This window comes from Gobio gobio (assembly GCF_949357685.1).
Source record: "Gobio gobio genome assembly, chromosome: 9".
Taxonomy (NCBI): Eukaryota; Metazoa; Chordata; class Actinopteri; order Cypriniformes; family Gobionidae; genus Gobio; species Gobio gobio.
In genome coordinates this window covers 50748633-50892811 of record NC_137115.1, presented here as the reverse complement: position 1 = coordinate 50892811, position 144179 = coordinate 50748633, and the positions used below count along the sequence as shown (strand labels likewise).

Genomic DNA, 144179 nt, shown 5'->3' with positions numbered 1-144179 from the left:
TTCTATATACACTCACCTAAAGGTTTTTTAGGAACACCTGTTCAATTTCTCATTAATGCAATTATCTGATCAACCAATCACATGGCAGTTGCTTCAATGCATTTAGGGGTGTGGTCCTGGTCAAGACAATCTCCTGAACTCCAAACTGAATGTCAGAATGGGAAAGAAAGGTGATTTAAGAAATTTTGAGCGTGGCATGGTTGTTGGTGCCAGACGGGCCGGTCTGAGTATTTCACAATCTGCTCAGTTACTGGGATTTTCACGCACAACCATTTCTAGGGTTTACAAAGAATGTTGTGAAAAGGGGAAAACCATCCAGTATGCAGCAGTCCTGTGGGCAAAAATCCCTTGTTGATGCTAGAGGTCAGAGGAGAATGGGCCGACTGGTTCAAGCTGATAGAAGAGAACTTTGACTGAAATAACCACTCGTTACAACCGAGGTATGCAGCAAAGCATTTGTGAAGCCACAACACGCACAACCTTGAGGCGGATGTGCTACAACAGCAGAAGACCCCACCGGGTACCACTCATCTCCACTACAAATAGGAAAAAGAGGCTACAATTTGCACGAGCTCACCAAAATTGGACAGTTGAAGACTGGAAAAATGTTGCCTGGTCTGATGAGTCTCGATTTCTGTTGAGACATTCAGATGGTAGAGTCAGAATTTGGCGTAAACTGAATGAGAACATGGATCCATCATGCCTTGTTACCACTGTGCAGGCTGGTGATGGTGGTGTAATGGTGTAGGGGATGTTTTCTTGCCCCAATTTTAGGCCCCTTAGTTCCAATTGGGCATCGTTTAAATTCCACGGCCTACCTGAGCATTGTTTCTGACCATGTCCATCCCTTTATGAGCACCATGTACCCATCCTCTGATGGCTACTTCCAGCAGGATAATGCACCATGTCACAAAGCTCGAATCGTTTCAAATTGATTTCTTGAACATGACAATGAGTTCACTGTACTAAAATGGCCCCCACAGTCACCAGATCTCAACCCAGTAGAGCATCTTTGGGATGTGGTGGAACGGGAGCTTCGTGCCCTGGATGTGCATCCCACAAATCTCCATCAACTGCAAGATGCTATCTTATCAATATGGGCCAACATTTCTAAAGAATGCTTTCAGCACCTTGTTGAATCAATGCCATGTAGAATTAAGGCAGTTCTGAAGGCGAAAGGGGGTCAAACACAGTATTAGTATGGTGCTCCTAATAATCCTTTAGGTGAGTGTACAAGCAAAACATGAGGGCTCGTATCATAAATGTTTCAAAGCTAAAAGAACGATAAAAAGACGTTTTACATACCCGGCGTTATCAAGACAGTTGTGAAAGGTGAAGGACAGTGATGTGTCAGAGCTTATAAGAATAACAGTGACTATATACAAGCAAAACATGAGGGCTCGTATCATAAATGTTTCAAAGCTCTGCTCTCTTTTGGATCCTTGCCTTTTTTTATATAGTCTGCACTAATCACCCACTTTAATGTCCTCCGTGTTTACTTCTGTATGACAGCGTGCTGTGTGACGTTTTTTATAGTTCTTTTGCACATGTGGATCAGTTTAGGAGTCATGATCTGTTCGCACTGGAATCTGATATTGGCCACATTTAAAACAACAATGTGAACATCTATACAAAAAAATCAGATCTGAGCAGTAAATAGGAATTGAGCACTAAGTTGCATTTCGAGACTCACACCTGTAAGTTAATGCGGTTGTCAATCCCAAAAACTGACAGCGTGAACTCAGGCACACACAAACACCACACCCTGTTTATATACAAAGGGAAATGTACACTTCTCCACTGCACTCACGCTCTTTCTGTGTCTGTTGTTACCCTGAGGTGTGGACTGTGACAGTGTTGTGGAGCAGTTGTTGTGGGAGAGGTTTGGCGCTGGTGAACAGTACCTGCCCTTCTATGGCTTTGTGTCGTGTGTTGCCAGACTGCAGGTGCTCTTCGGTAAGTTCCTCTTCCCTGACCACAGAGTCCATACTGTAATCTATAGTCAAAAGAATTATAATAACCGCCCATATTTACTGGGAACTTAAACCTGCCTATTTGCACCCATGCAAAGTGTGTAATACTTAAAGTCAGTATATCGAAAAATCCATTTTTTTTATGAAATATTGCTGCATTTATTATAAATGATATTTTTTTGTTATTCATGTGCCCTCATAATCTTTAATCAAAATAACTTCCCCTCCCTCTTGCAATGACTTCTCTTCTCTGATGAGGGCGGGGCAACCTGTCACTCACATGAGCTCAACCAGCCATCCAATCAATTCCCGATGGACAAAATCAAGTCCCGCCCTACATTTTTCACTCATAAGCCGTTTGACTCCGATATATGTCACAATAGGGGAAAAAAAGACAAACTTCTGTTTCATGCAGAAATGTAATTTCCCAGCAAGCAGTTTTGCATTTAATAGCCGTCCAAACACAGCCCTGACGTCTAGGCTAAAGCAAGGCAAAATTTGCCCAAGGATAGACTAGTCGTCTAGAACATGAACATGTCAAAGAAATGAAACCCAAACACCTTGTAGCCGCGTTTCCATTACAGATTTGCGCAAAACTTTTGCAATATTTTCTAAAAGTCGATAAAAAAATATTGCGAAATGACGGCGTTTCTTTTCCTCTAGTGACAAGTCATTCCGAAAATTATGCCACGTATGTTGTTAGGTTTATGTATATCCCAGCCATGGCACGCCATTATTTTTAATGGAAAGAGACGTGTGTGTTATCCAAGCATTGATGGCAAGGAAAGCACCTTATTCTTGAGCGGCACATATGGGGTGTTTCTGAGTGTTTCTCTCTCTTATCTGCATCAAGGTCTTGATCAATTGTGGCATGTTATATTCTATTGCTTTTTTATGAGTTTAATAAAGAACTCTGTCTCGTCTTCTGTCCAAACATACCATCATCTGTAAAGAATTATCAACTTTTATGTATGCCAGGTTATTGTGACGCATTGCTGCCACATACAGAGACGAGCGAAATGTTTGAATTTGATGGTGGTAACTCAAAGGTTTTTTTACCACTTCGTTATTTTGGCTTCGAATTTCGTTTGTTGGAAATATAAACTGAATTTAGAAATGCTTTTGAAATGAAAAACTTTGTGTTTAATAAACAAAATACATTTTTGAAATGTCGGCGTTTGGAGTGAAGTGCAAAATAATCTGTTCCCTGATTCCACGGCCTTTGCAGTTATTGTGAGTTAACACAAATAAAAGTAGACAGTTTACTGTTTATAATTATGTCTTGCACTTATCTGTATGGCTAAAAATGACTGAATGGAAAAAATCCATCAGAAGGCGCCAATGACTTCGTCGGACAGAGGGTTAAAGAAAACAAAGCCTATTTAGTTTCATAGTTAGGCTATGTTTAAATATTATAATTTTGAAATTCATATGTTGATTATGAAAAGTGAGCAGCATGAGTAAGGCACATAATCAGATGCCAGATGTCTGGGGACATTGATTTTGAGCACTTCATTGAATTTTGTTTTCTAGCAAGTCTTTCTTTAAGATTAATTTTGTTTTGTATAAATTGTATTTTAATTTTGATCAATGTTTAATCAACTATTTGCCTGTATATTTAATAAATAAGAAGCAAACCAAGATCTTCGGAAATGGATTGACGTGCGTAACTGGCCTGTTTCCGCGGGCTTTGAGTAAGGCTGAAACTATAGCGTCTTTCTGTTTTAATAAATTTCTTTAATATATGTCTTAATTACAGTCGGCCTATAGATAGTTATGATATCTGTGGCTGCGCCGGGGTCTGTCATTACTAGGTTAGTTACGCCACTGTCCTTATTAGAAGAAAATATGTCGTTTTAACGACATAAGATCTCGTTATTACGACATACTTGAGTGGAAAAAAATTATGTGCAGGCCCTATGTGGGAGCGATGCGCGACCGTACCAGGTGACCTGTCAATGCGGAAAATTTCCATTGCAGTTTTGCGAAAATTTCCTTTTTCAAATTGCCTGAAAAACCACCTCATGCGAGCGTGTAAACTTTTTTGCGATATATGGGAGTTTTTGCGAAATTGACGCGTTTCCATTGGGCGTATTTTCAATTCGCAATTTCTATTAGCGCAATTTAAAGGGTAATGGAAATGCGGTTGACTTTGCTTACATGATGGAATATCAAACATCTTGCAGGTTATTTTGGCTAGAAGTGCATTATATCGCTCTATAGTTAATCGAGACGTGAAATGACGGCTTGCTGGGTCATGATGACAAACAATTTTGGTTGGGCTAAAAAAACAAGTTTGGCATTTTTATATTTCTTTTTTACACTTCCTGACAGACGAGAGGATTTCTAATACATCATAATGAAAATTAAGGATGGGAAGCATTAGGTGTTTCATTGATGATATGCGTTTTATATCATTCTTTCGCTTTCACAGAGAATGACGGGAAGTGTATATGTGACCTTGGACCACAAAACCAGTCATCTGAAAGCTGAATAAATAAGCTTTCTATTGATGTTTGTTAGGATAGGACAATATTTGGCAGAGATACAACTATTTGAAAATCTGGAATCTGAGGGTGCCAAAAAATCTAAATATTGAGAAAATCTCCTTTAAAGTTGTCCAAATGAAGTCCTTAGCAATGCATATTACTACTAATAATACGTTTTGGATATATTTACAATAGGAAATTTACAAAATATCTTCATGGAACATGATCTTTACTTAATATCCTAATGATTTTTGGCCGTACAATGTATTGTTGGCTATTTCCACACAAATATACCAGTGAGACTTATGACTGGTTTTGTGGTCCAGGGTCGCATATATGTGTAAATATGAGGGAATTTTCCGTATTAATTTCCCACTGGTGTTTTACTCATATTTTGAATTACGCATTACATTTAATTTTTTAGGGTTAATGGAAATGTCTGTGAACTGAACAGATAATGTACTGTTTGAAAATCACCAGTACCTTTTGCGTTTTTATATTTTCGTCAAGCAAGTAATGTTTTCTGGCAACCTTTATTTCCATTCTTTATCATGTTGGGGAAAAATTTAATCACAGAAGATTTAATCTTCCAGACCTGTTTTCTCTATTGTGTTCTAAAGGTGTCAGATAATTTAAATTAGTTCTAAGACAGAGAAAGGGGACCATTTGTGTATTGTGTCTCACCTCTTGATCAAGGCGAAACCTGATCAAGGCGAAACCTTCAGTGGGTTTTCCACAGATGTATGGAAAATTACAGAGGGGGTTGTTTAGACATTGGGGTATAAGAAGCTTGTGGTTTCATTGTGTCTCCAGTTCACACTCAAGGCAGCCTCGAATGGCTGCTCTGACCGTGGCTCTTTCTTGCAAGAAAAATAAATCTTTATAAAGACAATTGGATTATGGTTTGTCTCTTATTAGTGATGTCAATGAATTAATTTTTGCCATAATAATCAACAGTAAATAAAAAGCATTCTGACTAAATTTTATAGCTTTTTAACTTTTTTCGGATCAGAACTGGTATGATTTTTAAATTGAAATGCCTAAAACTTGGAAAGTGACTCGATGTGTTTTGAAGGTAGCATACAATACTTTTCAAATGTTTTGGATAAGTGCGATTCTTTTTTTTTTTAAAGAAACGGATGCTTTTACTCAGGAAGGACTGATCAAGAATGTTCCAAAATGTTTCTATTTCAAACAAATGCTGTTCTTTTGAACTTTCCGTTCATCAAAGTAATATTAAAATATTATGCAGCACAAATGTTTTAAATCCACATATTAGAATGATTTCTGATGGATCACGTGACACTGACGACTGGAGTAATGATGATAAAAATTCAGGAATAAATAGAAAATAGTTATTTTAAATTGTAATAATATTTCGCAATATTACTGTTTTCATTGCACTCATTTGATCAAATAATTGCATCCGTGGTAAGCATAAATGACCTCAAAAACAATACAAATTTGAACCAGCCCCAAACTCGTAGTGTGTGTCTATGTATAACACATGTAAACACTTTATGAGGTTCACCTGCTTGTTAATGCAAATATCCAAACAGCCAATCATGAAGCAGCAAATCAGTGCATAAAAGCATTCACATTTGAATGACAATCAGTTGTTGTTCAAGCTTAAAAACAGAATAGGGAAATAATGTAATCTAAGTGACTTTGACCTTAATGACTTTGACCTTAATGACTTTGACCTTAATGACTGCCAGTGCGAGGCGGAAGGGTTTTACTTTCTCAAAACCTGCCGATCTTCTGCGATTTTTGTGCACTGCAGAGCATGGTGTAAAAAACATAAAAACATCCAGGGCTGTGGACCAAAATGCCTTCTTATTCAGAGAGGTCAGAGGGGAATGGCCAGACTGGTTCAAGCAGACAGGAAGGTGACAGTAACTGAAATAGCCAGACGTTACAGTAGCACTATGCAGAAGAGCCTTTCTAAACACACACAGCATGTCAAATGTGGAAGATCGTGTTGCACTCCTGTCAGCTAAGAATAGGACACTGAGGCTATAGTGGACACAAACTCACCCAAACTTGTCAGTAGAAAGCTGGAAAAGCATTGCCTGGTCTAGGAGTCCATTTATTTGGTGACATCCAGATGAAGGGGTCAAAGCTTCTTGCAGACAGTGTGCATCTATGGCAGAATACGATTGTGATTGTGTCACATACTGTCTACTGAGGCCCTGTTTACACCTGGTATTAGGATGCGGTTTGTGTTCCTAAACCGAGACCAAGACTTTATGGGGTTGACACCAAGACCAGAACTGCTCAAAAGCATCCAAAAGATCTGTATCTACTGTCTGAGAAATGTCTTATATTTCATCAATAAATACAATTAGAATAATAAGACACTATAGAGCTGTTACCAATCAAATCACTGACAGTAAAATGCATCTTTGTGCTGCAGAGGTGGAATTGGTACAGCATAAATAATGCTGAGATTAATGGTTTAAAAATAACATTTTGAATATAGAAATATGATGGAAAAATAAAACGATAGGTCTACTTTTAAATATGAAACTGAAATCAAAACGCTTAATGAGATTCATTTAGTGACGAAACATGTTGCTGAAATAGCAAAAATGTGCGTCTAATAGTTAAGTCACTTAATAATAACTTCTTGTTTATTGAACGCTTGTACAGTGTAAAATCAATATCACGTTTGCTATTGTAAACTGCTCTTTTGCTCTTGTGATATTGCTTAATTATATCCCATCACCCTGTAGCCCAAGACTGGTTTCCCACTGAAGCTAAGCAGGGCTGAGCCTGGTCAGTACCTGGATGGGAGACCAACTGGGAAAACGAGGTTTCTGCTGGTAGAGGTGTTAGTGAGGCCAGCAGGGGGCGCTCACCCTGTGGTCTGTGTGGGTCCTAACATCCCAGTGTAGTGATGGGGACACTATACTGTAACAAGCACCGTCCTTCGGATGAGACATTAAACCGAGCTCCTGACTCTCTGTGGTCATTAAAAATCCCAGGATGTCCTTCGGAAAAGAGTAGGGGTGTAACCCCGGCATCCTGGCCTGATTTGCCCATTGGCCTCTGTCCATCATGCCCTCTAATCATCCCCATATCCTGATAGGCTTCTTCACTCAGTCTACTCTCCACCAATCAGCTGGTGTGTGTGTGGTGGGCGTTCTGGCGCAATATGGCTGCCGTCGCATCATCCAGGTGGTGCTGCACATTGGTGGTGGTTGAGGAGATTCCCCCATTCTATATGTAAAGATAATTATTATTATTACTACGGTATAATATAAAAATCTCATACAATAATTTTTTTTGTAATCTTGAAATATTTTTGGGCATTTGACTTTTTAAGACAAAGACCTTCAAAAAATTGTCTTAAAGGAACACACCACTATTTTTGAAAATAGGCTCATTTTCCATCTCCCGTAGAGTTAAACAGTTGAGTTTTACCGTTTTCGAATCCATTCAGCCGATCTCCAGCTCTGGCGGTAGCACTTTTAGCATAGCTTAGCATAGATAATTGAATCTGATTAGACCGTTAGCATCTCGCTTAAAAATGACCAAAAAGTTTCAATATTTTTCCTATTTAAAACTTGACTCTTCTGTAGTTACATCATGTACTAAGACCGACGGAAAATGAAAAGTTGTAATTTTCTAGACCGATATGGCTAGGAACTATTCTCTCATTCCTGCGTAATAATCAAGGAACTTTGCTGCCGTACCACGAGTGCAGCGGCGCAATGATATTACACAGTGCCTGAAAATAGGCTAACCTCCGTCAACATAACCAACGTGACAGAAGAGTCAAGTTTTAAATAGGAAAAATATTGAAAGTCTTTGATCATTTTTGAGCGAGATGCTAACGGTCTAATCAGATTCAATGATCTATGCTAAGCTATGCTAAAAGTGCTACCGCCAGACCCGGAGATCAGCTGAATGGATTCAAAACGCTAAAACTCAACTGTTTAACTCTAGGGGAGTTGGAAAATGAGCCTATTTTCAAAAAATAGTGGCGTGTTCCTTTAAGATCGGTCTGGAGTACTACCAAACTAGCGTTTTGGTTGATCGGATCACAAGTAGACGAGGGAAACGCATTCCCATTTACACCTGGTGTTATTTAATCCGTCTCTTTTGTCCAGTTTCAACCACTTCTGTCCTGATTTCTTCGAGGGGAGGGTCTGTGAAGGGTGAATGTATCAGATCTTTCAATCTAATGAACAAGATAAGGCCACGCAATCTTCATATGAACACGCTGTGAGTGTGTGTTAGATATCAAGAATGGTGAGAGAACATTGTGCTTGGTATGTTTTTCATCTTCAAACCAAACTTGGGTCTTCAGCCGACAAAGTTTAAATCCCGTCTGGCTTGTGCGCTTCCCATAATGTTTACACGTTAGGTCAGCAGACGGAGAGTAGACGGTCTTTTGTGGCTGTTCGATTACATTCGGCCACATGAGCGCGTCTACACTACGAAAGCAATCCGGTTGAATGCGTTTTCGACTACTCTGGAAGTGGTTGAAAGTGGACAAGCTCAAAACCTTTTGGTCCCTGTTTACATCTGTATTTAGCGTCGTCCACTTGTGATCCGATCAACCAAACGCATCTTAATACCAGGTGTAAACAGAGCCTGACCTTCATCTGATGGATTTTTAAAGGCAGATTAGATGTATCCTTAATGCTGCTCATTCTACACATTCAATCAGATGCGTCACTTTCATAAAAGGTTGAAGACAATAACCACGTTTTATGCATAAACCCCACTTATGCTATCTATTATGTTTCCTATGCTACTTATTAGAAATGTGTACCTTTTAAAGTAGGCACTGATTATATATTTATTATATCAGGTTGAATTTACGGTATGCTTATGTACATATGGTTATCACTATCTGCATCCAGTGTGAAGGTAAATATAATCATGTAGCACTGCATCTCATCATGATGTTTACTGGCAAGCTCCAAAGCTGTGGAGATGATGTCCGTGGCGTCATTAGCGGTGAGGTGAGCGTGTGCGTATTGTCTGTAAACATGTTAATGGGAAGGATTCAGCTTGCTGATTGTTTCTTCACAGATCTTTACGAGTCGGAGACCAACCCAGAGGTGAAGGACAAGGGCATCAACGCTGTAAGATCTTCTCCAACTGTCTTGTGTGTCAAAATCAGCTCAGACTCTTCCACAGTCACCTTGACTGATGTTAAATTGATTAAAATTAAATAAAAAATATCGATCACACACGGCATGTCCAGGTATAGTCAAGAGTAATTTGATATAAATGTGTCTAACAGATATTTACAGACAATAAAAAGACACTAAGCAAGGCAAGCTGTGTGATTTAAAAAAAATAATAATTATATTATTAATACTAAAATAAATAAATTCTATTTTGATTTCTTCAGTCCTAGAGATGGTTTCAAAGGATAGTTCACCCAAAAAGGCAAATTCTGTCATAATTTTCCCTCATGTCGTTCTGTATTTCTTCCTTTTGTGGGACATAAAAGACAATTTTGAGAAATGTCATATATATTTTTTTTTACCAACATTTTTCAAAATATTCTTATATTCCACCCTCAAAATTGATTAAAAAAAATATTTCAATGAAATAGAATAGAATAGAATAGAATATACTTTATTGTCCCATTCCTGGGAAATTTGTCTTAGACATCATGTCACGGCCAGTATACAATACATACATACATCCATACGAAACCATTCTAATTTATGAAATACAGCATATATCTCAGGCATAAGATTCCCTATTTAAAATTTTGACCGCAGTTGGCACAAAATAATTTTTATAACGATTTAACTTACACTTCAAAACCCTAAAACGTCTCCTTGATGGTAACAAATTAAAATGAATGTGTAAAATGTGTGTATCATCGGCAACAATTTTCTTAGCTTGCTTAAAAATAGATGCCTCATACAGCTCTTGTATGGTTCGTTTATCCTCCAACCCTATAATTTTATGAGCTGTATGTACTAGTTTTAACTCGAACAGTCGAATTGAACAGTCAGATTCCCATACCAAGCAGTGATACCATACCTTATTAAACTTTCAAATACGGACTGATAAAACAAAAACAAGATCTTCTGATTCACCCCAAACACTTTTAACCTTCGCAAGAAGTATAACCTTTGTACATTGAAATGAATGTACTACATTTTAGTTCGATGTTTTAGGGGGATTTTATGGTACTAAATTATATTTATGCTGTAGTTATAATCTATTTATTATTATTTTTTATTTAAATCGTCATAAATATTGAATGTTTTGGAGCACAGGCGTAAGTTTGGTCTCTTTTTAAAGAAGACACACAAAATACTGTTTAAAATTTTGATGTGAAATATATATTTTCCAAAACATGTTTTACTCTAAAACTGCGAGAAAATCAAATCAAAGTTGTGTTTCAATTTTGGGTTGACCGATTTTTGGCTTTTAATACGATTTTGTTTAGGTGCAGTACCAAACGTTTCCACTGGATGAAATTTGTGTCACATTAATTTTCCATGCGCGTGCGCGCGTGTGTGTGTGTGTTCATATAGCAAGTACCAAAACCTTTAACAAATTTCATACCATTCAGATTAAGTAACAAATTCTAAAAAATCCAAATCATGACATTTAGGGATAAATTACATTTTTAGGTGAAGTTACTCTCCCTAAGGTTATATGCATCTATACCATGCATGTACAATATAAGCATATTAAGGTGCACAGCACATTCACTGACTCGTTTCTCTGATCTCTGTGCAGTGGCTGCTCAGGCTGTTGGCTGTGTGAGCCTGTCCAGACCCGACACCTCAGCGGGACAGACATGCTAGGCCAAGACTACTCTGACGTCATCCACCTGGGCCTACGTCTCCTACATCTCCCCCTTCTATCTCATTTGGGCTCTGCGGACCTTTGCCCTGCGGTTGCATCCACCCACTCGCTCCTCCATCAGTTGGGGTCTATGACCATGTAGGTCATTACTGCCTGCATACAAAACATCTCATCTCCCTTACCCCACATACATTCACATCTAAGATATTTAAAAGAGATATTCTACTGGAAAAGTGAATATTCTGTCATGATTTACTCATTCCAAACCTGTATGACTCTCTTTCTTCTGTGGAACACAAACGATATTTAAGCAGAATGTCCAAGTGGCTCTTTTTCCATACAATGAAAGTGAATGGAGACCAGGAAAAGAGCAGCTTGGACATTCTACTTTTGTGCTCCACCGAAGAAAGAAATGCATACGGGTTTTAAAATGATGACAAAATGTTACATTCTTTGGTGAACAATGCGTTTAAATCTATATCTAAAAAGCATTGTAACACATTTATTCATTTTTTAATGGAGCAATTTAACATGTTCATTTGTGACCCAGTCATAAGGGTCAATATTTGGAAATTGAGATTTATACATCATCTGAAAGCTGAATAAATAAGATCTCCGTTGATGGATGGTTTGTTAGGATAGGACAATATTTGGCCGAGATACACTATTTAAAAAATCTGAAGGTGCAAAAAAAATCGAAATATTAAGAAAATCGCCTTTAAAGTTGTTCAAATGAAGTCCTTAGCAATGCATATTACTATTAATAATACATTTTTGATATATTTACGGTAGGACATTTACAAAATATCTTCATGGAACATGATATTTACTTAATATCCTAATGATTTTTGGCCGTACAATGTATTGTTGGCTATTACCACAAATATACCAGTGAGACTTATGACTGGTTTTGTGGTCCAGGATCATTGATTTATCCCTTGTAACAATTAATTGCTTTTTTTCCCATTCGTACAGCATGAGTCGTACTTCCTCTTGTACTTTTTATATGAACATTATGTATCTGCTTTATGTCTTCAAAAGTTAAGAATGTTTTTCGCTTCCAAATATAAAAGCACAAGTCATAATCTTTCATCACAGGGCATTTCTATATTCAATTTTTTCTGTGCGTATACCTACACCTCCACATACACACACACACACTCTCACACACACATTGTTGAGGGAGCGAGATAGTAGCGGTGGGTATTAAAAGCGATGTCTCAGCAGCCCTGCACGCACCGGCTCTATTCTTATCGCTCTGACGCCACGCACAGCGTCATCACGCCATCGCTCCCTCCTCCGCTACGCTCTCCCTGCATCCCTCCCTCCAGCTCTCTCTAGTAACTGTCTCATTCTCACAATCTGCTTCCTCCTCCTCGCGTACCTTGCGCTCGCACGCTCGCTCACACATGCGCGTATGCTTGCTCACACACACTCGTACGCTCTTGTCCTCTCTCCCGCTGCTCCTATTAATAGAAACCTTTGCTCACACAATGCTTCCTCCCTGCTGTAAGGTGACCGAACAGAGGTTGCCCCCAGCAACAGTCCAAGCGCCTCTGGAAACAGCTCGAAAAAGCATGCATGTCTGTCATTGATCACTTCCTCTTCCATACTTTACCGGTTACATCTTGTACTTTTTATGCCTTAATCCCTTTGTGTATTGGCTTTTTTAAAAGCTACTCTTGACTCGGTTATCCCTGTCTGCCCGTCCTGCCTTCTCGGTCTGTCTGTGAGTAATAGTGTTCAATAACATCTGGAGAAAGTCATTCGTTAGTGTTGATCAGAAGTATGCGATTTGAAATCGGCCATCTTTGCTCATGGGCGCTCATTTCGGCTGCTTGGAGGTTTTTTTTGGACCAATCACTGGAGTTGCAAATGCCATTTGACTGATTACTCTAGAGTTGATTGGCTGATGGCGACACAAGAGCCCTAAATCCTGGGATCAGCCGACAAAAAACACCGTCCAATTTACACTTTTAAGAGCCTTCCAAAAAACATTAGGCACTGATAAAACATTCCCTATAATGAAATATTGGGCATATACTGACTACTAACCTAATTTTCCTAACCAAATCCAAAAAGGCGGCAATGGGAGTGGAAAGATCTACTGATGACGCACAAATTTAAGAACACAGACGCAGCCGGATCATTTCCATGTTGACCAACGCAATCTACCAGGAGCAGCGCAAATTAGCGTCTGGTTTACGGCTTTCACACCTGCCTCATTTAGTTTGGTTGAATCGTGCTAGAGTTCGTTTTCCTCTTTGGTGCGGTTCGTTTGGTCAGGTGTGAAAGCAGCAATCGCACTCTGGTGCGCACCAAAAGCGGACCAAACAAGCGTACCGAGAGCTGCTTGAAGAGGTGGTCTCGGTAGCCTGGATGCCAGCCGAACTTAGCCCCGCCCACAACATTTTATGCCGCGTTCCAACCCGTAACCCGTGATTTTCCAACCTTCTACCCGTGAAAGTGCACTGGAACGGCAGCCAAACCCGTGACTTCCCACCCGTGAACTCGTACTAGATCGATGTACTCCCAGTTACGAGATCTGACGTCACATAGCTCGCGAAACAACAATGGCAGCCCCTGCGGATGCAGTGTTTATGAAAAAAATGTACAATTAACGTTAAATAAAAGGTATAACAGCTTTTCTTGCGGTATGCGCCGTTTTCCCCTTCATTTCCCCCAAATAAGCAAGTAAGCACCTTTGGCGATAGAAATGATTGTAAATGAGCATAAGCCCCGTGCGGTCCACCATGCTTTGTTTACATCAAACTACCAAACGATTCCTTGCACTCAGGCAGTTTGGCGTGACTTTGCCTGGAAAGCTACAAAGTCATGAGTCGTGGTTTGAAGTTGTAACTTACGGGCTCAAAAACCTGCCTGGAACACAGCATTAGTTCGGGAAGTTCGGTCTGGACTTGATCCGTTGTGGAGCAACTATGCTATACGAACAGAAACTGTTCGGACCAATGAAATTGTCAGGCCGGGCTTTAGACGATGATGGACAGATGATCAACAGTAACGTAAGCATCCACGTCACCAAAGGCGCTTGGGTTGAATTTGTTCTAATCCTAAACGGAGAACTTGTTCATATATACATTCACCTTTACTATTTCTCTCAGAAATGATGATCGTGTTGGTAAGTACTCGGTGTATCCTTAAATTATTTTTTACAACACCAGCAAACATTGTTTACACTCAAATTCTTCCAGCGTGCGTGCACAGGGTTGCCAAGTGTTTACAACAAAACCCGCCCAATTGCTACTCAAAACTAGCCCAAAACAAGCCCAATAGCTTTCCGCGGGGGGAAATGGCCTTTGGGGGGTAAAATATGTTTTTTTGGCAGGGTTGCCTGGGTTCCTGGGTCTAAATATTACATAATTGGGGTCGCTTCAACCCGCGGACATGGAAAAACATCCCGCGGCAAAACCGCTGACTTGGCAACACTGTGTGCAGTTGAGTTCTGTTGATATTTGACAACTAACGTTATGCGTCGCTCCGTTGCTCTGATTGGTTGTAGGTCTATCCAATTGAGGTCTTTCCTGGTTCGGTTGAAACACGCCCCATAATCACAGCCCAATGGAGCAGTATCAGACTCATATTCTGACTAGAATTGAGTATGACAACGTCAGGCTATGGTCTCGGTACACTTTCAAAGGAACTCTGGAGTGGTTCATTTGTGGTGAGAACGCGATCCGACCTCTAACAGATCAAACTGCTAAAAGTACTGATCATTTTTGGACTAAACCAGCTGCGCATTATGTGATGAGGAAGTGTTTGTTGACAGTTTGCACTTTAGCATGGCAGGACAAAGTTGGAGTAGTGAGGAGGTGCGGAGCCTCATAGAAATTTGGTCTGGTGACCATATTAGGTCCCAACTTTCGAAAACTCACAAGAACAGCGCGATCTTCGCTTGAAGGGACGAGCGATGTGCGAAAAAAAGCTGAAAAATGCTACAATGTATAATTGTTTACCCTTGGTTCGGACCAAATGAACCGAACTAGAGTTGTGAAAGCACCCTAAGACTTGCTTTTGGGCGGTAAGTAATAGCGCAAATACTGGTTAATTTGATGAGCGCAAACCTTAGTAAATCAGCTCGCGTGATTCATTTAAATACTCTCCTCCCATAAATGTTGTGTCTGAAAGGGAAACTCCTACAAATGCTTATGCAATAATGTCAGCCGCAAAAATAACCCTGTCCACGCCTTTTCAGCGCTAATTTATCACTACGATGGAAACCCATTAACTGAACAAATTCCTTGATGCGCATCAAAAAAAACGTGACTTTGCGTGATGGAATGGAATAACTGGACTAACCGGCGGACCGATCTCATTGCATCTGAAATGCTGTTTTGATTGTTCTGAAATGCCTGAGCCATTTGGGAACCTGAGCCAAAATCTGTCGTAAAAGGGGTTCTGTATAATTCCCTCCAAGGGCGGTCTTACACCACTGCGTTCCCAAACCGCAGGCATCCGAAAGCAAGATAACATGATCGTGTTTATTGCATTTCACCTGAAAAGTAATTTGTTATATATGAAAAATGACCCACAGTGGCTTCTCCTTCTACAGCCATTTTTCTTAGTGGTATTTGGTGCCAGTTTATCAGGAAGTGGAAATTTTGTTCTCTTTAGCTCACTAGATGGAAATTGTGCTTTATTCGCAAATGTTTTATGCAATATTACAATTTTGCGTTTAATTCACAAGAAAGCTGCTTTTAGGGTCCAAATAGTGTAGTTATGGCAGCTACTAGTATATATATACATATATTCATACAGTATCGGTCAAAAGTTTGGAAACATTACTATTTTTAATGTTTTTGAAAGAAGTTATTACTCCAATCTTCAGTGTCACATAATTTTTTATAACCTGTGCGACTTTTTTCAGGATTCTTTGATGCATAAAAAGTTATTAATTTATTTAAAATATAAATCTTTTGTAACAATATACACTAGCGTTAAAAAGTTTAGGGTCAGTAATTTGTTTCTTTCTTTTTTTTATTTTTAAAGTAATTTTATTCAGCAAGGATTTGTTAAATTGATTTTAAAAAGTGATTTATATGGTTAGAAAAGATTTCTATTTTGAATAAATGCTGTTCTTTCGAACTTGTTTCACAGGTTCCAAAAAAAATATTAAGGAGCACAACAGTTTTCAACATTGATAATAACCGAGTATCAAATCTGCATATTAGAATGATTTCTAAGTGACACTGAAGACTGGAGAAAAAATTCAGCTTTGTATCACAGAAATAAATTAAATTTTAAAGTATATTAAAATAGAAAACCATTACATTTAAGTTGTAATAATATTAAACAATATTGCATTTTTTTTTCTGTATTTTTGATCAGATAAAGGCAGGCTTGATGAGCATAAGAGACTTCAAAAGCATTAAAAATAGTAATGTTTCCAAACTTTTGATGAAAAAATGTACAATTACACCCGGGACACTATAGAAATCAAGTGAAAAGTCACTTATCCTCACAGTAAGAATAATATTACTGAAGACCAAAACATGTATGTTGCTGTTTTAAGGTACTCCGTAATATTATTCTGACTATGCGTATGCCACCAAATACATCCCATTCTAAAGCAGTCATGATGTTTTATCATAGTGATTTTCCCTAAAATAGAAGCGTTGAAGCAGAAGGTTAGTGTTTTCCTGCGGACAGAATGAGCGTCTGCCAGAAACACTGCAGATCAAGGTTATTCACACACACGGTAGCTTCCTTACAAATATTGCATTTGACTTGAACAATATTGAAGAAATATTCATTTTTTGACCATTAGCAGAATTTATGGTAACACTTTATTTTACAGTGTCATTGTTACAAATGTATGTAACTATAAATGATGCATAATTACATGCAACTAACCCTAAACTCTATAGTAAATACATTAATTAATATTACTCAACCCTTCTAGGGTCTTTTCTGACCCCAAAGGACGTTTGCTCAAATAAAACAATGTAAAAAAAAAAAAAAAAGTCATACTCAGGGTCTTCGGAAAATGGACAAAATTCTTCCTCAAAAACAGAAACAACACAGAACACACATACAGAAATAAAGTGGCACACTTCCAACAATGCATAAAACATCCACAATGCAAAATGATCATGCTCACACACACACACACACACACACACAGGAAAACATTTGTTATTGCTGTTCAGTTCATTGCATTTTGATGTTATGTTGTGTATTTTTTACTCAATATGTAATATAACTCTTAATTTCTGTTGATTTTTGTTCCGTTACAGTTAGTAACTGAAGTGTAGATTAAATTTGCAAAATTATAAGAAAATCTGATGTTTGAAATAAATGATAAACTCTAAAGACTCCAACTTTTCTCTAGATCAGGTTTGATTGTAATCATAATGTAACATCATTGAAGAAAAAAAAGATTTTTTCAGTACAAAAAAATGCTAAACTTTGACAAAATTAATTAATTTTAATTGTTATAATTGTGATTTCATAACATTTAGATATGAATCCAACTGAAAAACACTTGTGAAAATATGTCTTTCAAATAGTGGAGCTCTGCAGCCATTTACTGGTAAAAGTCATTTTTTAACATTTTAAAACTGTATTTTCCAAAATATGGGCAAAAATCTTACACTAAACCATGTCAAATTATCCATGTTATCCCCACGAACGAAAGTTAGAAATTTGGGTCTTTTATAAAGTGAATTTTACATAAAAAAAAATTTTTTATGGATTTTCACACAAAATCAGTTTTTTTCAATTTATTTATATAAATAAAAAAATTATTATAAATACTCCAAAAACTGCACAGATGTTGAGTAAAAACATTAATAAACAGAGTAAAATTACATTCGTTCTAAATAAAAACAATTGTTTTGTTACAAAACTACATTTTGTTGCCTGGGACCCTGAGTGTAATTCCCAAACGAAGACCGTACAAGGGTTAAATGTATAATGGTAACCTTAAAATAAAGGCTAACCGAATTTATATTTAATATTTTAGCATAAAGATATTTACTCCCTTAAACTGAGATGTGAAATCAGTCTCTGACGCAGTGACTGATGTGTTAAACCTTTTACTACAGCCGTGTCTGTGCATCAGATGCGCACTCCAATCAGATAAAGCTGATTTATTTAGAAAGACCTGAGAATCTATTATAAAGTTTGCCTACCTGAATATGCACAAGCCGAGATGACAGATGGCCAGAAATATCAAGTTCTGTAGGGGCGTTTTTTCTGAGAAAGGACTAAAATAACTCGAATCGGGGTTTCTGGCAGAACATTTACTTTGATTGAATCTAATTACTAAGGAGGAAACAGGCACAGCAGCTTGGCGAACATGTGTTTGTGTGACTGATTCAGAATGGCAGGGTTGAATGAATAAATTCCTCCAACCTTTTCTCCACCTCCCTCCATCTGCGTTCATGTTATCACTCTTATCCCCGTCACCCCGCGCTCCATTCCCCCTCGTTGGTCCCATTGGTGCGCCTGCGGTGACATGTTTTGCCTCTATTTCTTGCCGACACTTGGTAATTTGGTACGCTTCTATGGGGGCGGCTACAGGAATAGCTCCAGAGTTGTAGCGCAGCGTGTGTGGGAGAGCGATTTCCAGAGTGGAAGCTCCTTAAGGAAGGTGCCTTCTTCAAGTTGACTGCCAAGATGCATTTTTAGACCTGGCTGGAGAACACAATACTACTGAAATTGATGTCACAGGATGTATTTATAGATATGAAACTAATGTTTTTACGTGTCATTTTGAGGCAGAAAGCGGCTGTCTCTGAGCATCATCACCCTGAGAATATGTATCAGGCACTGACTCCCAAACACTCTCTTCGCTTGACTATGAACAACGACAATATGGGTAAAATGTCAACTCTTTGGGTGCGAGTGCATCACACACTGACTAATGCGTCACTCAAACTGCATTTGACTGTTTGCCCCCACACTGACTACTTTGTTAAATGTGCTCACTTCTACGTCAATACGTCAAGGGCTGACGCATTAATGAAACTGGGGTGAACTTTATGCACATTTTAAAAATACATACTGATAAATTGGCAGGATGGTGAAGGTATTTGTGTGCCCACTGCAGCGAGGTTGTATCAAAGTAATATCTGATAATCAGCAGGTAGATTTCTTTTCTCAGCCCTGTTCTAATTGCTAACTTACAGCCGTATTTATCGGATAAAAACTACGATAATTGCTTGTAATTGCACTGTTAAAGGTGCGTTAATGCTATATAATTAGAGACTGAAGTGCCTTTAGTTCATTATAATGACAAAAGTGCGGTATTGCCTAAATTGCTCAATTATTTAGGCTACATGCATATGCCCGATTACATTTCACTTTGTGTGAACCGGGCGCTCAAAGAAGCTTCGGGAATTAATATTCCGGCATAAATGTCAGCCTTCTACAAACATAATGCCACGGGCCATCAGTAAACATCTCCCAGGCTTGTGTCTTAGCACTGAAAACTGAGCAGTTTGGGTTACCCTATGGAGCTATTTCTATCCGACGGATGCTTCAGATTTCATCTCAACCTTAATTTGTGATTTACGCAGCTCCAAAATGTATAATTCTCTGATTAAAATATGGGATTATGTGATCTCTCTCCATGTGTTAAAAACTGTTCAGGACATTTACTTTACAGTCTTTGGTTCCACGACATTTCATTTAAAGGGATGGTACATGCAAAAATGAAATTCCTGTCATTATTTACTCGCCCTCGTGTCATTCCAAAACTGTATGTTTCGTCTACACTCACCTAAAGGATTATTAGGAACACCTGTTCAATTTCTCATGAATGCAATTATCTAATCAACCAATCACATGGCAGTTGCTTCAATGCATTTAGGGGTGTGGTCCTGGTCAAGACAATCTCCTGAACTCCAAACTGAATGTCAGAATGGGAAATTTTGAGCGTGGCATGGTTGTTGGTGCCAGACGGGCCGTTCTGAGTATTTCACAATCTGCTCAGTTACTGGGATTTTCACGCACAACCATTTCTAGGGTTTACAAAGAATGGTGTGAAAAAGGAAAAACATCCAGTATGCGGCAGTCCTGTGGGCGAAAATGCCTTGTTGATGCTAGAGGTCAGAGGAGAATGGGCCGACTGGTTCAAGCTGATAGAAGAGCAACTTTGACTGAAATAACCACTCGTTACAACCGAGGTATGCAGCAAAGCATTTGTGAAGCCACAACACGCACAACCTTGAGGCGGATGGGCTACAACAGCAGAAGACCCCACCGGGTGCCTACCTGAGCATTGTTTCTGACCATGTCCATCCCTTTATGAGGACCATGTACCCATCCTCTGATGGCTACTTCCAGCAGGATAATGCACCATGTCACAAAGCTCGAATCATTTCAAATTGGTTTCTTGAACATGACAATGAGTTCACTGTACTAAAATGGCCCCCACAGTCACCAGATCTCAACCCAGTAGAGCATCTTTGGGATGTGGTGGAACGGGAGCTTCGTGCCCTGGATGTGCATCCCACAAATCTCCATCAACTGCAACTTCCTATCCTATCACTATGGGCCAACATTTCTAAAGAATGCTTTCAGCACCTTGTTGAATCAATGCCACGTAGAATTAAAGGGATAGTTCACCCAAAAACGAAAATTTGATGTTTTTCTGCTTACCCCTAAGGCATCCAAGATGTAGGTGTCTTCGTTTCTTCAATAGAACACAAATGAAGATTTTTAACTCCAACCGTTGCTGTGTGTCACTCATATAATGCTTGTCAATGGGATCTAATTCTATTAGAGTAAAAAAAAACATGGACAGACAACTTCAAATTAAACCAAGCGGCTCGTGACGAAACATTGATGTCTTAAGACACGAAACGATCGGTTTCTGAGAGAAACCGAGCTGTATTTATGCAAATATATCACCTCATATCAGACGAACGCTTCAGCTACGATCGCTGGAATGAGGAATCGATCTTTAGAGTAAAAGAAACATGGACAGAAAATTTCAAATTAAACCCTGCGGCTCGTGACGACACATTGATGTCTTAAGACACGAAACGATCAGTTTCTGAGAGAAACCGAACGGTATTATGCAAATAAATCACCTCATATCAGACGAACGCTTCAGCTCTGCAGACTGCCATCACTCAAGCATTATATGAGTGACACACAGCAACAGTTGGAGTTAAAAATCTTCATTTGTGTTCAACTGAAGAAACGAAGACACCTACATCTTGGAAGCCTTAGGGGTAAGCAGAAAAAACATCAAATTTTTGTTTTTGGGTGAACTATCCCTTTAAAGCAGTTCTGAAGGCGAAAGGGGGTCAAACACAGTATTAGTATGGTGTTCCTAATAATCATTTAGGTGATTGTATGTGACCCTGGACCACAAAACCAGCCATTATTTTGGAAATTAAGATTTAGGATAGGACAATATTTGGCCGAGATGCAACTATTTGAACATCTGGAATCTGAGGGTGCAAAAAAAATCGAAATATTGAGAAAATCGCCTTTAAAGTTGTCCAAGTGAAGTCCTTAGCAACGCTTATTACTACTAATAATGTTTTTGATATATTTACGGTAGGAAATTTACAAAAGATCTTCATGGAACATGATCTTTACTTAATATTTTAATGATTTTTGGCATGAAAGAAAAATCTATCATTTTGACCCGTACAATGTATTGTTGGCTATTGCCACAAATACAGGTATACCTGTGCGACTTATGACTGGTTTTGTGCTCCAGGGTCACATATATTGAAGAACATTGGGAACCAAGCAATATTAGATGTATGGACAGCAAGTGAACAATGGATGTGACAATGTTTAGTCTTGGCGAATATAGTTGTGCAGGTATGACGTCACTTTGTAGGCCAACCGACAGTTCGCATCGCACTGGTTCCCTCGATAAAAACCCAATAGGATTTTCCCATTGGATTATTGCTAAAAACAAGCTCTGTGATCAACACAAGTTTATGATACTTTCACGTTTTATGAATTTTGAAGCCTAAATGCAGTCGCCAGAAGTCAAAAGCTAAAGTTAGGCTATAAACGAACTACACCACGTCGCTCGACTTCAACGTCACCATCTCGTCAGTTTTTATCTCAAAACATTTTCCCAGATCGTTTGAGTTAGACTAGTTTATAAGAGCACAATTATGAGCATGAGTCTGTAAAAGCGGACTGAGTTTACCTGTTCATCGTGATGATGTTTAATCTCCTCGACAGCCTCTGTAGTCCCATTAGCCACTTGTTAGCAAACCGACTTTTCAAGACACATAACAGCTTCAAAAAAATCACGAGTGGGGTAATACTGATGTATTTTATGTCGTAGAATAAAACGTGAAAGTGTCTTGAGCTTCTGTTCACCAGGGGCGATTCTAGGATTTTAATTTTAGGGGGGCTCAGCCCCCAGTGAGGGTATGAAATTTTTTTTAACATTTTAGTTTAGGGTCCAATTCTCACTATTAACTAGTAGCTTATTAGTATGCATATTAGGATATTGGCTGTTTATTATTACTTATAGAGCAAATATTAATGCCTTATTCTGGATGACCATATTGTACATCCCTTAATCATACAATGTAGGCAGGTTTATAATCACTGAGATCCCAAATGTGAGGTAGTTAGGGGGGCCTGGCCCCTCAAGAAAATTTTGATTTCTATGATCTACATTTGTGCAGTTTAAGATGTTCTGAACGCCAAAAAATAAGATAACAATAACTTGAAAACCATGTCAGTGGGCAGATATGACTGATGAAGTTTTTCCATTTTTGTCAGTGAAGAAAGTAAACATATGTTTAACTGATATTTATATGTTTTTATTATGTGTTAATTTACTGGAGGCTACCAGGAAAGCTAGGTAACTACATGTATTAAATTAATTCACAATATGCACACATTCATTACTTATCTTATGCCCAATACAGGCTGAAAAAAGTTGAGCTTTATTATTTACTGAGAGCAGCACATGGAATTATTAATTTACAATATGCACACATTTATTACTAATATTACTTTGTTAATATTTCTTGTTTGTTAATCATATTAAAAATGACATTAAATATGCCTATTTCAAATCAAAATGGCGAAATTAGACAAAAGTTTATGAATTTGCATGAATATTTTTGTAATTTGTTAAATTTAACATTTCTGACTTAAAGAAGCAGCTGTCAAATATGAAATGTTTAGTTTAGCTACTTACATCTCGCACTTGACGTCGAGTCGTGCTGCTAAAATTCGCGCTCAGCCTCAGCAGATTCTGTGTGAACATAAAGCCCGCCTACTCTGATTTAATTGGTTTTCTCAAATATTTTGACATTGACGAGCGGTGACAGACCAATGAGGCTTAGATCAACGCACACACCTCTGCTTCTGATGTGCGCTCTATTCGACGCCGCTGCGGATTGAAGAACACGCTGATTAACGCAGATTAAAAGACAGGATGAAGCCGAAGCCTCCCGCCAGTTTCATATGTTTGGAAGGTTAATCACACATTTTTTTAGGGGGGCTGGACAGAAGTTTAGGGGAGGCTGAAGCCCCCCTAAAAAGGGCCTAGTGACACCCATGGTGTTCACCACAGCCATTTAAACAAAAACTCATTGACTTCGGACGATGGAACAGGAAGTGCTAAAATGCTAACTCACTTTCGCGTTTTGGCCTACAAAGGGATGTCATAACTGCACCGCTCTATAGATCTGCTACGCTGCTGCTTCAGAGCAAGTACAGGACTTGCTATTGCCAATACATACACAGACACACTGCTGTGAGCAAGTAAGACATGCTGCTGTACAATACAGCGTACATTAATTACCCGTAGCAGATCTATACAGGTGGAGCTGGGGAAGGTGGAGGGTTTCTGAAAGTGCGCTGCAACTGCTACAGCGAATACTGGCCTGTCAATCATCTTGTCAGAGTGAAAATCCTCCACATTTCAATTGATTTCCTACCGTATCGGAGAGAAATGCAGTAGCACACTGATCTGCAGTCGCGGGTCTTTCATGTGGAAAACTCTCCATATTAATGGCCAAGTTAATGGCCAAACAGATCTTTATAAAAGTCCACATTGTTATTGCGGATGAAATATAACACAACATTAAATAAATATTGTTTATCAGGTTAAACTTTGATTTTCACTCAAACCTTTATCTAAACCTCTCGCCATCAGTTGCGCATACACCCCATGTTTGTAGTTTTTTAACACTTTTTACTCGTGTGTAGTCCTGAACCGAATCCTCCTCCAAAGCGCAATGGGTTGTGGGTAATATTAGCCATTAGAGTGTTCATGGATCCACAGTTGGAAAATCTACCTGAAAAACTTTTCAATATGCTTTGGGACACACTTATTCTAATATTACATACTATTTGGGATGGATAGTATGGACATTGGGACGCAGGGTCTGATAAATTCTTTTATGTTCCACAGAGGAAACATTTTGGGCGAACTGTTTAAACAATTTTATTTTACATAACAAACAATTGTCAGTCCAGTCCATCACATGAATATGCTCCAAAGGCTATAACTAGCCCCAGACTAAATATTTGTGCTGTTTTAACTAAAAGCAACTTCCACTGATATATCTTAAAATATATGAGTGCCTATAAGTGTTATCCTTTCCTCTAGTCTTGAGTCCAAGGCTCCCTGTAATCCCATCCCGCACAATATTTGAAGCCGTTATTTCTGCTGTAATTATGACAAAGATGCTTGTTTTCAAACCTTTTTTTTTTATTGCTGTATTGATTCATTAACACATTTAATCAAATATATTAGAGTAATTAATCATGACTTATTTTGTGATTCCATAAGTTATGTGCTGTTTAAAAAGAAATAGGATTTCAAAATGTGATGTGTATTTTAGCATTTCTGTATTTTAATAAATCATCAATAATCATTTTATGAGGCCCCTGGTTGAGCACCTCTGCTCTAGTCATTTCTCTACTCTATGGACCTTTGTTAGAGTCATATTTAATCTGATGCAAATAAAAACAGGGCTTTAAGGGACAAATGTTCTGTTTGTGTCATAGTGTTGTGTACCCCACAACCTCGTTTTCATTTGTGTCAAATTAAATGGGTCATCCTATGCTTTTTTACATTTGTGACCCCTGCTGGCAAAATGAGTCAGAATGAGCAAATTTAAAAAAAAATAATTGTTATTATTTTAATACAGTCATGACAGTTTCATGCCCAACCATTGGTCAAGATTTGCTGCATTAATGTCCACAGACGTTTGGGGATGTCCCATGTCAATTGCTCTGACAGGATTCGCCGACCGCAGTGCATTTAAAGCATTAGCCACCGACTGAGCACTCTCACTGTCATCCATATCCATTACAAATCAGCCATATATCGACAAAATATTGAATTAAAAGCTTGAAAATGTCCGGTTACTTTTCGTGTTTTCAGAGGATGGACGCTTCCATGATACCACAATGCACCACTGCACAGAGTACTTATTAATCACTGAGGGTGTTATTGCGACTTGAGGATTCTCTATAAATATCCACAAAGTTGAAATTACAACAATACCAAACTTGTGCTGAAGGGAAGCACTGGTCGTTGAGAAACGAGCAGAGAAACACGACAATCTCACAATATTTCGATTTTTGGCATTGGTTCATAAACCTATGAAACAGAAATATTTGGCTCATTCTGATATATACACCGATTAGGCATAACATTATGACCATTATGAATCATAACACAGATTATCTCACTGCACCTGTTAGTGGGTGGGATATATTAGGCAGTAAGTGAACATTTTGTCCTCAAAGTTGATGTGTTAGAAGCAGGAAAAATGGGCAAGCGTCAGGATTTGAGAGCGAGTTTGACAAGGGGCAAAGAACAGGCGACAGGGTCATGGGCGGCCAAGGCTCATTGATGCATGTGTGGAGCGAAGGCTGGCCCGTGTGGTCCGATCAAACAGACGAGCTACTGGAGCTCAAGTTGCTCAAGAAGTTAATGATGGTTCTGATAGAAAGGTGTCAGAATACACAGTGCAGTGCAGTTTGTTGTGTATGGGGCGGCATAGCCGCAGACCAGTCAGGGTGCCCATTCTGACCCCTGTCCACCACCCAAAGCACCAACAGTGGCACATGAGCATCAGAACTGGACCACGGAGCAATGGAAGACGGTCTGGTCTGATGAATCACGTGTTCTTTTACATCTCATGGATGGCCGGGTGTGTGTGCGTCGCTACCTGGGGAACACATGGCACGAGGATGCACTTTGGGAAGAAGGCAAGTCAACGGAGGCAGTGATGCTTTGGGCAATGTTCTGCTGGGAAACCTTGGGTCCTGCCATCATTGTGGATGATACTTTGACACGTACCACCTACCCAAGCATTGTTGCAGACCATGTACAGCCTTTCATGGAGACGGTATTCCCTGGTGGCTGTGGCTCTTTCAGCAGATAATGCGCCGCCACAAAGCAAAAATGGTTCAGGAATGGTTTGAGGAGCACAACGAGTTTGAGGTGTTGACTTGGCCTCCAAATTCCCCAGATCTCAATTCAATCGAGCATCTGTGGGATGGGCTGAACAAACAAGACAGATCCATGGAGGCCCAACCTCGCAACTTACAGGACTTAAAACCACAGCACACCTTCAGGGGTCTAGTGGAGACCATGCCTTGACGGGTCAGTGCTGTATTTATATATATATATATACACACTGATGCCAGAGGTGGATTTCTGCACAGTGCTGTTCACTCATCTCAATCGCACCCTCTCGTCTTCAAGACAACACCACGCTCTTTTCTTCTCCCAGCGCAGGTCTGAGCCAATCAGTGCATAGAGACCAAAATTAAAGGCAGTTCTAAAATAACAAAAAAAACTTTTTTGCATCAACATGCACAGAATACGCAAATACAAACTTTGCAGTAATGAAATAATACATTAACAAATTAGGGCGTTTCACTTCTTGTTGGCATTTGTGATGATACTAAGCTTTCGATAGACAAACAAGCTCAGGTGTTTCTTCAAAAGAAAGAAAGCTACTTATTGAACACGAGAATGAACCTCATTGGTTCTTGCAGAAGCTCAAACGTGCTGCGTAACACGAGAATGAACCTCATTGGTTCTAGCTGAATCTCAAACGTGATGCGTAACACGAGAATGAACCTCATTGGTTCTTGCAGAAGCTCAAACGTGATGCGTAACACAAGAATGAACCTCATTGGTTCTTGCTGAATCTCAAACGTGCTGCGTAACACAAGAATGAACCTCATTGGTTCTTCCTGAAGCTCAAACGTGCTGCGTAACACGAGAATGAACCTCATTGGTTCTTGCTGAAGCTCAAACGTGCTGCGTAACACAAGAATGAACCTCATTGGTTCTTCCTGAAGCTCAAACGTGCTGCGTAACACAAGAATGAACCTCATTGGTTCTCGCTGAAGCTCAAACGTGCTGCGTAACACAAGAATGAACCTCATTGGTTCTTCCTGAAGCTCAAACGTGCTGCGTAACACAAGAATGAACCTCATTGGTTCTTCCTGAAGCTCAAACGTGCTGCGTAACACAAGAATGAACCTCATTGGTTCTTGCTGAAGCTCAAACGTGCTGCGTAACAAGAGAATGAACCTCATTGGTTCTTGCTGAAGCTCAAATGTGCTGCGTAACACGAGAATGAACCTCATTGGTTCTCGCTGAAGCTCAAATGTGCTGCGTAACACGAGAATGAACCTCATTGGTTCTTGCTGAATCTCAAACGTGCTGCGTAACACGAGAATGAACCTCATTGGTTCTTGCTGAAGCTCAGACGTGCTGCGTAACACGAGAATGAACCTCATTGGTTCTTGCTGAATCTCAAACGTGCTGTGTAACACGAGAATGAACCTCATTGGTTCTCGCTGAAGCTCAAACGTGCTGCGTAACACAAGAATGAACCTCATTGGTTCTTGCTGAATCTCAAACGTGCTGTGTAACACGAGAATGAACCTCATTGGTTCTCGCTGAAGCTCAAACGTGCTGCGTAACACAAGAATGAACCTCATTGGTTCTTCCTGAAGCTCAAACGTGCTGCGTAACACAAGAATGAACCTCATTGGTTCTCGCTGAAGCTCAAACGTGCTGCGTAACACAAGAATGAACCTCATTGGTTCTTCCTGAAGCTCAAACGTGCTGCGTAACACAAGAATGAACCTCATTGGTTCTTCCTGAAGCTCAAACGTGCTGCGTAACACAAGAATGAACCTCATTGGTTCTTGCTGAAGCTCAAACGTGCTGCGTAACAAGAGAATGAACCTCATTGGTTCTTGCTGAAGCTCAAATGTGCTGCGTAACACGAGAATGAACCTCATTGGTTCTCGCTGAAGCTCAAATGTGCTGCGTAACACGAGAATGAACCTCATTGGTTCTTGCTGAATCTCAAACGTGCTGCGTAACACGAGAATGAACCTCATTGGTTCTCGCTGAAGCTCAAACGTGCTGCGTAACACGAGAATGAACCTCATTGGTTCTTGCTGAATCTCAAACGTGCTGTGTAACACGAGAATGAACCTCATTGGTTCTCGCTGAAGCTCAAACGTGCTGCGTAACACGAGAATGAACCTCATTGGTTCTTGCTGAAGCTCAAAAGTACTCCGTAACACGAGAATGAACCTCATTGGTTCTTGCTGAATCTCAAACGTGCTGCGTAACACGAGAATGAACCTCATTGGTTCTCGCTGAAGCTCAAATGTGCTGCGTAACACGAGAATGAACCTCATTGGTTCTTGCTGAATCTCAAACGTGCTGCGTAACACGAGAATGAACCTCATTGGTTCTCGCTGAAGCTCAAACGTGCTGCGTAACACGAGAATGAACCTCATTGGTTCTTGCTGAAGCTCAAAAGTACTCCGTAACACGAGAATGAACCTCATTGGTTCTTGCTGAATCTCAAACGTGCTGCGTAACACGAGAATGAACTTCATTGGTTATCGCACGTCAAGCGAACATGCTTGAGCTTCCTTTTACCTCAACTGATGTGTGAGTTGATCAATGTTTATATGTGAATAAAAGCTTAAATTAAATCTGTTCATCATATAAAGCGATCGAGTCTCTTCAGAACATTTGGACTAAACCGCTCAATTCATATGGATTAGTTTAACGATCTCTTTATGAACTTTTTGAAGCGTCAGTGGTAGTTGCGTAGCTGTCAATGGAGGGACAGAAAGCTCTCAGATCTCATTAAAAACATCTTCATTTGTGTTCTGAAGATGAACGAAAGCCTTACAGGTTTGGAACGACACAAGGGTAACTAATATGTTTTGGGTAAACCCTTCCAGTTTTGTTAAGCATAGTCCTAAATTACATCCAATGTAATACAAGTTCAAAGTATCCCACACGTACCTCGTTTGCAATAAACACCGATCTCGCGAGTGTTTCTGAGAGCGAGGTTTGTCTAGACTCGACCGTGGGTGAGTGGCAGGGGGTGGAGGTGATGACGGAGAAGAAGAGTGGCAAACGGGGGGAGTAGGGGGAGCCAGAGAGGGACAGTTTGTCTTTCACCTGACGTGTGTGTGTGCTCAGACGGCACTCCTGGACCCCCCTTCCTCCTATCTCCATCATTGCCTCCCACCTGCTCTTTCAATCGCTCTTCCCTCACAACCTCCCCCATTAAAATAGGGCAACTGTTGCATAAGCATTGGAGGAGTGGGGGAGATGGATGCGAAGAGCAGGAGAGAATGTGGGGGTTGAGAGAAAGAATTGCTGGAGACTGATGGATATGCAGAGAGGTGGAAGAGTACAATCTCTCTCTAAAGCAGCAGCGCTGTGCCTCTCTGTCTGGCTCGCGGCCTGCTGAAAGTAGGCTATGTTTGACGCGCTTGAGGTTTACGCTGTCTGAGTCACACTACGCTGCTGAATGCTAAACCCACTGATTGCATTTCAGTAATGCTTGAGCCCGCCGGATTGCACAGTCTTGCATGGAACAAAATGGCAATTCATGTTCTCTACACAATGGAGTGACAGTGATAGCTGGATTAAGACAGACAATTGGCGACGTTGAATTTGAATCACGGTGTGACGTTCCTGTCCCTTTTTAAAAAAAAATCAGTCCTGTTAGCAGTGTTTGTTTCCTGAAACACATTCCAGAGGTCTGATTTTATTCTGAATGCGGAAAAATTTTCCATCACGCCGCGGGTTATCAAAGACTGCGCAGTTTCCTTTTCCTTTGCAGTTTCCTCGAACACTTAGAGACGGCAATCCTGACAGGAAGTTATGAATGTAATGGAGATTCACATAACTCCCGTCTGCGGTCTAATATTGGGCAATCGAAAATACTCGACTGTAGGTCAGGGTCACCCAGACCAGACCATGCCGTACACTCTTACTTTTCACAGTGATGCCATTGAAGAACCATGTTGCGCTCCCCAAAGAACCTTTCAGAGAACAGTTCCTAAAAGAACCATTGTTTGTGCAATGGAAAGTGGACGTGAAAAGTTCTTTATGGAACCACAGATGCCACATTTTAAATATTAGATCCTTATTTTGTGCCCTCGGCCACGTGATCTGTTAAAGGGATAGTTCACCCAAAAATGAAAATTAGCCCATGATTTACTCACCCCCAAGTCATCCTAGGTGTATATGACATTCTTCTTTCAGACGAGTTATATTACAAAAGTCCAGGCTAATCCAAACATTAGAATTTGATTCATAGTTGCTCTGTTTTTGAAGTCCATAAAAAGTGCATTTGTCCGTCAAATAACTGCTCCAAGCGGCTCTGGGGTGTTAATAAAGGCCTTCTGAAGCGAATCGACACGTTTGTGTAAGAAAAATATCCATATTTATAACTTTATCAAGTAAACTTTCGGCCGACCGTCTTCTGTGGAAAAGTGTTGAATGTTGACAGTGAAACTCAAGATGCGTACGTGACGTCATGACGAGCGGACCTGGTCACGTTAGTCTTTCGATCGGCAGGGGAACTTTCAACAATTTTTCCATAAATTGAACAGGGAAGGTCGAAAGTTTACTTGATAAAGTTTTAAATATGGATATTTTTCTTACACAAACGCATCGATTTGCTTCAGAAGGCCTTTATTAACACCCTAAAGCCGTGTGGAGCAGTTATTTGATGGGCAGATGCACTTTTTATGGACTTCAAAAACAGAGCAACTATTTATCCAATTCTAATGCTTGGATTAGCCTGGACTTTTGTAATATAACTCCGATTTTATTCGTCTGAAAGAAGAATGTCATATACACCTCGGATGACTTGAGGGTGAGTAAATGATGGGCTAATTTTCATTTTTGGGTGAACTATCCCTTTAAAGCAGCAACAGTCTCAACAAGTTATCAGGAAAAAGTAGATGCCGGGGAGCCAATCACGTGGCTCTAAATTCCGCAGCTTCTCTCTCGCATTCTTTGAGGGCAGACAGACGCACATGCGTGGCGAACCCGGATGATGAGAACACAGGGGAGGCAGAGCAATGACCTCATGCTGTCTGCCCCTTCCAGATGTTTCCAGACACGACTGAGAGTTTCCCCATTTACGAGACAGAAGCAGAGGGAGAACAAAGGAGACTCTGAGTTTCTTTATGGGGTGTGATGGATAAAGATAATGTGTTATAATATATGGATTTCCAGAAGAATCAAACCTAGGAAGACGTGACAACTCCCACAAATGTTTAATATATGTTGAATAATGTGTAGATCACTGGCGCTTACTGAACAGTAGTTCCCAAACCTTGCTGAAAAACAAACACAAATTTAAACCAGACTAAGTTCAGCTGGTTTAGATCAGATGAAAAGTGTCTAAACACACTTGGTGGCTTCAGCAAACTTTTAAAGAGGGGCACAAGATGACTTAAAACCATTCAAAGTAATACACTCTAAAAAAATGCTGGGTTAAAAATAACCCAAGATGGGTTGAAAATGGACTAACCCAGCGGTTGGGTTAAATGTTTGCTTAAAACAACCCAATTGTTGGGTTAAAACAACCCAATCGCTGGGTTAGTCCATTTTCAACCCAACTTGAGTTATTTTTAACCCAGCATTTTTTAGAGTGTACATATATATGTGTGTGTACTGTGTATCATTATTATATATATATATAAAAATACACACATATATATTTAAGAAATGTATATATTTAAGAAATGTATATTATATATAAATATTTATAGCATGTAATAGCATGTGTGTGTGTGTGTGTATTTATAAATACATAATTACACACACATTTATTGTAAACACAATTTTATTTTGGATGAGATTAATAGTTTGAAAGCACTAATATACACTCTAAAAAATGCTGGATTAAAAATAACCCAAGTTGGGTTGAAAATGGACTAACCCAGCGATTGGGTTGTTTTAAGCAAACATTTAACCCAGACGCTGGGTTAAAACAACCCAAATGCTGGGTTAGTCCATTTTCATCCCAACTTGGGTTATTTTTAATCCAGCATTTTTTAGAGTGTGTGTTTATATACACAAACACACACACACACACACACACACACAAAAATGTTTTCGAGTTATGTCAAGTTCTAAAATATTTTGAGTAGAACTTTTGAGTAAAAATTTTTTTTTTAAATCTTTATCACTGTAAAAAAAAAATATTGTTGGTTTAACTAAAAAAAGGAAGTAACCTAGTTGCCTAAATTTTAAATTCATTGAAATTTTAAAAAGTGAATTTTGTTAAATCCACAGACACTCAAAATATTATGTTACTGTATATGAACCACATAAATGATTCGTTTACAAAAGAAAGAATGTTGTGATAAATTATGAAAATTATGTAGTAAATGTACAAACATCCGGGGAAATTCATTGGTTAAATATCTAGAACATTCAGCTTTTAACATTTCTGGAATTATGAAACTTATTTAATTATATTTATTTGGTTGTATACATTATAACACTATACTTTGTGTTGTCTTCCTTTGGAAGTTAATTACAAAGAAATGAATTAACGCTGCTGTAAGGGTGTTTATAATACAATGGCTAATAGAGTGACACCAAATTTCACATAATTCTCTCCTATGACTACTTTAATCAATCTCGATATTTTTTGAAAGTCGTGGAAATGCTATCATGCATTTTATCTTTCACTAAATTTTTCAACTAAACATCGAAATAAAATTAATAAACTAAATTAACCATTTAAACTAAATTACTGATCTAATTATTGATCCAAAGCCCACATTGTCACTGTATGATAATTGAAATGAACTGATGACATCAGCATTTTTTCCAGAATGGCTATACAGCTGAATACAATTATGCTGCATTATTTTCCTGTTTAACACTGTAAAGCTGCTTTGAAACAATCTACATTGTTAAAAGCGCTATATAAATAAAGTTGACTTGACTTGACTTGACTTTTGCTATTGGAGCAAATGGGCAATCTGTCATCTCTCATTCACCATTATAGAAGTTTACTTAACTATTACTTCTGCTTCTAAAAAACCCAGAGATGTGAGAAGGGTCAATTGGGGTCAGAAGGGTTGAGAAGCACTGCTCTAAAACCAGCCAGGGTGGATTAAAGTGATTCAGTAGGGTCAGATTTAAGCTCATCTTCACATCACTAGCATTGCACTCACTCTACAGTATGCTTTTAATGCAAGTATTGTTTTCTTAAACAACTTCACAACATGTCCGCAGGGAAGTCTGTGTCTGTGTAAACAAAGCCCCATAATGGAGGATATAGCAGCAGACAGTCAGTTTCAGTTCAGCTGCAGATGTTCCGGTTCCTTGCAACTCCGTGCGTCTGTGCAAACACCGTCCAAGCCCAAAAAGTAAACGAAGGTCAGCGATGCAAGCTATGCAGTTTTCTTCGAGAACACACAGATTATTATGAGACCATTCCGGCTCATTTTGATTGGTGGTGCTGGGAAGTTAGAGAAAGAGGTTATGCAACGCTGTTAGGGCAAGCATGCCAAGAGGGGTGTCAACAACACAGAGCCATTGTGGGATGGGCCTTGCTGTTGCCTGGTTACAAATATTTTGGGCAGGGAACCAGGCAAACATGTCCCGCCTCTCCAGGAAACAAGGCACTCTCGTGATTGCTGCAGGGGTTCACGTTGTACAAAGAGCAGAGAGACGAAAACACAGAGAGTCGGGTAAACAAAACACACAGCCCTCCCCTGCTTTATGGAACTTTTTTTTTTTTTGTTGCCACAAGATGGAAAGGGTTAATTAAAAAAGAAACAAGGCAAACAATATGTCTCTGAAGTAGTGCCAAAACAGGAAAACTGAGCTTTACTTTTGCATAAAGCCAAATGAACGCATGAGAACACCCAAGACCCGGGAGCGCAGTGGAGCAGTTTGAACTGAAATGCAAATAAACATATTTTCCTATGCATTGTTCTGCCAGTAACACATAAACTGCAGCAACTGCAGTCACCTTAGAAACAACCAAACATGTGACAATCATTGACAAGGACAAATCAGCATGCCAAATGACCTGCCTATATGTTGTCTCTTGGCTTAACTTACTTAGAAAAATGCATTTTATTTATACAGTATGTTTAAAACAGCTGGTATATGTTTAACAGGAGCAGACTTCTAATATAGCATAGGTGCACAAACTATTTCTATATTAAAAAGCCTTTAAAAAAATAATAAATTATTAATAATAAATAAGGTAAAATAGCATTGTATACATATGAATAGAATTGTCCAAATTTGGCCTGTTTTAGTCTTGTAATGTAGCCTGACAAGCCAGACTCACATCAAGATTGTCGGTTGTCTTTCAAATTCCCTCTGCACGCAATAGGATAGCGCTACAACCAACCAGAGCAACGAAGAAGGTGAAGCAGCGCTAGTTGATAGATTAAACTTTCGGCGTATCCGGTTGTCAAAACTCAGAACACATCTTCCTTGTTCTTTCCTCAAAGAAAAGCTTAACTCAAGTCTTCCAGAGTCGCAGCCAAAGCCGATTTGAAAGGCCGCTGTTCGCCAGCTTCTTTGTTTACAATTAGCACGCAGAACCGCGTTGCCGTCATTAGGTTAAGCCCGCCCACAGACTCTATACACAATGTGATTGGCCTGACCAGAGTTTGTTTTTTCCGGCTCGGAAGTCAACGGAGAGTTGCTAGACGACCCTGGCTGCAAATTACATTTGCTGCTGCTAGGGTGCGTCTCGATTTCTAGGCTACTAGATCGATATTAGGCATGGTAAAACTTGCGGTAAATCATTACAACCAGATTTAAACAATAAGACTAACTGTGTTGCGCTATTTAAACAAGTTTTCTGTCGATTAAAGAAACAGTTGCTCATCTGTCTAATAAAACGCATATATTAAAGAGTCTTTGTGGTTAAATAAAACCGGAAATCGAGGGTAACGCGGGTATGATGTCATTGATAGGTGACGCATGGACATGGTCTGTGTCCTGGTTAAAATTGCTTATTTCTCTGGATTTAAACATTCTTGGAAACACCTGGGATGATGTAAGTACACAGGTCAACAAAATATATAACAGTGTTCTAGTGGTTTTTGGATATTTGTATCCAAAAATCTTACATATTGTGCCTTTAACATGTTCTAGAGTTCAAGATTTATTGCATTTCCATATTCATAGTCATTTTTGTACATCATAGACTCTAAAAGATTCTGGGTTAAAAACAACCCGAGTTGGGTTGAAAATGGACAAACCCAGCAATTGGGTTGTATTAACCATAGATATACATAATAAAGGCTAGATGTCTCACGGCGGAGTCTCTAACGTCATCACCAGCGGCCATCTTGTCACAGGCAAGCTTTCTGGCGGGCTCTGTGGTACCTGATGTAAGGTGAGTGATCTGAACACAAATACTCTTATCTTGCTGAAATCTTGACGGATTTACAAATGGTTTGGTTTCTTAATAACGTTATTAACGTGGCTGTTATTCTGGATGCTTGAACAAATTATGAATAATTATTCATACGTATGCAGTGTCATAACTACATCTCTGACGTTTATAACAAGCCAAGCAGTTTGAAAATCGATAGAAAATTGAGCAAATTATGGTTATTTAAAAAGTACATGCACCATTAAAACACAATGTTACGAGTGAGCGAGCTGACCGTGACAAGATGGCCGCCAGGTGCGGACGTCGACTTCCATTGGCCAGCAGCGCGGACGAGACATCTAGCCTTTATTATGTATATCTATGGTTTTAACCCAGTGAATGGGTTGTTTTAACCCGGCGTTGGGTTAAATGTTTGCTTAAAACAACCCAATTGCTGGGTTAGTCCATTTTCAACCCAACTTGGGTTATTTTTAACCAAGCATTTTTTTAGAGTGTATTCATAGTCATTTTTGTACATCATAGCACATGCACTCTAAAAAATGCTGGGTTAAAAACAACCCAAGTTGGGTTGAAAAATGCAATTGTGTTGTTTTAACCCAGGGAATTGGTTGTTTTAACCTGGCGGTTGGGTTAAATGTTTGCTTAAAACAACCCAATCGCTGGGTTAAAACAACCCAATCACTGGGTTTGTCCATTTTCAACCCAACTTGGGTTGTTTTTAACCCAGCATTTTTTTAGAGTGTAGTTTCACACTTCAGCTTCTGTCTTTGGAACAGCTAGACTGTCAATGTATTAACAGAACTTTTGATTAATATTTGGTTTCTGTTTTTCCAGTTCATTCATTGCACAGTCCGCAACTCTTAAATCAGTGATTTTCAGTCCTGGTGCTGGGGATCCACATGCTCAGTTCAGTTCCTAACAAGCTGATGATCTCAAGTGTGTTGAATAAGTAAGACATACAAAATGAGCAGTGCTGCGGAGGATCCCACCAGGACTGAAAACCATGCACTCTCCCAAATGTACAGTTAAGTATTTTATTGTAGCACACTACATAGACAGTATCGGCACAAAGACTACTGTTAACATTATACACAATAAACAACAGTTAAGTGGGAATCTCATTACTTGATGCATTATTTATGAGCATTACCTTTTATAAGATTTGCATAGTTATTTTTACTGTTTCATCCCATGTTGTCACATTTAAAAAAAAAAGCTGTTAATGGGTGCCACATTTTTAAAGAGCTGTCAAGAACCCTGTGTTCTACATCACGCTCCAATGCACCAATTTTTATCTTGTTAAATGTTTTATTTAATTTCTTTGACGTTGATTGTAGATGACTAGATGCAATTAGTTATCCTGTATATGTGCTTGTACAATAGCAAATGAATCTACTCTGTATTTTAAAAAAATGTAATCTGTCTTTTATGACAGATTAAAGAATGATTGATGTATAAAGATCAATGCATTGAATTTCACTTAAAGGGATGAATATTAAGTCATCATTTACTCATCCCAGTGTTGTTCTAATGCTGTATGCCCTTCTTTCTTTTATGGACCACAAAAGGAGGTTTTTTTTTTATATTCCATATAATGGCAGTGGATAGCGACCGGCATCCAGCTTTTTAAAAAAAGACGCAAAAGTATCACCGATGATCCCCAGTGTGGTGTATTTCAAGTTCTCTGGGCATATATGATAGGGTTTGATGAAAATAAACAGAAATTTAATGAAATCCTTGTCCTTGGCCTTTAGTCTTCTGTTAGTTCCTCTTTGTTAATCTTGAACTAGTGGGCTTTTTCTGGGCGAGACAGAGTGAACTGTGGCGCTAATAGAGTCTCATGAGTTGTGCACAGAAGACCAATGGCTAAGCTCAATAATTTTTTTAAATTATACATTACATTTCGGTTTGTTTTTCACCAAACCCTATCTATCGTATACCCCCAGAACGCTTGAAATACACGACACGTGTTGCATGTGTAACCCCTCCTGTTCTAACCTCCCTCTCTAAGCAGGACTCAAACCCGGGTCCGCCGGAATGAGAGTCAGATGCTCCAACAAGGAGGCTAAAGACTGCAACCTCTAGTGTCAGTCCCTAGAGCGTCTCTTGAGATCAGAGGAGTGAGGTTTACTCGCACAGCAACTACTAGCTGGCCTCCGTTACACATGGGATCATTATGTGATACTTTTGTGTCTTTTTTAAAAAGCTTGATGCTATTCACTATTCATTGCCATTATATGGATGAGTGCGAGCAGGCATTTTTTATCAATTCTCCTTTTGTGGTGCATAAAAGAAAAAGGGCAAACTGCATTAGAACAACAGCAGGATGAGTAAATGATGACTTAACTTTCATTTTAGGGTGAACTATCCCTTTAACTGCAAAATCGGTTTTAAAACATGTGTATAATGTTGAGTTAATTACAGTAGCTCAGAAGACATAAATCATGTCTTAAATATGCAAGCTGTCCTTGTTCAGCCAATGGTTTGTGCATTGAATTAAACCAGTTATACCTGATGTCCTGCTGTGTAAGTAAGCAACATTTTTCAATTAATAAAAACTAAGGGTAACCCTTTACAATAAGGTTCATTAGTTAATTACATTAGTTAACATGAACTAATAATGAACTGCACTTATAAAGCATTTATCTTTGTTAATATTAATTTCAACATTTACTAATGCATTATTAAAATCTTGTTAACAATGCACTGTGAACTAACATGAACAAACCATGAACAGCTGGATTTTTATTAACTAATGTTAACAAAGATTACCTAATGCTGAACAGAGGTGTTGTTCATGGTTAGTTCATGTTAACTAATACAACCTTATTGTAAAGTGTTACCAAACTAAGTTTAGTGCACAGAGTCTTTTAGTTTTAACAGCAGATTTTCAATGAGATTGGTAACCAAATAGTTGACGACACGCATAGACATCCATAGTAGGAACAAAATACTAAATCATTGGGTGCCGTCAACTGTCTTGGTTTACCAGCAGCCTTTAAAATATCTTCCTTTTGTGTTCATCAGAAGAAAGAAACTCATACAGGTTTGAGACAACAGGAGGGTTAGTAAATGAAGAAAACATTTTCATTTTTTTGGGTGAACTGTCCCTTTAAACTTGATTTAATATTGGGGGCTTGTTGTTTTATAGAATATCAACTAGTTAAAAGAAGCCTGATCCATATGGTAAAGTTAAATAGTCACCAGCCACAGTCTTTTGCGTTTATGCAAACCTAAAGTTACTCAACAGACTAGTTGGCAAGGGCATACATTGTGTAAAAGATCCATTTCACTCTCTGTGAAATTAAACTACTTTATTGTGGACTATAATAGATAACTAATTATCCCGTTTTGAGCAGTCTATCCCTTTAATCGAGCGTGGTTTTGATACAGTGCAGAGCTATAATTTATTTTGGTAGTAACATAATGGCTACTGTCCGTTTGCAACGTTGCAGGTTATAGACGGGACGTTAGCACGAGTAGCTAATGGGACTAACTGCAAAAAATAAACGACACTAAAGTAAGTCCACGTGCGGTCTATTCATAATAAACAAAACCATGTAACTATGCGCTTCTTGGTATCTCGTAAAAGTCGAAAGAATGTAAACACACACACACACGCACACGAACAACTGAAAGCGCGCTTTCCCACAGGCAAAACTCTCACAGGCAACTGTGTATGTGTGTGCAGCTCCTTTAAGGGTTACCACGGAAACCGGTTGCTACGCAGCAAAAACAAAAAAAGTACCAATCGTCGTGACGTCCTTGCGTCAGACGTGCGGGAACGGCGTTTCCTCGGCGACGAGACGTTGTATACATACGCAGGCTTGGTTGTAAACGTCGCGGGATTGTTTGCTTCAAGAATCCGTTTAGTTTGTTTTGCATTAAAACCACAAAATGTGAGACGGTTAACATACGTTTGTTTATTGTCGTATTGTTTCCCTTGCTCTGTACATTTCTTGACTGGAATGGAAATGTTATGGGTGCAGATCAATGGAACTTAAAGAGACAGTTCACTCAAAATGAAAAGTCACATTTTTACTCATCCTGATGTCGTTTCAACCCTGCATGAATTTCTTTAGGTTGTTAAACAAAAATACATTCCAGATTTTTGCAACGGTCAAATATGGACAAACCCAACCGTTAGGTTTACATTTTAAATTAAAAAATTTAAAAACCAACGGTTGCGTTTGTCCATATTTGACCGTTGAAACAACCCAGCATTTTTTTTCCCTGAGTGCATTCACTTTCACAACAATAAAAGTGAATGGTGACCGATATTTTCTGTGGTCCACAGAAAGGGGAAAAAGGTTTGGTGAGTAAATGATGACTTTTCATCTCAGTCACAGCGCAGTCTCGGTTTTTTTCCAACATATGTCATTTGCATTAACCAATGAGGCTGCCTGAGGCACCTGCCACACTGTTTTAAAGCTAACTATAGATGCGTCTCCCTTATCTAGTTTATCTTTAAGCATCCCACTGATTCCCACATATAATTTCTCTGACGTTTTAACGCGGATCTAGGGTGTTCTGGCGGATATTGGTAAAATGTTTGAAGTATCCTACTCCGCATTAGTCATTCGTGTTCGGTCGTTATAACGTCTACCGGTGGACACCGCGTTCTCCGCCGGTGACGTTCAAGCGCTGCTGACTAATTGTTGTTTTCCCCACCCTTCGCTTCCCTTCCTTCCCCACCGTTGTACACACGGTTTTACCTTCCCTATTCTTCTTCCCGCGTTTATTTGAGTGCGTTACCTTAACAAGCCGCGCTTTTCCTCGCACACAGAGTAATGAATCACTTTTGTTCCTACATGAAATGTGACAGTGACACTCACTATGACTTCCGTCACTACAACCCACTGACCGACTTGGAACTTGCACACGCTTCTTGTAAATGGCGAGGGTATCAGCCCAAATAATGAAGGCTTTGTTTGCTGAACAATCCTCCTGACAGATCCCATTGCATTTCAATCATTTTAGAGCAAATTATCTTAAAACTAGCATTTAATGTTTTTTTTTTCATTCAATATAACAACTGAATTTTGATTTTGAGTCTGATTTTGTGGTCAGCAGATTTATATAACATGACAATAACAGGGAATTAGCTGCATATTGTTCCCAAACTTACCTACAACAGAAAACAGGCCGTGTAAATCTCTGCCCCGACCGGTTCTCAAGACTGTTAGCCGCGAAGGAAGCTCCAGTGTACCGGGGAATCCGCGGGGCGTGTCGGTGAGAAAGTTCACAAGTGGAGTCAAAACAACTGCAAGCGGGTTTCCCTCATGTGCTACTGCTTACCTCAGCACAATATCCTTCTTAAATTAGCTTTACGATTGCTCAGGGGTTTTCTCTTGCTCTGGAATATATATATAGCCTATATGTGTATATAGCCTATATATATATATATATATATATATATATATATATATATATATATATATATATATATATATATATATATATATATATATATATATATATATATATATATATATATATGTATATATAAATATATATATATATATATATATATATATATATATATATATATATATATATATATATATATATATATATATATATATATATATATATATATATATATATATATATATATATATGTGTGTGTGTGTGTGTGTGTGTGTGTGTGTGTGTGTGTGTGTGTGTGTGTGTATATATGGTGCTATATGCCACTAAAAGTGGTTCTTGGCTCGTAATCATGGGGAACCACTTTTGGTGCTATATAGCACCATATCTTAACATGTTCTGTATATGGTGCTATATAGAACCTCAGTCAAAGAACCGGTGAAGAATCGCTAAAGAACCACTGAAGCACCAAGATGTGGTGCTATACAGCACTTAAAGAGGTTCCCCTACGATCCAAGAACCCCTTTAAGTGCTATATAGCACTTTTTTTGTGCTATTTAGCACCAATCTTGGTGCTTCAGTGGTCCTTCACCGGTTCTTTGGCTGAGGTGCTATATAGCACCGCTACAATATACAGAACATGTTAAGATGTGGTGCTATATAGCACCAAAAAGTGGTTCCCCTATGATTACGAGCCAATAACCACTTTTAGTGCCATATAGCACAATTTTTGAGTGTATATAGCCTATATATATCTGATCAGGCATGAACATTTTGTCCTCAAAGTTGATGTGTTAGAAGCAGGAAAAATTGGCAAGCATTTGAGTGAGTTTGACAAGGGCCAAATTGTGATGGTTAGACGACTGGGTCAGAGCATCTCCAATACTGCAGCTCTTATGGTGTGTTCCCGGTCTGCAGTGGTCAGTCTCTGTCAAAAGTGACCGAAGGAAGGAACAGTGGTGAACTGGAGACAGGGTCATGGACGGCCAAGGCTCATTGATTCACATGGGGAGCGAAGTGACTACTTAAATTAACTTAATTTCATTTTGACATTTTTGTACAGCGTATAGTTTTCATAGCTCTCAACAGAAACATGTTTTTTCATTTGTTTATTAGTCTGTTTCAATCTCTTTTTATTGATTAGTATTTAATAGTGACATATGAATGACATAAAGCTAGACTTATGGAGGAAAATCCAGCTTTAGTGTTATTTTCACATCATTGATACTCTATTATAGCTTTTGTTGATATTTTGAATTAGACTTCGTTGTTATATTTTCTGTTTGCACTTTAATTTTAAAGTTGTAGTAATTTGCTGTGCTGTTTTTCATATTTAGCCTTTTTTATTCATTTTAGTTTAGTTATTTTAGCACTTTAAGTTAAACTAAACGAAAATAAGACATGTTATTTCAGTTGGCGTTTTAACTTGTGTCATTTTTTAAACGTTTTAGCTTTCATAAAAGCTAAAGTTAAACATAAAGTATTTTTAGGCAAAATATATGCAAACCGAGTCTAAATATTGTTCTTGAAAACCATGTAACGCTTAAAAATATCTTGTGGAAGTAATAGTAAACGTACCTATTCTTGACCGCGAGCGAGCTCTCTTTCTGTGGGTGAGGGAATCCCTTACACGTCATATTGCTTAGATACCGAAAACAAAAACAGTGCTTTTGGACCATATATGGGCTTCTACGTCAGCGGAACTCCAGTAAGAGGAGGAGCCAGGACTCCCTACTTTACAATGCGTTCTCAGGCTTCATTCACAAGACCGAAGCGCTGCTGCCGAAAACACAGAACAACATTCGACTCCCGTTTGAAACAAACACACTCCGGATTATTTGATGGATTTATAAATGCACATCTCACGGATTGTACCGCGGCCTGGGAAGTGTTATCCAAAGGAGAAATTGGAATTTAGAAGTTTCCTCCAGCAGGAAACTGGATTGATGTCTTAATGCAACTATTTTGGAAAGAGACTAAGGGCATCTTGTCGAAGACTCCAAGTAAAACTTGCTACGGTAGGTGACTTTAATATTAGCTGATACAAATACAATTGAAATGTGCACGCGGTTTTCTCTTTTACAATGCAATATGGTTTACAAGAGCGAATAGTTGATGCCCTGACAATCCGCTTCAGTGTGACGCTTCTGTTGGGTGACAGGTGACATCCCGTTCTCGCCGGGCACGGTAGGTGTTTCGGTTTCTCTCGGCTCCACCGGGGAGATGTATCAGGGGTTCCCCGGAGACCCCGACACCGGCTCCCGTGGAAGCTCATCTCCTTCTCTTGAATCGCAGTACCTTTCGTCCGTGGAATCCTTCGGGAGTCCGCCCACCACCAGCGCACCGCAAGTAAGTCACCGTATTTTAAACGCATTTCGCACAAAATAACAGTTTTGGTAAACCGCGCGCTTGGCTGCAACATTCGCTCGTTCCCGAGCAACGCTGCTTATGCATTGGAATTCTCCCGAGTGTGTTTAGATGTGTAAAGTCGGAATAGAATGCAATCGAATACTGACAAGTCAGCACGCGCGCGGAATCTGGCCGGTAGCAACGTGGTAGGTTTACAGCAGCGCGCGGCGAAACAGATGACAGAGCTGTGGAACTCTCCGACGCCCCGCCTCCTCGCGCTCGCTGCTACTGCTCTTCGGCGTGACGTCAATGCGTTCTATTTTGGAGTGTTACGTTGGGTTGCTAAGGGGAACACCGGGGGTGTGACGGGGGCGGGGGAACAGGGACGGGAGGGGCGACTCCAGGCCGGTGATTGGCTGCGGCACTCTGCGCACGCTTTGCCTAACACGCTTGCACATGAATATTAATGAACTCGCACTGGCTTCACTGAAAATAGAAACCGTGCTGAAATAGTTTTGTCTCCTAAATATGTTTTAAAGGGATCGCTCACCCCAAAATCAAAACTGTCATCATTTATTCACCCTCAAAACTGTATGAGTTTCTTCTTCTTTCTATCTTCTTCTGTGATCAACGGCAGAAAGAAACTCATACAACAACGTGAATGTGAGTAAATGTCACAATGTTCATTTTTGGGTGAACTATCCCTTTAATAATTGTGCACAGAGCATTTATTAAATGACAAAATATCCACAAGGCTTGTGTATTTCGTTGTCATTTTAGGGAAATGCAATGTTTTATTTAGCTCTGATAAGGATGCATGTTTGTTCATTTGTTTCTATATTCATAATGTTTAGTCTGTTATCTTTACATGGAGGCACTATAGTGAAAAAAGGTACAATAGCTGTCACTGAAGGTACACTTATGTTCCTTTTAGGTACTAATTATGTACATTTAAGGTACCAATATGCACCATTTAGGTACAAAAGTGTACCTTTTGAAAAGGTACTGCCCCAGTGACAGCTTTTGTACCTTTTTTTCTGAGAGTGTATAGAAACGCCAGTTTACAGCCAGTGTTATGTTCATATGATTGATATTCTAGGCTATAGTTTTTGTTAATATTTTTTTTGTATTTATTGGTTTATTTGATAGCGACCATGCATATTCATGAACATAGTTGTATAAAAATACACCATGTAAATATGCCAGAATTAGTAAAAATGACTGTGCAGTCCCTAGGCAGGTATTTTTTGAATTAGACAACATTTTTATATTTTATATTTCCACTTTAATTTTAAGTGTTAATCATTTTTTCATTTTTCTTTTTCATATTTAGCCTTCATTGGAAAAAAAATGGTTTAGAAATATATATTACTCATATATTGCTACACTGTAAATATATATATAGGATCAATACGTTATGACAACATATGTTTTTACATTGCTTTGACTCATCAAAATACATTTTTATAACACTCTAAAAAATGCTGTCTAAAAAACAACCCAAGTTGGGTTGAAAATGGACTAACCCAGCAATTGGGTTGTTTTAACCCAGTGAATGGGTTGTTTTAACCCAGCGGTTGGGTTAAACGTTTGCTTAAAACAACCCAATCGCTGGGTTAAAACAACCCAATTGGCTGGGTTAGTCCATTTTCAACCCAATTTGGGTTGTTTTTAACCCAGCATTTTTTAGAGTGAAGTTATAAGAGATTCGACTCATTTTTTAAAGTCAGTTTAATGTCATTTAAGTTGAAATTACTTAAACATCCAAGTTGATTGTACTTAAAAATAAGGCAATTTAAGCAACTTTTTTTTTTTTACAGTGAGTAATTTGTTAATATTTTAGCCTTTCATAAAAAATGCTGGGTTAAAAATAACCCAAGTTGGGTTGAAAATGGACTAACCCAGCAATTGGGCTGTTTTAACCCAGCGGTTGGGTTAAATGTTCGCTGGGTTAAAACAATCGCTGGGTTAAAACAACCCAATTGCTGGGTTAGTCCATTTTCAACCCAACTTGGGTTATTTTTAACCCAGCATTTTTAGAGAGTAGGCTAATTACAAAGAAACTGCACAATTAACACAATTAATTAAACATTAAATATAGTAGAAAGACAGAACGATAGAAATAGTATTTTCTTGTAAAAACATACTGCGATAATCTTTGTTGCATTTCCAACTTTGAAAAATTATTTTACAGTAGTTTTTAGACTTCGTTTGTAGTTTTTATTCATTTTTAATATTTTATATTAATGTTATTTATTTATTTGTTTGTTTTAGTTTAGCTTAATTTGAGTTATTTTAGCATTTCAAGTTAAACTAAACGGAAGCGAGAAAGTGTTGCCTTAGCGGAAATAAATTGAGAAATATGTTCCCATTTTTGTATATTGTTTTAGTTTTAATTAACCCTGTGGAAAGCAAGTTGGTGAGGCCCATGGTTTTATTCTTTTTTTTTTTTTTTGATTCCAGGAGTGTGTATCAGCCACTGGCGGGGTAGGGGTGGGTGGAGGGTCAACCGGCACCGGGGCAGGGGTGGACATGCCCAGCTCATTTGTACCCACAGTGACGGCCATCACCACCAGCCAGGATCTGCAGTGGATGGTGCAGCCCACTCTCATCTCCTCTGTGGCACCAGGGCAGAGCGGCTCGGGCTCCAGCACCATGACGCAGCCTGTTGCCTTGGATCCTTACGACCTGCCAGGCCCAAGCTTTTCATCCCCTGGAAGCTTCACCCCACCCAGCTCTGATACCCCTGGCCCAGTGCGGCAGTCCCGGAGCCGTCGCCGTGCGCGCGATGAAGCGGTGAGTGGGGACCATGACAGCATGGGTTAGTCATTCGATTCGAAAAGCCTAAAACAAGGTTTAATAAGATACTACATTTGTTCTGTTCCCAGCTGACCCCTGAGGAGGAGGAGAAAAGACGTGTGAGACGAGAGAGAAATAAACTGGCCGCCGCTAAGTGTAGGAACCGACGGCGTGAGCTCACAGACAGGTTACAGTCGGTGAGCGATGCTGTACTACACCTGTCACATCACATCCTGTACAATAGTCTAACAGATGAAGGCATCATAATTACTGGATTCATAACACGGCACTGCTTTTTACAATGACAGTTTGTAAATGATACCGACACACATGTGCATTGTAATTAGAAAGGGCTTCATCCTTCCCTCGCACTTTCTAACAAATGACCCAAAGCCCTAAAATTATACTTTCATTTAAAGGGATAGTTCAGCCAAAAATGAAAATTAGCCCATAATTTACTCACCGTCAAGTCATATGACATTCTTTCAGACTAATTAAATCGGAGTTATATTACAAATGTCCAGGCTAATTCAAGCTTTAGAATTGGATAAATAGTTGCTCTGTTTTTGAAGTCCATAAAAAGTGCATCTGCCCATCAAATAACTGCTCCAAGCGGCTCTGGGGTGTTAATAAAGGCCTTCTGAAGCGAATTTATGCGTTTGTGTAAGAAAAATATCCATATTTAAAACTTTATCAAGTAAACTTTCAACCGACCGCCTTCCCTGTTCAATTTATGGAAAAATTGTTGAAAGTTCCACTGCCGATCGAAAGACTAACGTGACCAGGTCCGCTCGTCATGAAGTCACGTACGCATCTTGAGTTTCACTTTCAACATTCAACACTTTTCCACCGAAGGCAGTCGGCCGATAGTTAACTTGATAAAGTTTTAAATATGGATAATTTTCTTACACAAACGCATCGATTCGCTTCAGAAGGCCTTTATTAACACCCCAGAGCCGCGTGGAGCAGTTATTTGATGGGCAGATGCACTTTTTATGGACTTCAAAAACAGAGCAACTATTTATCCAATTCTAAAGCTTGAATTAGCCTGGACTTTTGTAATATAACTCCGATTTTATTAGTCTGAAAGAATGTCATATACACCTAGGATGACTTGAGGGTGAGTAAATGGCCTGTGATTCCACCAAAGCGGTTTTTCCACGCGCTGGCTGGCATATTCAATTGTTTTCAATGGGAGCGCCGCGCTTTTAGAACGCCATGAGCGCAACAATGCGGTGAGCGAGTATTTCACGCTCAAGCGCTGAGCATTCAGCGTTTTTTACTGGTCGCCGAGAGTTGAAGAATGTTCAACTTTGAGTAAAACGCAGCGCTCATCACTGTCACTTTTCACCCAGCCGTCCAATCACACTGGAGGAGGGGCGGGACAAATACAACACCGTCCAACTGCCGCATTCTGCATGTACAACGTCAACAGATGAAAACAAGCAGTTTAATAACAGAACAAAATCATTTAAAACAAGAGCCAGAGCAAATACTTTACACTGTATCAGTATTGTTACATAGAATCAATACAGAAACATACAATACAGAATCTGTGAAATGAGATGCTAACACTTCCACGGATATTCCCTATCATAACCAAGGAGTCTCAACTGAAAAAAACGTTTGCGGACACGCGGCCTAAAGTCAGTTTCTCTTCAGCATGCATTCAGATACACATGTAGACATTATATAATAATTTTTTGGTAAAGGTTCAGCATTTTTAGAGTGTACTGAAGCATTCCTCGCGTTAAGGGGGTCAAATTGACCCGCGAGGGAAGGATTTGCTACTTTTTTTCCCACAAAAGTCCTCGAATGCAGTCAATTTTTTGTGTGTGTATTCGTGGTTCAAGTGCGACAAAAGCCCTAAGGTCTTGGACCACTCGGATGAACACTCAATTAAAAAATAAATGTTGAAAAAGAGTTTCGGGTCAAAATAACCCGAGGGAAGGATGAGGGTTAAGAAAATGACATTTATTTTGTTGTTGCTCTCAGAAACTATACACTGAAAAAATTAAATTAAGCATAATTAATTTGTGCTCGTTTAAATAATTTAAATGTAGTTTTTTATTTTAATTTAAAAAAAATGAATTGGTTTTATGGGAATTGCATGTGTTTTTGTTTAAATTGAGATTGATTGCGACCACTTACGATAAATGTTTTTAGTAAATTCAACGAATTATTTTTTTCAGAGTGTAGCATTTCTGAAGTACAGTACTGAAAAGGAAACCCTTGTTTTTGTCCTCATTTCATGTGATCATATAATGTCCTCCTCTTGTCTCTCCAACATAAGGAGACAGACATTTTGGAGGAGGAGAAGGCCGAGCTAGAGGCCGAAATCTCCGAGCTGCAGAAGGAGAAGGAGCGCCTGGAGTTCGTCCTGGTCGCCCACCAACCCGGTTGCAAAATTCCCTACCAGGACCAGCCCCCCGCGCCGCAGCCGCAGCCCCTGCCACTGCCACTGCCGCTGCCGCTGCCACAGACGTCCCCACAGGGGCCTTCCGTCTCCGTGGTGGGTTTGACGGTGAAGGAGGACTCTTTCTACCTGCCGCCCGCCTACTCGTCCCACCACCACCACCACCACCACCAACACATCCCGGTTTCACAGCCCACGCAGACACAGCCGGCCCCAGCGCAACAGCAGCAAGGGATGATGCAGGAGGTAGCCTTTTCTAGTTCTTTCTATGGGCAGGGCCAGCCGGCGCCGGACGGCCCGTGCCTTGTTGCCGACGGTGGCGGTAACCCTGACGCCGGCAGCTACATCCCCTCATACACATCTTCATTTGTGTTCACCTACCCAGAGGGAGCCTGCGGGGCCAGCGCTAACCAGCGAACCAGCAGCAGCGATCAGTCTTCTGATTCCCTGAACTCACCCTCGCTTCTTGCACTTTGAGAGCTCTGCATCTCTCTGCCTCTGCTTGCCTGTCGACAACACCACATGCGTACATGCAAATACAAACGACCGTTTACATTTAAGGCCCAAAAAAACGAGGCCCAGATGCGTTAGCGTCTGAGTGACTTCATCAGATGATGTAAGTGTATATTAATTCACAATGAATTCAGGCTTAATATCGAGATGAGTCAGTAGCCCCCAAACATACACACACACTTAAATTGACATCCGTTTGACACACAACAACACATCAGCACACTCCATCTTTTATCTTTTCTCGCTCCAGCTTACATTGGTGCACCATTCTCTCTCTATCCACGTCGCCCGGTGCCTGCTGTGTGTTTGTCTAAGCCAAAAAAAAAAGGGGGCACAGCACTGCTTTGTGGTTTATTGTTTTGGGCTACCTTGCTACCCGTCCTCTCTCCATCATGTTCATCATCTGACGTCTTCCTATGCCGAAAGGACCACACACTCTCTTCACCTACCTATCTATCGATCTCTTGTTTTTCTCCCTCCGTTGTCCATCTCCACATCTGTTTCTCCTCTCTCCTGTCTTTATGTACCTCTGGTTCTCTCTGAAGCCTGAGAGTCCGTTGGACCCTGAAAGCCCCTGGGACCTTGAGTGAGTGCCAGCCCGCACCCCCGACACCACAAATCCCCTCGCACGGACCGGCCCACAGTGGAACTTCACAATGAGCAGACATCTAATGAACCAGCCGCCCGCCGCCGCCGCAGATCAAGCGCCATCTCAGATGCCACCACGCAGGCTAAAAGAACGGGACTCTTTTATTCCACCTCTGAGGATTTGATTTCCGACGAGCGCCAGCTTTGGCGAGCCTTTGGAATCTGGAGGTATGAGATGATGAGAGTATTCGCACAGCTCCACTGGTCTTCTGAGAGCTTTCACACCGTGTTACACCCTTTCCCCTTTCTTGGGGTTTGTTTGCTTTGTTTTCCTCCCGATAGTATTAACTCAAAAGTGGCTTATCTGATGATCGCATATGAGAGTGGATCTACACTCTGGGTTTGAAGAGCATTATAACGAGTGACCCATAAGAAAACAAAAAAAGAGAAAATAAAAAAAGACAACCTCTTGGTTTTTGGACGAGTGGCCTCTGTGCTTCTAAACGTCCTTGAGTTGAGGCCTCTAGGCTTTGATTGTGAATGGAAGCCACAGAGGACCACATGTCCAGTTGATTTCTTTCTTTAAAGGGGTTGTTATTATTGATGTTGTTGTTGTTGTTAAAAATGGAAAAAGCACAAATGCCGGCTGCAGACGGAAGGAACACGTAACGGTGACCTACCCAAAGGACAGGATGTGCTTTTAAATATGAACCGTTTACTTTCCTGTGAATGTTTTTGATGTTTTGAGTTACTGATTTTTCATGATGCTTTTTCTCTTTTGCTCTTGATTGTGCCGTTGCTGCCAAAATGGAAGAATTTTGTGGGGCTTTTAGCTGCTCCTTCTCTCTGTTACTGTCGTCTTACTGCAGTTATCACGAATATTGTTATTATGGTTATTATTATTTCATAACTATCTCATGTTGGCAACTAAAAAGGCATGTTGTGCACTATGAACCTTTTTATGTCTAAAACTATATATATATAAATATATATAAATATATATTATGTATGCATATATATACATATTCAGTGTATATATATATATATACACGATGATTGTAATGTAATATATGAATGTTCAGAAAATGTTATTTTTGTCAATGAAAACAGAAGGGAGAGCTTGATGCACTTGGTTTTGGTTTAAATATAGATATTTTTCTATAAGAACAAAAGTATATTATAATAAACAATAACTGCCCCGCTTTCCCTTAATATGAAAAGCATCGTCACTGCCTTTCATTCGACACGTGTAATATGTATGATGACTGTATTGATACTGTGGTGCACATGTGTGTATCACAGGTTTGTGCTGTGCTTGATTTGGTCCAACAGCGCTTGTTCATCAACCCCTGTGGACAAAACACACTGGACGCAAAATACCTATAAATGCATAAACGGATCAATAAATATGCTATAAAGAAAAAAGAAGAAATGAATTGAGTGTCTCAATGTATTCTAGATGAGCATATGATATTCAGCTGTGTTTCATTGATTTATCATGTCCAGTGTGTGCTGTCTGCCCTGTGTGTGTGTGTGTGTGTGTGTGTGTGTGTGTGTGTGATAGTCAGGGCTTGATGGACAACTTATAACCAGCCCTACACTCAAACAAATGCTGGGTTCCCAACGTATCGGCCCAGATCCGGCACACGTCTGGTACGCATGGCCGGATCTGCACTTGATAAATGCTGGGTTAAAAACAACCCAAGTTGGATTGAAAATGGACAAACACAGCAATTGGGTTGTTTTAACCCAGCGGTTGGGTTAAATGTTTACCCAACCTGCTGGGTAGCTCAACTGTTGTTTAAAAATGACTGTATTGCTTGCTTAAAATGAACCCAAAGTATGTTGGAAATGAACATTTATTAATATGTTTAATAAATTAACATTATTAATAAGTTTAATGAATAATGATTAAATAGACATTTTTTTCAGACACAATTGCTTATTAATAAATGTTCACCTTTTGATTATTATCGTTGCCTCTATTATGTGTCTGATTTTTAATTTCCAACCTATTTTGAGTTCATATAAACAATAGTTGGGTTAAATAAAACTGCAAAGTTGGGCAAATATTTAACAACTGTTGGGTTAAAACAACCCAATCGCTGAGTTTGTCCATTTTCATGTTTCAATGTTTTTAACCCAGCATTTTTTAGAGTGCTGTCTGGGTTGTTTCAACACATATTTGGGTCAAATATGAACAACCCCATATGTTGGGTTACATATTTTAATAACTTTTAAAAACCCAACGCTTGGGTTTGTCCATATTTAACCCAAAGTTGGGTCCAAATTTGGGTTAAAAATGGACAAACCCATTTGTTAGGTTACATTTTTAAATCCAATGTTTAACCCAACAGTTAGGTTTGTCCGTATTTGACCCAAAGTTGGTTCCAAATTTGGGTTAAATATGGACAAAGCCATTTGTTAGGTTACGTTTTCAAATCCAATGTTTAACCCAACAATTGGGTTTGTCCATATTTGACCCAAAGTTGAGTTTAAACAACCCAGCATTTGTTAGAGTGTAATTAATTCATGTTACAGAAATGATCACACAGATGGGAAAGTATTTTACAAACAGACATGAGGTCCATTGTTCTTATTGACTTCATGGCGTGGGCTATTTTATGGGGTGGAAACAATAATATTTGTACAGTTGTTCAAATCGAAATGCCTTTTCTTGCTACATTTATATACACAAGTGCACCATTGTCTTGTTGGTCGAGTTTAGACCCAGGGGTTCAAATATAAGCAGAGCCGTTTGATGAAATTACGTTCTCATTTAGCATCGAAAACCCAATTACGGCGTCTCAAAGAGTGACGTAATGAAGCCAGAGCTGAAAGCACTTGGTCAAACAGCTCCATGTTACATTGCTATCAGTTCAACTATTGTGTGCCACAACAGTTTTATGTTGTTTTCAGCTGTTGATGCTTTTGTTCCTCCTACACCAAAACATATTGTTACTGTATCTTTGAGAAATAGGATCCGTCTCTGATATTATAGCATAAGGAGATGTTGGTTAAATGATACAGTATCAGTGACTCTGTGGTCTTCCACTTTGCTGAAACTCTTTGTTTAGATCCCAGACGGCAACATGTCGGCCCACATCTGGTACGCGTTGAATCCACAGATGGCCCGGATCTGGGCCGACACCAAGTTGCTGTCTGGGATTAAGCTGTTCTAGCTATAATCATCCTAGGTATTTTCTAATTCACAGTGCTTTGAATTAACACAGTGGGTGCCATGCAATATATCAGCTACTTGGACCATGTAGCAAATCAACCGAATTGTATGATAAAAGTCCTTTCTGATGCTACACAGTGAAGATTTGGGACAACTTGGTTTGTCCTTCCAGTTTACCTTTACTCTGCCGAGACCTCAGTGACGGGACATGCATTATGAGGATGTAATATGTCAGTCGATTTCACTTTCTAACGCACATTTTAAGATTGCCTTCAGTATGAGTGAAATACAAGAGATGTTAGTCTAATGTTGTTAAAGAGGGCTGACCTGTTTCTCCGTCATCTTTTTTTGAAGGGAAATGAAAGTGAGGTGTAATAAGAATCACCACGAAACATTTCAAACCGAAATAACATGGTGCTTTTTTTCGATACTGTTCGTCTTTGTATATTCTTGGCTAAGAAAGCCGATGGCAGAAGTGTCGTTGGAGATTTGGAGGTTGTGGGTTTAGGACACTCGGAGTGCTTTTCAGAGTTCTCATATTGAACAGCATATTTAATACAACCCTTGTGAATTATATAATCCGTCGTTCTGCATTCACTCTCTATTTTCACCCTTTCTCCATCATGCTTTATTTCTAGCCCTTTAATGAATGGAGAAGGACATTTCATATTGTTAGACTGTGAAATCTTGGTGTACTGTCCTATCTTAATATCTTTGTATGACGTCCAATTTTTCTTGTAAAGGAAATGTCTACAAAATAAACATATTCACAAAGACTTTCTATCTGTTTTTTTCTTGACCAAACGTATTATAATCAGTGTTCGAATTGAGAGGGGTCCCGGACCCCCCATAAGGCCCAAAAAATGACCTAAATTATGTTAATTTCAACATTTACTAATGCATTATTAAACCTTGTATCTGTTAATATTATTTAATGGACCTGAGCTGACATGAGATAACAATGAGCAGTTGCATTTTTATTGACTAATATTAACAAAGAATAATAACTGCTGTAAAATTGCTCATTGTTAATGTTAGTTAATACATTATCAAACATTATCTAACGGGTCCTTAGTTCCAAGAAGCCTAATATTTCATCAATATCAATATAATTAAACTGTTCTACGGTGTTTTTAGTTTGTATTGTGGATCATTCATTGCAACATTTAACCCGAATCTCATGTTTAAGTATCTGTTATCAGGATGTGCTTGAAATATAATGTATGTTGACATTGTTTTAAAGCTATTGTTATCCAAATGTTGTCCCTCAGACGTCTTAAAATGCACATATTTACACCAGGGGAATAAATAAAAAACAATATTAGGTCGTGGGTATTTTTCTGGGTATATTTGGTGGTATTTTCTGCCTTTTCATTTTTGGATGGGGTCACTCGCACGAGGATGTTTATATTTTGAAGTCGCTCAAACAAGGATATTAACGAGCTTTCAACGCCATCTTGTGGATACCAATAGAAACAGGACATTGAGTTATAAAATCAAAGGGATAGAGTTCACCCAAAATTACAGTTATCGTCTTTTATCTACCCTTATGTTGTTTATAAAGCCGTGAGACTTTCTTTCACAGGTGAGAAAGAGAGGAGTAAGAGACAGAATAACACGCATTGCATCTCTTTTCCATATGACGAATGGCGATTGAGGTTGTCGTGGAAAATTCCTTACAGTTGTACCAGTAATTGCACACAAATTGACCCACTGGAGCGACAAAACGTTAAATAAATCGTGTTTTGGAGCTCGGTTCACTCGGAACATTCCGGTCAGCCGATTTGTTCCGAAGACGGAGAGGATGTGACCTCACGAGGTTTCCGCAACGCGTCGGTTTTTTCCCCTGGCAAGATGGCGACCGTCACAACAGGTATGAGAGAGAAATATCCCTTATGTTAGGAATTTGGTGACTGTGCAGGTCCGTAAATCGGCTTAAATCGATATTTAGCTTTCTGTTGTGGGATATTCAGAGGGGAATGGATTGGGAAGGTTTACGTTTGGTGTTCACGAAGGGCTAAAGCGCAATACAGCAGCTGGGTTCAATGAAACAGGCCCCGCGCTGCATTACTATTGTCTCGTTTATACACTAAATTTCTATTAATATGCTATTTATACCGCGCAAACTGGCTGTAATATATCATATTCGCGAATAGAGTGAGATATGTTTGTGTTGTGTAGTTAATAGTGTACACTCTTAATGGGCATTTTTGAAAGAGATTGCTAAATACTAGTCTGTAGTAGCTGTATTTTTTTTTAATAATGTCTAGATGTCAACAGACCATTATGCTCATTATTCTAAAGTAATTTTCAGCATTAATGTATATGTAAATGTTTATAGAGCAATCCTCTTAATAATTGCCTTTCTGTTCGTGCAAAATGTAAAATACTGGTGCTTTTGTTTCTCCTACACCAAAACATATTGTTACTGCATCTTTGAAGATAATAAAAAACACTGGTTTGTTGCTCTAATTTAGGCTCTTTGCTTGGTGAGTTCGGCTGATTTATGAAGGATTTGGCATCTTTTCAGCTGTCAGACCAGTTCGCGGACCAGCTAAACATCAACTTGGCCAGTCTTTGAGATCAACTAAGATTTGCAAACCATTTTAAACCGTTTAGACTTGTTTTTACTGAATATACTCTAGTGTAGACCAGTTATAAGACTGACATACGGAACACAGACAGGTTCATCCTAAATAAAACTTTTTAGACCTCTTATAGTTTATTTTATTTTAATATAACTTCATCCATGCAGCTAGTTTTATTACAGAAATGCTATCTTCATTTACTCACCCGTATGTCGTTCCTAACCTGTATGAGTTTGTTTCTTCTGCTCAACACAAAAGAAGATAGTTTGAAGAAGATGGGTAGCTAAACAGTTGTTGGACCCAATTGACTTCCATCATATGGAAAGAAAAACAATACTATTGAAGTCAATGGGGTCCCAACCAACATTCCTCAAAATATAATATTTTGTGTTCAGCAGAAGAAAGAAGTTCATACAAGTGAGGGGTGAGTAGATGAGACAATTTTCATTTTTGGATGATCCCTTTAAGCTTGTGAATGCCCTCGAGCAGGAGAACTGACTTGACACAAGACTCACAACTTTATAAATAACACCCATGCAGCTGCTCTGGCTGACCATGTGTTCTCTCTGTCGTCTATGGCTTATATGCTGCTGAGCTCTTTTCTATGTTGAGTTGGGTTTACACCATTTTTTTTCTTCCGTTTGCCACATAGATTTGATTTTCTGGGTCAATTTTTACCTTAACAAAGGTGTTTTTCCATAACCATGTGTGTCATCCAAGTAATGCCAGATACGCAAATTAAAATAAATTAATCGCAATATATGGAATTTCCCAGCAAGTAATCGCCATCTCGGCTAACTATAGACGTGATATAGTCCGGCTAGTAACCCACTTCTAACCAAGATAAACTTGAATTTGGTTACGTGTCATTTTTGCCAAAATAACTTGCAAGATGTTTGATATTCCATCAACAGTGATTACAAGGTGTTTGGTTTCATTTCTTGGACATGTTCAGCCCAAATTTGGCTTTGTTTTAGCCTAGACATCAGGGCTGTGTTTGTATGGCTATTAGACGTCTATGAAATGCAGAATTGCTTGCTGGGTATAGTTGTTATTAGTGTTGCTGCTTGCTGGAAACAAAAACTGAATATTACAATTATTTTCTTTTTTTAAAAAAAAAATCTAAAATCAAAACGACTTAATTTTATCTGCACATTCAACAACACTTTCCTCTGTACATTTGTATCCTCATTAACGCTTGTCCGGGACAAGTGGATTTTTTGAAGGGGCAAGTGAAAGATAATTTTACTTGCCTGACCGGACAAGTATCCTGATTAAAACATCCAAAACACAATATCTTGGGAATCACCAAAATGCAAGAATGATTCTGCATTCATTTAGTGTAAGTGGCGATCGATAGTTGATGATAATAATATATAATGTATAATGGACTAGTCAGCTGACGGTAACAAGGTTGCGCTGTTGATGCTTGCGCAGCCTCTCGAGGAGAAATCAAAACAAATCAATGCCGCTCAAACAGAGAAACTCAGTTAATATACTGCAGAGTTTTAATATTTATAACATATGATACAGTTAAGCAACACCACACGAGCAAGTGAGCTGTTTTCCTGCGACTGAAAATGTGACACTGATTTCATATGACAGTTCCATAAACAATTAAGTAACATAAAGTCACTTGCATTTTAGATGCAATATTCAGTTTTTGTTCGATTTCAGCTGCAAAAATAGTTCCAAACAAAGATCACAGCAGAACCATAACGCATCTCACTGAAACAGTGTGTTACTGAATGATTAAGCGTTTTGAATTAATCGGTTGAATCAAAGATTCAATGACCTATTCGTAGGGTGTGTTCCATTCGACCGTAAGTGGACTGCGAAGTGGACTTCAGAGGGTATTCCGCCATCTCAAGTGAGATTCCAATCCAAAGTGAGTGAACATGTTCAGTTCGAAGGGTACTGCGAACGGCGTAGGGGAGAAGGGAACATCGATACATCACTTCACAGGAAGAGGAGAGTGAAAAACACTCAACTGTCACTGAACTAACGATGGAGCAGAGCCATTGGAAGAGTTTTTAAACAGCTCTGCGATGGAGGAGTTTATAGCATTTTAATATTTATAGTTATTAGGGCTGGGTAAAAAATATCGATTTCTCGATTTTAATCGATTCTCACTTTAACAAAACAATATAGATTCTTAAATCCCAAGAATCGATTAGTCTATTTATTTTTTACGAAATTCAAAAACATAAATACTGCTGATTTTATGAATATGTAAACAAATTGAAAGTGTTGAGAAGCAGCTTAAGGCTGTCATTTTTTTTTTTATATATATATTTTACTTTATTTACCTCAGGAATGTATACTATGTAGCTGCACTTGGGAAAGAAAGTGCACGAGATGAGACCACTACAAAGACCATTGATTAAGAATAGCCTACATTTATACATAGTTAACCAAATCAAAATGTATTTTCATATTGAATGACAGGTGCAGCTTCAAATGTGTTCATAGTCAATACAACTTGTATGTAAACTAATAAAACTAATGTTTTGATTATATTTTTTAGATACATACTGTGTTTTGTAAATGTATATACTTATTATATGGTCTTAAATTTTAAAGTAAATATTAATTTGTTATATCATAATCTGCGCGACCCCGTCTTTGCCTTTCTTTGATGATGTTGCAAATGAGTGATTATTGTCAGCCAAGTCCACTTCAATTGATATACCATGCTCAGGGAGTAGGGAGCAGTGAACAGTGCGTAGGGCAGGGTTTCCGTTGTCCGGTAATTACCGGACATTGGCCGGGAAAAAAATTAAATGTCCGAAAAAATTAAATCTTTTCGGTCAAATTGTCAGATTAAAATCTGACAAATAGCTCTCCAAATCTGACAAATAGCTCTCCAAGAATATGCAGAACCAGCGATCAGAAGGATTGTTTGCCATTTTACAAGCCTTGAGTCTGCGGACACCGCTCCTCTTATCGATACCGTAAGCCTGCGACGTGATGCCCTCGCTGTCATGACAGCGCTCCGTGGCTATGGAGGATTGCATTTCTCCACAGCCTGCGAAGTCCTCATATGTCATTTCAGCGAAATGTATCCAGAGTGGACCAAGCTCGCCAAGATAGCCTGTGTAATCCCTGTCTCGAGTGTTCCTGCAGAGAGGGGGTTCTCACTGCAGAATCGGATCAAGACGAAGCAGCGAAGTCGCCTTGCGGAGAACAAGGTTACGCGGCTTATGCGCATTGCAAGTTGTGGAGAGACACTGGGAACTTTTGATTTTAAGTCGGCAGCTGCACAATTCAGCACTGCAAAAAAGCGTAAAAAGTAGCCAAAAATGACGCGAGACAATGTTATAGGCCTAGTCATTTGTTTGTTCAAGTTCATTTGACAAGGAGTCATTTACACGGTGGCCAATTTAAATGTTACCAACTAAATGAGACATACTGAGTTTATAATTAAATTTGCTTGAGTAAAAACAATGCTATATTCGGATATTTTATATGGGGAAGGGGGGTTGGTTTGTTAAACTATGAAATGTGAAACCATAGTAAAAAAAATTGGTTGATTGACGCCAATCGGACGTTCATGTTTTTTTTCCCGTCTATTTGAAAGTTAGGCTAATAAACATGTTGCATATACGGCCTGATTATGTCATTTTTTTAAGTTACATAAACTGCTTTCAGTTTTCCTCAACTTGAATAATTAAGAGGCGATATTTGACCGGCATATCATCAAAATGTCCGGAAAACGAAAGACCGGCACCATTTTTTTCTAGCGGAAACTCTGGCGTAGGGACCCTGTCGAATGCAACGCACCCATAAATGGCCGCGTAATTCTTGAATGAATCAGCCGTTTGAAAGAATCGACTCAATGACTCGCTCATTCAGACGGTCACCTGCCGCCACCTTCTGGCAGTTTAGTTTTATGTTCAAACATTCTTTCCAAATTTTCTTATTTGTACATTCAAAAAATATTTACAACAATCTCATAACATTATTTAATGCAGTTGTAATTTGTCAGTATAAAATATTTAATTTGATTGGTAACACAGCCCTATAGTGTCTTAATCTAGTTTAATTTATTGATCAAATTTAATAATATAAAATTAAAGCTGAAGCATATCCTATATTTAATAAGATTAGGGAAAAATGCCCTTTATAAAAGGGAAAAATATCACAAATATGCAGATAGCTGATTGAACACTGGTGATAATAATGCTTCAGAATAAATTACACACACACACACAAAAGAGTAATAAAATAAAAATGTCCAGACAAGCACATTTTTTACTCGGACAAGTGAATGACAGATTTACTTGTCCAAAGGACAAGCACGCTAACAGGCGTAATGTCGAGCCCTGGGGCCCGTTCTTCGGACGCCGCTAACTCGGTTAGCTGGATTTGATTGTTGACGATTTGGCATGATCTCGGATTGTTTGGTTCTTCGAAGCTCATCCTGGACTTGCTGTCATAGTAACAAGTCCGTGAACTCAAACCTGCTCGATTGGCTTATTTCATGTAAACAGGATTAGATTGCATCTTGAGGTGATACTTAAAATCTGTCCCAGCCACTGCTACTTTATTACAAGAGTTCATTACTGAACCAGGGGCAATAATAATAATTTTAAATATTAATAATATAAAATGTTATATTGTATATGTATATGAGACTGCATCTAATACTATAGACACATCCACTTGATTGAGCGATTTATTTGTGATGGAATAATTACTTTATAATTTTATTGGAGGTTTACACACATGCTGTACAGTTACTCTGAGCCGTGCATTAATTTAAGTGATCACAGATATAATGGGAGTGGCTTGATGCAGCGCAAGAGATGCAGGTAATTTAATCTTGACCCTTAAGAAACTTTAATACTGTCTCGTTACAAATCTGCTCCAAATTGAATTAAAAATTAAATTACAACATGGAAATAAAAATGTAAAGGGTGTACAAATACTGTATACAATCGTGAATATAAATAATTGTTAATCATGCTAAAAAAACATTTATCATTTATCTATTATAACTTTTATGTTGGTTTGGTGGTTTGGCTTTTTCCTTATAAAAGTCCAGAAATTCGTGGGGTTTTTATTGTATAATTTGTCAAGTTTTTTGCCAGGTGGTTTTTTTAATTATATGATGTCATTACGTTGCTGTCTTGACGCCAGCCAATCGCTGCATTGCTGATCATGGTTTCGAGTATCGATGCATCTGCCCTCTTCAGGGAACACAAGACGGCGCAGTAATCTTAGATCATTTAATCCAGATATTTTAATCCAATCCGCAAATTCGTTTGAAGAACCAAATTAGCCTGAGATCAATTATCACGATTAAAAGATCTGGGATCTGTCAAATCATCTCCGATGTAATAAGCAATGTACGAAGAAGGCCCCAGATCCTAAACAGATACAGTATCTAACAGAAAAGTCATGATAAACAAATAAGATAATGTAATACTGCTGTGCTTATTGCTTAGTCATTTTTACCATAAAAAGAATGCACACATTTCTCATTGGCTGCATCTCAGTTTGCATAATTATGCGCTAATTCTTATACACTAATCAAAACAGTTTTGTTGTATAAATACTGCGATTAGTAAGTTCACACTGAAAATTCCTCTCTAAATATCCGGATGAGACATTTCATTAACTGTGAAAACCGAGTGTGGCATGTTGGACTTTTCATGCACTGAACTGTCCCAGTTTTCCTTACATAGCTGAGGGGGATGTGCTATATCGGTCTCAGATTTTCAATGACAAAATAACCTTATAAAATTCACACACTGCACGGTTAAGTACACACGTGTGTAGTGCATCATTTGAGACACAACTTTTATAATTCAAAATTCATAATGCAATTCTTCATAATCCATATAATCATCACTGTGCTTTCTTTGTTGCTTTAGCCACCTCAGAATGGATCCAGTTCTTCAAAGATGCCGGGATCCCTCCTGGACTGGCTGTCAACTATGCGGTGTCATTTGTTGATAACAGGTAAAAACAAATGATTGCCTTTGAATGTTGTGTTCATGTGAAAATAAACATGAACTGTTCATCTGTACTGTTCCTGTTGGGGAAAGTAATGTTACTGCCTTAAAAAGTAACTGTTACTTTTTATGGAAAGTAACGCGTTACATTTATTGTGTGACTTTTTCTCCTGGGCTTGGCTTCCTTGTTTGTTTGTTTTTAATAACAACAACAAAAAAGTATAGTAGAGGGCGCAGCTCTAACAAACGGTATAGTAGAGGGAGCAGCTCAAAAATACACATCTGTATAGTAGAGGGCGCAGCTCAAATTCTGGAATGAAGAAGAACAGGACGCAAGAGAAGAAGAAGGTGCAACTGCTATTATTTCAGTAATTCAGTAACCACAATGTTTAATTGTTGACGTTTGCTTATTAGTATGGTTGAAGTGGGTCATCGAACATTAACATATTTAGGTATGGCAGGTTTGTATAATATTCTGAGTTTGCAATCTGTTTTTGTGCAAGTGAGATCAGTAAACGCATGTTCACATTTAGTCTAGATCTAAAATAATCCTCATGTTCACACACCTAACGCACTCCTGATTTCTCTCAACATGAGGACAGGAGAGCTGTCAGTCAATACATGAGAAAACAAAGTGACTTGTATTACTTATTTGAAAAAGTAACTTTTATTTTGTTGTAACTAAATGAGTTACTTGGGAAAAAAAGTAATCTGATTACGAAACTCACGTTACCCTAAACATTGCCTGCTGTTAAGAGAATATTCAGCAAAGGATTGATCTCAGCCTGCTTATGTGTGCTTTGCTTTTTCTGGATGTTTTTCACCATTTTGAAAGGTCAGTGTCTGGTCTGCTTTGAAATGTGAACATACAGCATTCTGAACAACAGGTAGCACAACTGCATGCTGTAAATGTCTCAAAAGTAATTTAAACTGCTTTTTTTCTGTCCAGGATTCAGAAAAACATGCTCATGGACCTCAGTAAAGAAATAATGATGGACTTGGGAATCACAGTCATCGGGGACATCATAGCTATTCTCAAACATGCAAAGCAAGTGTATAGACAGGTGGGTGCAAATATATTTTTCCAATTAGACATTGAGCACATTTACATGCACACCAGTACACTGATAACTCACTTGAAATAACCTGTTGTTCGTGTTGACATGCAAACCAATAACCTGACAAGGCAAGAAAACCGCATTTACAAGACTTTATCAATAAATCATTTCTTGGTAGTGACTAGGGGTGCACGATATTCACAAAATGTGATATTGCGATATCGTTAATTAATATTGCAATATCGATATTAATTTCGATATTTTTAAACCTATGTAAAATTACAAAAGTTATGGAAAACGCATCAAAATAGATTCATAACAAATAAAGCAAGTTTTTACAACACAAGTTTTATTTAAACTGACAGTCATATTGGACTGGTACAACATGAATAACAGTAGGAATGCAACAATACAGTTAGTCCACGGTTCAATACATACCTTCGGTTCTGATGGCTAGTCTCATCAGTTTTTTTGCTATTTCATTCTTAGGTGACTGGAACAGAAAGAGGTTAAAGAGAAGAGAATTTTTTTTTTATTGCAATACTGTTTTTTTTTATTTTACTTAAAAGACTTGGAAAAACCTTACTTAAATTTAAAACTTTACTTAAAAAAACCTTGTACACATTCCTAATGTATAGTATAATATATATATACAAAAATAGATATATAAAGATTTACAGTGGCAGCTCAGAGCAATACAGCATGAAATTGTATGAATAAATGTAAAATTAAAGAGAGAGTTCACTCAAAAATGTAAATTCTGTCATTGATTACTCATACTCAAGTTGTTTTACACCTGAATAAAGTTCTTTCTTCTGTTGGACATAAAATATATTTTGAAGAATGTTAGAAACCAACAGTTGTTGATCCCCATTGTAGGAAATAATAATATGGATGTCAATGGCTACCATCAACTGTCTGGTATTCAACTGTCTGTGTTCAACAGAAGAAAGGAATACAGGTTAGGAACAACATTAGATGAGTAAATAATGACATAATTTTAGAGTGAACTGTCCCTTTAAGGACCAGCGGCAGCATGTTCATTAGGCTGCGCTGCTGTCACTTTAAGACCTGCGTGCATCAGACGCACGCGATTTTACTTTCACTTAAGACATAACTGACTGTGTGGATGTTAACCATGTTTGTATTAGCGCAGTAAGACCACTTAGTCCAGTAATCACGTGTGTTTGACAGGCTTTTTGTGCTCGTGCTCAGTGCATGTTAAAACAGTGCATACGCACGCAAATGAAATGTTTAACCGGAAAAGCTTTAAAACGCACGCAAATAATGAACTTTCGTGATTGTGAATAGCTATAGTGTTCCGTGAATATAACTCTCTGACACCAGCATTGCAAGCGTGGCTAAACACCCCCTAACTTGTGCATAGTGATTGGATATTTGCTCATATCAGCGCGTAGACTGACAGGCACACTCAAACAGAGCCGAAATAAACAGAGAAATATTTAAAACGGAGAGAAATAAAATAATTAGTTAAATGCAAACCCCCTCATCGTAAAGTGGCTTGTGGTGGTTCTTTAGTCTTCTCCCTGAGCAACTCATTTTCTTACTTTTGTGTTCTTTCTTTGCTCCACTCTGTCCCTTCGCTCTCTCTTTTGGTCATTTCTTTTCTTTCACTTCGTTTTGTTGTGCGCTGGTGTGTGTGTCGAGCCGGCCCGACAAGTGTGTGTGTGTTGAGCCAGGTAGAAGTGAGAGAGTGACTGTTAGCTTTAGAGTGAGTAGGAGGGACCCGGTTTTTAAAAAAACAATAGATCCGATAAAGAATGTATATACAGTGAATTTTCTTTCATTTCATAAACAAAACAAAATATCGCATAATTATCGCAAGACTTTCAATATAATATCGGGCAACGTGATATCGCGATAACGATATTAAATCGATATATCGTGCACCCCTAGCAGTGACGTCAAAACGTAATCGGTGTATCTGAGTCAGAGTATTTTATTTATGTCAGTTGTGATGGTGCATAAAGCATTAAAAACCAAAGAAGAATTGCAACACGTCAGCAGGAGATTTTGACTGCACCACTTCTGCAGCTGCTCAAGATGAGAACACTTACAATTTTTGGGGTCAAGAAAGAGTCTGTGATACATTTCCTCCTCCCTTGCTGCAAAATGCACACTCTAGCCCAGGGGTGGGAACTTCCAGTCCTGGGCTGTTTCCGAAATCGCCCCCTATACCCTCATTCACTATTCCCTACATTAGTCCACTGATATAGTCCACTTCGAAAACGAGTGAGTGATTTCGGACACTAAGTGCGCCGGAAAGGCTGCCGTTTTTGCAGTTTGTGCTTGCTGTTTGGCAGCTCCAGTAATAAAGAAAAGATTTATCCTGAACTCTGCTACGGAAACTAGCATGTAACCTTAATCAAACAATATAATAATCATCTTAAAAAGGATAATTTATACCTGTATGCATGATATTGGGCTGGACCAGTGCGGTTCGGAAGATGGATGGACGATTGATTCAGCTGTGGGCACTATTTGAGGGAACAGCCATTTAGTGGTGTCCGAAACCATAGTGGACGTTAAGTGCACTCAAACAATCCCACAATGCACCACAATAACGAGTTTGCAACCGATGTATGCTCGACGGCTAGGGAATGCCCATAATGCACGGTGAGAGTCGCGCCGTGCATTGAAAGAATTCCCGCGTTTCGCCAGGAGATGGCATCGACTCACACACTTTTTAAGACCAATGATATTGGGCCCACTCACTTGTATCGTCTCTAATTGAGCACGTCTGTTTACATACCCTGATAAACACTGATTAAACGCGTTAGTAGCTTTATTTTCACTTTTCTAATATTTTCTTCATATTCATAGAAAATAAATTCCTTTCCGATCTGATATATGATGGAAAAAAGGATCAGTGCGAGTTTGGTAAAAGGCGGATTTGAACCTATGATCAATTTGCGTCAAATCTTAACGCCAATAGTTTTACCCCTACACTATTGCTGCTGATGAAGATTGTGTATTCCGTAGGTGTGTCTGCCTCAACCAGACGTTTAAACAAGCCGATATATTTAAATATATTTTTTGTAAATTGCATCTACTCCAGTAAAATGTTTCTGTTAAAGGACCCACCAACATTTTTTTTTGCTTCTGACGCCCATAATATAAATAGTAGCCTACTATAAAGTATGAAATATATAGGCCTACTACGGTATATACAAATATTATTGTTATTTTTTTAATTAAATGCTTATTAGTTACTTTATTATTCCCCTTTCCAAGTAAGTTCAGTGCCACACAAGTAAAGAGTTATAGGGTTAACTTTAAGCTTGTTGGCTCGTTTTTGGAGTAGTGGAGTAATGGAGAATGAGGGTACATAGGGCGAATCGGACAGCGGTAAGTTCATTCATTCAGGGCGCGACTCTCAGTGCGTTGAGAGTACACCATCTGGTTGAGTGAGAGAACGTTTCAAAAGGAGTTGTTTCTCGTTTGCTCTCGAAATGCTCTCGCGGGACTTTGCTGTCATACGCCGATCGGGCATCGAACAAGCATATTCTCCAGCGCGTATCTAATGTACACTCGTTATTGCGGTGCATGGTGGGATTGAATGAGTGCACTCAAAAACGTCCACTATTGTTTCGGACACCACTAAAAATGGATGTTCACTCAAATAGTGCCCTATTTAAGGGTATAGGGGGCGATTTCGAACACAGCCCTGGAGTGCAGCTGTCTTGCAAGGTTTAGCTCCAACCCTAATCAAACACACCTGAACCAGCTAATCAGTGGCTTCAGGATTACTAGAAGGCTACAGGCAGGTGAGTTTGATCAGGGTTGAAGCTAAACTCTGCAGGACAGTGGCCCTCCAGGACTGAACACACAAATAAATGACCCAGTTTAAATACACATTCATTTTCCCAGCGCTGAAGTGCCCCATTAAATTGGATAATTTATGTAGTAGAAATGTGAAATTATTTTTGAATTTGTGCCTCCATCCATATAATGCCCGAGGCCGAGCGCATTTACATTCTGTGAGTGAGATCCCACCCCTATGACTGGGTTGATAACATGCAGAACTAGCTCCTACTAGTCTTTAGGCTCTGGCCAAAAAATCTTCATTTTGCGTCATCGGAGGATATTTTCCAGAAATAAAATGCATAATTCTCTTGTCTCAGGGGGACATGAGGGGGGAAAGTACCATAATTCGAATATACTACCGGTGGGGCTGCACAATATTATCTGCACAGATTATCGAAATATTGCAAATGTACATATTGCGTTATGCATATCGCAAGGGCACGCAATATCTGAATGATTTTAATAGGCTTCTTCAACATTGTGAAAATTTTATGTTTTAGGTCGACCCATATAACAGAGAATAGACTGGGCACACGACTATTACTTATATGACTTGCTTGTCGTTAAAAAGAGTTATTAAACACCATAACTTGCAAAAAACAACTCCTTGCATTCTCGCGCTGTCTGACACACACACACACCGAAACGTGCGCACAAGCCGTTCTTTTTTTCGTGTCTTGTTATACACTCAAACTGTCAATGCTTTCTTTTCCCAGAAAGAATGTGAAACACATAAATGGTATCATTCTCAGTTTTTAAATCATTTTTAAAAATATAATTTAAATAGATTTTACACACTTAATAAAATCAATATCGTATCGAATATCGCATTATTTAACAAGGATATCGCATATCGCAATTTTCTTCAATATCGCACAGCCCTAACTACCGGGTTTCTACTGATACAACCCTTAATGCTAAATCACTGAAGTCACCCTTTAAGTGTTTTCTTTAATTGCTAATGCGACCTTTGACACCACAGACTGAACAAAATGAAGCATTGCTTGGTCATTGGTTGACCTAAATTGGTATCATCTAATTGTGTGGTTAAATGTAACAGCTGATTGGTTGATTGTAATCCATTACATCCCTTTCTATCAAAGTTATCTGACATAATCAAGATGAATTTGTTCTGATACAGTTTAACTCTGAGTTCTTGTCATATTTTATTAAAATTTTCTAAACTACAGTGAATAAACTAATAATGTGAGTGTCTGAATACATTTAGGAAACAGCAGACCAGGGGCCTGTACCATGATGGTAGTTTAACAAACTCAGGGTTATAGAATTAGTTTCGAGTTGACAAAACCAAAGCAATCTATTCAGGCTTTGTTGGTCCCATGATGCTGATCATCAGCTTTCTCTGTCAACTCAGGCTTTGATCCTGAGTTTAGCTGTGACGTCAGTAGTGAACAGCCAATCACACGCTGTGGATCAGTGAAACTGAGATTCACTTCTCGCGAGAGAAGCAGCGAAATTGATTTCTCTCTTCTGCAGAATATTACATGATTGAAAATATTAAGAATTTCAACAAATGTACACAGGAAGAAGAAAAGAGCTGTCTATGAAAGTGGACAACTTTAAGAAAATTCAGTGCAAGTAAAAGTTATGAAGTTGGTTTAGTTGATATATAGAGAGAATTGAAAATTTAAACTCCCATGTAGTCATTTTTTATAGCTTTATTTATTGATTTTAATTGACTTATTTGTATGACCTTTTATATAGGCTATTTATATTAATGATTGATTAACTAAAATGGTGCATGTGTAATAGATATCATTTATGTAATAATTATACCCTTAATCAAAGCCATTCACAATGATTATTATAATAAATAAGCATTGTTAAAAGCCAGACACTTGAGTCTTTAAAAACCTTTTGCTATGCAAGTGACTTTTAATTTGGTGTAGAAACAGGGGGAGTGACTTTATTGCATCCGAGGTGTGTCACTTTGCTCACAGCTGATTGGTCTAATTTCAGTTTGAGATCTCTTATCCAGAACATAACCTGCCCTGGAGCAGGTTAGCTGTGGAGCGTAAGTTACTATGGAGATGAACAACACTGCTAAAAGCCAAACCATTTTAATGGTACCCAAAACCCAGGATTGGCACAAACTAAGCTTAAACAATTTTGGCTAGACAACAAAACCGGCTTCATGGGATAGGCCCCTGGTCTCTAGATATTGGTATCAGTATTTGTTGACTGAATTTATTCTGAATGTGAACTACTCTTTCTTTCTCTCAATACAGGATATGTGTAAAATGGCAACTGAGGCCATTTCGTCTGGACAAACTAGTGTACAGGCTGAGCTGAGACGTACTGCGAAGACTCGTAAGTTGTTTTGCATATACTTGTTCCTCATGTCGTTAATTTCCCTGCAGTTCTGTGCAGTTGCCCATACAGGGAGTGATTTATCTGTGTCTGTGGGCTGAAGCTGTAGCTCTGGTAATGTTCATGTTCCCCTGACAGCTGCCACACGCATGATTGCCAATGCTCTGAGCCGGGACTCCCCCCCGAGCACGCCTGCCCGCCGCCCTGACAACCGAATATCAGTGACCGTCTCCAACGCCAGTGCCAAACCAGGTAAACCAGGACTGAACTCTGTGGTTGATCAGCAGAGATGTCAGTTTAGGGTTTACTGAATGCACATTGCTAGTCTTTAACTGCTCAGATTATTACAGGACACAGAAATATATATTATTTATATATTTAGTGTATACACTATTGTTCAAAAATGTGGGGTTTTGAATAAAATATGTTCACCAAGGATGCATTTATTTGATCAAAATACAGTACTAACAGTAATATTGTGGAAATATTAGTTGGGGTGCACCGAAATTTCGGCCGCCGGAAATGGCATTATCGGTTTCGGCCCGAAATAAAAAACAGCCGAAAACGTAAACCGAAAATGAATGTCACCCGCCCCTCCCATCCGCGCGCAAGCACTTAGGTTTCACTCACGGTCGAGCTGTTATCACGCATATCAAAGATTAAGCATGTCAGTGGTATGAGAACAAATAGAGACGTATCCAGCTGAACTACCCATTGCCAGAAGCGACAATCCCCTTGACTACTGGCGAGAACAAAGGCCGTTGTTTGCGCGGATTGCATGCAGGTATTTATCTGCCCCAAGCAGTGTTGCCAAGTCTGCGGTTTTCCCGCGGGATGTTTTTCCATGTCCGCGGGTTGAAGCGACCCCAATTGTGTGATATTTAGACCCAGGAATGCGAATTTTAGCAGGCAACCCTGCCAAAAAAACACATATTTTACCCCCCAAATGCCATTTTTCCCGGAGAACAATGACAGACAGTGAGAGACTATCCAGTGCAGCATCTCATGTTCTTAATGAGAACCATTCTGTGTGCAGTTATTCAGATAATTGTGGATCTTTTTTTGCACAACTGTTAAAAAACTATTTTATTTGATGAAACATAAAACTTGAAGAATAATATTAGGCCTATTTGGTATTATTATTTATATTTATAAAAAATATTTTAGGTTTTGGTTTTTTAATAAAAGTTTGATTATTCTATTGGTTCCTGATTTTTTTTCATTTCAGATCCATTAAATTCAAGCAATATATATATCGTCGCTGCCCGATGAAACTCACGTATGTCCAAAACGCTTACTTTTCAGGAAGTGAAAAAAACACAGTATTTCAAAAGCAGTTGAATGTAGCGTTGTCATACTTGGATCTTTACATGTAACCATATTCTTGCCAGTGTAATGATATAATCCACATTTGACCAAAATTGAGTTTAAATGGACATGCGTGCATATTTTACAGTAACGGTGGTCGATACGCCTTCTTCCGATCATTAATTAGAATGGCAAAGTCGCGTTTCAGCAGAGGAATACGTGAGGAATACAGAGGAATATGTGCTGGACATTCTCAGCCTCTGGAAGCGGTGATAGCAGTATGAGTGAGGCATGTTCTAGTGACAATCATGACAGTAGCATTACAGGCTATAATTTGATCAGTTTGACTGAGAAAAAAAAGGCTGAATCTTATCAAAGAGACCGAGTTTATTTACATACTAGCAAGCAAACTAATCTGTGAAGAACTAGATTAGAACTAAACTGTGGAGAGCTTCAATGTCGTACTTTCGGCTATCCAGTGCTGAGCTTCGATGAAACAACTTCACGAGACCGGCGAGATGCTTCCACAGGGCGGGAGATACGTGGCGTGATTGACAGCTTTGACACCAAATGGATATACGTGAAAATCAGATGACATGATTTCACAACTTTTCATTGGCCATTTAGATATGTGACGCATACTGTATACGGAAATGAACCTGGACATTCAATCCGTCGAAAAATCTCAAAATCGGCAAAATGGACATACGTGGTTTTCATCGGACAGCGACGATATATATATATATAAGTATACGTTTTTAAAAGAAGCCATTTTCGGCTTCAGTTTCGGTTTTCGGCCAAGGGCATCCTAAATTTTCGGTTTCGGCCCAGAATTTTCATTTCGGTGCATCACTAAATATTAGTATAATTTAAAATAACTTTGTTCTATTTTAAAATGACATTTATTCCTGTGATCAAAGCTGAATTTTCAGCATCATTGCTCCAGTCTTCAGTGTCACATGACCCTTCAGAAATCATTCAGATATATAATTATCAATGTTAAAAACTGCTGCTTAATATATTTGTGGAAACAGTGATGCATTTTATTTTCAGGATTGATGATGAATCTTGAAAATTAAATTTCAAATAAACAACATTTATTTGAAATCTTGAGAAATATTTACTGTCACTTTTGATCAATTTAATGCATCCTGTTGAATTACAGTCCTTCCTTTTCCTTCTCCTTCCTTCCTTCCTTCCTTCCTTCCTTCCTTTTCCTTCTCCTTCCTTCCTTTTCCTTCTCCTTCATTCCTTCCTTTTCCTTCTCCTTCATTCCTTCCTTTTCCTTCTCCTTCATTCCTTCCATTTCCTTCTCCTTCATTCCTTCCATTTCCTTCTCCTTCATTCCTTCCATTTCCTTCTCCTTCATTCCTTCCATTTCCTTCTCCTTCATTCCTTCCATTTCCTTCTCCTTCATTCCTTCCTTTTCCTTCTCCTTCCTTCCATTTCCTTCTCCTTCATTCCTTCCATTTCCTTCTCCCTCCTTCCTTCCTTCCTTCCTTCCTTCCATTTCCTTTTTCTTTCCTTCCTTCCATTTCCTACCTTCATTCCTTCATTCCTTCCTTCCATTTCCTACCTTCATTCCTTCATTCCTTCCTTCCATTTCCTACCTTCATTCATTCCTTCCTTCCATTTCCTACCTTCATTCATTCCTTCCTTCCTTCCATTTCCTACCTTCATTCCTTCCTTCCATTTCCTTCTCCTTCATTCCTTCCTTCCATTTCCTTCTCCTTCATTCCTTCCTTCCATTTCCTTCTCCTTCATTCCTTCCTTCCATTTCCTTCTCCTTCATTCCTTCCTTCCATTTCCTTCTCCTTCATTCCTTCCTTCCATTTCCTTCTCCTTCATTCCTTCCTTCCATTTCCTTCCTTTTCCTTCCCCCCTTCCATTTCCTTCCTTTTCCTTCCCCCTCCTTCCTTCCTTCCTTTTCCTTCTCCCTCCTTCCATTTCCTTCTCCCTCCTTCCTTCCTTCCTTCCTTCCTTCCTTCCTTCCTTCCTTCCCCCTCCTTCCTTCCTTTTCCTTCCCCTTCCTTCCTTCCTTCCTTCCTTCCATTTCCTTCTCCTTCATTCCTTCCTTCCATTTCCTTCTCCTTCATTCCTTCCTTCCATTTCCATTTCCTTCTCCTTCATTCCTTTCTTCCATTTCCTTCCTTCATTCCTTCCTTCCATTTCCTTCCTTCATTCCTTCCTTCCATTTCCTTCTCCTTCCTTCCTTCCTTCCTTCCTTTTCCTTCCTTCCATCCTTCCTTCCTTCCTTCCTTCCTTCCTTTTCCTTCCCCCTTCCTTCCTTTTCCTTCCCCTTCCTTCCTTCCTTCCTTCCTTCCTTTTTTCTTCTCCTTCCTTCCTTTTCCTTCCTTCCTTCCTTTTTTTCTTCTCCTTCCTTCCTTTTCCTTCCTTCTCCTTCCCTCCTTCCTTTTCATTCTCCTTCCTTCCTTCCTTCCTTCCTTCCTTCCTTCCTTCCTTCCTTCCTTCCTTTTCCTTCCTTTTCCTTCCCTCCTTCCTTTTCCTTCTCCTTCCTTCCTTCCTTTTTTCCTTCCTTCCTTTTCCTTCTCCTTCCTTTTTTCCTTCCTTTCTTTTCCTTCTCCTTCCTTCCTTTTTTCCTTCCTTCCTTTTTTCCTTCCTTCCTTCCTTCCTTCCTTTTTCCTTCTCCTTCCTTTCCCTCTCCCTCTCTCCCTCTCTCTCTCTTTTTCTTTCTTTAAAAAAAAAAAAGTCCCCAATCCTTTGAACAGTAGAGTAGATGAGTTTGGATGAACTATCTCTTTAAATGAAATGGGATGATCTAAAACTTTCCCAGTTTTAGTTCCCAGCAAGCCAGCAGACGAAAATGGGTTGCAAGTGAAGCGCCGCCGAGTCACTAGAGAAATGGAGGGGAAATATATCATAAACATGCCAAAAGGCACAACCGATCGCACCCGACGCATCCTGGCACAGCAGGCCAAGAAAGGTGCCCTGACACACAGTATAATTGTTGAGGCTTAGAGCTCATATGATATTGCTGTAATTTTAAGTATTGACATTAGACATGCCTAACTGAAGATTTGCAGTTGATTTAATCTTATCTCCCCTTTCATTGCCACAGCCAAGGTTTTAAAGCGTACTTCAGTGTTTGACAGACTTGGTGCAGAGTCTAAGACCGACACCATATCAACCAATAAGGTGAGAAATTGCACTGATTTGCCCATAAGATAAACAGGATACCATAAATCCATACACTGAGAATTGTTTTCTCTTTAATGCACACATTGTTGTTTAAAGACACTACAACGTTCATTTAGTTAGCATTTATGTATTAGGTATCATGAACCAATTTTTGCTAAATGTTAAAGGAGCTATATATGTACCTCTATTTTAATTGCCAATGTGTGAACAGCTTGTAACAACTTAAAAACGATGAGACTTTCCCAGACTTCCTAGGTTGTCGATGAAAGCTTGTAGACTGATTTGTGAGACGATTATGCACGCTCCCAAGAGCCTCTCTTGAAATGAATCACAAAAACACATGAAATGTTTGATTATACAATGTTCAGGATAATGCAGAAAGAGCCATTCTGTCCTGTAATGTCAATGTGATGCAAAGAAAAGGGATTCATTCAAACTATAGTCTCGCATAGCCAGATCTATATAGTTCTAAGTCTCAAATATACTTTATAATAAACCATCAAAACAGGGTCATTTTAATGACCTCATCTGTCGACATGATGCCAAGCTTGTGCATGAGCTGGTGCAAATAAATCCACATCGCTATCATAAGATGCTTTTTCTAACTGCTGCTTTCTCACCTCTGTCATTTTGTTGTTGAGAAGGAAGTGCACAGCACATTTACATATTCATCTCTTTAAGGAACACTCCATTTTTTTTTTAAAATAGGCTCATTTTCCAACTCCCCCAGAGTTAAACAGTTGAGTTTTACCGTTTTTGAATCCATTCAGCCGATCTCCTGGTCTGGCGGTAGCACTTTTAGCATAGCTCATTGAATCTGATTAGACCGTTAGCATCTCGCTCAAGAAAATGACCAAAGAGTTTTGATAATTTTCCTATTTAAAACTGACTCTTCTGTAGTTACTAGGGGTTGCACCGACTAGTCGACTTTAATGCTCTGCCATGACGCTTTATGCTTAACGTCGACTAGTCGCTGGCCTATAGAGGGCGCGACAGGATAAGCCATTTCCTGACATGCAGGCTGCCAGGCTCTGTTTCCAACAGTTAAAAATGACAAATAAATACATACTCAGAGAGCTCTCCACAAGACATGTTTGATTATACCATCTGGAAGCTCAAAAGTGATCGGGAGAATGCACGTTTATTGTACAGGTCAGTTAATCACCGTTCTAAATGCGTGCTGCATTGTTACACACACACATAGCTCGCACATCACGTGGAGATCGCGCGCGCACGCCTTACACAAAACCATTCGGTAGCGCAGAAATGTATCAACACTGTTCTGTGATGCATCACAAAAATAGCTTCGAAACTGAAGAGTTTTAACATCTATTTCTTAGTAACTAAAACTCACAGCTTAGTAGAGAGACGCTGGCAAGTAGAATTAATTCACACGCAATCGCTCTCTCCACTAATGCATTCATATACATAATCTTTATTGTGCTACTTTATCTGTATCTGATTCAGAACGAGCAGAAATCTGTGAGGAAATATAACGACCCGAAGACAAAAGAATACAAAAACTGTTGTAGTAGGTGCAATAACCTGGGCAGCGCTGTGACACATGCCATAGCTGTCCTGTGCACAAGAAAACTCGTGTTTGCGTCTCAGCTCAAGGTTCAGGGTTAGTTGTTTATTAATAACGTCATCAGCGACTAGTCGACTCGACTTTCATCACATAAATGTCGACTTGAAAAAATTGGAATTCGTTCAACCCCTAGTAGTTACATCGTGTACTAAGCCCGACAGAAAATGAAAAGTTGTGATTTTCTAGACGGATATGGCTAGGAACTATTCTCTCATTCCTGCATAATAATCAAGGAACTTTGCGGCCGTACCATGAGTGCAGCGGCTCAATGATATTACACAGCGCCTGAAAATAGGCTAACCTCCGTCAACATAACCAACGTGACAACCTGCTTGCACAGGAAGCGTGCTGAGGACTATTTTCAGGCGCTGTGTAATATCATTGCGCCGCTGCACTCATGGTACGGCCGCAAAGTTCCTTGATTATTACGCAGGAATGAGAGAATAGTTCCTAGCCATATCATTGTCTCGTGTTGGATTAATTCTTCAGTAAACAGATCCGGCGTGGAGTGACAAGTGGAAAATGAGCGCTGCGGCGAGCGAGGAAATTGTTGATAAAACAGGAAAACCAGTCGCCAGTATGGCAGTTTTTTGGATTTTATAAGTCTGATCGTAGTCAGACTAATGTCGTATGCAAATTATGCAAGGCTGTCGTCCCTACCAAGACTGGTAATACCACACACTTGTTTTACCACCTTAACAGGGTTCCCACTTGTCCTGGAAAACCTTGAAAACCTGGTAAATGTATGATACATTTTCCAGTCCTGGAAAACACATGGAAAGTTAGAGAAAATGTGAAATGTCCTGGAAAAACTTGTTGTTGTCCTGGAAAATTATTTTAAAAAAAGTTAAAGGGTAACTTCAGTGATTTAGCATTAGGCTTTGTATCAGTAGAAACCCGGTAGTATATTGGAATTATGGTACTTTCCCCCCTCATATCCCCCTGAGACGAGAGAATTATGCATTTTATTTCTGGAAAAAAATCCTCAGATGACGCAAATATCGTCATTTTGTGTCATCTGAGGATTTTTGGCCAGAGGCTATAGACTAAAGGAGCCAGTTCCGCATGTTTTCAACCCCATAACCCCATAACCAACGCCCATAGGGGTGGGATCTCACTTCATTGCGAAATTCTGACTTTTTCTCGCAATATCGAGTTTTTATCTTGCAATTATTACTTTTCTCAGAATTGACATAAAGTCCAAAAGTTTGAGGGAAAAAAGACAGATTTTTTTTGCGAGAAAATCACAATCACAATTGCAAAAAAAATAATAATTCAGAATCGCAAGATATGTCGCAATTACCCTTTTTTTTAAATTCTATGGCAGAAACAAGCTTCCTTAGTAATAATGTATGATTAAGAGCTCTTATTAAAAACTGATTTTATAGTTGTCATGGCAATAAACTGTGAAACGCATATATTGCATATATATGAAACGCATATATCGTGATACAGTTTTCAGCCATATCGCCCAGCCCTAACCTCAAGTAAAAGGACTGTATAAAATAGATGATTATAAAAAATAGAAGTTGAGAGAAAATATTCAGTGTTTGAAAATTGCTAGCTTTTACTGTGTATATAAATGCAAATCTGAAATTGCTGCTCCGGGAGAGAATGAGACAGAGAAACGTGTTGCATGTAATTTCATATCACAAAGTTTACAACATTTAAGCAGACGTATCAAATAGTAGAAAATGTGTATGATTCAGTATATTTGCGGAAATTACTCATCAGAGGTCTGATTTTTGAGAGACACACAGAGACGGCAGTGCAGCTATACATTTGTGATCGCGCTGTGCTCACTTCATTCATGTAGTTTACACTCATTCACTTCACACATTCATCATTATAGCGTAGTGATTTCAGAGGTTTATGTGTAATATCAAGCTATCCCACGCCACGCCTCACCTGCGATCCAGGAAACATGAGGAGTCACCGTGTTTGCCGAATATCTTTCCCCTCATTCGGTAGAATTCGTGAAATCATTATCCATGCCTTTCCAAATAAGGCATTCAGAAAATTATTATTCCATTGTGTGTTCATGATTCCTAATGATTCCTGCATCCAATAACTCCTGATTGTTTTGCATGGTTGTGTCTTTTGTCGTGCAGCAGCCAACCGGTGTGTTCAGCCGACTGGGTGAAGCAGAGGATGAAGAGCGTGGAAGGAAGACCGCGGATGTCACTGACTACTTCGAGGACAATGACAGCGATGATGAAGGCTCAGTGCTCCAGTATGCCGGCGTCCTCAAACGACCTCCACCTTCTTCTAAAAAACAGGCTGTAACCACCAAATCAAAACCCTTAACTCTGCGTCGACTAGGCGCCAAGTACAAACTCCCCCCGTCTGAAGGCACACCACCTATATCCTCTACCTCCTCCTCCTCCTCCAGCCTGGAGGGGACACCCAAACTGGGTGTAATGCAGAGACTGGGAAAGGCTCCCTCAGTCAAGCCTACCTCCTCTACCCCTCTTGTCATTCAGACTGCAGACACCCAGGACAGTCGAGTCACGAGTAGCAGAAGCAAAGCCCAGGGCAGCTTCACTCTGGCCAGCCCTAAGGTCAGTAGCAGCACGGGTGACACTCACGGGGCTCAGATGGATGTCGGAGAAGTCAGTGTATTCAAGAGACTGGGCACCCGGAAAACCTAATGCCCAGAAACTGATAAGAACACCCCTTTTTATCCAGCTTGCCCCTGTTTTATAACCTAAAAACCCACCTGAATTTGCATTTGAGTGAGTGGAGAAACTCTAGGACCACCCTTGATGGATTGGGAAGTCGATATGCTGTACCTCACGGAGTGTTATGATGATATTACGGGACAGAAAGGGATAGCTGCAATATCCGTTAAATGTCGCTGTGTGGACATACCTTATTTTTGGTTATAGGAATCGTGCTTTATCCTGCTCTCCTACTTTGATAGCTACTCTCCCGCGCCCCTGTGAGTGAAACATTTTTCCACATTAAAGGGGTTTGTAATGAAGATTTTGTAATGCATGGCGCCCAGCATCGAATGCTCGAAATATACATTTTTTTCACTACAGTAGCCAAGAGACGTTAAGTGAAAGCATGCGTTTTGTTTACCACAAACACCTCCAATTCCTCTATGGAGTTAGCTCAACCATCCTCTTACCTCCTCCTGTTTTTAAAGGGATAGTGCACCTAAAAATGAATATTGCCATAATTTACTCAACCTGTGAAACACAGAAGTTGTTTCTTTTTGTTGATCCAATTGTAGACATTAAAATGAGTTGTTTACCAAAATTCTGCAGAAGAACGCAAGTTACACAGGTTTGGAGGAAATTGTCCTTTTTTGACCTATCCCTTTAACTTCTAGGATCAGAAAAGCCTTTAAAAGGCTTCAAACTGCACGCGTGAGCGTTGCCATTAATGCGCCTTAAGCTAGACCTTTTAAAACAACACACAAATTCTGCATTTGTATATATAAATATACATATAAATATCTACTTTCCTGCCATGCTGCAAACCTGCAGCTTTAAAGCTTGAGATCACGCCGTGACATAGCATGTCTTTTCACAGGATAGAGTTCACCAAAATTGGGCCACAAAATGCAGAACTTCTCACACATTCGCATGCATACGATTGGAATTTAAAAGTGTCTTGTGACCGCCCCTTTATGACCACAACTGTTACTTTGCTTGAAAACCCAATCTGTGTGTAAAAGAGCCTCTGCTATCAAATTTCCGCATTTGAAATGCCACCCAATGGAAATGTGTGATTTGTTACTTGAACAAGCAGAGCAAATATAACATTGGTAATGGCATGCTGTTGCCAAGCAACACACGTGGAGGCGGACCCTTGTGTATTGTGTGTTTTCATCCCTTTATACTGTTCACTGCAGTATCCACTAATCATCATTGAAATCGGTGTTCACCTTCACTTTCTGTGTTTTGTGTCATGTTTTTTCTTCTTTTTTTATAAATATTTTAATTTGAAGCATCTCAAATGCAGAATTTTTAAGTTGGATTAAGGAATAATAACTGAGAAAACATTTTATCTTGGTAAGTTTATAAAATATTGATGAAGATTATTTGTCTTGGGAATGGATTGAATATAAAAAGATAAAACGGAAAATCCTGAATTGTTTCTTTTATTTTCCAAATGTTGTATGAAATGCGTTAACATAAAAATTGAACTGGGTTTTAGAGCATATTCTAGTTATATCATCATGTTTATTATTGTATCTTAGTGGTTTGAAGGGTCGTCGTCATAATTCGATCTGAATTTGAGTGCGTTTCACAAATGTAATGCGAGAATGAACCTCATTGGTTCTCCTGCCTGAGCTTCTGTGTACCACAACTGATGTCTGAGTTGTTGATGAATGTTTAAAAATGTGAATAAGAGCCTAAATTCATATGGATTAGATTTACGATCTCTTTATGAACTTTTTGTAGCTGTCAGTGGAGGGACAGAAAGCTCTCAGATTTCATTAAAAACATCTTCATGTGTTTTCTTAAAGGGTTAGTTCACCCAAAAATGAAAATTCTGTCATTAATTGCTTACCCTCATGTCGTTCGACACCCGTAAGACCTCCGTTCATCTTCGGAAGAGAAATGAAGATATTTTAGTTGAAATCTGATGGCTCTGAAAGGCCTCCATTGGCACAATGCACGGTTCACTCTCATGACCCTTAAAAGGTACTAAAGACGTCGTTACAAAGTCCATCTCACTACAGTGGTTCTAAAATAACTTTATGAATCGGCGAGAATAGTTTTTGTGCGCAAAAAAACCCCTAAATAACGACTTATATAGTGATGCCGATTTCAAAACACGGCCTCATGAAGCTTCGAAGCGTTATGAATCACTGAGCCGAATCATGATTCGGATCGCGTGTCAAACCGCCAAACTGCTGAAATTTGGCGATCCAAACTGCTGATTCAACTCACTGATTCATAACGCTTCGAAGCTTCATGAGGCCGTGAGGGCGAGTAATAAAAGATTATGGGTGAACTGTCCCTTTAAGACTTAGAGTGCATAATTAGTTTGAAAAAGGCCACTATAGAGATAATGACCATTATTTATCAGTCCTAGTTTCTCCAATATGAGAGGATGGATGAGTCGAAACTGATGTGCTTGCAAAAAACATGGCGCTGAACTGAATTGAATGCCACAGATGGTGAGGACTTGTGTCTCTAGTGTTGGACTTCAGCAGTTTATCTGCTTCTAATGCTGACTCTGTGTTTTCATTTAGGCTGCTATTAATCAATAACACATGTATAACCACACCAAAGGGATTTACTGGTATTTTATGGTGTTAGTGATTAGAAGAAAGCAAAGTAATATTATCTTCTGGATACACAATCGTTCATGACCTTTATCTAGAACAATCCTGCCTGGTCAGCCTTTAGATGTGTGCTGATAAATGATCTCCTCAGCTTCAGCAGATTTGGGGGTTTTGCCTGGAAAATGAATCATTCAAGCTCCCAGGGAGACTATCTGGAAGATAATTTAAGGGCACATTTTACATGCTTCATGAACCGTTTTTCTTCGTGTCTTTTTGTCTTAGCTGGTGCAAACTATATAGTAAACCAGCAGGTTATACAGTCTTAACCTCCTAAATCACCCAGGAAAACAAAATCTTTCAATTTAATATTTGTCATTGCATTGTTTAGAGCAGGGGTCTCCAAACTCGGTCCTGAGGCCTGTACCATGATAGGAGTTTAACAAACTCAGGGTTACATGATTAGTTTCGAATTGACAAAACCAAAGCAATCTATTCAGGCTTTGTTGGTCCCATGATGCTGATCATCAGTTTTCTCTGTCAACTCAGGCTTTGATCCTGAGTTTAGCTGTGACATCAGTAGTGAACAGCCAATCACACGCTGTGGATCAGTGAAACTGAGATTCACTTCTCTCTTCTGCCGAATATTACATGATTGAAAAATATTACGAATTTTAAACAAATTTACACAGCAAGAAGAAAAGAGCTGTCTATGAAAGAGGGCAACTTAAATAAAAAGTGTACATGTCAATGCAAGTAAAAGTTATGAAGTTAGTTTAGTTGATATATATAGAGAATTGAACATTTAAGCTCACGTCATTTTTTTATAGCTTTATTTATTGATTTTAAAGCTTATTTGTATGACATTTATATAGGCTATTTATATTATTTTTAACAAAGTGCCTGATTGATTAGGGGTATAATAATTACATAAATTATATAATCAAAAAATAATTCAAAAAGTATTATTTTTATGAATAAGCATTGTTAAAAGCCCAGACGCTTTAGTTTTTAAAAACTGTTTGTAGTGACCTTTAATTTGGAACAGGGGGAGTGACTTTATTGCATCAGAGGTGTGTCACTTTGCTCACAGCTGATTGGTCCAATTTCAGTTTGAGATCTCTTATCCAGAACATAACCTGCCCTGGAGCAGGTTAGCTGTGGAGCGTAAGTTACTATGGAGATGAACAACACTGCTAAAAGCCAAACCACGTTAATGGTACCCAAAACCCAGGATTGGCACAAACTAAGCTTAAACATATCTGGCTAGCCAGCTAAACCGGCTTCATGGGATAGGCCCCTGGAGGGCCTCTGTCCTGCAGAGTTCAGCTCCAACCCAAATAAACACACCTGAACAAGCTAATCGGTTTCTTACAAGGCCCTGATTAGCTGGTTCAGGTGTGTTTAATCGGGGTTGGAGCTAAACTCTGCAGGACAGCGGCCTGTGGGTACGTGGGGTTTCCCATTCAATCCAATGCATCTATACACTGCATCTAATGTGTTCTCAGAAAATGATAATAAATAAATGATAGTTTATTCATATGTTATGTCCTCATAAGTGGACACTGGGACTCAGTTGATTAAAGGGTACATAACACACAGTTTCTCATGTTGATCTTGAGTAGGGGAGAGCGGGGCGCAACCGTACGCTTTTTGACTTCCTCAGTTTGTGTAAATCCACTTGGGGTTCAGAGTATTTATTATTTTCCCACATTAATTTCCCACGGCCATACGTGGGGTTTCCCATTCAATGCAATGCATCTATACACTGCATCTAATGTGTTCTCGGAGCAGCATGTCATGAAAACAGAAGTGTGAAAATGGGAGTAATAGTTGGCAATATTTTCATAATAATATCTAATTGGAACATGTAATTTCTTTCCTTATTCCCTTTTCGTGTCTCCCAAAATTCCTGGTAAACATGCATTAAGTCCCGGTGACCTCTATTGAGGACATGTATGAATCAATGCCTGTTTTGTAACAGAAAGTCATAATTTGATGAGAAACCCCATAACATTTTTCCCCGAGATATTGATTTATAACAAACAATTAGTCCGATTTAAATACTTACAAAATATAATATTTCTATAAGAGTGCTTAATTTGATCATTCAGTCATTTTTAAAGACCAATGAGTATTTGTTGGTGAAATCTCAAAACGAATGATGTTTCCTGATTCAGTCGAATATAATGTCCTCGCACGAGGAGGTCACGGGGATTTTTCTGAACATGTTAGCTGATAAACCAGCCATGCTCCAAAACACACTTCCCAGATAAGCTGGATTTCACAACCGGGATTCCGCACGGTCTCCTGACGATAATGACGTAAAGATGGGCAGGCTTTGCCTTTTTTTCCCTCAGATTTGGCTTTACGACGTTTGGAGATTTACCGCTCCTCTGTAATGTAATCGTGATCCACCAGTAGCAGCATCATCTCACGATTAATTCCTTCCCATGATGCCTCGCGTTAGTGCTCGTTGGCGCTGTCTGTGGTGCTGAAGCTGCTCTCGCCGGCGGCGCTCCTCCAGCATCACCTCCACGTTTCGCGCTAGCCAACCAGAGACAACCGTCGTCTATTTGTTTATGTTCTTTGTCTGTTATAACGCGTTTTTATAGCCGGGGATCTTTAGTGGTGTGTTTGCTTCCTCGCTGGTAGATACTATCCGCTCGCGCCTGTGTTTTTCGCCTCTCGTTTGGCTCGTATCCTTTATGCACAGCGCGCTGCTCCAGCCCTTAAAGAGAACACAGGCATCCGTGTCGGAACAGCATGGCTTCCTGAGCGAGATGGAAGCGAAGCAGCACTCGATCAAGAGCCTGAAGAGCTATCCGGAGGCCGGGGGCCGGAGTCTGGCGGCGGCGGCGGGTGGGGACGTCGGCGGCGGAGGTGGAGTGTATCGCGTCGGCGGCGCGGAGATGGACATGGAGGCGAAAATACAGAAAGCCATCGACTTCAAACTGGAGGGTCACCGATGCTACAAGGAGAAGAAATTCCGGGAAGCTATTGGGAAGTATCACAGGGCGCTTCTGCAACTGAAAGGGGTTCATGTCGTCGACGGGACCACCGGATCCGAGGTGAACCTCCTGAACCAAGCCGCTGCCAAGCTGACGGAAGAGCAGCGGCGAGCGGTGGAGAGCACCGAGATCGAATGCTACGACAGCCTGACAGGTGAGCCTCGGGAACGGCCGCTGCCATTGTTCCGAACCGCTCGCTGGAGGTGGCGTGAGGCTGAAGACACTTTGAGATGCTGTCGATAGGGCTAATAAAGAGCTTTAATATAAATATAGACGTAATGCCAAAGCAATGATACGATTGTGTTTTTATACAGACAAGACTGAACACAATCAATCCATTTGCATTGCTTCCCAGAACGTTCCTTTTTTTAAAAGGTTTTGTTTTTGGTTTGCCAGGAAAGTTTTCAAAACGGAAATACAACGTGAGTTTTTTGGGTTAACGTTGCTTTAACGTTATTCTAACGTTCCCAGAATGTTCCCCTAACCCGTTTACAACATAAATGCTACATTAAACTAATTTCAGTGCGCTGTGTCATTACACAAAAGCGTCTGCAACGTTTAACTGGAAGGTTATTTTACATGGGTATTAAATAAGAACCTAAAAATAGGAACGTTCTGTATAAATAATTTTTTTATTTTTCCCTTCGCCGTACTGGGAATGTTATTTTATGGTTGCAAAATAACCATTAGGGAACGTTCTGTACAAGTTATTTTTTAGGTTATTTGAAAATAACCACCCTGCAACGTTCTGGGAATGTTGTTTTATGGTTGCAAAATAACCATTAGGGAACGTTCTGAATAAGTTATTTTTTTGTTATTTGAAAATAACCTCCCTGCAAAGTTCTGGAAATGTTATGTTATGGTTGCAAAATAACCATTAGGAAACGTTTTGTATAAGTAATTTTTTAGGTTATTTGAAAATAACCACCCTACAACGTTCTGAAAATGTTATGTTATGGTTGCAAAATAACCATTAGGGAACATTCTGAATAAGTTATTTTGTTATTTGAAAATAACCTCCCTGCAACATTCTGGGAACGTTGTTTTATGGTTGCAAAATAACCATTAGGGAACGTTCTGTAGAAGGTTTTTTTAGGTTATTGAAAATGACCGCCCTGCAACGTTCTGGGAATGTTATATTATGGTTGCAAAATAACCATTAGGGAACGTTCTGAATAAGTTATTTTTTAGGTTATTTGAAAATAACCACCCTGCAACGTTCTGGGAATGTTGTTTTATGGTTGCAAAATAACCATTAGGGAACGTTCTGAATAAGTTATTTTTTTGTTATTTGAAAATAACCTCCCTGCAAAGTTCTGGAAATGTTATGTTATGGTTGCAAAATAACCATTAGGAAACTTTTTGTATAAGTAATTTTTTAGGTTATTTGAAAATAACCACCCTACAACGTTCTGGAAATGTTATGTTATGGTTGCAAAATAACCATTAGGGAACATTCTGAATAAGTTATTTTGTTATTTGAAAATAACCTCCCTGCAACATTCTGGGAACGTTGTTTTATGGTTGCAAAATAACCATTAGGGAACGTTCTGTAGAAGTTTTTTTTAGGTTATTGAAAATGACCGCCCTGCAACGTTCTGGGAATGTTATATTATGGTTGCAAAATAACCATTAGGGAATGTTCTGTGTGTTAGTTTTTGGGTTATTGAAAATAACCTCCCTGCAACGTTCTGGGAATGTTATATTATGGTTGCAAAATAACCATAAGGGAACGTTCTGTATAAGTTATTTTTTAGGTTATTTGAAAATAACCGTCCTGCCACATTCTGGGAACGTTGTTTTATGGTTGCGAAACCCCCCTAAAAAGAACGTTCCTAGAATGTTATTATTTGGTTCTCAAAATAACCAATTGCGAACCAAATACTAACATTTGTGTTGTCTGGGTTGGCTTCTAAATCATGAGTATCATTTTACAATGGCTTTGTGTAGCCAATACGCTCTCCAAGCATTTTTTGCATCTAAAATCTGTAAATTACAGCCCATTATAATAAATACACCCTTCTTATGTGATTACACACCGATACATGTTGTTTCCCAAAAGCCATTTGATGTACATTTTGGCAGTTTAGTCGTCGATAAACAGGAGATAACATAAAAAGGATCACAGATGCCAACTGTGTTTGCTCATTGAGAGAATATTGGTTAATACTCCTGCACATCTGCTTGATCAGGACGGGTGTGATGCCTGGTGTTTATGGCCCTTGATGTCTCCGGTGGTCTGGCGTGGTGGTCGATTTGAGGTTAGGCTTGAATGTCACAAATGTGGCAAACACGTCAGGCCCTCTGGGAAAAACATTAATGCGTGAAAGAGAGTATTGTTGTCACCACTGCAAAATTTCCATTTGTGTGAGTTCCCTCCCTCGGTCACCTTCTTTTGTTTGTCCTGCATGATGAGGGTGAGCAGGAAACTTATATAAGTGCTCATATAAAGATGCATTTATAGTTTCATACGGTATGTATGGCCTGAGGGTTGAGGTGCACGTTGTGTTTCGTCTAGTTTTTGTCAACTAATTTTGTATCTCTTCAAATTTCTCCCGTTCAGTTTAAAAATGAACTCCAACCGAACTTCATATTTGCCTGATTTTGTTCGAAATGACGTCACATCAGTGCGTTCGATTTCTGCGATGAATTTATATATATATATATATATGAAGTATATTTTATGTGTCTTAAAGGGGTTGTGAACTGCATTGTTTTATTGTTTTATGTTTCCTGTGGTGCACTTATAATGTTAGTATAATTTTTACATAAAAATTGTCAATTTAGAACTAAAACGCATTTTACCTACCCTGATTTGAATGCTCTGTTTGAAGGGGCGTGTCTGCTGTGAGACTTCAGTGTAAACGCCCACTGCTGTGATTGGCTGCTGTGAGGTTTCAGTGTAAACGCCCACTGCTGTGATTGGCTGCTGAGAGACTTCAGTGTAAACGCCCACTGCTGTGATTGGCTGCTGTGAGACTTCAGTGTAAACGCCCACTGCTGTGATTGGCTGCTGTGAGACTTCAGTGTAAACGCCCACTGCTGTGATTGGCTGCTGTGAGGCTTCAGTGTAAACGCCCACTGCTGTGATTGGCTGCTGTGAGGCTTCAGTGTAAACGCCCACTGCTGTGATTGGCTGCTGAGAGACTTCAGTGTAAACGCCCACTGCTGTGATTGGCTGCTGTGAGACTTCAGTGTAAACGCCCACTGCTGTGATTGGCTGCTGAGAGACTTCAGTGTAAACGCCCACTGCTGTGATTGGCTGCTGTGAGACTTCAGTGTAAACGCCCACTGCTGTGATTGGCTGCTGTGAGACTTCAGTGTAAACGCCCACTGCTGTGATTGGCTGCTGAGAGACTTCAGTGTAAACGCCCACTGCTGTGATTGGTTGACATCTTTGCATATGAAATAAGTATTACGTGTAACTCTCTCGAAAACGTTTAGCACGTTTTTACTATTACAGCTCTCAAGGTTAACTAATCGTGAAAAGTGTTGATTATTTAGCATTATATATAGATCGTGGCATGAAAGGTTGCAGTGATGAGCATTGTAGCCGATCACAGACATGTTGAGCGAGTGGATCTCGTCATTGCAACTCGATTTCTGCACACTAACTAATGCTTTCATTGATTGGTTAACGCGGCGCGAATATCCGCCAAAGTTCAGATTTTTCAACTCGGGCGATTCGCGCGAATCACGCGTCAAACGCTCAATACGCGCCGTGTCATTCGTGCGAATCGCACCGCAGAATGTCTATTCGCATCTTTGCATTGACTTAACATGTAAATGTCATTTGCGCGAATCGCGTCATTCGCGTCCGGTGTAAACGCACCATTAGAATTAACACGATTACTGACATGTTGTGGCATTACTGTCGAGTCCATATTTAGCAGTAAAAGTCAAAAAGTAAAAGGTATATTCAGTGAAATATACACTCTAATAAAAAAGGATCTATATGGCACCAAAAAATGGTTCTTGGCTCGTAATCATAGGGGAAAGTGCCATATAGCACCAATTTTGGTGCTTCAGTGGTTCTTCACCGGTTCTTTGACTAAGACGCTATGTAGCACCGCTACCATATATAGAACATGTTAAGATATGGTGCTATATAGCACCAAAAGTGGTTTCTCTATGATTACGACGAAGAACCATTTTTGGTGCCATATAGAACCTTTTTTTTGTGTACTGAATACAAATAAATAATGCTCCACTGAGACATTTACATTGTTAAAAATAAATAAGCTCATTCCTAGCATTAGTATCCTTTGGAAGGTAATGTTATTTGTAGTCCGTTCAACTCTCCTCGTCATCTCACTAACACGCCAGTGGGCGGGGCCAAAGTTGCAGTGATGAAGTAGGCATTGCTCTTCCACAACGAGTCGTTCTCTGCGCTTGGTTACAATAAAAGCTGTTTTTGGACTAACATGGAAGCTTTTGGTTCTGAAACTTACATATTCTTATAGTATGATGACCGAATATATCAAAAGCTCAAGGAAATTTTGATTTCTCAGTTCATGACCCCTTTAAACAACATGTAGAGTCTCCAATCTAGTTTGAATAGACCATTCTCAAGTTCTCAGAATTATCTTGTATGTATCGCCAGCCACAGCACTTGCTGTATTGTGCCTACACGGCATTCTGTTTTCAACAATCACGTGACCAGCAGACCAATGCTGTCGCTGGCCTCAGCAATTGTGCGGTGGGTTGCCAAGTAAGGGGTGATGGGAAGGGAGAGAGCCAGCTGAATAGCCCACTGTGTGATCTGCAAATCTGAATGATGCTGTTGTGTGTTTGTGTGAGGTAAAGGGCCTTCTAAACTCGGTTTGTTGTGATAAGGCCAGGCCTTCCATCTGTATTGTTCAACTTCAGCCAGCCACAGCAACTTCTACAAAGCCTGCTGAGTCGCCTCTAGCGAACACACCGAGTCTTGGCTCAGCAAGGTGTCATAAGTCAGTCCTGACAGAACCAAGAGAGACCATACAAAATGCTATTTCTGAAACTAAACTGAAAGAGGAAGATGTCAAACCATGAAGTGGCCGAGCAAAGAGATAACAAAGGAGAAAACATTTTGCATTATATGAATGATAAACAAAAATTGAGAAAAGCATGTGCCAAGTACTTTCCTATAATCTGTCTGAACAGCAAGAAGATGAATGATTTATGTGCCATCCTTATTCAAAACAATGTCTAAGCCGTGGATTCCCAAGAGGACAGAGCAGCCTTTCTAATTGGGTTATGCCTACATTTGGTCAAAACTTTATTTTTTGGTAGTGCAGTTATGCAAGATACACAGACACTCTGATTAACTTTTGCATAGGGCTGTGCGATATTGAAGAAAAATGCGATATCCTTGTTAAATAATGCGATATGCGATACGATATTGCTTTAAGTGTGTAAAATCTATTTAAATTATATTAAAGCAATTATTTAAAAACTGAGAATGATGCCATTTATGTGTTTCTCATTCTTTCTGGGAAAAGAAAGCATCGCTGCAACTTCTGAAAGTGACAAGCAGTGTTTTAGCAAGATTAATGTCACAAATCTGACAATTATAATTTTAACATCAGTGTAAACAAACAAAAAATGTAATGCCAGTATTTAAATACCAAAAACTCTTTGTTTGACTTGGTAATGTATAGTCACATCAACCTAAAACTTAACATCAAGAACATTCAGGTAAACAAAGACCGCTGAACTAGGGGTTGACCATTATTTTTGTTATTTTAATTGATCTTTGTTATTAAAAATAAGAACTATCTTCACATGAATTAAATATACACTGATGCATAATAAAGCTACAAAGGTTATTCAGCCAAGAGTGATTTTCTCTTGTTCTTTTGTTGTTTGACAGACAGCGGCAGGTTTACTGTATTACTGTACTGTCACTTTAAGACCTAATGCACGGATCCTATTGACACGCATTCAGTTTTTTTTCCCCAACTGATATCGTTCGCTTAAAGCATAGCCGACTGTGTTTACATGAATACTCATCAAGACAGCCATTTTGACACGTGAGACTGCAAGTTGTTATTCGCAAGTTATTGCGTTTAATAACTCTTTTTAACGTCAAGCAAGTCACATAAGTAACAGTCGTGTGCCCAGTCTATTTTCTGCTATATGCGTCAACATAAAATGTACACTTTTCACAATGTTGAAGTAGCCTATTAAAATCATTCAGATATTACGTGCCGTTGCCATATGCATATCGTGATATGTAAATGTGCAATATTTCGATAATTTCCCTACTTTTGCAGCACACACCCAGACTAGCTTATGGGTAGCTTTTCACTGAAGCCAGAAATTATGGATAATATAATGTATTATATATACACTTTTGCAGTTAGTTTCCAGCATCTATACTGAACACAGCCAAACAATATTAATCAGACTAACATGTTCTTCACTGGTGTATGATGGGAAGAGTGTGTAGTGATTTATATTGCATTCATTCAGAGGCAGTGCCAGATATAAGTGCTGAAACTGAGAGCTTGTGAAGTCACTGCGGCATAAAATCAACACTGTCATTCTAGCAGATTTCTAGCTTTTATTATTAGAGATGACTAAAACAATAATACCAGAGGAAACAGAATCGGATAAGCTTTTTATTTTATTATTACTCTCAAAACCAGCTGGTGTGCTTTTACAGAGCTTGGGTTTTTCATTTAAAATTTCATCTTGTTTTTCCAGTCTTAATATCTAAGCATTTTTTAAACAAGATACAATTACTTAAATGGATGTTGTGATAGTCTTTTCTTCCCTTTTGTGACATATATCTGAAGGAAACTGCTTTTGGAATGGAAAAAAAATCTAGGTTGGGACTTTACTTCATCCTTCTGGAACTGATTGGATCGTAGGATTCCAGTTGTCAACTTTGATTTCATGGTGACTTTAAAAAAAACTAGATTGCATAATAATAAGAGCTTTTTTCAGAGAAACAGTTTGGGGTCGTGAGTCTCTTCTGCTCACCAAGGCTCATTTATTTGATGGAAATAGAGGAAAACAGTCATTTGGTGAATGTAATTATAATTTAAAATAAAAGTTTTCGGTTACACTTTACTTGAAGGGGTGTGCATAAGACTGACATGACACCTTCATAATCATGACATGACATACGTCATGAATATGAAGTTTTTATGCATGTTCATGACAACTGTCATTTAAGTGTCATTCGCTCAATTATGTCATTTTTAATGCAAAGATGACATTATTTGAGATGTCTTTGTCATGAGAACTTGACATAAACCAATACATCATAACCTGTCAGTGTCTTTGTTATGACAACTTGACATTACCAAGACAACATAACCAAGACAAAAAAAATTTCAGTGGTACAAGTTGAATTTGTCATTAAAATGTCATTGAGTGTTAATACTTATTTTATAACAGCGTCGTGAATATTATTCAGTTCATAATGTTTTTTAAAAAAAAACTTAAACTCCTAAACAGTTAATTACAGCATCCCACACATTTATATTTTCTTGAAATGCTTTTTTACATCATGGATAAGTCTAGCTAAGACGACGCCATAGTTTAAGTCAAGAAAAATATTTATGTCACTGTTATAAAGTAATTTGACAGAGTATTGACACTTAATGACATTTTAATGACAAATTCAACTTGTCCCACTGTAGTTTAGGTCAAGGAAAATATTCATGACACTGTTATAAAATAATTTGACAGAGTATTAACACTTAATTTGGATAATATTTCATATTTTAATACTTAAGTTTGATAATTAATCTGCTATGTCATGTTTATGACAGGTTATATTGTCTTGGTTATATCAAGTTGTCATAAAGACATCTCAAATAATGTCATCTTTGCATTAAAAATGACATAATTGAGCGAATGACACTTAATGACAGTTGTCATGAACATGCATAAAAACTCCTTCATATTCATGACGTATGTCATGTCATGATTATGAAGGTGTCATGTCAGTCTTATGCACACCCCTTCAAGTAAAGTGTTCCATTTGAATATATTTTAAAATGTAATTTATTCCTGTGACTGTAAAAAATGATATGATCAGTAAGTTATTATGACAACATTACAATCATCACGTCACCAAAGAGCACTTGGGTTGAATTTGTTTACTAAACGGAGAACTTGTTTGTATATGCATTCACTTTTACTATTGCTCTCAAAAATGATGATGGTGTTGGTAAGTACTCCGTGTATCCTTCAATTCCTTTTACAACACCGGCAAAGATCGTTTACACTCATTTTCTTCTACTTCTTCTAGCGACGACTTCTAGCGTGTGTGCAGTTGAGTTCTGTTGACAACTATGCGTCGCTCAACACGTCATTTACTCGGTTGCTCTGATTGGTTGTAGGTCTATCCAATTGACCTATCGGTAAGCCCCGCCCCCCTTAGTTACTGTTGCTAACTCGGACAAACAAACGGAGTTGCTATATCTTACAATGTACAGCTGTCAGTGTGAAAACCTTATCCCAAGATGTTTTTGGACACAGATTGTAGCATATATCCCATCCAAATGATGGCCAAACTTAACTGATGGTTTATCAAGTTTATTGCATCGTTATTCACTCCAAAAAATCATCGTAAGAGCTGAACATACAAAGCATAAGAAGTGCGCATTAACGTCTCATTCACAAACTATCTCTCTCCGTTGCATTACCATTAACATACACAGCAAATTACACAAAAACACTCAAACAACTAACAGTAAACAAACACATACACAGACCGTATGCCTTTCGAGGGTGCCGTTAATAACTGGTAAACTTTGTATCTGCAAAACAACTCCGATAAACTGCGTGCGAGCTCTTCCTTTCACTTGCCGTAGACTATAATACCCATCAAAATAAGAGTCCTCCTCAGTAGGACAGATAATGTAGACCTTAAACATATCTAAAATGAAATTAATTTACATATAACCAGTTTAATATGGAGAGGCACTGAAATGTAGACCTTCGTGTTTTTGACCTACAGTGTCACATGACGTGAGAACAGTTAGTTATTACGGTTTGTATGTTAGCAGGGACTTTAATCGTCACTTAACGAGAGTATGACAAACAGAAAATCCTCTCAGGATCCCTGGAATCAGTGTTACAGTACCTCTGGCACGACATTTTACCTTTTTTGTAGCATAAACACCATCAAACCGATGAGAGCTTCGGATTTTCCAATGCATCTCTATGGCGCTGACACCTAAAGATGTCCGAGTTCCGGTCCCAGCGCAACTGATACTCAACTGCTATTGGCTCATCTGCGTTCGAGGGGAGGGGCTTACCGATAGGTCAATTGAGCGCAGAGGCATTTTCTTTCCTGGTTCGGTTGAAACACACCCCATAATAACAGCCCAATGGAGCAGTATCACAGTCATATTCTGACTACAATCTGAGTATGATGACGTCAGGCTAGAATAAGCAACCGCTAGTGGCGAAAAATTACATATTGTGTCTTTAATTTTAGTGATATGTATTATTTCTTGTTTTTAGGCTATTTTGATATTTTGTGAGGGTTGCATTTGATGCTTGGTACTGAATGTTTTGCCAAGAAAAATAATTATTAATTAATTTTAAAATAAAAATGCCAGTGTTATTTTCATCACATTAGGCTTGGGGAAATCATGAGTAGATAACTTTCTCTCACTGACCTTTTGTTCTCTCATTACAACAGACAGAGACAGTCAATGAACTTCTCAACCCTGATGTCCAATTACAAGAGGCCGTATTAAACTGAAATCAAGACTTTCTCTCTGTGTCCCTCTATTTCTATGCTTGGCTGACTGTGGAGAGTCCAGATAGTGGTTGTGTTTCATTCATCAACTCAAGGTCTTATCGCTGTCCCGAAAGCCAAACGCTTAAAAAGGAAAGAAATATTAAACACACTCTTTTAATCTGCCAGATCTCTCTCTGTCTGGAAGACTGATGTGCATTAGGGACAAACGCAAGGTGAAGAGTACGAGAAATGTGACGGGGCGAGGTGTCTGTTAATTATCACGCTGGTTGGCGAGCACGGGCAGCTGGTGCCAGGTCCGCAGATGGCATGGCATCGCTGTAGGGTTCCTCTGGGCACAGGCTTTACTTACTGTACACTATATTATGTTATAGCGCTCTGCCACGGCCTGGGGGGATGGAGGAGAAAATGAGAGAGATCATAAAGTACTGGATGAGAGGAGGTTTGGCAGTCTGTATGTGTGTGTGTATTTGTAGAGAGACTGAATGCCTGCGTATATTTCTGGGTCTGTAGAACCTGGACTTGTTGTTTAGGTCCCTCTGGACTCTTTTCAAGTTTTCAGTCATTTTTCATTGTTGGCCAACAAAGCCAAGAATGCTTGCAAGGCAACTGTAAGAGTTGCTGTAACTGCAATAAAGTTGGTTGAGAGAACAAGTGGTATGAAGAAATAAGGAATACATGGCTGGTAAATATGCTTGTGTAACGGAGGTCAGCTAGTATATGTATATATTTATATATATATTCACTTTTCCTCAGAGGTGAGTTCAAGAGCTTCAGAATCTCTGGATGAATTATTAATTATTATTAAAAGATCATACACAAATATCTGAGTAAATATATCTAAATCCTTAATCAGTGTGGGACATTTTCAGGCCACACAACTCATATCAAGATGAAGATTATTCTAAATAATACAATTTGATTGTACGGTCTAGTAACTTTATATCAGCGTGAGCTAATTATTATTCATGAGCTCAGCCTTCTCCATGTAGTAACATCACAACCAGCCCATCTTTGCCCCCCCCCCCCCTCTCTAAAACTCATCGGACTGTTATATGAATTACATAAGCCATATACACTCACCTAAAGGATTATTAGGAACACCTGTTCAATTTCTCATTAATGCAATTATCTAATCAACCAATCACATGGCAGTTGCTTCAATGCATTTAGGGGTGTGTTCCTGGTCAAGACAATCTCCTGAACTCCAAACTGAATGTCAGAATGGGAAACAAAGGTGATTTAAGCTATTTTGAGCGTGGCATGGTTGTTGGTGCCAGACGGGACGGTCTGAGTATTTCACAATCTGCTCAGTTACTGGGATTTTCACGCACAACCATTTCTAGGGTTTACAAAGAATGGTGTGAAAAGGGAAAAACATCCAGTATGCGGCAGTCCTGTGGGCGAAAATGCCTTGTTGATGCTAGAGGTCAGAGGAGAATGGGCCGACTGATTCAAGCTGATAGAAGAGCAACTTTGACAGAAATAACCACTCGTTACAACCGAGGTATGCAGCAAAGCATTTGTGAAGCCACAACAGATGGGCTACAAAAGCAGAAGACCCCACCGGGTACCACTCATCTCCACTACAAATAGGAAAAAGAGGCTACAATTTGCACGAGCTCACCAAAATTGGACAGTTGAAGACTGGAAAAATGTTGCCTGGTCTGATGAGTCTCGATTTCTGTTGAGACATTCAGATGGTAGAGTCAGAATTTGCCGTAAACAGAATGAGAACATGGATCCATCATGCCTTGTTACCACTGTGCAGGCTGGTGGTGGTGGTGTAATTGTGTGGGGGATGTTTTCTTGGCACACTTTAGGCCCCTTAGTGCCAATTGGGCATCGTTTAAATGCCACGGCCTACCTCAGCATTGTTTCTGACCATGTCCATCCCTTTATGAGCACCATGTACCCATCCTCTGATGGCTACTTCCAGCAGGATAATGCACCGTCACAAAGCTCAAATCATTTCAAATTGGTTTCTTGAACATGACAATGAGTTCACTGTACTAAAATGGCCCCCACAGTCACCAGATCTCAACCCAATAGAGCATCTTTGGGATGTGGTGGAACGGGAGCTTCGTGCCCTGGATGTGCATCCCACAAATCTCCATCAACTGCAACTTCCTATCCTATCACTATGGGCCAACATTTCTAAAGAATGCTTTCAGCACCTTGTTGAATCAATGCCACGTACAATTAAGGCAGTTCTGAAGGCGAAAGGGGGTCAAACACAGTATTAGTATGGTGTTCCTAATAATCCTTTAGGTGAGTGTATAAGATGCATAAATGTTCAAAAGTTTGGGGTCAGTAAGATTAAAAGAAGTCTCTTTTGCTCACCAAGGCTCCATTTATTTAATGAAAAATACAGTAAAAACAGTAATATTATTAAATATTATTACAATTTAATACAACTGATTTCTATCTTAATATATTTTAAAATATAATTTATTCCCGTGACACAATTACTCCATTATTACTCCAGTCTTCAGAGTCAAATGATCCTTCAGAAATCACTCTAATATGCTGATTTGCTCCTCGAGAAACATTTCTAATTATCGAATAAACAATTTTGAAAACTTCTCAATGTTTTATAATGTATTGTGCAGATACATTTCTCCCAGGATTTGTTAATGAATAGAACAGGATTACGTTTGGCTAATTAAAAGTATTCGTTTCTTTCAAAATATTAAATATTAGTGACCCCAGCAGATATTTTAATAGTCAGAGCTCTTACATGCTGCTGCAGTTTTATATGCTGCAATGCAGGAGTGTTGTTGTTGTTGAAACCTAAGCATGTCATAAAAGCAGAAACCTCTCCCGTAAGGATTCGGTTAACTCCCAGCAATGTCTTCTGATGCCGAGTCATGTGCTGATGGGTGTTTGCGAGAGGGAGAGAGGGAGAGAGGGAGCACACCCCTGTGCGTCAAAACAACACTTAGATAACCTCTCTAAGGGCCACTTAAGGTTTATCTTGACCTCAAACACTGCTGTGTAACAGGTTAGTGGAGTGATGTAGACGCCACCATAGTGTATCCAAATTAAAGGGATAGTTCAACCAAAAATGAGAATTATGTCATGATTTACTTGCATGCTTTGCCTTGGGGAAGCTCTGCACCCTTCATGTGAGCTCAGCGGTCAGCTAGTAGTCGCTGTGCGAGTAAACCTCACTCCTCTGATCTCAAGAGACGTTCTAGCGACTAATGCTAGAGGTTGCAGCCTTTAGCGTCCTTGTTAGAGCGTCCAACTCTCATACTGGCGGACTAGTGATGTGTTGTTCATGAACAAATCTTTAAAATGACTCGAGAACAACGGGTTGTCTCAGAGAGCGATTCGTTCATTTTGTGTTGATTGTGCATGCGCAACATCGCATATGTTCTGTACAGGAAACAGAATTGATTAGTTCACCAGTCTCGAGTCTTCGGGTTTGAGTCAACTGTTCATCAAGTCCCAGCCCCATAGGCAAGGCTATGCAGTCACCGGAAACAGAACAGATTAGTTCATCTCTTGAGTCTTCTCGTTCGAGTCGTTCGTTCAAGTCCCCATAGGCTGAAAGCAGAAACAGTTCATCTCTCGAGTGTCGTTCTTTTGTCACGTGACGAGACAGCCGTGTTGGATACAGAAATTAGTTAATTCACAACCTTCCTTACAAACAAGTGAGTATTTTTTTAATGTTGGTTTACTTCAGTTTTTTAGCTAGTATAACTGATTTTCATATGAAGCCTGGACACATTGGGTTGTTCAGTACGGATAGGCATAACAAATGTTTATTGCACATATCTTCTGATAATTTTATAATAATAAATATATTACAACATGCAGTCAATAATACGACTGTAATGTTGTATATGTTGCGAGACACACAGGAAAGCGGTCACGTGAAAAAAGAACGAACGACTCGAACGAGAAGACTCGAGAGATGAACTAATCTGTTCTGTTTCCGGTGACTGCATAGCCTTGCCTATGGGGCTGAGACTTGATGAACGAATGACTCAAACCAGAAGACTTGAGAGATGAACTAATCAATTCTGTTTCCGGACACATGTATTACATATGAGGCTGTCACGGCCCAGATCAGACATGATGACGGAACTAACGACTCATACCCAAAGACACGAGAGGTGAACTAATCTTTCCAGGGAACAGACGTGATAAAATGTGAAGTGACAAACGAAAGAACGATTTGGATCGGGAGGTGAGGTGAACTAACTGACTGCATATACATAGCCTGAAGACCCAGCTTAAGCAAATAATTCATCTTTTCTTTTCTCAAAGTTTGGCCATGGTTGCATTAGCTTATAGTTTATTTTTTATTCCAAAAGGACTAAATGTGTTGAAAAATGTAGCATGTAACATTTTAATTAGATTCTGCTGAAATGAACGAAATGACTTGAAAAGTCAGTAAAATGATCCAAACTTCCCACTACTACAGCGGACCCGGGTTCGAGTCCCGCTTAGAGAGGGCCGTTTGAACAGGAGGGGTTACAATAGCAGGAGGTTTATTAGGCTGTTGTCACTTTAAGACCTGACGGATCCATTACACTGTTACACATGAGTTTCTTTTTCAACTGTTTACGTTCACTTAAAACAGAACTGACTGTTCATGTGAATACTCGCCTCATTTAGACATTATTTTGTGTGTGTTTGACTGTTTAAGTGCAATAAGCACCGAAAAACAACTCGATTTGATACTGAGAGGTGGCTTTATGGTGTGGCATTTTGGGTGTAAGTACAAAATCTGCGGGAATGAGTAAAATTATGCGCAATATGCGCAATCATATGGCATAATTCAAGCCCTGAACGAGTGAGTGAGGGGAGGCGGGTTTGTGTCACTCACTGACGGAGAGATGAGAGAGAGAAAAAAGCATCTGATATCGTGTGTCTATTTGATATGTATTGAAAAATCTATATTTTTGACAACACTACATTGTTTTGCAGGTGAACGCAAAGTTTCTTGGGTGAACGCAAAAAGCATAGACTTAATATTTTCCCTCCCATCTCGTATTTTTTTCTTCCACCATGTCCCTTTAGAGGCTCTGTAGAACATATAGTGTGTTGGGAAAACTGCATCCAGTATATCAACTCTTTTGTATTCTGGAGGTCTTATGGGTATGGACCAGTATGAGTAAATAATGACAACATCTGGCTGAGCTATAAATTTTGCTGTGGCCCATGGCTGTTTTCCGATGTACCTGACAAGATGTCACTCCCTGTTATCCAAACTGCCAAGCACATTGTTGCACCAATAATATTTTAAGATCATTGGAAGCTGGCCAGAACGATGTGCCTGAGACTTCATATATATATATATATAGCAAAACAGAGTATTTATCTAGCAGTCTACTTGAGTCTACATAACCATGAACATACAGGATGACTATAGTTCCTGCTGTGTGAGTTGTTAATGAAAGTGTAATGATGCTGTCTTTGGAGGCTCTTATATTCCCCTGCCTAGTCATCGTCTGGTGGTGTTTGTCCTCTGAATGTGAGCGGTGTGTGACCGCTGTAGGGGGATGTACCGCTGATTCACCGTTAGCCATTTCTGGGATGTGGAGTCATTCAGGGACAGTCGGCAGCCCTCCTCATTAAATTCAACACTACGGGTCAGAGACACAACACGTTTCCGTTGACCCTGTGTTGTGGTCATGAATTCTCAAATCTCTGATTTGTAATATTGCACTCTCAGAAATAAACAATAGCTGTCAGCACCTTTTCAATATGCACTGCTGTATTTACTTCTAAAGGGTCTATATTAGTGCCTTAAAGCTACACTGTGTAACTTTTTTAGTTTATTCTTAGCTAAAAACACTTAGTTCTTTCAAAAATATATGTGCTCATTAATGTATATTTACTTCTTTAAAGTAATAAAGTATTCTCGTAAGTTTATAATATGCCATTGAAAATACATACGGGTAAGGGGTTCGAATGCGGGTCGCCATGTTGCCCCTCCATCTTGAAAGTACATTAGCCAAAGAGGGACATACCTGTAAATTCAAGCTTCGCCTTTCGCGTTTTAACACTCGATGGCACCGTGTCGAATGTGGATGAGGTCCAACTGGAAGCCATATTAATCTTGGACTAAATCGGCCACCGTAGGATTTAAAACGAAATCGGAATTGAGAGGAAGAGAAACTAATATTCACTGGATGGTCATATACCTTTTAACCGCTAGATGGGGGAAAATATCACACAGTGTAGCTTTAAGTATAGGACATATTAGTAGGCTACCTATAATATGATACATATTAGTATTTATTGAAAGCTTTTGGACCATTTTTCTGAGAGTAGTAAAAAATTTATTCTGATGCCATAGAAAATACATCGCAAAAAAATATTTAGCTTTTGTTGTCTGGTAAAATAAAATATTGGCAACACTTTACAAAAATGTCTCATTTCTTAATATTAGTTATTGCATTAGTTAACATTAAAGGGATAGTTCACCCAAAAATGAAAATTAGCCCATAATTTATTCACCCTTAAGTCATCCTAGGTGTATATGACATGATATGATAAAATCGGAGTTATATTACAAATGTCCAGGCTAATCCAAGCATTAGAATTGGATTCATAGTTGCTCTGTTTTTTAAGTCCATAAAAAGTGCATCTGCCCATCAAATAACTGCTCCAAGCGGCTCTGGGTGTTAATAAAGGCCTTCTGAAGCGAATCGATGCATTTGTGTAAGAAAAATATCCATATTTATAACTTTATCAAGTAAACTTTCGGCCGACTGCCTTCCCTGTTCAATTTATTGAAAAATTGTTGAAAGTTCCACTGCCGATCGATAGACTAACGCGACCAGGTCCGCTCGTCATGACGTCACGTACGCATCTTGAGTTTCACTGTCAACATTCAACACTTTTCCACAGAAGACGGTCGGCCGAAATTTTACTTGATAAAGTTTTAAATATGGATATTTTTCTTACACAAACGCGTCGATTCGCTTCAGAAGGCCTTTATTAACACCCCAGAGCCGCGTGGAGCAGTTATTTGACGGACAGATGCACTTTTTATGGACTTCAAAAACAAAAACATTCTAATGCTTGGATTAGCCTGGACTTTTGTAATATAACTCCGATTTTATTTGTCTGAAAGAAGAATGTCATATAAACCTCGGATGACTTGAGGGTGAGTAAATTATGGGCTAATTTTCATCTTTGGGTGAACTAACCCTTTAACTTACTATAAGAATATATATTTTAACAGCATTTATTAACCTTTGTTAATGTTAGTCAATAAAAATACAATTCTTCAGTGTTTGTTCATTAGTTCACAGTGCATTAACTAATGGTAACAGATACAACGTTTGATTTAAAAAAATATTTAAATGTAGAAATTAACATGAACTAAAAGTTTTGTTTAGCTTTAGTTCATGTTAACCAATGTAGTTAAATAAATGAAACCTTGGTAAACACTTTATATATTCTTGTATATAGTGTTGGGGAAAGTTACTTTTATAAGTAATGTTACAATATTGCCTTATTCCCTAAAAGAGAATAGGACACTGAAGCTTCAGCAATAAAAACAAATAAATGAAATACAAATGTCTAAAGAAATTTTATTGATATGGTTGAATTGGATTGTCGAAGGTCAGCAGCAAAGACATTGGAATTAAAGTGAGATGAAATACATAAAGTATATTTGTATTATTTAACATATACAGTGTATACACACTACCAGTCAAAAGTTTGGAAACTGTACTATTTTGATTGTTTATAAAGAAGTCTCTTCTGCTCATCAAGGCTGCATTTATTTGATCCAAAATACAGCAAAAACATTATTATTGTGAAATATTATTACAATTTAAAATAACTTTTTTTTATTTGACTAATATATGACTTATATATTTTAAAATGCAATTTATTTCTGTGATCAAAGCTGAATATTCAGCATCATTACTCCAGTCTTTAGAGTCACATTTCCAGGATTATTTAATGAATAGAAAGTTCAAAAGAACAGCATTTATCTAAAATATAAAGCTTTTGCAACAGTATAAATGTCTATACTGTCACTTGATCATTTTAATGCATCCTTGCTGAATAAATGTATTAATTTCTTTAAGTCCCCCCCCCCCAGAAAAAAAATGGTAGTACGATAGTGCACTGTTACAAAAGCTTTCTATTTGAGATAAATACTGTTCTTTTGAACTTTCTATTCATCAAAGAATTTTTTACACAACTGCTTTCAACATTGATAATAATTATAAATGTTTCTTGAACGGCAAATCAGCATATTAGAATGATTTCTGAAGGATCATGTGACACTGAAGACTGGAGTAATGATGCTGAAAATTCATTTTTGATAACAGGAGTAAATGACATTTTAAAATATATTCAAATAGAAAACAGTTATTTAAATTTTTTATTATATTTCACAATATTACTAGCCTAGAAATCTATACGCACCCTAATTTGCAGCCAGGGTCGTCTAGCAACTCTCCGTTGGCTTGCGAGCTGGAAAAACCAAACTCTGGTCAGGCCAATCACAATCCAACATCTTGATGTGGGTCTGGCTTGTCAGGCTACAATATTACAGCACAGTTTCCAAACTTTTGACTGGTAGTGTGTGTAAAAAAAAAAAAAAAAAAAAAAATATATATATATATATATATATATATATATGCTTGAAAAATCCTGATTAAGAAAATTATTATGCACTCGGGTACAAATATGAATCCGTTTGAAGCCAACAAGTTAAATAAGAAATGAACCAGAGTGCATCATGTAGCATTTTGGAAATGTTCGCCCAAACAAATCACAGAAAGTAGTATTAAGTGACCTCTCTAAGGATCCATATCATCTAGCTCTTTCCGCTATTATGCATATTCATCTAGTCTCTGTTAATGCCCTTGTCTAAGTGGAGTTACATCGGTGATGTTTCTATACAGTCATAATGGTTTACTGAAACCTCTGGTGCTTAAGTGCCTCGCTTAAGGGCTCCGAGCGGCCGCAGTCTGCTCATCATCCTCGAGCCTCAGCAGCAAAATTCAATCAAATATTAAAAAAAAAATCTCTCTCAATGTTTTGATTACAGTCAGCATGTGCATATGGTGTTTGGGGGCATTATGGGAGGGAGCTGCATTAATATTTCATCTGCTCTGAAACACGCTCAATGATTCTCTCTCTGCTGTGGTGTTTTCTGGAGCTTACGAGCAGATCTAACTGTGTAATCTAGGCCTTTTTCTTTACGCAATCCATGTTGCACTGTGGGTAATCCACGCAGATGGGGTGGTGTGATGCTGGTTTTCATGGGTTTTGTGGGAAGAGGAGGGAAACATCACAGTCTTTTACAGCTTTAGATCAGTTGCAAGTGCTTTTTTATTTATAATTAGGGTGACAAGGATATTCTCATTCCGGAGAGCATTTTTACACGCCCCAATGGACAAACATTTGCATACACCCCTGTGGAGAAGATGAGTCATCAATATTTTTGGCCCACTTTACTGGGAGGGAAAGACTATTTAATGCATTTACCTGCAAAATGTGTCTTTTTTGTCTGCTTGAGATGTCAAAAGTGGTGGTTATTTTCTGTACTAATGTGAAAAAGGATCTGGGATGGTTGTTTTTTCTCATTAGGTCAAAAACTGCAAAGTCATATATGCTGTCAGCTCCCCCGGCGTATATGTGCATGGTGTGGTGATCAAGGCTGTCGTTCTGTGATTACAGATGGTCAGAGAGAGAGAGAAAGAGAGAGAGAGAGAGAGAGGCAGAGGGAAAAGACAAGATGGGGGGAAGGGGGTGGAAAGCAAAATATGGAATGAGCTCAGTGACTTCACCAACACACACTCATGCAATCAGTATCACTTCAGGCTCTTACTAAAGGTGCTTTCTCCAAACCACACCCCTTCCGCCAGTAAATATCACATTCATTTTCTCCATAGAGAAACTGTTTTTTAAGGGTACATTTACATAACAACGATGTACTAAACCGGTAAAGTTTCTATTTTGTGTTTTTGAAACGTACAAATGACAGCGTAATACCCGCTCATACAGATCAACGAAAACGACTATGGCTCTGTTTACACCTGGTTTTAAGGGGTCCTATTATGCCCCTTTTACAAGATGTAAGTCTCTGAGCCTCAGCAGCCACCCATATTATTAGATATGTGTATGAGTGTGTATGTGAAGTTTTAGCTGAAAATACCCCACAGATATTTTTATATCATGTTAAAATTGTCACTTTTTAAGGGTGAGCAAAAACCAAGCGGCAACCTCCCCCAGTTTCTCTTGAAGCCAATACGGAAGTGACTTAAACTTCAATTCATCGACTGGCCACTAGGGACAGGCTCCAGAAGGGAGCAGAATCTCATTGATCCCCTCCCCATTTTAAAATGCCCAACTTTACAGCAGAAAAACACATGTTTACAGTCTGGTACAAACTGTGGTTTTGGTCTATACGGCTAATTTAGCCCTTCATGACAACTGTGAGGGGGGTGAAGTATTTTATAACTCATTTGTTTACATTATATAAAGCCTTAAAGTTCTGCATAATCAAGGGTGTGGCCACTTTGAGTGACAGGTGGATAGCCGTTTATCTGCTGTCTGTTATGGTGCGTTCACACCGGACGCGAATTAAGCGTTTTGAACGCGCGATTCGCTCAAGTTGAAAAATCTGAACTTTGGCGGATATTTCGCGCCGCGTTAACCAATCAGGAGCTTGCTCTACTAGTGACAACAATGAGGAGAAAATCTGTATATTAATATCTGGTTCAAACAATATGATTATCACTGTGATAACATTAAATGACATGAAACACAACCCAGTCTCTTTTTGTTAAATGCAAGTTTATGTATGATCAATAATACAAAAGTATAAGTAATGTATAACAAGCTATACATGAAATAAAGCAAACAATGCAGTCAAACATTCAAAGTCAGTGCTAGTCGGCTAACGTTAAGTATTGAAACTTCTCTTTGCCCTCAGCGTAAACGATTTGCCAGGGAACAAATTCTAGATCCATGAGACCAAAGATCGGTCGTTACAAGACGAATTATAGCTCGAGACACACCACAGAGACATCAGAGCCAGCGGCAGACGGCAGAAGGACTGGCCGAGGAAAGGTTGCCCTCGCCGGCTTTGATTAGTGCTGAGCGCCGCTGTCCACTGGAGCTCACAACTGCGAAAACAGCAGATAAAATTTTCAAATAGGCACTCTTTATATAAATAAACCACAGATTTGAGCTTTAAACAACTACATTATCGACTGAAAAAGTCTACGTTTTGTCACACATTAACAGTAGATTTTAACAAAAAAAAAGACACGTAAACACAGCCCATGTCAGCCATTTCTCAACGATACGAGCCGCTGGCGGAAGCCCTGCCCATAACGCGAACTCAAAATGTTCAAGCGTCCACCTTCGCGCGATTAGCGCTAATTATTCACGCAAATCGCGTCCGGTGTGAATGCCACATCAGTCATCGCGTCACCTCAGCTCCGCCCACGTCCCGCCTCTTTGCCCATTTTCTGTTATTCGGGAGTGACGCGCTACCAAGATGGCAACGGCCGACTTGTCCCTACTTGACGCTTCAAAACTGCTCTTCAGAATCCTATGGGTGACGTCACGGACACTGCGTCCATATTTTTTTACAGTCTATGGCAAAAACACACTGCTTTTGTGTGTGTCCCTTTAAATGCAAATGAGCTGCTGCTCCCTGCCCCCTTTCTAGAAGAGGACGGAGCTTCAAGAGCTTGTGTTAGCAGCTCCGATCACCTCACAGAGACACGCACAACAAAGTTTAAATCCCATCTGGCTAGCACGCTTCCCATAATGTTTACGCATTAGGTCATCAGACGGAGAGTAGACGGTCTTTTGTGGCTGTCCGTGTGCATTCGACCACATGAGCGTCTAACTACAAAAGCAATCGGGGCGAATGTGTTTTCGACTCCCTCTGGAAATGATCGCAAGTGGACAAGCTCAAAACGTTTCAGACCCCGTTTACACCTGTATTTAGCATCGTCCACTTGTGATCAGATCGACCAAAACGCATGTAGTGTTTTATACCAGGTGTAAACATGGATGTATTGTCCGTGATGTAACCCATAGGTTTCTGAAGAAAGTTTTTGAAGCCTCAAAGTCGGCCATTGCCATCTTGGCAGCGCGTCACTCCCGCATAACTGAAAATGGGCAAAGAGGCGGGACGTGGGCGGAGCTGAGGTGACGTGATGACTAACAGACAGCAGATAAATGACTATCCACCTGTCACTCAAAGTGGCCACGCCCATAATTATGCAGAACTTTAAGGCTTTATATAATGTAAACGAATGAGTTATAAAATAATTCACCCCCCTCACAGTCGTCATGAAGAGCAAAATTAGCCATATAGACCAAAAGCACAATTTGTACCAGACTGTAAACATGTTTTATTCTTCTGTAAAGTTGGGCATTTTAACATGGGGCTCAATGAGATTCTGTTCCCTTCTGGAGCCTGTTATACACAATCAACATCGTTAAATCAATAGTAAATGTTGATCCATCACTTTTAATTTGATTATGCCATTCACAGTGCTTCATGGGATTGTAGTTCTTTCCCTCATTAAAGCTATTAAGTACCTTTAATTAAGTGTCTTTCCGTCCGAATTTTAACACTTTTGGTAACAATTTACTTAAAGCCTTTATGTATAATGCATTATAAAAGTATTTTTAATGCATTAAAGGTGCAATATGTAACATTGTTTTCAGTAAAATATCCCAAAAACACTAGGCCAGTGTTATATATTTTGTTCAGTTGAGTACAATATCCCAAATGTTTCCAACTATTTGTAAATTGTGAGAAAATTGCTATTTTAACCAAGGAACCGGGACGTGTGAGGGAGTCGCCTGTCGATTGCGTTAAATCTGCATATCCCCTTGGTTTACGGTTTTATTTTGCAGAAACGCTTTACTCTCACTTGCAGTGTGAACAAGTGTCATAGCAACCGCCGACCGAATGCACAGAGTAACGTCATAACATCATTTTCAACACACTCAGATGTGTCTAGTATGATAAACAGAGCTGTGCTACCTCATACTCATGACCAGAAAACCCGAAGTGGTGCCGGCGACTGTGTCATAATAAAAGTCCCGCTGCTCGTGAGGCGTGTGTTGCGTATGTCTTATTAACAATCGCTCCAGCGGTTCCTCAGCTCCACAACACTCGCTCCTGCTCTGCTTCATACTACAGTAACGTTAATAATCACATCAACGTGATTTATGCTCGAGTCCTATCCTGATTATTTCCCACCGGCTGTGAGGTGAAGACCACTTGTCCCAAGATTCTGCGCTCAAACTTGGCGTCATCAAACTACGCCTTTGTTTTGAACAGGCGACCTCTAGCAGATGTAAAAGTTACATAGTGCACCTTTAAATATGCCTTGTGCATTATAATGCATTTTATGGTCTCATGAATAACCACAGTTATAATTCATTATGATACACCTTTAGAAAGAATAATGCTTCAAAACACGACAAACAAGCAATTTAATTTGTAACAAGCTGTGGATATTATAATGCATTTGAACCATGGTTACAGTTAATCATGAAAAGATGTACATTATGAATACCTTTAAGTAATGTGTTAACACACTTTTTTGCTTGGGATCATAGTTTGTAATGTTGAAATTCACCTCATAACTCTTTAATAAAGACGTTTTTTAAATCCCTGTTGGAAAAATGAATGGGGAGAGCCTGCTGAAAGTGGATGGACACTGTTGTACGCTGTTGTGAATGTGCAAAATGATTGCGATTGGCTAGTTTTCTGCATCGATGCTGTAACAGAAACGGCTGTGATTTCTCAGGACATCAGTGATATCTGTCAGGTGGTATATGTGTTATGCGTGGACATTTATTTATAGCACCTGTAAACTGTTAGAAACATATTACATTTGTGGTGAATGTGAATATAATAAGAACAAAGACTGTGAAGGGAAGATGATTCTGTAGCCGATAAGATAAATGAAGATGGGTAAAGTGACTGTGCAGTTGCCAGACTCGGAGAGGAAATGAGATTCATACAATATGAATAGGTCATTTACTCCTAATCAGAAATAGTGAGCTGAGGAGAGGGGGAGAGAGGGAGGGATGGAGGGATGGGTGGCTGCTGAGGCTCAGGCTCTCATGATTTAGGGCAGTCTTCCTCTTAGCGTCCTTCAAGCCACAGTGCCCTGACTGACAAGGCCATTATCAACAGGCTTCAGTGCAGGGGAACTAGCATTAGCAGTAACTAATGTTTGAATTATACATGTGAGCTCAGGGTCCCTCGGCCTTGTTAAATAAGGCTGAGAAGCAACTCGAGCGCTTCCGCTGCTGAACTGTTCTGAGACCTGCTATTGTTGCTTGTAAAGCAGTCTGTTGCCGTTTTGTTTGCTAAGGGTTGAGCGACTGCCTTATTAAAAACTGCATGAGGAGGGAAGCTTGTACTGCTGTGTGCTTCATATGATATTGATATCATGTGACAGTGTAAGTAAACAAGCAAATGCATCATGTTAAAATGGACAAAATGAGTCGAGTGTATCAGTGAACTGTGAACACATAACCATGTGATGTCATGATCACTAGATGAGATGGAGGAGAGGATGAGCTTGGGTGTTTTTAGTTCTTTCTATCTATCTATCTATCTATCTATCTATCTATCTATCTATCTATCTATCTATCTATCTATCTATCTATCTATCTATCTATCTATCTATCTATCTATCTATCTATCTATCTATCTATCTATCTATCTATCTATCTATCTATCTATCTATCAAGCTATCTTTCTATCTACCGTTCAATCTACCGTTCAATCTATCTATCATTCTATCTATCTATCTATCTATCTATCTATCTATCTATCTATCTATCTATCTATCTATCTATCTATCTATCTATCTATCTATCTATCTATCTATCTATCTATCTATCTATCTATCTATCTATCTATCTATCTATCTATCTATCTATCTATCTATCTATCTATCTATCTATCTATCTATCTATCTATCTATCTATCTATCTATCTATCTATCAAGCTATCTTTCTATCTACCGTTCAATCTACCGTTCAATCTATCATTCTATCTATCTATCTATCTATCTATCTATCTATCTATCTATCTATCTATCTATCTATCTATCTATCTATCTATCTATCTATCTATCTATCTATCTATCTATCTATCTATCTATCTATCTATCTATCTATCTATCTATCTATCTATCTATCTATCTATCTATCGTTCAATCTATCGAGCTATCTTTCTATCTATCGTTCAATCTATCTATCGTTCAATCTATCTATCGTTCAATCTATCCATCCATCCATCCATCCATCCATCCATCCATCCATCCATCCATCCATCCATCCATCCATCCATCCATCCATCCATCCATCCATCCATCCATCCATCCATCCATCCATCCATCCATCCATCCATCCATCCATCCATCGTTCAATCTATCATTCTATCTATCTATCTATCTATCTATCGTTCAATCGAGCTATCATTCAATCGAGCTATCTATCTATCGTTCAATCTATCTATCGTTCAATCTATCTATCTATCTATTGTTCTATCGTTCAATCTATCGTTCAATCGTTCTATCTCTCTGTCGTTCAATCCATCTATCTATCTATCCATCTACAGTATCTATCTATCTTCAGAATAAGCTGCGGTGTGGACCAGACCTTTGGCGTTAGTAAAAGGTCTGGCTGTGTGACAGTAGGTGTTAGTCAGTGGTGTAGGTGAGGCGGAGGATAAAGACGAGGTCGGTATGCAGCTGAGAAGGGACACAGTGGGAGGGGAGATGTCATTCAGACCGATGGGTCCCTGCATCAACCATTAACCATCAAGAGAACTAATTACCATCAGAGTGACAGCCGGGTAATCACCACAAACCAGCAGCACTCCACTCCCTGACCTGATGCTGTCAGCCCCACACCAGTCAAAAGAGCAGTGACCCTGAGAGAGCAAGAGGGACTGGAAAAAAGCACAGCGAGGAAGAGAAGAAGATAATAAGAAGTGCAAAAAAGAGAGATAGAGATGGATGTTCCGGGAGGAGGGCGTTTGAAATCGATTACCCTCCGGTCCTCACTCCCTCTGCTCTGCCTCACCTTTTTGCTATTCTCTGCGTTTCACAAACCACGATCCGCTCTCTTCCTGCTTTGCTAATTTCCCTTCCTTTCTTCTGACTAACCGGTAGCTTTCTTCTTATGTGAAGGCGTAAATATGAGGGGAATCCTGAACATTTGCTAACCAATCCTACCTATTGCACGTCTCGCTCTCCCGCACACACAACAGCTGTCCCTGCACCTGTTCAGTTTTAGGAAGACTTCAGCCAGCGATCTCCGAAATCACCTTAAAGGGATAGTTTTCCCCAAAATAAACATTGTTCCATAATTTTATTCAATTTCGTTCCAAACGATTATGACTTTATTTCTTCTGTGGAACTTAAAATAAGATGTTTAGCAGAATGTTCACGCAGTCCCTTAGTAAACGTTTGCACAAAATTTCTCCCGGAGCCAATACATTGCTGTATGGATTGCAAAAGTTTTGTACAATAGTTTTCCAGGCTTGGTGATTGAAAGCTTCGTGTTTAGGCATCAGGAAGGCTAAGCCTGTGGTTTTTGATGTCGGCCTCGATCTGTTTTGCCAAGGTTTCTTAAGCCTCGTGCAGGTGTTTTTCGACACGTCTTTGTGTTCATACCCAAGCAATTTTCACTGGCGATGGGCCGAGTTAACGTGGAAATTCACTCCCTGAAAGTAGTTGGCACTTTCGATTTGATTGCAGATCAAATAGGATTCGATGGAAACTCACCATCGAATCCTATTTGATCTGCAATTCCTCTCCATAACAACTCCCCCTTATCAAGATTTTTGTAGTCGCTGTGGTGTTTATCATTAAGTTCTTTGTGTTCAGACACCAAAGAGACCAGCAGCTCTACATTCACCATGCCTCGTTGCATTTTCTTCTTCTTAGGTATCACCGTGTGCTCGGCGAGACCGTTTTGTGCTTGAGCGCCACCTGGTCGTGTTTTACTGTAACTTCAGCAGCTCCAGGTACGTGAGCAAAAGCCAATCTCATTGATCGGCCAGTTTTTAACGCAGCGCGTCAAACCAAAAAGACAAACCCGAGGCGTTTTTAAAAACTGACGCTTTTACGCCTGGCATTTTGCGGGTCGGTGTGCACACTCCAACTCGGTCTCACTCCCAACTCGTCACATATTGACACTTGGTCAGTCATTTTATTTATTTTGATTTACGCTATACCAAACCCCATCCATAAACCTTCCCATTTGTGTATTATATGATATAAAACACAGGATTTAACAGGCAGATCCGACTGCAGGCACAATTTATTCAAAAAGTACAAATATTCCAAGTGTTCTGAGGCCAAGCGATTGATTTGTGTGAGGAAAATCCCCAAAAGCGGTCAGCGTCTCCTTCCACCGAAGATCATGCCCACATTCAAAAATTGCCGCCCGAAGAAACATTACGTCAGTTTTGATAGTGAAATTGCATTGGCTCTCGTATGTCTTGTGATCAATTGCGTCAACTGAAATCAATGGACTTCCCTGTGCGTCTGAAAATGGGGCTAAAGGGGTAGCCTGTGCGTTAAAAAGTGATCGTGAATATACAGAGGAGTCCTGACCAAGCGTCAATTTGTGACGAGGTGGAGTGAGACCGAGTGAGACCACTGGCGCCCTTTGTTTAGTCCCATGGCGTTGAACGTCGGCGATAAGCGTGCGCGATTATTGTGAACAAAACTTTAGGCGCTATTAGCTGGACCTTCAATTTTGCAGGAGTAGTAGTCGGTAAACTATGCGTTGTTCGTTCATTCAACATACTTGGATTATAGACATGTGCCGGTAAACGGTAATACGATATACCGCAATAATGAACATGCACAATATTGTTATCGTGGGCACTTCAAAATACCGTGAATAATTATTTATTACGAATTATTCCGATTTTTAGAATGAATTTTAAGAATACTTTATCCATCAACCGTTTAAAATGAAAAACACGTCAAAGAGGAACGCGCACTTATGTAAATAGGCCGTGCATGAGCCGAGCACATGGCGGAATGAGGAGACACGCTGAAGTGCACATTCATTCTTCGACAGCAGAGGGCACTGACGGAACAGCAGAAATGCAGCCGTTTCCCCAGTAATCACATAACCAAATACATAATACTTAAAGACTTAAGGCTATTCATTTTCAAACTTGCATTTTATATTTTAATCTGGACTAAATTACATGCCCTAGATATTGTTTGAATATGTTCTGACTGTTGTTCAATCACACACTTTACAAGGCTCCAGTATTTAACATTAGTTCCTTCATTAACAAACTGACAATGAAAAATACTTCTAAAGCATGTATTAATCTTAGTTAAATGTACATTTCAGCATACCTATTGTTCTTTATAATTCTTTTGCACTTTAATCTGTTTAAAATATTTGTTTACTTTATACATTTTTGTGTATTACTTTATTGTATTTAAATGTTTGGTTCTTTTGTTATAAGAAAGTGATTTAACCTGTTATAGTATGACAACACTTTTTTTGCAATTTATTTCAATATCGTGATAATACCGTATACCGTGATAAAAGCTTCAGCAATTAATCGCAACATGAAAATTTGATACCGACACATGCCTAGTGGATTACTTCTTCGACTGTTGGTTGATTTTCACACCCCAGTTTGATGGTGTTATTTTGAAATGACAAACTGTTCATATTTTGGGGTTCTTTGTGTAACCCCTCCTGTTCGAACCGACTGCTGCAAGTGGGACTTGAACCCGGGTCCGACAGCATGAGAGCTAGACGCTCTAACAAGGAAGCAACCCCTAGTGTCAGTCGCTAGAACGTCTCTTGAGATCAGAGGAGTGAGGTTTACTCACACAGCGACTACTAGCTGGCCTCCGTTACAGTCACCCCCCTAAACCTCACTCCCCTCCTGTTTGAACTTGCCCACTCTAATCGGGACTCGAACCCGGGTCCGCCGGCATGAGAGTCGGATGCTCTAACAAGGAGCCTAAAGGCTGCAACCCCTAGCGTAATTTGCTAGAGCGTCTCTTGAGATCAGAGGAGTGAGGTTTGCTCGCACAGCGACTACTAGCTGGCCTCGGTTACACTCACCCCCCTAAACCTCACTCCCATCCGGGTCACGGCACCAATACAACCCCTCCTGTTCGAACCTGCCCGCTCTAATCGGGACTCGAACCCGGGTCTGCCAGCATGAGAGTCGCACGCTCTAACAAGGACACTAAAGGCTGCAACCTCTAGCGTCATTTGCTAGAGCGTCTCTTGAGATCAGAGGAGTGAGGTTTACTCGCACAGCAACTACTAGCTGGCCTCGGTTACATTTGCACAAGAATCAATCCTTGATTGAAAACTAACAAACCGTGAAAGAGAACGGACTTGTCTCCATGTCAATATATTGCAGAGCTGATTTGTGGTGCTTCATCAAGGGTGACAAATCTATCAAACCCCCTCAAGTTAGATTATCTCAAGATTGACCCTGTTAGTATTCGATGACCAGCTCTGGTTTTCTAGCTGTGCAGTTATGTTCTCATATAACTATGATGTAGCATAAAGTGCATCGGGTCCATTAATATGTGATGCCATCATTATTACACGCATAGAGCCACTCAGCAGACACTTAAGTGCAGTCCTCAGTATCCACAATGCCACACCTTATCCATTTGTGTGATGAATCAGGCTGCGGGATTTGTGTGTATGTGTGTGTGCGCTCGTAGGTGTGTTGTGGAAAGAGAGAAAGATGAGGATATCACAAGAGTTAGGAGCCATTAGACCATTATTGCCTGAAACCGAATACACAGAGAGCTCGCCAGGGCTCAGAATGAAGATGGACAGGATGCTCGATGAGCGCGATGTGCTGTGCTGAAAGGCAGTTTCTCTCTCTCCCATCCCAGACCAAATGAGACAGGCCTGCCCAGTTAATCACTGGAGATCACGGTTAAGATGCATGAAATGTGATTTCTGAGAAGTCACCAAAACAAACACACCCCTACCCAAAAGGATCTTAATAGCTCCCCCAACCCGTCCCCCTCGCTATGGCTGCATCCCAAATGGCATACTTCCCTACTATATAGTAGGCGAAAAACAGTATGTGACAAAAAAGTATGTCCGAATTCACAGTACTTATAAAAAAGTACCCAGATGACCGACTACTTCTGTTGAGATTCTGAAGTGTGCATATAATGGACACTTTACTATCCCATGAGGCCACGGGAGAGGATTTGTGAACGGCAGCACTGCAAAAAATACTTTTCTTACTTAGTATTTTTGTCTTGTTTCTAGTCCAAACATCTAAAAATTCTTAAAACAAGAAGCATTTACTAGACAAGTAAAAATTATTGTCTTGTTTTGGGTGAAAATAACTCAACATTAAAGGGATAGTTCACCCAAAAATGAAAATTATCCCATGATTTACTCACCCTCAAGTCATCCTAGATGTATATGAATTTTTTTCTTTCAGACAAATAAAATCGTAATTATATTAAAAAATGTCCTGGCTCTTCCAAGCTTTATAATGGCAGTGAATTGTTGGGCCATATTTGAAGTCCATAAAAGTGCATATATCTGTCATATAACTGCTCCACACGGCTCCAGTGGGGGTTAATAAAAACCTTCCGAAGCGAAGTGGCACGTTTGTGTAAGAAAAATATCCATATTTAAAACTTTATAGACTAAAATAACAAGCTTCCGGTGGTCAGCGGTACACAAGTCGACTTGCGCTAAAAGAGTAACCCATGAACCCTTGAAGCATGTGTATTGACAAACGCAGAAGCGCAGAGGATAGAGCAAAACATAGCGTCAAGGGTTACTCTTTTAGCGCAAGTCGACTCGTGTACCGCTGATAATAATCTGTCAGTGGGGAAAGCAAAATAATCTTAATTCAAACAGAAAACAAGATTTTGCGTACCCCATGGGCAGATTATTTTGCTTATTTTAAGGATAAACTGACTTAATTTTGAGTTATTTTCCCCCAAAACAAGACAATCATTTTTACTTGTCTAGTAAATGCTTCTTGTTTTATGAATTTTAAGATGTTTGGACTAGAAACTACAAAAATACTAAGTAAGCAAAGCATTTTTTGCAGCAAGCGATGCAACTGAAGCTGGTAGGTCACATGGCTGATGTAGTACGTCCGGATTGCATTCATACTACACACACTCACACTATATAGAACACACTTTTTTAGCGGTTGTGAATTACTTATTCAAAATAAATACCTACTCGAGAGTGTATGATTTCGAACCATAGACTGTAAAAAAAATATGGACGTAGTGTCCGTGACGTCACCCATAGGATTCTGAAGAGCAGTTTTGAAGCGTAAAGTAGGGACGAGATGGCCGTTGCCATAATGGCAGCGCATCGCGCGTCACTCCCGGATAACAGAAAATGGGCAAAGAGGCGGGATGTGGGCGGAGCTGAGGTGACGTGATGACTAACAGACAGCAGATAAAGGACTATCCACCTGTCACTCAAAGTGGCCACGCCCTTAATTATGCACTACTTTAAGGCTTTATATAATGTAAACGAATGAGTAATAAAATAATTCACCCCCCTCACAGTTGTCATGAAGAGCAAAATTAGCCGTATAGACCAAAACCACAATTTGTACCAGACTGTAAACATGCTTTTATCTGCTGTAAAGTTGGGCATTTTAACATGGAACTCAATGAGATTCTGCTCTCTTCTGGAGCCTGTCCCTAATGGCCAGTCGATGAATTGCAGTTTAAGTCACTTCCGTATTGGCTTGTTTTGAACACAGCATATATGCAACCCTAATGAGTGGACACGCCCCTTACTGCTGATTGGCTACCATTGCGTTTTGGTGCTCGATCCAATCCACTTTCATGATTTTTCAGAAATCACTTACTGCCTTTAATCTTTCCTTTATTTCTCTTTATTGCGTTTTAGAGGGAAAGTCAAACCTAACGCCAAATGTAACTGTACTGCATGTGATGTTTTTATGTCCTGACATTTGTACAGTGTTATCTTGAGGGCAATCATAACAAATGAAAAAAGCTGAAAAAGATTGGGAGTGAAAGGAATGAAGCCTCGACAAACTCTTGGAATGAAATTTTAGCTCTAATGAAGTCTCATTTAGATTCGATTTTGCCCTCTCAAAGCTTTTCATTAGTCATCTAATCATCGTTTATCTCACTCCTACTCTTGTTAGTTTGTCCTTCTGTCTTTATTACCTTCATTAGGTTCTGCAAATTATGTTTTTCTCCCCTTTTCCTCCACTGACTACTATATGTGTCTGATTTAACAGCTGTTTAAGCAGATGTTTCGTGTCTACAGCAGCACACGGCCTTCCTTTTATCCGTGATCTCCATTTTCTGGTGTTATGTCATCATTTTCCCAGCATGCCCACAAACACAAGGGATTTGATAATGCTGTTGAGGAACACAAAGGTTTTTGGGTACTTAATAAATCCTCTTGGCTTATATATTGGTCTGTCACTCATGTATTTGTGATTCTTGCAGATGGTGGTTCATCTACTGCCAGTTTGGCACTTTCAATGTAGAATTTGTGCGGTGGGAAATCGTCTCAGTTTGAATTTGTGGTGGACTGATCTTTTCTGTCCTGTGCTCGGTCACTACTGACGCCCTGCTTTGTGCTGATATCCCTGACTCATGACTTTCACACTGACAGGCAAAGTGATCGCTGGAGGAACGTAACAGGAAAGGACAGAGGGAGATTGTCGGTATAACGCAGCAGCTTTTGTCAGTGTATGTGGTGGTCAGCAGGCTCTCAACTGCACAGACAGACATTAACCTTGGCAGGGGTCAGACCTCTGCCAGTCAGACCGGGCCAAGATTGGCGCCGCACTGATGCAGTAAACAGGTACTGAACTAGATCAAAATTATAAGATACACAGCAGGGTCATACAACCCCAAATCAGAAAAAGTTGGGACAGTATGGAAAACGCAAAAAAAAAAAAAAAGAAGTGATTTCTAAATTTACTTTGACTTGTATTTCATTGCAGACAATATGAACACAAAATATTTCATGTTTTGTCTGGTCAACTTCATGTCATTTGTAAATATGCATCCTTTCCTGCAACACATTTCAAAAAAAGTTGGGACAGTAAAGCGTTTACCACTTTGTAATGTTGCCATTCCTTTTCACAACACTTAAAAGACGTTTAGAGACTGAAGACACCAAGTGATGACGTGTTTCAGGTGTAATTTTGTCCCATTCTTCCTGCAAACAAGTCTTAAGGTGGGCAACAGTACGGGGTCTTCGTTGTCGCATTTTGCGCTTAAAAATGCACCACACATTCTCTATTAGAGAGAGGTCGGGACTGCAGGCAGGCCAGTCAAGTACCCGTACCCTCTTCCTCCGCAGCCAGGACTTTGTAATGTGTGCAGAATGTGGTTTTGCATTGTCTTGTTGAAATATGCATGGACGTCCCTGGAAAAGATGTCTTCTTGAAGGCAGCATATTATGCTCCAAAATCTCTATGTACTTTTCAGCATTAATGGAGCCTTCACAGAAGTGCAAGTTACCTTTGCCAAGGGCACTGACACAACCCCATACTATGACAGACCCTGGCTTTTGGACTTGTTGCTGGTAACAGTCTGGATGATCCTTTTCTTCTTTGGTCCGGAGCACACGGCGTCCATTCCTCCCAAAAAATACCTGAAATACTGATTCATCTGACCACAGTACACGTTTCCACTGTGTGATGGTCCATCCCAAATGCCTCCGAGCCCAGAGAAGTCGACGGCGCTTCTGGACACTGTTAACATAGGGCTTCCTTTTGGCACAGTACAGTTTTAACTGGCATTTGTGGATGTAACTATGTATTGTGGTACTTGACAAAGGTTTGCCAAAGTAGTCCTGAGCCCATGTGGTGATATCGCTTATAGATGAATGACGATTCTTGATGCAGTGCCGCCTGAGGGATCGGAGATCACGGTTGTTCAGCTTAGGCTTGCGCCCTTGTCCTTTACGCACTGAAATTCCTCCAGATTCCTTGAATCTTTTAATTATGTTATGCACTGTTGAATGTGAAATATCCAAATCTCTTCCTATCTTTCTTTGAGGAACATTGTTTTTAAACATTTCAATTTTCTCACGTATTTGTTGGCAAACTGGCGATCCTCGGCCCATCTTTGCTCCTAAAGGATTAGACCTTTCTTGGATGCTGCTTTTGTACCAAATCATAATTACAATCACCTGTTGACATCACCTGTTTCAAATCACATCATTATTTAACCATTTTACCTCATTACTAGCCCTAAATTGCTCCTGTCCCACCTTTTTTTTAAATGTGTTGCAGGTCTGAATGACAGGAAAGGATGCATATTTACAAATGACATGAAGTTGACCAGACAAAACATGAAATATTTTGTGTTCATATTGTCTTGAATGAAATACAAGTCAAAGTGAATTTAGAAATCACTTCTTTTTTTTTATTTGCGTTTTCCATACTGTCCCAACTTTTTCTGATTTGGGGTTGTAGATTTTCACTGTGGTATCACTGTCTTTGATGATAGCAAGAATTAATGATTAAAAATGAAACATACTCTTGATGAGCATAAGATATTTATACAGACTCTGGTACACCGTTCCTTCATTTAGCTGGTGCATAAAAATAATGTGAGAGGAAAATTTAGGCCATAATTAGAAGAGCAAGAGTTTAAATGATGAATTGATTTGCAGGGTGTTCTAAACTCCTGAATAGACGCATGCTACGTACACACACCACAAGCAGTGAGCTCACACTGAAATATGATTGAGTTTCCCAGCCCCTGCCATCAGTGTCCAGAGCCATGTCATCTGCTGTTGGAATAAATAACCCTCTTTGGATGAAGGGTTGACAACACGCACCAGCTGCCCAGCAGGCACCGCAGTAATTCATTTCCCGTGCAGATGTTCTTTCAGGGCCATGCATCTAATTAGCTGAGGCTTTTTTTAACCTTAGACCTCCAACGTTTAATTCAGTCAATGAAATATTAGAAATGGATGTGGAAAATGTTCATATAATTATCTGATCTATTTGATATGTTCTTATAAATTCTTTATTCTGGTTGGCCATAGTGGAAGTATTGTAGCATTATACAGTCATATGTTTCTCATAACATGATATATATATATATATATATATATATATATATATATATATATATATATATATATATATATATATATATATATATATATATATATATATATATATATATATATATATATATATATATATATATATTAGGGGTGCATGTAACGGTACACAAAACGTCTCGGTTACGTATGGTAACCCTCGTTCCCTGAAGGAGGGAACGGAGACGTACGTCGGACGTACAGACGAATTGGGATCACTACTGGGAGCCCCTATCAGCTTCGAGCTATCTAGAACCGGCCAATGAACAATTGGCGTGCGAGATTTGCATCTCGCGCTCCGCCCCGCGCCGTGGGTATAAACAGGAAGCGACAGCGAATGCACGCTGTTTTTCACTGAGGAGCCACACGTAGTGGCTCGACCTGCAGTGATGGTACAGCAACTGTGGCGACGGGACGTACGTCTCCGTTCCCTCCTTCAGGGAACGAGGGTTACCATACGTAACCGAGACGTTCCCATTCAGTCGGTCACGTTCGACGTACGTCGGACGTACCGACGAATTGGGATCCCCTATGGAAAACGCCATAGTTACTACCACTTCCAGCGCCCAGCGATGAGCCCCACGGACCCCGATCTGATGCGGGCGGGTAGGTTCACGCAGGGAGAGTCAAAGCTGCTGTTCCACAAGACCCATTCAGCTGACTGTATTGGATAACGCTGGGAAAGCGTGCCAGTGAAGGCAGCTGCGGAAGCCACATCATGCCCAGAGGGAGTTAACATGTGGAGAATACACGTATGGGCTGGCCGTGGGCAGCACAACATACGGAAGTCCCAGGGGTGGCCCCGGCCAATTCGTGGAGGGGGAACAACACGTACCTGGGACGGCAGAGGAACTCTGCCGAGGGAAAGACACGGGCTCGCCGTAGGGAGCCGTACCGTGGAAGAATACACATATGGGACCGCCGTGGGGGTCACTACATACGGAACCCAGCCTAACACAAGTTCCACCAATGCATACGAGTGTTAGACCTGGCGTCGAACGCTCCGCCACGTCCGACTGCCGCGGGTTGCGGAGGACTCAACAGGGTTCGCCGTTCCGGGGAACTCGACTGGAGCAGAATAAGCGCACGCATCCGTCTACCATAGGGGAGGGAATGGCGCAGCAAGCCGACACTAGAACGGGTACTTCGGTGTTACTGACTATGGGAAGTGAGCACACAGGAAGACACCGGCTCTACACGGAGGCTATAGAATCTAGCGAACGTGTTACTGTGCGTTCACACCGCCGCCGGCGAGAGCGTCAAAGTGGCTGGAAGTCATTCATTCTCAATGGGAGCCCGGCGGCGAGCTCCGGCGAGAGCGGCGCGGCGCGTCTTGGACGATTTGGGCGTCAAGGAGAGTTGAAGTCAGGTCAACTTTATGGTAATGAGCTATGACGCGGTTCGGCGGCAGCCGGCGGCAACCAATGGGAATGTAGTAGTGCTCCGCTTGAGATGATTCTAGAGAACGCAGTGCTGTAAACTTCGGTTCCGACCACATTAGTTCCCAAGCAAAATAGAGGAGGTTGATCACTGCTGGTGCGGCGGGTTTGATAAGAAGACGTGCAACATTATTTATCCACCACACAAATGGCTTTTAATTGGTTTATTTCGTTAGCAAACATGTAACTATAATTGTTAAGTTCTTTCCATCGATCTGCTTTTTTTAAACTTTCACATTTAAATGATTTCATGAGGTTATATTATACGGTTATACCCTACTTGTGGTCAGTCAGCACAAATGCCGGTCAACATGAATGTTTGCTTTGCAGCCCCTTTAAATGCCGTTTCAAAAAAGACCAAGCATTCGATCTACGTCAGAGCGGCAGCGCGTCCACGAATCTTTCTACAGCGTCGATGGCAGGGCGGCCAGAGCGAAGTTTGACGCTCTCGCCGGCGGCGGTGTGAACGCACAGTTAGGTGTCGCCCAGCCCGCAGCTCTACAAATATCTGTCAGCGAGGCGCCACGAGCCAGCGCCCAGGAAGAGGCAACACCCCTAGTGGAGTGGGCTCTTAACCCGAGCGGGCAGGGCACGTCTTGGGACTGATAAGCCAAGACGATGACATCCACTATCCAGTGGGCCATCCTCTGCTTGGAGACAGCCTTTCCCTTCTGCTGTCCTCCGTAACAGACGAAGAGCTGCTCTGAGGTCCTGAAGCTTTGCGTTCTGTCCACGTAAGTCCGGAGAGCACGGACGGGACAGAGAAAGGTGCTGTCGCAAGGAGCACTAGTTCCGGGAACCAAGTCCGGTTGGGCCAATACGGAGCGACCAACAGGACCTGCTCCTCGTCCTCCCTGACTTTGCACAGAGTCTGCGCAAGAAGGCTCACTGGGGGAAACGCATACTTGCGTTCTTCCCGGGGCCAGCTGTGGGCCAGGGCATCCGACCCGAGGGTCCCCTCGGTCAAGGAATAGAACCACTGACAGTGGGTCGTCTCTGGGGAGGCAAACAGGTCTACCTGTGCGGCCCCGAAACGACTCCAGATTAGCTGGACCGCCTGGGGATGGAGTCGCCATTCTCCCGGAAGTACCTGCTGACGTGACAGCTCGTCGGCCGCACGATTGAGCAGGCCCGGAATGTGAACGGCACGAAGCGACCTCAGATGCTTCTGACTCCATAAGAGGAGATGGCGGGCGAGTTGCGACATGCGACGGGAGCGTAGACCACCCTGTTTGTTGATGTACGCTACGGCCGCAGTGTTGTCCGTCCGGACCAGAACGTGCTTGCCTCTGAGCGGCACTTTGAAGCGGCTGAGTGCAAGACGAACTGCTAACAACTCGAGGCAATTGATATGCCATTGCAGTTGAGGCCCCGTCCACAGACCCGAAACTGCAAGCCCGTTGTACGTGGCACCCCAACCCGTGGATGAGGCATCCGTGGAGACAACGGAGTGCCTGGACACTTGTTCTAGGGGAACTCCCGCCCGGAGAAACAGAGGGTCCGACCACGGGCCGAAGGTTTGGCGGCACCTCGGAGTCACTTGGACGCGGAGGGAACCGCTGTGCCACGCCCATCTCGGGACTCGATCGTGTAGCCAGCGTTGAAGCGGTCTCATATGAAGCAATCCGAGCGGCGTTACTGCGGCTGCGGATGCCATATGCCCCAGGAGCCTCTGAAAATGTTTCATTGGAACCGCTGTCCTGCCTTTGAACGAATTCAGGCAGTTCAACACCGACTGGACGCGCTCCTCGGTGAGGCGCGCAGTCATGGCGACCGAGTCTATCTCCATACCGAGAAAAGAGATCCTCTGCGTGGGGCAGAGTTTGCTCTTCTCCCAGTTGACCCGAAGTCCCAACTGGCTGAGGTGACTGAGCACCTTGTCCCTGTGTTCGCACAACTGCTCTCGCGACTGGGCAAGAATCAGCCAGTCGTCGAGGTAGTTGAGGATGCGAACGCCATGCTCTCTCATGGGAGCAATGGCCGCCTCCGCAACCTTCGTAAAGACGCGGGGCGACAGGGACAGGCCGAAGGGTAAGACGCGGTACTGATATGCCCGTCCCTCGAACGCGAAGCGCAGAAAGGGCCGGTGTCGAGGGAGAATAGAGACATGAAAGTACGCGTCCTTCAGGTCGATCGCTGCAAACCAATCTCGGGGACGGATGCACCTGAAGATGCGCTTCTGCGTTAACATCGTGAACGGCAGCCTGTGAAGGGACCGGTTCAGGAATCGCAGGTCCAAGATCGGTCGTAACCCGCCGCCTTTCTTGGGTACAATGAAGTACGGGCTGTAGAACCCGGACCTCATATCGGCTTGAGGGACCGGCTCTATCTCGTCCTTCGCCAGTAGGACAGCGATCTCCGCCCTGAGCACGGGGGCGTTCGCCTCCACTACAGTCGTGAAGTGAACGCCCCTGAACTTGGGGGGACGCCGGGCGAACTGAATCGCAAAGCCGAGTCTGATAGTACGGATGAGCCACCGAGACGGGCTGGGAAGCGCTAGCCAGGCTCCCAGACTCCGAGCAAGGGGGACCATCGGCACCACAGACGTACCCGCAGCGGGGCAACGAGGCGGAACGCAGGGATCCGGCTCGGACGGCATGGGAGCGGCCCCTAGCGGGATCTGAGTGTGCTGTGCAACACTTATCTGCATCCGCGGAGGGGACGTGCGAGTGTGGGGAGGCCGCTTGTGTGCGTCCCGACAGCCGGCGTCCCCTGCTGGCGAAGGGAGAGGTACTTGAGGGTGGCGAGGCATGGGAGCGTCGACCACCGCCAAGCGCGCTCTCTTGGCACCCAGAGATATTGGAAACTGCTCTTTTATTGATGTTTTGGGTGCCGCTGGCACTGGGACCAGCGGCGGAACAGACAAACAAAAGATTTTCCCCCGGCCCTCCTCCGGGGGAAGGAGTGGTGCTGCAGCCATCTCCCTCAGAGCAGTTTCCTCCATCTCTGGGCGGCCCGTCTCAGGGTCGCTTGCGACGACGCTTGCCACCTGGCTTGGCAGCGGCCTGAGCGGGCTGGACATCCTTCCCACGGCCGCCCCCACGCCGTCGGCTGGTGGAAGGCTGCTGCGGTGCCTTGGCGGGGGCAGAGGGGCGGCGGCGGGTGGACGTCCTCGGCGACGAGTAGTCGGAGGCGCTGCCGCCGGCGGCGGGGTGGAGGCAGCAGCGGGCCGCCGGGGCAGGATGTGCTTGATCGCCTCCGTCTGCTTCTGGGCGGCCGAGAACTGTTGGGCGAAGCTCTCGACCGCGTCGCCGAATAACCCAGCTGACGAGATGGGGGAGTCCAGGAACCGATATTTATCGGTCTCCCTCATGTCAGCCAGGTTCAGCCAGAGATGACGCTCCTGGACCACAAGCGTGGACATCGCCTGACCGATGGCACGGGCGGTGACTTTCGTCGCCCGGAGGGCGAGGTCCGTCGCCGTCCGGAGCTCCCGGAGGAGCTCTGGGTCAGGCCTACCCTCGTGCATGTCAAGGAGTGCTTGGGCCTGGTGGACCTGAAGCAACGCCATGCCATGCAAGGCGGACGCAGCCTGTCCGCAGGCCTTGTAAGCCTTCCCGGTCAGACCGGAAGAGAACTTACAGGCCCGGGACGGGAGACGTGGGTCACCGCGCCAGTTAGAGGCGGTCGCCGGACACAGTTGCATCGCGACGGCAGAGGGTAGTGAGGGGGGAGGAGTCACTCGGCCGGTTTCTGGCAGAAAAAGGTGCCGTCCACGACCTCGTGAGCTCCTCATGCACCTCCGGGAAGAAAGGTGTCGGGGCGGGACGCTGAGAACCAGTTCGGGACACGGTGGAGGGTTCCACTCGAGCCCAACCCTTTCGGCGGCCCGGGCAAGCATAGCAGCCATCTCAGGGTCCGGGGCAGCCGTTGCCACTCTCCCAGAGGGAGGCAGTACAGCTGACCCTTCATCCCCCGAGGACTGAAACTCCCCCTCCGATGCAGCGATCGACATCTGTTCGTCCGCTGGAGCTCCAAAAGTCACCACTGGTCTCCCGTGGGAGGGTCCAGCGGGTTCCCTTGGAGGCTCTACCGGCTGCGGAGCAGAGGGAATAGGGGCCTGCGGAGATTCACTCGGCGGGTTTGCCCTAAACGTGATCCTCAGATCACCCTGGCCATCCAAAGAAGCAGGTCCACCCGGGTTAGGGGTAGACCTAGTTCGTGGGATGGGTAAGGGGACTCCCCCAGCCCGGAGGTAGGAGAGTCTCGATCTTAGCTCCGAGATAGTCATGTTCCCGCAGTGGGAACATGAACTATCCACAAACGCCGCCTCAGCGTGCTGTGTGCCCAAACACGTGAGACAGCGATTGTGACCGTCAGCAGGGGACAGGGAACGACCGCATCCAGAAACGCACGGGTGGTAAGACATCTTGAAAAAGACGGCACGTCACCCGTGAAGCTCTTTTGTGAGGAAAACGCTCTGTGCTGAAGCACTCAGGGGGAAACGCGACAGCGCACGGGATTGTTAGTGCAGCCCGTGCCTGTACTCAGCAGGAAAACGCTCTACCCAGACCAACAGGTTGCTGTGATAACAGCAGTTTTTCTGCACTCAGAGGCAGCTCGATGAGTTCAGCGCGATCCCACTGAAAGGTGCCGTTTCTCCAACACGCGTCCTCCTCTGGTTTCTCCGGTGTCTGTAGACAGTCTTGCTGATAGCAGCGAAAAATACTCGTCTTGAATGAAGAGAGTGAGTCCTTCATACGCCTGTGTGGCTCCGAAGTGAATGACAGCGTGCATTCGCTCTCGCTTCCTGTTTATACCCGCGGCGCGGGGCGGAGCGCGAGATGCAAATCTCGCACGCCAATTGTTCATTGGCCGGTTCTAGATAGCTCGAAGCTGATAGGGGCTCCCAGAAGTGATCCCAATTCGTCGGTACGTCCGACGTACGTCGAACGTGACCGACTGAATGGGAACTGACGGTTTGGTACGTACCTCGGTTTTGAAGTCACGGTTCGGTACAGCAGGTTTACAAAATTGCTTTTTATTTATTTTTATTCAACAGTGGTTTATTCAAACAAATTGTCTGTCCTTAAATTAATTCAATTATAACAAAGTTTCTTAAAGATAATGATGTAAACTATAAAGGGAGCCCTTACTTACACATTACTATAATATTAGGTTAACAACAAATCCCAAACTATTAGCCTAAATTCAGTTGCTATTTATTTTTAGATATAATAATCAACACTCATAAGCTTCACATAAGGCAGTTTTTTCATTAACTTCTAAATCTAATTATAATTGTTTTAGTTTTTTAAATATAATCATTTATACACAGTGTCTGTCACTAACAGGTTAAGTAGAATATAATTAATATACACTCACCTAAAGGATTATTAGGAACACCTGTTCAATTTCTCATTAAGGCAATTATCTAATCAACCAATCACAAGGCAGTTGCTTCAATGCATTTAGGGGTGTGGTCCTGGTCAAGACAATCTCCTGAACTCCAAACTGAATGTCAAAATGGGGAAGAAAGGTGATTTAAGCAATTTTGAGTTTGGCATGGTTGTTGGTGCCAGACGGGCCGGTCTGAGTATTTCACAATCTGCTCAGTTACTGGGATTTTCACGCACAACCATTTCTAGGGTTTACAAAGAATGTTGTGAAAAGGGAAAAACATCCAGTATGCGGCAGTCCTGTGGGCGAAAATGCCTTGTTGATGCTAGAGGTCAGAGGAGAATTGGTCGACTGATTCAAGCTGATAGAAGAGCAACTTTGACTGAAATAACCACTCGTTACAACTAGGGCTGAACGATATGGAAAAAAATTCATATCTCGATTTTCATGCCAGATATCTCGATATCGATACAATACGATATGACTACGTGTTCGGTGAAAACCAGAATCTGAATTAAAATGTGTTTGATTTAAGCCTACATTTCAAAAAATTGTGTCAGAAAATGTATTGTTTTTAAGCCTTTTGCACGTACGATCACACAGGTGTAATCAGTCTAGGCTGGTCCCTGGAGCGAATGATCAAGTGCATCACATGATCAACTGCTAAATTCAAATGTTACTAAAATTCAAAAGTACTAAAAAAACAATACATTTAGAGTTTGTAAAATACACACTGATGTCTATGGAAGAGGTAATAATAATCCTTTCCATTATAATTCGACACTTTTTATTCATATCAGATACACATTGTGTAAGTAACTTCAATGTTTACTCTATTCTATTCCCAGTTCACCAGCCACTTACTTTTAAGTATTTCGGGAGAAGTGGATGAATTCATGTGTTGTAAACATAGAGGTTGTAAATCCAACAGATCTGATTCTCTGAACTGCGTCTGCGGCACAAACTAACACGGCGATGCCCATCGCGCATACAGCTCAACTAACGCCATCGTTATAAAGGTGTTTAAACGACAATATACTTCCACTTGCATGTATTTGACAATCGGAATATCAGATATTTCATGCCATAGCTAACACATTTGTGAATATTCTGAATAAAAAAGGAAAAAATGACATAAAAGCAGATCATCATTCATTCAGCGCTGTTGCTACTGCGACAAGCAATGACGCGTCACCATGGAAACGCCCCCCCCCCCCTCACAATATAGTTCCCACGTCCCTGGTAGTGTGTGCGCGCTGGCTTTAGCGGTGCATTCAAGGGCACTCGTAAAACTGATGTTTGTTGTGACTGCCAGAGTTGTGTGCAGGGCGAGCGCGGAGAGGGGAAATCTATATCGTCTATATCATTGCTTTTGTCGATAGTAATATCTTGAAAGTTCATATCTAGATATAGATACGATAACGATATATCGTTCAGCCCTAGTTACAACCGAGGTATGCAGCAAAGCATTTGTGAAGCCACAACACGCACAACCTTGAGGCGGATGGGCTACAACAGCAGAAGACCCCACCGGGTACCACTCATCTCCACTACAAATAGGAAAAAGAGGCTACAATTTGCACGAGTTCACCAAAATTGGACAGTTGAAGACTGGAAAAATGTTGCCTGGTCTGATGAGTCTCGATTTCTGTTGAGACATTCAGATGGTAGAGTCAGAATTTGGCGTAAACAGAATGAGAACATGGATCCATCATTCCTTGTTACCACTGTGCAGGCTGGTGGTGGTGGTGTAATGGTGTGGGAGATGTTTTCTTGGCACACTTTAGGCCCCTTAGTGGCAATTGGGCATCGTTTAAATGCCACGGCCTACCTGAGCATTGTTTCTGACCATGTCCATCCCTTTATGACCACCATGTACCCATCCTCTGATGGCTACTTCCGGCAGGATAATGCACCATGTCACAAAGCTCGAATCATTTCAAATTGGTTTCTTGAACATGACAATGAGTTCACTGTACTAAAATGGCCCCCACAGTCACCAGATCTCAACCCAATAGAGCATCTTTGGGATGTGGTGGAACGGGAGCTTCGTGCCCTGGATGTGCATCCCACAAATCTCTATCAAATGCAACATGCTTTTCCGGTCATGAGTATGAGGTAACGCAGCTCTGTTTATCATACTAGATACATCTGAGTGTGTTGAAAATATTGTTATGACGTTACTCTGTGTGTTCACTTGCCGGCTGCTATGACACTTGTTCACACTGCAGTGAGAGTAAAGCGTTTCTGCAAAATAACACCGGAAACCATGCGGATATGACGCAATCGATTTGCGACTCCCTCACACGTCCCGGTTCCTTGGTTAAAATAGCAAATTTCTCACAATTTACAAATAGTTGGAAACATTTGGGATATTGTAAGTACTCAACTGAACAAAATATATAACACTGGCCTTGTGGTTTATGGATATTTTACTGAAAATTGTTTTCATATTGCAGCTTTAACTTAAATCCTGTACTAGAGTGCTGCTCTTGTACGTTTGACTGAATTGTTTGCTTGTGTGTATTTCCTATGGTCTTTTCTAATGGCTATTGTTGTTCATTTAAATATTGTTGTTCAGTAAATATTATTTTATATAAATAATATGCCGTATTTGGTATTGAGAACGGGTCCGTTACTGGGCTGAAATAAATATTATGGCATTAGATGGCGCTGTCATGGGAAACCCCTTTAACTTTTAAAAGGACAAATATATCGCTTTCCTTAGCTGACATTCAAACGATCTTTTTTTACAATGGATATAATATTATGGACATCAACCTGAAGAATGAATGATATATCAGATGCAGGTAATGCACTTTATCTCTCATAATACCCTAATACTCTATTCTACATAATACAATAAGCTTCAATGAAGCGACTCAACTTTCCTTTGTCACTCGCTCTAAAATGAGGTTTCAGAATTAGTATCGGAGGCTTGGGCTCAACTATTAAACTTGGTAGTTCCGCACAAAAGAGTGTTTTTAAAGACACTCCGTTGTTGTTTCTTATTTATTTACTTTTGTATAAATGCAAGATCACACTCATAGCCGTGCAATATACCCCTGATCACACCGTTAGATAATGCATGCACATTTTCAGAAACATCCAACAGTTTAAAGCAGCAGCTTTAGATTAGGATGTGTCTCGTTTGGTTTATTTTCTCTTTAGACAGCCGATAAAACAATTACTTCATCTGTGTCACTGAGCCTAGAGTGGCTGAAAGATGCAATTAGACCTTCAGTTTGTGCTAATGTGGTTATCTGAGACCAATCGCATTAAAAACTGCTGCTCTCAGACCTTCAGTACAAGTGCACAACTGATGACTGCAGGAAAACGTTCTGGCCTTTTTCTGCTTTATCTCTCAGATCAGGGTTTTGTACCAGTATATTTGTATTCTCTTCTCCCTAGCTGTTTGTCAATTGATTTATTTCAGCTGTTTTATTGTATTGTCCTGACCTTTTCATTGTACTAATTCCCCTTTCTTCTCTTTCTCTTTTACACTCTCTCCTTCCTCATAGCGTGCTTGCTGCAGTCGGAGCTGGTGAATTATGAGCGGGTTAAGGAATACTGTTTGAAGGTCCTCGGACACCAGCAGGATCACTTTAAAGCCATGTATCGTGCTGGGATTGCCTTCTACCACCTTGGAGACTACGAGTGTGCCCTGCGTTACCTACGCGATGCCAAGTGCCGTGAACCCGCAGGTGAGCTTATCATCGCTTTAATATCATATACAGTGGCGCTTCTCAAATGGTTTTGCATTGTGACTCAACACTAAATTGAGTATTAGGGATTCACCAATATTACAATTACAAAACATAGCATCGTCATGCTATGGCCAATATTCTGTGTTTTGTTTAAATTAAAACTAATATTGATTGTTTTAAATGCCACCATTTAATTTAGATACATTCTTATAACATTAAAATGGATATTTTTGAGTTTTGCTGAATGTAAATTTTGTATATATGTTATAACATTTTGAAGATGTGTTAGATGATGCAGAGGCAATGTAATTATAGAAAATATGAGAAATGAGCATGCATTATTAGGGGCCAAGCACCGAAGGTGCGAAGGCACCTATTGAAACCGTTCCCGTTCTTATTATTATTATTCCTCCGATTCTTCTTCTTCCGCCACGAAGTCTATGGCAGCCCATAGAACCGTATGGTAAAAAGTTGTGAAATGTGGCACACTCATAGAGGACAGTCTGAAAAGCCACCATAGCAAATTTGGAGTCTCTAACTCAATCCCTCTAGCGCCACCATCAGTCCAAAGTTTGACTCATGTTTATGCTAATAACTTTTGAACCATAAGGGCTAGAAACAAAATTCTTTTTTCCTCTGATTCCTTGACTCAAGACGATTCGATTCCACCATATGACGTCATAAAAACTTTCCCGCCATTTTCCGAAAAACCTACTTTTGCGAACTCGTCCTAGACGGTTCATCCGATTTGCACGAAAATTGAACCAGATCATCTTCAGACAATGCTGACAAAAAATCTTACAAATCAAGTTTATTCATCAAATCGTTTTTGATAAATGTGCAAACAAATTTTACGTAGTGGTTGCAAAAACACACAGGCTATATCTCCACAACGCTTTATCGTGTTCAAACCAAACTTGGTACATGTCATCACAAGCATGACTTCAGGCAACATGCAGTGTCTCGGCGTAGCGCCACCTACTGGTCCGGAGATACAAAAAATGGCTGTTTTTGCTTATAACTTTTGAACCGTTTGTCCAAAAATTATAAAAGTGGTCTCGTTAGATTCAAGACGGCATGTCGAGTCGTCTGATATTCAATTTTACCATATCGGCCATTTTGGCTGTCGGCCATTTTGAATTTTGTCAAAAAATGCTATATTTTACAAATGCATTAGTGTATTGTTACTAAACTCGGTATGTGACTTCCACGCCATGCCCTGAAGGTACTCAAAAAGTTTTGGGGCAGTGCCACCTTGTGGTCAAAAGTTTTTACAAACTTGACAAAAATGCTAATAACTTTTGATTAAATTAGCCTAGTTTATTGAAACTGGTCTTAATACAGTCATTGGCTCATGCCGAGCACATAGATACCACTTTTGCCATATTTGGCAAACTTTCTTGTCCTCCATCTTATTTGCTAAAAACCTACTTTTGCGAACTCGTCCTAGACGGTTCGTCCAATTTATACGAAAATTGAACCAGATCATCTTCAGACGATGTTGACAAAAAATCTTACAAATCAAGTTGATTCATCAAATCGTTTTCGATAAACGTGCAAACAAATTTTACGTAGCGGTTGCAAAAACACACTTAAGGCTATATCTCCGCAACGCTTTATTGTGTTCAAACCAAACTTGGTACATCTCATCACAAGCATGACCTGAGGCAGCATGCAGTGTTTCGGCGTAGCGCCACCTGCTGGTCCGGAGATACAAAAAATAGCTGTTTTTGCTTATAACTTTTGAACCGTTTGTCCAAAAATGATAGAAGTGGTCTCGTTAGATTCAGGACCGCATGCCGAGTCGATATTCAATTTTACCATATTAGCTATTTTGGCCGACAGCCATTTTGAATTTTGTCAAAAAATGCTACATTTTACGAATGCATTAGTGTATCATTACGAAACTCAGTGTGTGTCTTTGGCACCATGCCTTGAAGGTATTCAAAAAGTTTCGGGGCAGCGCCACCTTGTGGTCAAAAGTTATGACAACATTAAAAAAAATGCTAATAACTTTTGATTAAATTCGCCCAGTTTAATGAAACTGGTCATAATACATTCCTTGGCTCAGGGCGAGAACATGGATACCCATTTTGCCATTTTTGGCAAACCTTCTTGTCTTCCATCTTGTTATTTGCTAAAAACCTACTTTTTTTAACTCGTCCTAGACCTTTTGTCTGATTTCCACCAAAATAAAATCATATCTTCAGACTGTGCCAACAAAATGATAGGGATTTTGCGTCGACAGATGAAACAGTTTTTGTAAACTGCAGTGACGAAGTTGAGGCATGATGCCAAAATGACTCTTGAGGTTGTATCTCTGCAATGCTTTGACATATTGGTATCAAACTTTGCATGTGTCATTGTTCCCTTATTCTGACCACACCACATCAATTTCGTAACTGTGCCCCCTATTGGTCAAAAGTGATAAACCATTAGATTATATTATTGGTGACTCTATAAATGATATTTCAGCCATTTTGCCTAATCTTCTTAAACTGTATAATTGTTCATTGTTGCAGTTGGTCTGACACTCTCAGACTACAATGCATTTTTCAGCCTTTTGCCTAAAATCATATTAAAATGTGATTAATTGCTCATTGCTGCAGTTGATCTGACACTGCCAGCCATTTTGGCATGTCTTGTCTTCTTCTTTGCGCTTGGCCCCGGTATTGCTGCTTGCAGCTATATTTTAAAATAAAATTGTCATATCAGCTGATAAACTGTGTGGTACTGCCATATAGTTTATCTTACAAAAGTATACCAAAATGCCCTTTAAATCAAACACTGAAATATTATTAATATGCATAATATTTATTAATATACTATGACACATGAATTTGCTCCAAAACTTTCACTGCAGATGGCGCTGTTTCTTGTTCATCTTTAATATTAAGCATTTTATGTTCTGATTTCATTTAAATTTAGTATTTTCCCGCAAAAAATTGTTTTAGCGGCAGGCGATCTCTCCACCAGCCACTGGCACACAGCAACAAAGGCCCTGTTTACACCTGTGCTGCGTTCCACTCCACTTTTAGACACGCACTTGCGAACTTCCCTAAGCACTTCCCCTCGGGGGAATCCCTGCCACCATTTTGAAGTGCGTTCCACTTCGTGAAGTGGACAAGGAAATTTATATGAAAGTTTATATGGACAGACCCTCGCTCCCTCGATTTTGACACTTTAAAACAAATGGTGATATATGGCACTAAACATGGTTCTAGGCTCGTAATCATAGGGGAACCTATGATTTATATATTTTGGTGCTGTGTAGCACCATATCTTATCAGGTTCTGTATATGGCAGCGGTGCTATATAGCGCCTCGGCCAAAGAACCGCTGAAAAACCACTGAAGAACCACTAAAGCACCAAGATTGGTGCTAAACAGCATAGATATACATAATAAAGGCTAGATGTCTCGTCCGCGCTGCTGGCCAATGGAGGTCGACGTCCGCACCTGGCGGCCATTTTGTCACAGTCAGCTCGCTCACTCGTAACATGGGGCCCTATTTTAACGATCTGAAACGCAAGTGTCAAAGCGCGAAGCGCAAGTAACTTTGTGGGCGGGTCTCGGCGCTGTTGCTATTTTCCCGGCGGGATAAATGGCTCTTGCGCCCGGCGCAAATCTAAAATGGGTTGGTCTGAAGTAGCTTCATTATTCATAGGTGTGGTTTGGGCGTAACGTGAATAAACCAATCAGAGCGTCATCCAACATTCCCTGTAAAAGCAGGTGCGCAAGTTCCATTATGGATTGCTATTATTATGGTGTATTTACCAGGCACACGCCAGGAGCGGTTCACAGCCGAGGAGACTGATGTGCTTGTAAGAGCAGTGAAAGACAGAGAAGTTGTGTTGTATGGGGATGGGAGAAACCCACCCAAAATAGCGTCGGTTAAACAGGCGTGGGAGGAAATAGCCACAATTGTTTCATCAGCTGGCATCCCAGGACGTCGCACCAGTGCCGCAAGCGCTACAATGACATCAGAAGACGGGGAAAGTCCAAGCTTGCCAGCATCAATCAGGCACGGCGTGTAACGGGAGGTGGATCTGCCTCTACTCAGGACCTGACGCCAGCAGAGGACATCGCTGCGTCCACCCTTACCGATTTTTTTTTCCTGGTTCTTGACGGACAAACCAATTTGTTAGATGTCCTTATATACATATATGTCTTGCCAGAAGTTGCCACTATTGGGCAAACAGGTCTCCTTAATTATTAGACTACAATTAGCCTGAATAATTTGTAAGCTAGATTTATGCCTATTTTTTCACATCTTCGTGGCACACCACAATGATTTCCTTCATCTCATGTGTTAATATTTTTTAGTGTAACAATTTATGATTTGCAAAAATAACTGTTGCATCTGTGTAGATTACATGAGCAAAGTGTATGCGCGTTGTGCACGCTATACATTATGGTCAAGCATGCGCCCTTAAAATAGCATAATGAACAACGCGCAACGCGCCACTGACTTTAGACTAGGTTTTTTCTGGTCAGTGGCGCAATTGTTTAATGGGACAGCAAAATAGCACCAGGGATTGTTTGCGCCGGAACACGCCTCCTTTTTTGCGCTGAACCGCCCAGGTAGCGCAAGTTCATTCACTAGTTTAGCGACGTGCTTCTGTGGAGGGAAAAGCGCGTTTTGCGCGGGTGCAAAATAGGAATGACACATGCGTCGGTGTACAAAGTCAATTGCGCTGGGTGCAAGATAGGGCCCATTGTGTTTTAATGGTGCATGTACTATTTAAATAACCATAACTTGCTAGATTTTCTACAGATTTTCAAACTGTTTGGTTTGTTATAAACATCAGAGATGTAGTTATGACACTGCATACTTATGAATAATTATTCATAATTTGTTGAAGCATCCAGAATTATAGCCACGTTAATAACGTTTGTAAGAAACCAACCATTTGTAAATCCGTCAAGATTTCAGCGAGATGAGAGTATTTGTGTTTGTGCAGATCACTCGCCTTACAAACAGAGCCCGCCAGAAAGCTTGCCTGTGACAAGATGGCCGCCGGTGATGACGTTAGAGACTCTGCCGTAAGACATCTAGCTTTTATTATGTATATCTAGGCTATACAGTACTTAAAGTTCCTCTATGATTACGAGCCAAGAACCACTTTTAGTACCATATAGCACCATTTTTTTTAGAGTGTATGTACACTTCCGGCAGCTTCATATACCACAGTGCAAAACGAATGACAACTCAATAATATTTTTATATTTTTTTTTAAACATTTAAAACAACCCAAACACACCTATATACATATAGAATGCTGCATTAAACAATTTCGTAAAGGAAAAAATCAATAATAAATCAACTCCATAGTGGATTCCAAGTGATCAAGGGCTTATGACGTCCCAGTTCAGTCCATTGCAAATGGTTCCACCAGTAGTGGGCACTCATGCAACGTAAGCAATGACGCACACCGAGTGAACGAGACGGAGGGAAGTTAGCAAGTGAAGGGCATGATAAAAACGAACTGGAACGCAGCACTGGTATTAAGATGCGTTTTAGTCGATCGGATGACAAGTGTGCGACACTAAATACAGGTGTAAACGGGGTCTGAAACGTTTTGAGCTTGTCCACTTTCGACCACTTCCAGAGGGAGTTATAAACACATTCAACCGGATCATGTGGTTGAATGCGTTCGAACAGCCACAAAAGACCATCTGCTCTCCATCTACTGACCTAACGCATAAACATTATGGGAAGAGCGCTAGCCAGACGGGATTTAAACTTTGTCGACTTTATTTGAAGACGTAAAAAGTACCAAGCACAATCAATGTTCTCTCACCATTCCTGATTTCTAACACACACTCACAGCGTTCGGCTGATCTTGTGGCTGTCAGAGCAGAAACGAAAGCTGATGCTCTCTGTATGTTTATCCGTCATCTCCAGGCGTGTTCATATGTAAATTGCGTGAGCTTATTTCGTCCATTAGATCATTAGATAAAGCCCATACATTCACCCACCCATAGACCCTCCCCTCAAAGACATCAGGACAAGTGGTTGAAAGTGGACAAAAGAGACGGATTAAAACACCAGGTGTAAACAGGAATGTGTCTCCCTCATCTACTTGTGATCCGATCAACCAAAACACATCTTAAAACCAGGTGTAAATCAAGCATACAGCGTTACTTCTGGCAGGCCACGTAGTCAAGCTCCGCTATCAGCTGATTGGGAAAATTCTATCCCCGCCCATACCTGATCCGATTCCTATGCACTCAATTGGCAACTCTCAAACAGGGCGCCTTACTTAAGCATAGCTTCACTTCAATCTGCCTGCTTGGCTTCTTCTGCTGCACTCTGCTTTGCAACCCACCTCCTCCCCAGCTCCTCCTTAAACTGCTTAACTTAATCAATGTCATTCTGTTGTCATTGATGCATACTCTGTTCTAAATAGGGGATTTGCTCTGCCCTCCCGGTTTAAAAAAATGGGAGGTTGTCCCCAGAATCTGCTGTTGTTCCCTGTCTTGGCTTTTCATGGATCTCATGAAAAGGATGGGGAATTTAGAACAGAGACATATCGCCAAATGTACATTTTTGCAAAATATGCAATAAAAAGTTGACAAAATGTTGGTGTTTTTGACTTAAGTGGACCTGTCAGAAACTGGGCCATTGTCGCTGGCATTGTGTATGCAGCTTTATGCTGGTGTCTTTCTTTCTTCCTCCCTTGCACTTCTCATTTTCTGTTCTTCATCTTCTCTCTATCCAGACACAAACGTGCTGCGATACATCCAGCTGACGGAGATGAAGATGAGTAAGAGCAGTCAGCAGGTGCGTGAGAGCGGGAAAGAGTCCTTGGGTTAAACTCGGCCCGACGCCCACCGCTCCGCCCCCTCATGCCTCGCCCTATCCCTGAAAGAAAACCTCTCCTCTCGAGTCTTTCCCCTTTTTTCCCACAGTGCCCCGCATCCCTTGGACAACCAGGATACATGTGCTCTGAAAGCGGACTCGAAACGGGCACAGCTACAGCACAGCATCCCGCGACTGTCTTTTCTCGCTCTGTCCCTTTAAATCCAACGTCCCCGGTGCTTTCCCAGGAACTGAGAAATCTGACTGATGAACGAAGACGACGAAAAAAGAGGAAATGCTCTATTATGATTATATAATCACTGGGGATCTGACATTACAATTTAAAACGATCGAATAAGGATATTAAAATGCGCGTAGTGAATAACATGGGTGGCTTGAGTCTGTAGGTAGAGAATAGAGAGAAAGCACACGTGTCAAAGCCACACTGCTACTTGAGCGCAGATGCTGATGGTCAACGATTAGGCTAGTGACCTTTGAACTCACTCTGATCCATTGAGAAATACCCTCTCTGCTCAACACGGAGGAGAAGCAATGCTTCACAACTAGATCTCACGCTCGCCTGCCAACTTTCTGTCTCCTTTTTCTCTCTCTTGAATTTGGGCATCTCTCAATAACTCAATTTCTGAACTGTTTCAATTCAAGGGCTAATTCAAGTGTTTGTAATTTGTCCTTTGATATCGATTTTGTTTTTCCTCTCAGTTTGCTGTACTATAGTGGTTTGAGCAAGTTGCTATCTTTCCCTTTCTCAAAGGTGCAACATTCTCCGTACTAATGTTAGCAGGTGTTTTGTGAACCTCGTCGTCCATTTCCCTTGTATTGGACTGTAGCTTAGCCCCTCCCCTTTAAGAGAAGAGCGCTTCCTGATAATGGTTGGAATATTATTGACTAATGGAGCCATATTGAAAAACGCTTGTGTTTCCGCAAGCAACAGGATCCACAACATCTTGATAAAGGTCTGTGAAACGTAATATATCTACCCCGAACATCAGTGTTACAAAATAGCAGTAGGTAAAACTGTAGTTGTGACAACCATTAATGTTTCACAAAAGCATTAAGTGTTTGTCTTCATGCTTTGTTATGATCTTTTGTTGGATGCATTTGAATGTGCAGATGCCTTTGAAAGCACGTGTCAGTCTAGTTTAGATTAATGGCTTTGAGGAGATGGGGGAGGACAGATGAAATTATCCATCTGACCTAATATAAGGCAGAGATTTAATTGTGTCACTGGGACTCTGGGGATTCATATGAGAAGACGCACTGATGAGATTCAGTTAATCTCTTTATTGCAGTGGCACATGAGGAAATGCTGATAAAATAAGGTGCATTCTGTTGTTTTTTCTTCATTTAAAAGTTTAATACCTACACTGAGTAGAACTTTTAGTTTATATATCTTTCCCCGCCAGCGTTTTTTGAAAAATATTGCCAGCCAGCGCCAGCATTTTTAATCATTTTCATAAAAGTTTCATGGCCCACAGAATATTTAGTTGTATCTGAACATGCAATATTTCAAAAGAAAGAGCATACCATCTGCTTTTAAACAAAAAAACAGGTTTTATTCTACCTTCATGCATTATTTTTTTTATCAACACTTGAATGCCTTTCATAAAAAAGCTAAATTGAGCTAATTTTTTTGTCGAAGATTCAGAACGATGATCAAAACGTAGAGGGAGTCCATCATCAACACCCCAAAGCTTCAGCCCTAAAGCTCGTCCTGGGTCGACATTTCATTCGGTAACATTAGGCAGTTTTGATTTATTTGCTGTTTAATGTTGATGATTATGTTATTTTCCATATGCATATGATTACATATGCTATCACTTGTTTTTGCTTCTTCTTCCCCTGTGTTTTGATCTGGAGATTCTGTATTCTTTCAGAAGATGCGTAATAGTGTCCCCCTACCGTATAACAGTGAAAACACATTCCATCATGGAAGCGTTGTCTCATAAATGACAGAAAACTCAGTCAATGGCGGGGAAAGTGATATAAAAATAAGAATGACGAATACTCACATGCAATCAAGACTCCAGTCACATCAGTAGTCTAATAAAAGCTGATGTATTCCACATGGAGCGGGTTGCCCTCTCATAGGGCAATATCAATAATAATAATAATTTGTTCATTATTATATGTATTTTTTCAGTGCTAAAGGCACTTTACAAAACATTAACAAACGAATACACACATATCATACATCCACACCAGTAGGTGTCAGTATATGCTTCTCTGGGATGAGATAAGAACCAGTGAAACTCAAACAAAAACTGGTAACACTTTGATGGTCCCCTTTAGACATTCAGTTGACTATAAGTAGCGTTGCACCTACATGCCAACTAACTATCATTAGAGTATTAGTGGAGTGTCTGCTTAATATCTGCTTTATTGTGATGGTCCTCCCTAACCCAACAGACATTCTGCTGACTATAAGTAACATTGCAAGTACATGTCAACTTATTCTACTACCCCTATCCCCACCCCTAGCAAAGGGTGTGTTCACACTTGGCATGTTTGGTTCGTTTAATACGAATACTGGTGCGGTTGCTATGTTAGTGCGGTTCACTTGAATAAGTGTGAACACTGCCATCTGAACCCTGGTGCACACCAAACAAGCGGATCAAGACCGCTGAAAAGATGGAAACAAACCCATATCAAGGGCAGAATGCTCAAGCACACCAGTTTTTTCTCGTCATAGTCGCAATGTTGCCCATCACAGTTCGGTACAGGCGTCAGAACCGCGTCTCCTCACAGCAGATCATGGTTTGTGTGTGTGAAGGAGGGATTCCTGCCACTGTTTTGACTCCTTCACACATTTTACAAGCTCTTCACGAGTTCTCAGCTGCTCAAAATACCATCATATGTAGCTACGCACATACAACGAGCACATTTAGCCCATCACACAGCATCATTTGGGATGTTTCCGTCTTGAAATGTACTTCATAAAAGCCGACCAATCAGGTTGTGAACATATCTCTATGCCTTTAGGCTCGGTATCTTTAGGTTCTGTGTTTAAATGCCAATGTGAATGCTAAGCAGACCAAGACTAATTTTCTTTTTTGGTCCGAACCAAGTGAACCGAACTACGAGTGTGAACACACCCTTATAGTAAATTGAATGTCTAAAGGGCACCATCAAAATAAATATATATAGATCTAAATATAATGCCATAGATCTCAATATAACCCAAAAGCTTATACTGAGTGCACCTTTTCAACTCTTGAAGATGTAGTCATGAATAAATTGGCATGAGAAATCCAATGCTGTTCCAACCCAATCTCATGAGAAAATGTAACTATTTTGCAATGTGGTAATTTCGTTTGATGTCATTTGTGGGGAAACGTATCGTCAGTGGGGTAGATCGTACGAAAACGTACAAATGAGATCCCAATTAACCACCATTTTGTCAAAGTGGTTACGATTTGCCATGAGAGAGTGTTGGCTGTTCTGACCCTTTCCTTCTTTCCAGCTGTCTCTTGTCTCCTCTGTTTTGTGGCAGTTCTCTCTCCACCTTACCTGAAATATGTTCTTTGGATTTCTGTACATGCTAAAGGTCATTTCATCTATAACAGAGCAATGCTGACAACGTCCTGAATGGAGTCTCCGCCATCACCTTTGCTTCTTTCAGCTGTGGTCCATATGTCCCCATGTGCTGGATCTCTTTCTGCACAGATGGAGAAACATTCAATCTGACTGTTGTCAATCGGCAACAACAAAAGCACAAACTGGTTTATGGACACGCAAATAAACTTAACTGTACTTTATTTTTTCTTGGATGTCACTTGAGGTATGTGTTTGTTGGATGTCAAAGTAGACTTGTGCGGTTTAAAGACATATTAAAATGGTTGTCGAAAGCTTTACTTTATTAAATCGTTTTTATCAATATGCGAGAGAGCAAATGAGAAGGATACATAAAAGAGATTTATGGAAAATATATTTAACATTGTGAGGGGCAGCTTTGTACCTGTGTATATGTTGAGTTTTCCTCTTGTATCTAGGCTTATTTGTGATGTCTTAGACTTGTTTTTTTTTTTTGTCTGATTGCCAGTCCAAGGATTCAGGGTTTGCCCTTTGACCTCCAGAAAGAAAGGTCATCTGGGATGGGTTTGAATGGCAATGGGGATATCGTAGAAGAGGAAGAAGGGGTGAGGGTACCCTACTGTCCTGAAAGAGAGAGAAAAATCCACTGGTTTCTTTTTCCTTTTTTCTTGCCTGTTCTGGAGAGAGAGACTTGGACCCTCTGGTTGTTCCGGTTACTACAATGTTAATGCATTACTGCGGTCATTCATTGCCTCTTTGGGAAGTACTGTACATACTTCCGCCGGACATCAGAAGACCTGCTGGTTACGTTTACCTGCAAGTCAGTCCAGGAATGCACTATTGATTGGTATTTGAAGTCTACAAATAAAGTTTAAAAAGAGAAACTTTTGTAAGTGTGTTTTTGTATGCATAACCAAACTGCTACGGCCCAACACAAGGTAAACGACATTCTGATGTTCCATTTGCTCAATATGATTACGCTTTTTGATTAGAAATATCAATTAGAAAGACAAGCCATTGGAAAATGTCACTAATGTAACTGAACTATTACTGTTGAACCACTGTCTCAGACTTCTGTATTCTGTAAAACAGCTTGCGTCACAAAATGTCCTGCATCTAAATAGGAGCAAGACATCTAAAGTTAAAATTAGTACACTATGTATTTTTTTGTTCAAAATTAACACAATATAAATAATTAGTCAATACATCTTCAAACCTTCTTCCAAAACATCACTTACCCTGATTCACTATGGTAAGCCTATTGTCAGTGTTTATATTTTAGGCCTGTGTGTATATCTGTCACTTGCCTGTGCGTGTCTAATCACATCAGTAAATTGATACCCCTTTTCCACCAGAATGAAGCGGATGCTAGTTCAGAGCCAGTGCTAGTACCAGTTCGGAGTTGGTTCGACTGACGAGCCTTCTAAGAACCGGTTTGCCTTTCCACATGCTGAGAGCCGCCACAGAGCCAGTTCTTATGTCACTGTCTACATCTCATCTTTCTCAGCAACGCTAGCGAGGAAGCGGTAAACACAAACACACCAGGCTTGTTCGAGATGCATCGGCGTTGCGCAGACCGATCCGCGTATGATATCAAAACACTGCATGAGCTATTCAAAAGCATAAGGAGCCGTATGCAGCTCGCTGTAATTTGTATAGACGGAGATTAAAATCGAGCAGCTATTAGCTCCATTAGCTGCTATTTCAAAAATGGCGGTCACAATTTTGTGTTGGTCTTGTTGGTCATGGTAACCCCGCCCCAGCCCCTGACACAAGCGGTTCTTACTTCTTGACCAGCAATGTTTTGGTGCTACTTAAAGGGTTAGTTCACCCAAAAATGAAAATTCTGTCATTAATTACTCACCCTCATGTCGTTCGACACCCGTAAGACCTCCGTTCATCTTCGGAACACAAATGAAGATATTATTGTTGAAAGCTGATGGCTGAGAAAGGCTTCAGATAGGCCTCCATTGGCATGCAGTACATTTACACTCCAAAGACCCATAAAAGGCACTTAAAACGTCGTTACAAAGTCCATCTCACCACAGTGACTCTACAATAATTTTACGATGCGACGACAATAGTTTTTGTGCGCAAAAAAAAATCAAAATAACGACTTTATTCAACCTCTTCTTGTCTTCCGTGTGTGCCTCCACGACGCATGCACGAGAATATGACGTAGCACCGGCGTTCGGGAATCCACGAAATGCACACTTTAACCCCATTTGAGAACTACACCGAGACCTAAAGCACGATCAATCTAGAATTCAACAGCTTAGATACGCGCGTCTTCATCTGCTTTTAAACAAATCGCTTCTGGGTCATGTGTCCGAACGCCGGATCTGCGTCATATTCTCGCGCATGCGTCGTGGAGGCACACACGGAAGACAAGAACAAGTTGGATAAAGGCGTTATTTTGATTTTTTGTGTGCACAAAAACTATTGTCGTCGCATTGTAAAATTTTTGTAGAGTCACTGCGGTGAGATGGACTTTGTAACAACGTTTTAAGTGCCTTTAATGGGTCTTGTGAGTGTAAATGTACTGCATGCCAATGGAGGCCTATCTGAAGCCTTTCTCAGCCATCAGCTTTCAACTAAAATATCTTCATTTGTGTTCCGAAGATGAACGGAGGTCTTACGGGTGTCGAACGACATGAGGGTGAGTAATTAATTTGGGTGAACTAACCCTTTAAGAACTAGTGTTAATTTTGTAACCTATTTTTAATTTAGTCTTAGTCTTGTGCCTTGTTAGTTTTAGTCATATTTAGTCATTCACATATCTTTTTTTGTTAGTCCAGTTTTAGTCGACTAAAAGTCTCATAATTTTAGTCTAGTTTTAGTCAAAAGAAAACTCAATATATTGTGTGGCAAAATAAGTAACATAAAATCGATATAACCTGCATAACGTGCCACAACACCATAGCTATTGGAATTCTCTATTTTAACCTTAACCTTTACACTATCTGTAATATAAATAATAAAAATATTAGAAGAACATTTTTTTAAGGGGCCATTAATGGACCATAATTATTGCACAAATAGTATTTAGTACCAAAAGATCTCCTCAAAATATTCAATAAATAAATATTATTGAACTAAAATATAGGCTTTTTTTTTTTTTTAAATAGTTCAGGTGTATGGTCACATTTGACCACCAATGAGTATAAGTGTGACTCATTAGTAAGGAATAACTGAGGGCTAAATACAATAAAAACATTAACATTACTGTAAACAATGTTGCATCTCCATCTCTCGCCATAATATAATGATACTGTAAATATGGCTGACGTAATAATCAATGCACACTTGCTGTACTGTTTACCAAAAATTGCTGCGAACACCTGTATAGTAACTATTGTTTAACTTACGCGGCTTTAGCCATTCAAATGTATTGACACAGCTAGAAGTATTGAGCGCTCCGGGAACCATGTGACCGCGCGTGCCATCGCGAGATGACAGGCTTGAGCAACAGCGCAAACTCTTTCGGAATATTTTGAACAGGTGAATATTCTCTCATGATGAAAACGTAGAGACGATTGTAGATGAAAATGAAGAGAGATTTTATCTTAGTTTTTATTTTGTGCAAAACATTTTAGTCTCGTCCTTTTTCGTCAACAATAATGCATGTTCATTTAGTCTTAGTCAGCGTTTTTGGACATTGGTGCAGTCTCGTCATCGTCTCGTCTTCGTCATGGAAAAAAAGGTCGTTGACGAACATATTTAGTCTCGTCTCGTCTCGTCTGACGAAATTAACACTATTAAGATCCACTTTTCCTGGTTCGGAGTAGGCATGTGCCGGTATTACATTTTTGTGTTGCGATTAATTGCTGAAGCTTTTATCACGGTATACGGTATTATCACGATATTGAAATTTGTTACAAAAAAAGTGTTGTCATACTATAACAGGTTTAATAACTTTCTTATAACAAAAATAACTAAACATTTAAATACATTAAATCAATACACAAAAATGTATAAAGTAAACAAATATTTAAAACAGATTAAAGTGCTAAAGAATCATAAAGAACAATGTGACACTTTACAATAAGGTCTCACTAGTTAATGCATTAACATCAACAAAGAGCGAATATCTACATTTTTACAGAAGTTATTATTCTTTGATAATGTTAGTTAAAAAAGCAACTGTTAGTCAGTGTTAGCTCAGGTCCATTAAATAATACAGTTACAACTTTTGATATTAATAATGTGTTATTAAATGCTGAAATGTACATTTAACTAAGATTAATACACGTTTTAGAAGTATTTTTCATTGTCAGTTTGTTAATGAATTAACTAATGTTAAATAATAGAGCCTTATTGTAAAGTGTGCGACTGAATAACAATCAGAACATTTAAAAAAATTTAATCTAGTCCAGATTAAAATATAAAATGTTTAAGTTTGAAAATGAATAGCCTTAAGTCTTTAAGTATTAAGTATTTGGTTATGTGATGAGATTTGTTTACGAGGATTACCGGGGAAACGCTGCATTTCTGCTGTTCCGTCAGCGCCCTCTGCTGTCAGAGAGTGAATGTGCGTATGTGCGTTTCATTCAGGGCATGTCCTTCACTCGTTCCGCCATGTGCTCGTCTCTTTGGGTTTTGTTTACATCAGTCCGCGTTCCTCTTTGAGGTTCGGTTGATGGGTAAAGTATTCTTAAAATGCATTCTAAACATCTGAATATTTCGTAAGAAATAATTCTCCTCGGTATTTTGAAGTGCCCACGATAACAATATTATTGTGCATGTTCATTATTGCGGTAGGCTATATCGTATTACCGTTTACCGGCACATGTCTTGTTCGGAGCTGGCGCTCTCGGTGTGGAAAGACAAAGAACCGATTTGAAACTAGGCTCTGGCTCCGAACCAGCACCAGCACCGCTGGTGGAAAAAGGGTAAGAGTAAAGTTGCTCCGGCTGCTTTAAAGCTTGTCTGGTGTGGGAGTGGCAGAGGTTAGTTGTGTGTGTGTGTGTGTGTGTGTGTGTGTGTGGGTGGGTGGGTGGGTGGGTGGTGGTGTGTGTAGGGGAGAGCGGGGCACAACCTAACGCTTTTTGACTTTCTCAGTTTGTGAAAATCCATCAGGGGTTCAGAGTATTTATTTTTTCCCACATTAATTGCACACATGTCTAGTACAATTATGTTGTTTTGTTCAATTAAAACAGTGTATACTTTTTTCTTGATTTACCCTGAAAGAATGGAAGTGAAATGTGACAACATTCCCCATAGGTGGGGTACATTGTAACATGTGGTGGGGCAAAATGTAACATGACCAAATAACAGCTTAAAATGTTACCTGATACAATCAAAAAAATATACAAGACAA

The 144179-nt window shown here is 40.2% G+C and overlaps 4 protein-coding genes across 8 annotated transcripts in view; all 4 read left to right on the top strand.

Annotated features, from left to right (window-relative positions):
- capn12 (calpain 12) overlaps positions 1–12348 on the top strand; it is a 45348-nt gene extending 33000 nt beyond the window's left edge. The window contains exons 19-22 of the mRNA XM_079826169.1: positions 1840–1956; positions 9509–9561; positions 11189–11545; positions 11632–12348. Of these exons, the coding sequence (XP_079682295.1) occupies positions 1840–1956; positions 9509–9561; positions 11189–11215 (197 nt within the window). The 3' untranslated portion in view covers positions 11216–11545; positions 11632–12348. The remainder of the gene's footprint in view (positions 1–1839; positions 1957–9508; positions 9562–11188; positions 11546–11631) is intronic.
- Positions 12349–43048: 30700 nt separating this feature from the next.
- fosb (FBJ murine osteosarcoma viral oncogene homolog B) lies at positions 43049–50381 on the top strand (the record flags this gene model as incomplete). 3 transcript variants are annotated; one of them, XM_079824760.1, is made up of 6 exons in its annotated part: positions 43049–43304; positions 43448–43635; positions 46099–46431; positions 46524–46631; positions 48728–49096; positions 49909–50381. In XM_079824760.1, the coding sequence occupies exons 1-6, from the start codon at positions 43241–43243 to the stop codon at positions 49951–49953; spliced, it is 1107 nt and encodes a 368-aa protein (XP_079680886.1). In that variant the 5' UTR covers positions 43049–43240. The 3 variants fall into 3 exon arrangements, with proteins under 3 accessions (XP_079680886.1, XP_079680887.1, XP_079680885.1); XM_079824761.1 differs by lacking the exon at positions 49909–50381 and adding an exon at positions 49236–49301 and having other exon boundaries at positions 43205–43304; XM_079824759.1 differs by lacking the exon at positions 49909–50381 and having other exon boundaries at positions 43205–43304; positions 48728–49327.
- A 4554-nt stretch (positions 50382–54935) lies between these two features.
- Positions 54936–79052, top strand: cUnh19orf47 (chromosome Un C19orf47 homolog). Of its 3 annotated transcripts, none has more exons than XM_079825040.1 (8): positions 54936–55005; positions 61600–61687; positions 62630–62744; positions 68816–68897; positions 69036–69149; positions 73000–73149; positions 73285–73361; positions 77064–79046. In XM_079825040.1, the coding sequence occupies exons 1-8, from the start codon at positions 54987–54989 to the stop codon at positions 77601–77603; spliced, it is 1185 nt and encodes a 394-aa protein (XP_079681166.1). In that variant the 5' UTR covers positions 54936–54986; the 3' UTR covers positions 77604–79046. The 3 variants fall into 3 exon arrangements, with proteins under 3 accessions (XP_079681166.1, XP_079681168.1, XP_079681167.1); XM_079825042.1 differs by having other exon boundaries at positions 54961–55005; positions 73006–73149; XM_079825041.1 differs by lacking the exon at positions 73000–73149 and having other exon boundaries at positions 54969–55005; positions 77064–79052.
- A 3610-nt stretch (positions 79053–82662) lies between these two features.
- On the top strand, positions 82663–139732 carry ttc9b (tetratricopeptide repeat domain 9B). The gene is made up of 3 exons (XM_079824840.1): positions 82663–83359; positions 128319–128501; positions 135228–139732. Exons 1-3 carry the CDS (start codon positions 82903–82905, stop codon positions 135320–135322), a joined length of 735 nt encoding a protein of 244 aa, XP_079680966.1. The 5' UTR covers positions 82663–82902; the 3' UTR covers positions 135323–139732.
- Positions 139733–144179: the final 4447 nt, after the last annotated feature.

Excerpts from the sequence above, each read along its gene's own strand:
- cUnh19orf47 (XM_079825040.1), top strand. Across the intron at positions 69,150-72,999 it reads CAACGCCAGTGCCAAACCAG|TTTTAGTTCCCAGCAAGCCA; the intron begins GTAAACCAGGAC and ends AAACTTTCCCAG. Across the intron at positions 73,150-73,284 it reads GGCACAGCAGGCCAAGAAAG|CCAAGGTTTTAAAGCGTACT; the intron begins GTGCCCTGACAC and ends TCATTGCCACAG.
- ttc9b (XM_079824840.1), top strand. The coding sequence starts at position 82,903 with ATGCACAGCGCGCTGCTCCAGCCCTTAAAGAGAACACAGGCATCCGTG. Across the intron at positions 83,360-128,318 it reads ATGCTACGACAGCCTGACAG|CGTGCTTGCTGCAGTCGGAG; the intron begins GTGAGCCTCGGG and ends CCTTCCTCATAG. Across the intron at positions 128,502-135,227 it reads CAAGTGCCGTGAACCCGCAG|ACACAAACGTGCTGCGATAC; the intron begins GTGAGCTTATCA and ends CTCTCTATCCAG.